Raw genomic sequence first — 144,179 nt, 5'->3', positions numbered from 1 at the left:
TGTTCTTTTTGTCTCCTTGACTTATGTTCCTTGTTTCTCCTGCAGTACCCGTCTTGTCCCGTGTGCCCGAGCTCTGTGTCTCGACCTCCCTCCAGACTTTGAACTGCCTCCTTTGATCCTCGATCCCCGCCTGGACACGGACCTTGTCGCTTCTCTCCTGCCCTCGACCAACTGCTTGCTTACGGACTCCCTTTTCGCCTCGCCCTCTTGGACTGACGAAAGATTCATCCATCAATGCACATACAACACCGTCAGGTATTATTCACATGGTTAAAATCACACATAGTCCTGCAACAAACACATAGAGTAGCATACACCTCCCACTCACTCCCTTCAAAGGTGACAATAAACCTGGTAACCTGAGTTCCGTTGTGGTGTCGTCTCCTTTAACCCTTCATGTACATAACAAAGAATGCCTTATAGTCCGGAAAATATGGTAATTTCCGGTTATTATTTACTCAAAACTATTATTATTCTACTTGTTGATTTACTTTTAATATCTGGTAACTTGCTGTTGTAACATGGTTGGATCAACACTTCTGTTAAAATGTAATAAACACTTACAATTTTCTGCTGTTGTCTGGATACTTTGCATTAGTTCTGAGCGATACCACACATTTTGATATCGTTCCAATACCAAGTAGTTACAGGGTCAGTATTGGTCATGCCATTTATACTTAAAATGTTTAAGATCCCTAAATTATTTAGTTTTTGGTCACAATTATAATCAGACAAAACTGTGAAAAATGTTTAGCTATTCCTCTTTCTCCAAGGATAAGAAACATAGTTTATTTGGATTACTGACTTCTAAAGGGTTTTGCACTGTGGAGGGACTTTAACCGCTAACAAGAATGCTACAATGTGTATAGGACACCTTTGGACGATTGTCGCAGTCAAATTTGCGGGACACATCTCAAATGGGTCATCAACATGCATTATCACGATATAACCCTAGTATTAAAAGCACTATCGTCGGCCAAATGTATATGAATTATATCATATAGAGCAGTGTTTTTCAACCACTGTGAAATACAGTCTGGCGTGTCGTGGGAGATTATGTCATTTCACCTAATTGGGTTAAAAATATTTTTTGCAAACCAGTAATTATAATCCGCAAATGCACCGTTGTTGAGTGTGCTGGTTAGAGCTCGGCAGAGTAACCGTGTAATACTCCTCCATATCAGTAGGTGGCAGCAGGTAGCTAATTGCTTTGTAGATGTCGGGAACATGTCGTGTGAGACGAGGAGGGTTTGTCGTGATCACAATATGCAGACGACAGCGAGAGGCAGGGTAAAAAGATATCTAATGCTTAAACCAAAAATAAACAAAGGGCATTGAAGCTTAGGGATGGCTATGCGAAACTAAACTAAAACTGAACTAGCTGCAAAGTAAACAAAAACAGAATGCTGGACGGCAGCAAAGACTTACTGTGGAGCAAAGACGGCGTCCACAAAGTACATCTGTAAATAACATGACAATCAACACCAAAATGTAGGTACTCGTGTTTCCTCATGGTTTTCTGATAGAAAGACAAAAAACATATTGATTTATGACATTAGGGACCTCTTAGTGTAGTATTAGTAGTGCACAACAACTTATTTTGAACATAACTACAGGTTTACAGGCAAACTAGTCAGCTGCAGTCAGCACAAAGAGTTGGTGAGGCTTGCATCCATTATATGTAAGCTAGCACATTTATACCACAACTATGCAGTGAACGTTATTACGTTAAACAAATAGAACTTATGGGAGTTCAAGGAGGTCTGACTTGTCTCTGGTTCTTCGGTTTGGCCAGTAAGAATGGTGTCCTTGTGATTTGGCATCCCGGCTTGTTGCCCAAAACTGGGTCGAGCTTGTTGCCCTTTTTGTTGTCCCGCTAGTCCTTTTTCAATTTCTTGATTTGGTTTGGTCAAAGGACTGAAAAGAGTTTGCATCTCACTCCAAAATAGGGCGCATTCTCGTCGCCGTTTTAAATTTTTGTTATACTTCGGCAGAGGTCCAAATAGACAATAAGCAATTTGTCTCCTCGGGAGTCCAGCGACTGGGATGAGAATCAGCACCTCCAAGTCCGAGTCCTTGGTTCTCGCCCGGAAAAGGGTGGAGTGCCATCTCCGGGTTGGGGAGGAGACCCTGCCCCAAGTGGAGGAGTTCAAGTACCTAGGAGTCTTGTTCACGAGTGAGGGAAAAGTGGATCGTGAGATCGACAGGCGGATCGGTGCGGCATCTTCAGTAATGCAGACGCTGTATCGATCCGTTGTGGTGAAGAAGGAGCTGAGCCGGAAGGCAAAGCTCTCAATTTACCGGTCGATCTACGTTCCCATCCTTACCTATGGTCATGAGCTTTGGGTTATGACCAAAAGGACAAGATCACGGGTACAAGCGGCCGAAATGAGTTTCCTCCGCCGGGTGGCGGGGCTCTCCCTTAGAGATAGGGTGAGAAGCTCTGCCATCCGGGGGGAGCTCAAAGTAAAGCCACTGCTCCTCCACATCGAGAGGAGCCAGATGAGGTGGTTCGGGCATCTGGTCAGGATGCCACCTGAACGCCTCCCTCGGTTGGCCTGGGAACGCCTCGGGATCCCCCGGGAGGAGCTGGACGAAGTGGCTGGGGAGAGGAAAGTCTGGGCTTCCCTGCTTAGGCTGCTGCCCCCGCGACCCGACTTCGGATAAGCGGAAGAAGATGGATGGATGGATGGATGGGAGTCCAAAATCTACTAGTGTGTTCCATTGGTATTTCGGGTATTTCTCTTGATGTAAGCCCGCCCAGCTCATTATACAGCTGCTCCAGCTCGGTTGTGGAGCCAGAGTAGACCAGAATAAACTATAAAAACATCCAGCCTTGACAATTGAAAACGAAAGCTCTGAGGTCTTACTCAGAACCGGCTCTGGAACCGCTGCATTGGGAAAAGGGCATATGAGGCCATGACCTGAAGGGAACTCCTTCACCCTCCAAACCCAACAGACAAAGAGCAGTGATTTGATCTAGGTCAACAGTGCACAAAACAATGCCATGGGCCGCTTTCTTCGAAGAAAATAATTTGTCTATTTGTATGTTGCTATTGCTCCATGATGATCTGTTGGGGTCTTTTTGAATGGAATCTTGCATGAGAACCTCCAACTTCCTTTCGAAAAAACATTCCACCCTAAAGTCTCCAAGATTCTAAACCAAAATTGTTAGTTCTCTATTATTCGTTATTTATAATGTGTTTGTGTTTAGTATTAGTCTCTTTAGTTTAGTGTTCTGTTTCTCAATGCTCTTTTCCTCCCTTTCTGTTTTCTTGTTGCTCGGTGGCTGATTAGCTGCACCTGCTTTCCGTTTACTGATTAACATCCTCACCTGTTTCGTCCCCTAATCACTCCCCTTTATATTCTGGGGTCTCCCTGTCTTAGCGGCCGGTCCATTGTTTGCTACGCAGGACGGTTTGTTTGTTGGTTTTGTTTGGTTTATGCTAATCTCCATACTACATTGAGCAAATACCCAAGTTGAGGGTTGTTCGCCTTATGTGTTGAAGTTCAAGTAAAGACTTATCTTACCTCTGCATCCTTTGGAATCTCAAACACTTCACAACATGCCGGCATACGACAAGTCGTCCTGAAGTGAACATTTGATGTTTGTCTATTTCTTTTGTAAGTGTTACTAAATTAAAAATTAAAAAAAGGACCTACAGCAAAAATGCTTGTCAAAGACCATTTCGGGCTGTCTTCAAATAGTCAAAAATTTGACGATTCAATTAGGAAGAGTCTGATTTGTCTATGAACCTCACAGTCAAATTGTCTGATATTGTATATCTATAGCACTTATGTGACAATACTGACACCTAGTGACCAGTCAGTATACACTTCTACATATCGTCTGTTAAATTCTCTTTGAAAAATTTAGCAGAATTTAAGATATCAGATTTGGTTATGAAATTCTGTAGTGGAAGACCATCTCTATGACAGTGCTCTAGTGATTTTTTTTTAGGAATCTCCTGCAAAAATGTCATTGTCTTCCTAGTGGTTTTCAATGAACTGGCGGGCCAGTTGGGTGTCATAACCCGGCTGGATTTAGCCCACAGCACACCAGTTTAATAGTCCTGTTCTTAACTGTCATGCAGGCTTGCTAACCCGACAGGAACAAGACATTAAAACAACGTTGAGAACTTGTTGAATTAGGTTGTGAACGTTGAGCAATACAAATATAACGTTGAAACAACATGCTTTTTGACGACGTTTAATCAATGTTGGGTTCTGATGTTGATTTGACCATTGAATTTTGGTCATTTCGCAACCAATATTCGAACAACAAAAATAAAACATTTAAACAACATGCTTTTTGACAACGTTTAATCAATGTTGGGTTCTGATGTTGATTTGACCATTTGGATTGGTCATTTCCCAACCAATATTCTACAACAATGAAACAACATGCTTTTTGACGACGTTTAATCAATGTTGGGATCTGATGTTGATTTGACCATTGAATTTTGGTCATTTCCCAACCAATATTCGAACAACAAAAATAAAACATTTAAACAACATGGTTTTTGACAACGTTTAATCAATGTTGGGTTCTGATGTTGATTTGACCATTGATCTTTGGTCATTTCCCAACCAATATTCTACAACATTGACACAACATGCTTTTTGACGACGTTTAATTAATGTTGGGTTCTGATGTTGATTTGACCAATGAATTTTGGTCATTTCCCAACTAATATTCTACAACACAAATGCAACATGCTTTTTGACGACGTTTAATCAATGTTGGGTTCTGATGTGGTTTGACTATTAAATTTTGGTCATTTCTCAACCAATATTGTAAAGCATTGAAACAACGTGCTTTTTGACGACGTTTAATCAATGTTGGGTTCTGATGTTTATTGGCCCATTGAAATTTGTTAATTTGCCAACCAATATTCTACAACACAAACACATGCTTTTTGACGACATTTAATCAATGTTGGGTTCTGATGTTGATTTGACTATTACATTTTGGTCATTTCCCAACCAATATTCTGCAACATTGAAACAACATGCTTTTTGATGACGTTTAATCAATGTTGGGTTCTGATGTTGATTTGACTAATGAATTTTGGTCATTTCCCAACTAATAATCTACAACACAAATACAACATGCTTTTTGACGACGTTTAATCAATGTTGGGTTCTGATGTTGATTTGACTAATGAATTTTGGTCATTTCCAAACTAATATTGTACAACACAAATACAACATGCTTTTTGACGACGTTTAATCAATGTTGGGTTCTGATGTTGATTTGACTATTACATTTTGGTCATTTCCCAACCAATATTCTACAACATTGAAACAACATGCTTTTTGACGACGTTTAATCAATGTTGGATTCTGATGTTGATTTCACCAATGAATTTTGGTCATTTCCCAACCAATATTCTACAACACAAATACAACATGCTTTTTGACGACGTTTAATCAATGTTGGGTTCTGATGTGGTTTGACTATTAAATTTTGGTCATTTCTCAACCAATATTCTACAACATTGAAACAACATGCTTTTTGACGACGTTTAATCAATGTTGGGTTCTGATGTTTATTGGCCCATTGAAATTTGTTGATTTGCCAACTAATATTCTACAACACAAATACATGCTTTTTGACGACATTTAATCAATGTTGGGTTCTGATGTTGATTTGACTATTACATTTTGATCATTTCCCAACCAATATTCTACAATATTGAAACAACAGGTTTTTTACGAAGTTTAATCAATATTGGGTTCTGATGTTACCGGTAATTTGACTATTAAATTTTGGTAATTTCCCAACCAATATTCTACAACACAAATACAACATGCTTTTTGACGACGTTTAATCAATGTTGGGTTCTGATGTGGTTTGACTATTAAATTTTGGTCATTTCTCAACCAATATTCTACAACATTGAAACAACATTTTTTTTGACGACATTTTATCAATGTTGGCTTCTGATGTTTATTTGCTCATTGAAATTTGTTAATTTGCCAACCAATATTCTACAACACAAATACATGCTTTTTGACGACATTTAATCAATGTTGGGTTCTGATGTTGATTTGACTATTACATTTTGGTCATTTCCCAACCAATATTCTACAACATTGAAACAACATGCTTTTTGACGACCTTTAATCAATGTTGGGTTCTGATGTTGATTTGGCCATTGAATTTTGGTCATTTCCCAAACAATATTCTACAACAAAAATAAAACATTTAAACAACATGCTTTTTGACAATGTTTAATCAATGGTGGGGTCTGATGTTGATTTGACCATTGAATTTTGGTCATTTCCCAACTAATATTCTACAACACAAATACAACATGCTTTTTGACGACGTTTAATCAATGTTGGGTTCTGATGTGGTTTGACTATTACATTTTGGTCATTTCTCAACCAATATTCTACAACATTGAAACAACATGCTTTTTGACGACCTTTAATCAATGTTGGGTTATGATGTTGATTTGACCTTTGAATTTTGGTAATTTCCCAACCAATATTCTACAACACAAATACAACATGCTTTTTGACGACGTTTAATCAATGTTGGGTTCTGATGTTGATTTGACTATTACATTTTGGTCATTTCCCAACCAGTATTCTACACCATAGAAACAACATGCTTTTTGACGACATTTAATCAATGTTGGGTTCTGATGTTGATTTGGCCATTGAATTTTGGTCATTTCCCAACCAATATTCTACAACAAAAATAAAACATTTAAACAACATGCTTTTTGACAACGTTTAATCAATGTTGGGTTCTGATGTTGAGTTGACCATTGAATTTTGGTCTTTTCCCAACTAATATTCTACAACACAAATACAACATGCTTTTTGACGACGTTTAATCAATGTTGGGTTCTGATGTTGTTTGACTATTAAATTTTGGTCATTTCCCAAACAATATTCTACAACATTGAAAGAACATGCTTTTTGACGACATTTAATTAATATTGGGTTCTGATGTTGATTTGGCCATTGAATTTTGGTCATTTCCCAACCAATATTCTACAACATTGAAACAACATGCTTTTTGACGACGTTTAATCAATGTTGGGTTCTGATGTTGATTTGACCATTGAATATTGGTAATTTCCCAACCAATATTCTACAACACAAATACAACATGTGTTTTGACGACGTTTAATCAATGTTGGGTTCTGATGTTGATTTAACCATTGAACTTTGGTCATTTCCCAACCAATATTCTACAACACAAATACAACATGCTCATTGACAACGTTTATTCAATGTCAGGTTGTGACGTTGATTCGACCAGTGATGTTTGGTCGTTTCCCAACCAACAACGTGGATCCAACGTTGGTCATAAACGTTGTCTCAATTTACAAATACAACTATTTTGCAACGTTGTTTAGAAGTCAGTTTTAAAGGACATGTATGTATCAATGTCTTGTGCCTGTTGGGAATTTAGACGAACACGAATGGTAAATAGATTTTACTCGTGTAGCGTTTTGTTAAGAGTTGAAAAGCCTTGTACGACAATTGTCCTGCTGCGGTCGATTCAATGCCATGAGACAATGACCAGGATGAATGATTATATTCCCCAGGGATGTTTTCTAGTACCAAAGTGTTAGCTGAAATCAGTGAAGTGGTGAAAATTGACTCCATAGTATGAATAGCTTGTACATTATCGACTCATGAACACTGTTATTAGAACTGCGAGAAATCATCTTGACAAAAAGGTCCAGAGGAAGAGAAGATGACGGTGCAATCAATAAACAGCGATGACAAACAAGAGAATCCATCGTCCTTTTTAAAGCAACATGGGGCTAAAGTGTATACAATACATCTACTCCAGGGTACAATGTAATGTATTCAGTGTGTCTATTCTCTATTGAGAATGTCACGGTGGCATAATGGAGGAGGATGATCGTGCCGGCTGTGAGGACAAAGCTCCATCTTTGGATTGCTTCAATGCCTTCCACGCAACAAGAATGTTGTGTTTGCCACAGGCGAGTCTGATAAACATATATAGCGTCATGGAAGAAGGAAGGAAAGGTCAGACAGCCGGTCCGGATAACGTCTCATTTCCATTTTCTCCAAGTGCAGCTTTCTGACTGGCACATTCCACCAGTGAATATTTGTTGAGTTTGCGGATGAAAAAAAATGTGTCTGCGCCGTTCAAGGACGCATTGTTTTTCTGCAGATGGACGCCATCTTTGCAGGACCAGATCACAACTGCTGGCCTTTAAGGCTGCACTCTTTAGCCTCAGCGCTCCTTTCCCCTTCTCTCTCACTGTCTTTGGCAACAAAAGTCTTCAACAAAGGTAAACATAATAATAATGCAGCTTTCTGGAAACGTAACTACACTTTACAAGATACAATAAAACAATGTATAGAACAGTTACAGTGAATATGCCAGGGTTACCCATGCATTCAACAAAACACTGACTATGATATTTGTTTTAATATTAAATGTTTGAAGTTTAAGCAACAGGCTTCCACAGCTAGACAATAAAATGCATATACTATTTTATGTCAATTTTGTATTATTAAAATGTAATTTGTTAAACAAAAATGTAAACGCGATACAAATGTTTGTAATCACACTCCTCAGTCTTCCCGGTAAGGTCTATTCAGGTGTACTGGAGAGGAGGCTACACCGGATAGTCGAACCTTGGAATCAGCAGTGGTTTTATGTCCTGGTCGTAGAACTGTGGACCAGCTCTATACTCTCGGCAGGGTGCATGGGAGTTTGCCCAACCAGTCTACATGTGCTTTGTGGACTTGGAGAAAGCATTCAACCGTGTGCCCCGGGAAGTCCTGTGGAGAGTGCTCAGAGAGTATGGGGTATCGGACTGTCTGATTGTGGCAGTCCGCTCCCTGTATGATCAGTGTCAGAGCTTGGTCCGCATTATCGGCAGTAAGTCGGACCCGTTTCCAGTGAGGGTTGGACTCTGCCAAGGCTGTCCTTTGTCACCGATTCTGTTCATAACTTTTATGGACAGAATTTCTAGGCGCAGTCAGGGCATTGAAGGGATCCGGCGTGGTGGCTGCAGGCTTAGGTCTCTGCTTCTTGCAAATGATGTGGTCCTGTAGGCTTCATCCGGACAGGATCTTCAGCTCTCACTGGATCAGTTCGCAGCCGAGTGTGAAGCGACTAGGATGGGAAGCAGCACCTCCAAGTCCGAGTCCATGGTTCTTGCCCGGAAAAGGGTGGAGTGCCATCTCTGGGTTGAGGAGGAGATCATGCCCCAAGTGGAGGAGTTTAAGTACCTCGGAGTCTTGTTCATGAGTGAGGGAAGAGTGGATCGTGAGATCGACAGGCGGATCGGTGCGGCGTCTTCAGTAATGTGGACGCTGTATCGATCCATTGTGGTGAAGAAGGAGCTGAGCCGGAAGGCAAAGCTCTCAATTTACCGGTTGATCTATGTTCCCATCCTCACCTATGGTCATGAGTTTTGGATTGGGACCGAAAGGACAAGATCACGGGTACAAGCGGCCGAAATGAGTTTCCTATGTCGGGTGGCGGGGTTCTCCCTTAGAAATAGGGTGAGAAGCTCTGTCAAAGTAAAGCCGCTGCTCCTCCACATCGAGAGGAGCCAGATGAGGTGGTTCGAGTATCTGGTCAGGATGCCACCCGAAAGCCTCCTAGGAATCAGAATCAGAATCAGAATCAGAATCAGCTTTATTGTCATTACGCAAGGTAATGAGATTGAGGCCATTCCATACAGTGCGATGTGTGCATGCTAGAAAAACAATGTGCAAATATATAAAAATATAAAAAATGTAGAAGTGCAATGAATATGGTGTGAAATGAATATATACATGAAAAAAAAACAAAAAAAAAACAGGGTGGTTGGTGGAATGGGTTATTGCACCGAAGAGAAGGCAGTTATGAGGGACAATGGGGCAGTCCATTCAGGATGGTGATGGCCCTGGGGAAGAAGCTGTTCTTTAGCCTGTTTGTTTTGGTTTTAATGCACCTGTAGCGCTTCCCAAAGGGCAGCAGGTGGAACAGGTCAGAGCCAGGGTGGGTGCTGTCCTTGATGATGGCACTGGCTCTGTTGAGGCAGCGGGAGGTGTAGATGTCCGTCAGAGAGAGGGGAGAGGGCGGCCGATGATCTTCTGAGCCGTCTTGACCACTCTTTGCAGCCTCTCCCTGTCTGCTGCAGTGCAGCTGCCGTACCATACCGTAATACAGTAGGTCAGCAGGCTCTCGATGGACGAGCGGTAGAAGGTCAGCAGCAGGTCAGGCTTCAGGTTGTACTTCCCGAGGACTCTAAGGAAGTGTAGCCGCTGCTGAGCCTTCTTGATGATTGATGTGGTGTTGACTGTCCAGGAGAAGTCATTAGAGATGTGGACTCCAAGGTACCTGAAGGTGTGGACCCTCTCTACACGCTCGCCGTTGATGTAGAGGGGGGCAGGGTCGGTGCTGCCCCTCCTGAAGTCGACGATGATCTCTCTGGTCTTGCTGGTGTTGAGAGCGAGGTTGTTCTCCGAAGACCAGGCCGTCAGCTTCAGGACCTCCTCTCTGTAGGCAGCCTCGTCACCCCTGGAGATGAGCCCGACCACTGTGGTATCGTCGGCGAACTTGACGGTAAGGTTGTCACTGTGGGCCGGACTGCAGTCATGGGTGTAAAGGCAGTAGAGGAGGGGGCTCAGCACACAGCCCTGTGGGGAGCCGATGCTCAGCGTGCGGGAGGATGAGAGGTGCGGGCCAAGTCTCACATTCTGGGGTCGGTCCGTTAGGAAGTCCCTTATCCAGGCGTTTGTGAGAGGGGGGAGGCCAAGAGTGTCCAGTTTATTGCAGAGTCTGTCCGGGATTATTGTATTGAAGGCAGAGCTATAGTCCACAGAGAGCATCCGGACGTAGCTCTGCTGCTTCTCCAGGTGGTTCAGAGCAGAGTGGAGAGCAACAGCGATGGCGTCCTCTGTGGACCTGTTCGCCCGGTATGCGAACTGGTGGGGGTCGAAGTCTGAAGGGATATGGTCCTTGATGTGCTGGAGAACAAGTCGCTCGAAGCACTTCATGATTACCGGAGTGAGGGCCACTGGTCGGTAATCATTCAGGCTGGTGATGGGAGACTTCTTCGGCACCGGGATTATTGTAGATGACTTCAGGCAGGATGGGATGACTGCCTGAGCCAGGGAGAGGTTGAAGATCCTGGTGAGGGGGGGAGCGAGCTGGTGGGCGCACGTCCTGAGCACCTTTCCAGGTACTCCGTCTGGTCCGGTAGCCTTCCTGGGGTTCACAGCCAGGAGCACTCGTCTGACACTGTGCTCCTGTACAGTGAGTGGAGTGGCGCCGGAGCCCGGTGGGGGCGGGGGCAGGGCTGGAGCAGATGAGTGTCGCTGGGGGGTTTCGAAACGGGCAAAGAAACAGTTAAGCTCCTCTGCCAGTGTCGCACTCTGATCCGCAGTTGTCATATTGCAGCCTCTGAAGTTCGTGATGTCATGAATGCCCCGCCACACCTCCCGTGAGTTTTTGCTGGACAGATGGGACTCTATGCACCTCCTGTGGTCCGCCTTTGCTTTTTTAATCCCTCTCTTCAGGTCGGCTCTAGCAACACTGTACAGTGCCCTGTCCCCTGACCTGAAGGCTGCGTCGCGGGCCCTGAGGAGTGTGCGGACCTGGCTGGTCATACAGGGTTTCTTGTTGGGGTAAACCCGGATGGTTTTTTTCCACAGTCACATTCCCGATGCAGAACTTTATGTAGTCCAGCACCGTTCCTGTGGCTGTCTCCAGCTCCTGTTGTTGGAAGAGGTCCCAGTCTGTGTGTTGGAAGCAGTCCTGAAGTTTGGGGAGTGCATCATCAGGCCAGGTCATAACAGTCTTTGTGATAGGCCTGGCCTGGCGTCTGATGGGGGTGTAGGTAGGAGAGAGCAGGAGGGAAAGATGGTCTGACTGTCCAAGCTGGGGGAGGGGTGTAGCTCTGTACGCGTGCTTTATGTTGGTATACACGTGGTCCAGGGTGTTCTTGCCCCTTGTAGAACACTTCACGTGCTGGTAGAACTTAGGGAGTACAGTCTTCAGATTGGCCTTATTAAAATCCCCTGCTATGATTTGAACACCGTCGGGGTGGGCCCGCTGCTGTTCGTTGACGGTGTTCAGCAGAAGAGAGAGCGCTGTGTTTACTTTGGCGTCCGGTGGAATATACACAGCCGTGATGATAACAACAGACAGCTCTCTCGGGAGAAAAAAAGGCCGACATCTAACAGACATGTACTCCACGTCCGGGCAACAGTGCTGTTTAGTGATTGTCCCGTTGTTGCACCAGTTCTCATGCACGTAGATACAGAGCCCCCCTCCTCTGCTCTTACCGGAGTCCTTAGTTCTGTCCCGGCGGAGCAGAGTGCGTCCGGCTAGCTGCATGCTAGCATCGGGTATTTCCGGGTGAAGCCAGGTTTCGGTGATAATCATAGCACAACAGTCCCGAACATAGCGGTTTCCAGCAAGTTGTAACTCCAGGTCGTCCATCTTCTGTACAAGGGATCTGGCATTAGAGAGGAACAGGCTCGGTAGAGGTGGCTTGTGGGGTTGTTTCCTAAGCCTGAGCAAGACGCCGGACCTGCGGCCACGCTTCTGCTTCCTCTCCCTCCTCCGTCTGCGCCGTCTCCCAGACCCGACAACAAACCACGGAGAGCCCTGTGCTCTCGCTATGTCATCTGGGATGTTGTGCTCGTGGTGAAAGTCGCTCGAAACAGATATCTGGTGCAAGTTACCGATATCCAAGAGTGACTGGCGGGTGTACCGGGTGTTTGCAGTACAGGTGGTGCACAAAAGGAAAAAAAACATGAAGAAAAGAAGGAAGAAAGAGCACTGAAATGGAGAGCCGTAAGCCGCTGCGTCTGTGCGCGCCGCCATCTTGGATTTTTTTTTTTTTTTTTTTTTTTTTTTTTTTTGGGAGGTGTTTAGGGCACGTCCGATCGGTAGGAGGCCACGGGGAAGACCCAGGACACGTTGGGAAGCCTTTTTCTCCCGGCTGGCCCTGGGAACGCTTGGGAAGTTTCTACAATTCCTGTCATAGCCAATCATGTAAATTATACGATGACGTTATTTGGTCATGCACTCTCAGCCACAAATTGATCGATTGTCGTTCTGTGGTAAACACTAGTAATATTAAATGTTTATTGACCCATTTCATTCAGATGTATTTTGCATTGTTTTTCGGCATGTAAATCTCTAATAATTGTGTCTAAAATGTTATGTGTTCATATTTTTTGGCATCTGGAACCAATTCATCGGGATTTATTTCATTATTTCTGATGAGAAAAATTGTCTCGGTTCCTGTAAGATTTGGTCATTGGCTGACATTTTGGAAAAAAACAAAAATGTGATCCACTGTACTAAAATCTGCTTGTGTGGCAGAGGAAGTCATGCACAAATACAAAATAAATTATCCGGTTTAGTTTCAAAATAAAATACTCTGTGTTCGAAACAAATCGTTTTTTTACACTGTCAAATGTCCCAGTGGGCGGGGGCCATACTTGCCAACCTTGAGACCTCCAATTTCGGGAGGTGTGTGTGTGTGTGTGGGGTGTGTGTGTGTGTGGGGGGGGCGTGGTTAAGAGGGGAGGAGTACATTTACAGCTAGAATTCACTGAAAGTCAAGTATTTCTTATATATATATATGTATATATATATATATATATATATATATATATATATATATATATATATATATATAAGAAATACTTGACTTTCAGTGAATTCTAGCTATATATATGTATATATATAAATAAGAGAAATACTTGAATTTCAGTGTTCATTTATTTACACATATACACACACATAACACTCATCTACTCATTGTTGAGTTAAGGGTTGAATTGTCCATCCTTGTTCTATTCTCTGTCACTATTTTTCTAACCATGCTGAACACCCTCTCTGATGATGCATTCTGCTTCGTCGCCTTGTTGTGTGCACAGTTGTGCACTGCACTCTCTAAAAGCCGTAGATGTTATTGTCACATATGCATGTACAGTAGATGGCAGTATTGTCCTGTTTAAGAGTGTCACAACATTGCTGTTTACGGCAGACAAACTGCTTTACGGTAGACGAAAACGTGACTGCTGTTGTTGTGTGTTGTTACCGCGCTGGGAGGACGTTAATGAAACTGCCTAACAATAAACCCACATAAGAAACCAAGAACTCGCCCTCGATCATTCTACAGTTATAACGTGATTGGGCAGGCACACTGTTTATATTGTGGGAAAGCGGACGTGAAAACAGGCTGTCGACACGTCACTCAGGTCCGCATGGAGCTGGAGGGGGCATGGCCTCCAGCTCCGCCTGAATTTCGGGAGATTTTCGGGAGAAAATTTGTCCCGGGATGTTTTCGGGAGAGGCGTTGAATTTCGGGAGTCTCCCGGAAAATCCAGGAGGGTTGGCAAGTATGGCGGGGGTGGACCTGAAGTCAACTTTTTGTGTTTTTCTGACGTATATTCACGTCGTTGATACAAATGGATGAGGACATGCTGATTGTGGGTGTCCAAAATCAAAGAATCATATTACAGGCATATCTTGGACAGCTATTTTGGGACCTGTTTTAAATGGCAGCTAATACAAGGGCCGGTGGAAGCAGGGGAGTGGTTAGCAGAAGTTTAATGAGATGTGTGTGTGTGTGTGTGTGTGTGTGTGTGTGTGTGTGTGTGTGTGTGTGTGTGTGTGTGTGTGTGTGTGTGTGTGTGTACAAATATTACAAGAGCAGTGGTGTAAAGGTTTATGATCTCACTTACCAGTTTAACAGCAACCGTTTTGATATAATTTCTATCATAAATATCGCACTCCTAAAAATCATCACAACGCGCTCATACTCTCATCTGACCACTGATTGGTCAGCTGGCAAGAAGGCAGCCCATGAAAGCCAATCAATAACCTTGTGGGCGGTCTAAAGGGAAAGGCTTCAGCGGTTGAATTGCCTCCTTTTAATTAATAGCTTTATATTATTTTTGGATATTAAAAAGTGCAGGGGACAAAAACTGCCTGTTGAAAAAGTGTAGGGATGCCCCTTCCCTACCAGTACATGGATTGATATATATTTTTTTATAAATGTTTTTATTAAATTTGACAGGTATTACAATATACAATAGAACAGTAGTCACATGTTCCCATTTTTTCCCCACCCACTTCCAAGAACAGCAACCCAACACATACCCCATACACACATAACCCCCCCCCCCCCCCCAACCCCAGGTCCTACATACTGTAAGTTAAAGGTACAGTCACAAATGGAAAATAATTAGTACATCACTTTCTTCTCAACATAGGCAGATAGTAAATATACACCCAGAATAAATATAAATAAAAAACAAAAAAACAAAAAGGAAGCTGGTTTATGAAAAGTGAACTTTTCATGTGTCCTGTAGCGTCTTTAATTTAGCTATGTAGTCAACCACACAGCCCCAAACAGAATACAACTTCCCAGGTGCCCCCTTAAGATTGAACTTTATTTTCTCCAGATCTAAATACATCATAAGGTCTTTAAACCATAAGGAGGCTTTGGGGCAGACTGGTGACTTCCACTCCAGCAAAATTCTCCTACGTGCTATTAAAGATGCAAAGGCGATACTATCCTTAAATTTTCTCCTTATTTGGGGATCTGATACCGTCCCAAAAATAGCTATTTCTGCACATGGTGTCAGATTTAAATCCAATGCCTTAGCAAGGTGTTTGAAAATAGTTGTCCAATAATCCAGCAAATGGGGACAAGACCAAAACATGTGCGTCATGTTTGCAGGTGACATGTAACATCTGTTACAAGTATCCGAGATATTGGGGTATATTTTGGAGAGTTTGGAATTAGTGAAATAAATACGATGGACAACCTTAAATTGTATTAAATTAAGCCTTGAACAGGATGTACTGTTATTAATTCGGGTTAAGGCAGAATCTGTCATGACTAGGACTATGGCTTGGTTTGTTCTCCCGAGGTGCAAGTGAATTGGACCAGATGTGGCGTGAAGGTAAATACATGATTTATTTAAACACAATAACTACAAAAAAAAAAGATCAAACAAAAGGCGCGCACAGGGGCGGAGGTACAAAACTAGACTATAAACACAGAACTTGCACATTGGCAGAAACTATGAACAATTAAACAAAACTTGCAAACTATGGCATGAATAAAGAAAACTTACTTGGATGACAAAACGGCATGAAAAAGCGCAGCAAGGGTCATAAGGGTGTGTGGAGAGTATAAATGCGGGATGTCGTCAGAACAACAAACTGAAAACAATTAACTTAAATACTATAGACATGATTAACGAAAACAGGTGCGTGACTCAAAACATGAAACAGGTGCGTGACGTGACAGATGATAACTAATGGTTGCTATGGTGACAAAACAAAAGTGCACAAAAAGTCCAAAAACAAAACCGAACATTACCAAAACAAAAACATGATCACACAGACATGACAGAATCCCAATCTCCATCATCTATAGATCTGCCAAGCTCTTCTTCCCAATTCCCTCTGATTTTATCAAGAGACGTTTTACCAAACTGGGATATTAGATGTAGATTTTGGAGATTAGGCCTTTCTGATTTGTGGGAATATCTAAAATTGAGTCAATCAGCGAATTAGGTGGAGTATTAGGGAAAGAGAGACTATTTGATTTAACAAAATTACGAACCTGAAAGTATCGAAATAGGTGAGATTTTGGTAGGTCAAAATTTTTCACACAGTTCACTGAAACTAGCGAAGACATCACCAATATATAAGTCCTTTAGCCTGCTAAGGCTTGACTGCTTCCATAGAGAAAACGCTACATCTGTGTTGGGAGGGAGGAAGAGGTGGTTATTATGAATGGGGCTGTGGTTGGATAAGCCCTGCAGGCCGAAAGTATTTCTAAATTGAGACCAGATTCTAAGGGTAGAAATGACAATTGGACTACAAGTAAATTGGGATGGTCGATAAGGTAGTTTTGATGTAAACAGATCCAAGAAAGAGGTTGTCATGTCTGTGTGATCATGTTTTTGTTTTAGTCATGTTCGGTTTTGTTTTTGGACTTTTTGTGCACTTTTGTTTTGTCACCATAGCAACCATTAGTTTTCACCTGTCACGTCACGCACCTGTTTCACGTTTTGAGTCACGCACCTGTTTTCGTTAATCATGTCTATAATATTTAAGTTCATTGTTTTCAGTTTGTCGATCTGACGACATCCCGCTTTTATGCTTCTGCACACTCTCCACACCCTTATGACCCTTGCTGCTCTTTTTTCATGCCGGTTCCATGCCAAGTAAGTTTTTGTTTATTAAGCCACAGTTAGTGTTTTTTGTTGTTCATAGTTTCTGCCTTTGTGCAAGTATTTGTTTTCATAGCCAAGTCGTTTCTCCGCCACTGTGCGCGCTTTTTGTTTGTACTTTTTTGTAGTTATAGTGTTTAAATAAATCATGTATTCACCTTCACGCCACATCTGGTCCAATTCACTTGCACCTCGGGAGAACAAACCACGCCACAGTCCTAGTCATGACAGAGGTAGAACAGGAACTAGCTTCAGACTTCCACCAGATTAATTCAGGTTATTGGATCCAGAGAGTCACTTTGTGTATGTTAGCTGCCCAATAGTAGTATTTTAGATTAGGGAGTGATAAACCTACTACGGACCTATGCCTTTGCAGGAACTCTCTCCTAATCCTGGGAGTCTTGCCTTTCCATATAAAGGATGAAATTAGTTTGTTTATTATGCAAAAAAAGGAATTGGGTAAAAAGATAGGCAAACATTGAAACAGATACAAAAATTGAGGAAGCACATTCATTTTACAGTTTACCCTGCCAGCTATAGTTATGTGTAAATCATTCCACCTTTCCAAATCGAATTTAAGTTTGTCGATTAGAGGTGGAAATTTGTCCTTGTAGAGAGCTGGTAGCTTACGACAAATATGTACACCTAAGCAGAGGTGGGTAGTAACGCGCTACATTTACTCCGTTACATCTACTTGAGTAACTTTTGGGATAAATTGTACTTCTAAGAGTAGTTTTAAAACTGGAGAACAGGTGTCAAAAGTAGACCATACTTGCCAAACTTGAGACCTCTGATTTCGGGAGGTGGGGGGCGTGGCCGGGGGTGGGGCGGGGCGTGGTTAAGAGGGGAGGAATATATTGACAGCTAGAATTCACCAAGTCAAGTATTTCATACATATATACAGAGGTAGGTAGTAACGCGCTACATTTACTCCGTTACATCTACTTGAGTAACTTTTGGGATAAATTGTACTTCTAAGAGTAGTTTTAATGCAACTTACTTTTACTTTTACTTGAGTATATTTATAGAGAAGAAACGCTACTTTTACTCCGCTACTTTTATCTACATTCAGCTCGCTACTCGCTACTAATTTTTATCGATCTGTTAATGCACGCTTTGTTTGTTTTGGTCTGTCAGACAGACCTTCATAGTGCCTGCGTTTCAACAAATACAGTCACTGGTGACGTTCACTCCGTTCCACCAATCAGATGCAGTCACTGGTGACGTTGGACCAATCAAACAGAGCCAGGCGGTCACATGACCTGACTTAAACAAGTTGAAAAACTTATTGGGGTGTTACCATTTAGTGGTCAATTGTACGGAATATGTACTGTACTGTGCAATCTACTAATAAAAGTTTCAATCAATCAATCAAAAGTGTGAAGGAAAAAAGACCCTTTTTTATTTCAATCGTACATCCCGTCAAAAGCCTAAAGACTGACTGCACAGTTCCTGTCTTCACAATAAAAGTGCCGCTCCATCGCGCCTGCGCTTTCAAAACAAGAGTCTCCGAAAGCCAGCGCAAACAAGCTAGCAAGCTACGGAATTTGCCGCCAATGTATTTCTTGTAAAGTGTATAAAAACGAATATGGAAGCTGGACAAATAAAATGCCAAAAACCAACCACTTTCATGTGGTATTAGACAGAAAGGAGGAACTTTTTTTCTCCTCCATTTGAAAACGTGGACGCTATCAGCACTACTGTCTGATTACAATCAATGCAAGTCATCAGAATCAGGTAATACACCAACTTATATTCTTGTCTTCATGAAAGAAAGGAATCTATATGTGTTAAACATGCATGTATATTCATTAAAACACCTTTAACATGTAAACAAAAACGGCAAAATAAATAAATATAAATTATATACTGTATATATATATATATATATATATATATATATATATATATATATATATATATATATATATATATATATATATGTGTGTGTATATATATATATATATATATGTGTGTATGTATATATATATATATATATATATATATATATATATATATATATATATATATATGTGTGTGTATATATATATATATATATGTGTGTATGTATATATATATATATATATATATATATATATATATATATATATGTGTGTGTGTGTGTGTATATATATATATATATATGTATATATATATATATATATATATATATATATATATATATATATATATATATATATATATATATATATATATATATATAGATGATATGTGTGTGTATGTTACTCATCAGTTACTCAGTACTTGAGTAGTTTTTTCACAACATACTTTTTACTTTTACTCAAGTAAATATTTGGGTGACTACTCCTTACTTTTACTTGAGTAATAAATCTCTAAAGTAACAGTACTCTTACTTGAGTACAATTTCTGGCTACTCTACCCACCTCTGCACCTGAGTACTTGAAGCTGTTCCTGGACATCTTAAATGGGAAATATCCATCAGGGATCTCAAGGGCCAAATTATTCACAGGGAAGCATTCACTCTTAGCGAAATTTAATTTATAGCCAGAGAATGATCCAAAATTGTTTAGCAATTCAATAATCTTTGGAATGGTAGAGATTGGATCAGATATAAACAATAGTAAATCATCCGCGTATAGAGAATGTGTGTGTTCTAGACCGCATCTATGGATTCCTTTACTGATACCAGCCGATTTAAGGGCAATGGACAAGGGTTCGATTGCAGTAACGAATAACAATGGGCTTAGAGGGCACCCCTGGCGTGTACCTCTGCCAAGTGTGAAAAATTGGGATATGGATTTATATTTTAAACAAGAATTATTGTAAGAACACCGTCGGGTCCCCACATCTGTGGGTTCTCATTACGCCCATTGGGTTGAGTTTTGTCTTACCGTGATGGGGGATCTGAGCCGAGGATGTCGTTGTGGTTTGTGCAGCCCTTTGAGACACTAGTGATTCAGGGCTATATAAGTAAACCTTAATTGATTGATTGATTGATTGATTGATTGATTGATTGAAGGACCTTCGGGAAGAACAAGGAAGTGTGGCTCTGGTGGAACGACAAGGCGTGGGAGCGGGAAGGGTCCTAGCGTCCCACAGATGTTCTGAGATTAAGGGAGCGAAACATCTGTAAAGAGCAGGTCCCAGCTGACGACCATACAGGCGCTCCAATGGAACTGGCTGGAAATGTGACAGGCAAAACCTGTGCTCACAACTGCCTTGATATCAATCAATCAATCAATCAATCAATCAATCAATCAAAGTTTATTTATATAGTCCTTAATCACAAGTGTCTCAAAGGGCTGCACAAGCCACAAGGACATCCTCGGCTCAGATTATGGCTACCTTAACACTGCAAGGTCGGACGTTCAATTCAGATTTATTTTGTCAAATCCGATCTTTTTAGCGGCCGTTCACATTACCAAAAAATGTTTTTAATTTTAATGTGAATGCAAACTGACCCGCATGCGGACGTGACCTCATGGCGTCACATGCACTGCAGTGTTTATGGAAGCAAACATGGCTTCATCTCTCGCCGGCGCATTTGTGGCAATTTTCAAAGATTATGTGCAAACAAAGTTAATATTTTCTGAATGAAACTATTGCACATGGAAGTTTCAGAAGAAAGAGGACAAGTATTTTGGCTCTCGCAGGATATTTTGCTTCGTTGTCTGCTCGAAGAGCATGTCTGTAGGCGAGCAGTCGGAGACTAGCGTGGTAGAACTTTTACCTGAGTTCCTAAAACATTATTTTCACCTCTTTTCTGCTCCGTTGCCAACTATATATTTAGCAACTATCTATTTTGGCGAATAATTAAGATGCTTACCACCTTTTATTAGCGTTAAAGGCAACCTGTGTCATGTCTGTGTAATCATGTTTTGTTTTAGTCATGTTTTGTTTAGTTATTGGACTCTTTAGTTTCTGGCTTTTCACTCCCTTGTCTTGTTTCCATGATTACCCATTAGTTTCACCTGTTCCACGTTTGGACTCATTGTGCACTCTTGTTTGTCACCATAGCAACCCATTTGTTTTCACCTGTTTCACGTTTTGAGTCACGCACCTGTTTTCGTTAATCATGTCTGTAGTAATTAAGTTCATTGTTTTCAGTTTGTCTTTTTGGTGACATCCCCACATTTATGCTCTGCACATTTCTGACTCTTTTTTCATGTCCATCGTTCACGCTGCTCCTTTTTGTCCATGCCAAGTAAGTTTTGTTTATTATTGCCACAGTTAGTGTTTTTTGTTGTTCATAGTTTTTGCCTTTGTGCAAGTATTTGTTTTCATAGCCAAGTTGTTTCTCCGCCACTGTGCGCGCTTTTCGTTTGTACTTTTTTTTTGTCCTTTATTAGTGTAAAAAATAAATTATGTACTCTCATTGCCGTCTCGCCCGAGCCAACTTTCCGTTGCCTACTAGAAAAACTAAACCCCAGGACCTAGTCATGACAACCTGAGCACGACAGCGTTCATATTGAGGACGCATCGCATATATATTCGATTTGTATCCAAATACGCCTCGCCTCAACAAATGTCTGTCCAGTTGTTGTCCACCTTTGTGGATACGCTGGTCCTCCATGAGTTTCCCTGATTAAAACGACGTTCACCTGCTAATGAGGTGGCGAGACATCAACTCTGTGAGCAACCACAACTCTAGTCGACTATTTAGCTTGTTAGCTCTTCTGTCATGAGCGAACACTGGTGATTAAAAAAGTGTTGTTGCAGCTGGAACTAAGTATGTATTAACAGTAGGGTTGTACGGTGTACCGGTATTAGTATAGTACCGCGATACTAATAATTAATATACCGCCTCTGAAAGGTACCAGTATGCTTCACTACTCACCGTAGCTCAAAATGTAAACAAACGCCATTGGTGGATCTACACCTGACATCCACTGTAATGATACCAAGTACAGTAGCGTATCTAGTCAATACTGCTATGTTTACGTAGATATTTGTTGGCATCACAGCATCTTCTTTTGTTTAAAAAAAATGTATATTACGTTTATGAACTCAGGAAATATGTCCGTGGACAAATGAGGACTTTGAATAGGACCAATGTATGATCCTGTAACTACTTGGTATCGGATTGATACCCAAATTTCTGGTATCATCCAAAACGAATGTAAAGTATCAAACAACAGAAGAATAAGTGATTATTCCATTTTAACAGAAGTGTAGATAGAACATGTTAAAAGAGAAAGTAAGCAGATATTAACAGTAAATGAACAAGTAGATTAATAATTCATTTTCTACCACTTGTCCTTAATAATACAATTGACAAAATAATCAAAATAATAGAATGGAAAATGACACAATATGTTACTGCATACGTCAACAGACTAATTAGGAGATTTTGTTTACTTACTACTAAAAGACAAGTTGTCTGGTATGTTCACTTTTTTATTTAAGGACTAAATTGCAATAAGAAAAATATGTTTAATGTACCCTAAGATTTTTTGTTAAAATAAAGCCAATAATGCAATTTTTTGGGGGTCCCCTTTATTTAGAAAAGTACCGAAAATAATTTTAGTACCGGTACCAAAATATTTGTATCGCGACAACCCTTGTTAACAGTCATTTTTATTGCAAATGTTGATATAACCAATCGTATCCTTTACAGCCGCCACAGCATGAGATACATTTTATTTCCAAAGATGCTCGCCACGTTTTGCTCGAGGGTTTGTCAGGGCGAGGAGTGCCTTGACGCAGTAGTAAATCCAAGCTTAATAGACTGAAGCCTGTGATACGCAACAAACCTAGAGGCCAGAAACATATGTTCCTCCTACAGAAAACTGCATACATGTTGGCAGGTCTGCATTATGATTACAGAAGTTGTTGAATTTTAATATAGATTTCTATATGCATATATAGGCTTCAGTGGTACCAAAATCAAACAATAAAAGTTAAAACCAATGGAAACACTGCTTTGCCTCTCCTAAACCAAATATTATGCAAAATAAAAATAGAAAAGATGGCAATTCTAATGAGGTCTTGCTCAGAAACAGTCCTGCTTGACATTTCTGCTCTTAAAAATAAATTCACACATGAGAAAGCGCCAGCCTTATTGGCAAACTATGAACTCAACCGCCTGGCCTCAGTCAGTGGTCTCCACAGGCGGTTTGGTACAAAAAGTCATTGACATGCACTTGCATGTCTGCCAAGGAGCTATTTCATTTGCAGAAGTAATCCGTGAATGCCGTTGGAAGCCGGTGAGTGAGTGAGTGACACCTTTGATCGCCGCCACTGCTGAACGCCACAAATGAGCTGATGTACGTTTGTGAAACCCAGCCTTTAGCAGCTGGAATACTCAACCTTTGATGTGGAAGAAAGGAAGCATACTAGAAGTTTTTAATCACAATTTTAGATATTAATAATGTGAGGCGATTTGCAATAGCCCAAAATGTCCTTACAGCTACGGGTACCAGGTAAAATAGAAATTGGTACTGTGTCGCCGGTACCAAGTAGTACAGACCTTGGCATTGCCGATACCAAATGTAACAGAGTTTAGCATCGCTGATACCAAGTGAAACAGAGCATGGTAAATATCAGGGGTCGGCAAACAAAATTGTTGAAAGAGCCATACTGGACCAAAAATACAAAAAGCGAATCTGTCTGGAGCCGCAAAAAATTAAAAGCCGTATTTAAAGGGGAACATTATCACCAGACCTATGTAAGCGTCAATATATACCTTGATGTTGCAGAAAAAAAGACCATATTTTTTTTTAACCGATTTCCGAACTCTAAATGGGTGAATTTTGGCGAATTAAACGCCTTTCTAATATTCGCTCTCGGAGCGATGACGTCACGTGACGTCAAATCGGGAAGCAATCCGCCATTTTCTCAAACACCGAGTCAAATCAGCTCTGTTATTTTCCGTTTTTTTCGACTGTTTCCCGTACCTTGGAGACATCATGCCTCGTCGGTGTGTTGTCGGAGGGTGTAACAACACGAACAGGGACGGATTCAAGTTGCACCAGTGGCCCAAAGATGCGAAAGTGGCAAGAAATTGGACGTTTGTTCCGCACACTTTACCGATGAAAGCTACGGTACGACAGAGATGGCAAGAATGTGTGGATATCCTGCGACACTCAAAGCAGATGCATTTCCAAAGATAAAGTCAAAGAAATCTGCCGCCAGACCCCCATTGAATCTGCCGGAGTGTGTGAGCAATTCAGGGACAAAGGGCCTCGGTAGCACGGCAAGCAATGGCAGCAGTTTGTTCCCGCAGACGAGCGAGCTAAACCCGCTATCGACCCTAGCTTCCCTGGCCTGCTGACATCAACTCCAAAACTGGACAGATCAGCTTTCGGGAAAGAGCTCGGACGAGGGTATGTCTACAGAATATATTAATTGATGAAAATTGGGCTGTCTGCACTCTCAAAGTGCATGTTGTTGCCAAATGTATTTCATATGCTGTAAACCTAGTTCATAGTTGTTAGTTTCCTTTAATGCCAAACAAACACATACCAATCGTTGGTTAGAAAGCGATCGCCGAATTCGTCCTCGCTTTCTCCCATGTCGCTGGCTGTCGTGTCGTTTTCGTCGGTTTCGCTTGCGTACGGTTCAAACCGATATGGCTCAATAGCTTCAGTTTCTTCTTCAATTTCGTTTTCGCTACCTGCCTCCACACTACAACCATCCGTTTCAATACATTCGTAATCTGTTGAATCGCTTAAGCCGCTGAAATCTGAGTCTGAATCCGAGCTAATGTCGCTATAGCTTGCTGTTCTTTCCGCCATGTTTGTTTGTATTGGCATCACTGTGTGACGTCACAGGAAAATGGACGGGTGTATATAACGAAGGTTAAAATCAGGCACTTTGAAGCTTTTTTTAGGGATATTGTGTGATGGGTAAAATTTTGAAAAAAACTTCGAAAAATATAATAAGCCACTGGGAACTGATTTTTAATGGTTTTAACCCTTCTGAAATTGTGATAATGTTCCCCTTTAAGTCTTACAGGTCCATCACTCGACTGGCAAAAACAATAGTCCAGGATATCACTCACCCACTACACCAATACATCATCCCACTACCATCAGGGCGCAGGTACAGAACCATCAAATTCCAGAGGGCCCGCCTCAGTAAAAGCCTTATCCCTGCAGCTATAGCCGCCCTTAACAGCAGGCCCGGCCGACCTGTCTGACAAGCCTGTAAATGTGTGTTGGTCATGTATGATGTCTTTTTCTAATTTTTGTTTTTGTGATGTGTAATGTCTATTGTTCAAATGTACGGCAGGGAAAATGAATTTCCCCAAGGGGACCAATAAATCTAAATCTAAATCTAGTGAAGGCAACACATGACGTAAGTCTCTATATTAGGTATAATAACCTACTATCAAAATGACTATGTGTCGCAGGCTGAAGCAAATCTTCGTTGACAGAAATGTTGAAATGTAATACTTATTTTACACATTTTTACAACATTAGAAACCATTAGTAAATCAGAGGCTACTCAGAATGTGAGATAAGTCCTGGAAATGACTGGCTTTTAATTGCCAAGTGTATAGATGTGTGTGTCCAAGTTAAAATAAATGGCAGGCTGTTTTCTTTTAATACATTTATTACTATCTTTGGCGAGCTAGGTAAGGTTTGCTGTGGTCTGGAACAACATGGTACACAAACAACTATCTGAAATGCAGTCAATATTACATACGGATAATGTGTCATGAGACATGTAAAACTAAATTAAATACAAAGAGGATACAAGTAAAGGATATCAAATGAGCTCAAATATACCTACAAATGAGGCGTAATGACGCAATATGTACATACAGCTAGCCTAAATAGTGTGTTAGCATCGATTAGCTTGCAGTCATGCACTGACCAAATATGCCTGATCAGCACTCCAACGAGTCAATAATATCAACAAAGCGCACCTGTGTGCATTCACGCACAGCATAAAACATTTGGTGGACAAAATGAGACAAAGAAGGAGTGGAAGATTTGACATGTAAACAAACTCTTGCGTCACAGTCTACACTATGACTGTGTTAGTAGGACAAAACAATAGTTCACCAAATACTCTCATCAGTGAAGCATACACACAAACATATTAAACAGTGGGCTTTCTAACAATTGGGAAGGTGTGTGTCGTGTTTGTCCTCAAACAAAAAACATACTAAAAAATTTTTAAAATTTCCCCATCTCCAGGGAGCCACTAGGGCGCCACTAAAGAGTTGACCCCCGGTATATATGGTCGATACAAATGAAAACACTGAGTAGACATGTTATTGCTGATACCAATACAGATACTTTGTCAATGTTTGTAAAAAAAAGGATTGTTGCCGAGTTGAGGTAATTTTATAAAATAAAATATAAACATGTTTTATGTATCTGGCCTATATTAATCACAGCATGTGCCCTCAACTGTTATTATAGCCATTTAATATGTTTGCTAACTACACTCAGAGATTTGATCCAATTTGATCTAAATAAAATTGAATATTTACAATGAGAGGCGTAAGGAAAAGTAGTTCCTGCTATGATATTTTATTAGGATGTCTCAAATGTCTTGTATCAACTTACAAGATGGAATTGGATAAGCCATGTTGGCTCATTAATTCCTTCAGAGACACTCAAATAGGTCAAAATATCAATATTGCAATATCAGCACTTGTATCTATTGGTATTAAAGTGTCAGTGTTTTGGTATCACTGATGGCAAACGTGTAAGGATAAGAAATCACGTCTATACATAAACAATATCAGTAAAACCGCAAAAGACCTCACGTTATTATATTATATTATATTATATTATGTGCAGATGACACAACTGCATTATGCTCAGGGGAAAACCTAAAGGAAGTAATGAAAACAATTACGTGAGAAATGAACTAAAAAGATGGTTTGATAAAAAACAGATTATACTTGAATAAAAAATGTTTTATATAGTACAGAAAAAAATTTTTTTTGGAGTTATACTACATGACAAAACCACACATCAAGTACATACAACGTCAAGTGGCTATTTCAAACTGTTCCCACAAGGTTGGAAGCATGGAATTGTCCAAAATGTTTTGGTATCCTGGAGCATTCAAAGTTCCTTTCACGGGAACAACGGGGCCAAACCCAACTCCTGAAAAACAACCCCACACCATAATTCCTCCTCCACCAAATTTCACACTCGGCACAATGCAGTCCGAAATGTAGCGTTCTGCTGGCAACCTCCAAACCCAGACTGGTCCATCAGATTGCCAGATGGAAAAGCGTGATTCATCACTCCAGAGAAGGCGTCGCCATTGCTCTAGAGTCCAGTGGCGACCTGCTTTACACCACTGCATCCGATGCTTTGCATTGGACTTGGTGATGTATGGCTTAGATGCAGCTGCTCGGCCAAGAAAACCCATTCTATGAAGCTCTCTGCGTACTGTACGTGGGCTAATTGGAAGGTCACATGAAGCTCTGTAGCAACTGACTGTGCAGAAAGTCTTTGCACTATGCGCTTCAGCATCCGCTGACGTGGCCTACCACTTGGTGGCTGAGTTGCTGTTGTTCCCAAACTCTTCCATTTTCTTATAATAAAGCCAACAGTTGACTTTGGAATATTTAGGAGCGAGGAAATTTCCCGACTGGATTTGTTGCACAGTTGGCATCTTATGACAGTCCCACGCTGCAAATCACTGAGAGCGGCCCATTCTTTCACAAATGTTTGTAGAAACAGTCTCCATGCCTAAGTGCTTGATTTTATACACCTGTGGCCGGGCCAAGTGATTAGGACACCTGATTCTGATCATTTGGATGGGTGGCCAAATACTTTTGGCAATATAGTGTATTTTTGAGCCTGAATACAAGGCGGATAAGCTACACGTTTCAGAAGCTGAGTGATACGCAGATCTAGCAAGTAGCACAGTTTCTAAGACATACAAACTACCAACATAATAAAACAATCACTTACTACACAACGTCTGCTCTCACTGGGATGCTGACTGATGGGATGTTTCAATCTTTAAGCACCAGACATGTTTCCCCAATTAGATGATGAATTAATCATAAAAAAATATCAATCAAACAATGATATATACCGAGGGTGGGCAACCCGCGGCTTTAGAGCCTCTGCGGCTCTTTAGCGCCGTCTTAGTGGCTCCCTGGAGCTTTTTCAAAAATGTACGAAAATGGAGAAAGATGGGGAAAAATATATTTTTAGTTTTAATATATTTTCTGTAAGACGACAAACATGACACAAACCTTACTAATTGTTAGAAATCTCACTGTTTGTATTAAACATGCTTCACTGATGAGAGTTTTTGGCGAGTGCCGTTTTGTCCTGCTAATTTCGGCCGACCTTGAACTCACCGTACTTTGTTTACATGTACAACTTTCTCCGACGCTACCAGAGAAAGACGTGTTTTATGCCACTCCTTCTTTGTCTCATTTTGTCCACCAAACCTTTTATACTGTATGTGAATTATAACATATAATTTTAACTAGAGATGCCAATAAATGCGTTAAAATGTAATATCGGAAATTATCGGTATCGTTTTTTTTATTATCGGTATCGTTTTTTTTGTTTTGTTTGTTTTTTAATTAAATCAACATAAAAAACACAAGATACACTTACAATTAGTGCACCAACCCAAAAAACCTTCCTCCCCCATTTACACTCATTCACACTCATTCACACAAAAGGGTTGTTTCTTTCTGTTATTAATATTCTGGTTCCTACATTATATATTAATATATATCAATACAGTCTGCAAGGGATACAGTCCGTAAGCACACATGATTGTGCGTGCTGCTGGTCCACTAATAGTACTAACCTTTAACAGTTAATTTTAGTAATTTTCATTAATTACTAGTTTCTATGTAACTGTTTTTATATTGTTTTACTTTCTTTTTTATTCAAGAAAATGTTTTTAATTTATTTATCTTATTTTATTTTATTTTTATTTATTTTTTAAAGTACCTTATCTTCACCATACCTGGTTGTCCAAATTAGGCATAATAGTGTGTTAATTCCACTGTATATATCGGTTGATGTCGGTATCTGTTGATATCGGTATCGGTAATTAAAGAGTTGGACAATATCGGAATATCGGATATCGGCAAAAAGCCATTATCGGACATCCCTAATTATAACACTTATATAAGACGTTTAAAGTAATTTTGATAGTAGGCTAATATAGTTAACTTACACGCTTACATCATGTGTTGCCTTCATTATAACACTTATATAAGGCTTTTATTTTTTTTGCAGCTCCAGACGGATTTCTCATTTGTATTTTCGCTCCAATATAGCTCTTTCAACATGTTGGTCTGCCGACCCCTGATATATACCTATGTGCATTCATGGATAAGACAAAAAAAAAAGTCTTTCTTTGTACAGTACTTTACCGAGCGAGCATGTATGTTTCATCAGGAAAATTGCTATTGACAGGACATTCCCTTCACTTGTAAAATTGGAGCTGCCATTAACCAGATCGCTCTCAGGCCTGTCACGGAAAAGCAGGAGGAATTGAGGCGGTGTGATGTGCTTGGTGTATAACACGCACGCACAGACACACAAAAGCCAGCACAATCATGGCAGAGCGGCAACCAACATTGAAAGCTTCCGTGGGTTTTCTGCATGCTGCCATTTCATGATAGGGGTGCACTCTCGGTGTCTGGTGATTGCTGCTTTCAGAAGACCACGCCTCGCTCGATGATGGATTGCAGATGGGGAGAAAAAAAACTATCTCCTGTACTTAATACTTGATATGCATTGTCATTGTGTCAGCCCATGTTACATACAGTGCGTGTGTGGAAGTGTGTGTACATGTGTGGTTAAAACTAGAGATGTCCAATAATGGCTTTTTTGCCGATATCCGATATTCCGATATTATCCAACTCTTAATTACCGATTCCGATATCAACCGATACCGATATATACAGTCGTGGAATTAACACATTATTATGCCTAATTCTGTTGTGATGCCCCGCTGGATGCATTAAACAATGTAACAAGGTTTTCCGAAATAAATCCACTCAAGTTATGGAAAAAAAGTGCCAACATGGCACTGCCATATTTATTATTGAAGTCACAAAGTGCATTATTTTTTTTAACATGCCTCAAAACAGCAGCTTGGAATTTGGGACATGCTCTCCCTGAGAGAGCATGAGGAGGTTGAGGTGGGAGGGGTTGGGGTGTGGGGTTGAGGTGGGGGGTAGGGGGTAGCAGGGGGTGTATATTGTAGCGTCTCAGAAGAGTTAGTGCTGCAAGGGGTTCTGGGTATTTGTTCTGTTGTGTTTATGTTGTGTTACAGTGCGGATGTTCTCCCGAAATGTGTTTGTCATTCTTGTTTGGTGTGGGTTCACAGTGTGGCGCATATTTGTAACAGTGTTAAAGTTGTTTATACGGCCACGCTCAGTGTGACCTGTATGGCTGTTGACCAAGTATGTCTTGCATTCACTTGTGTGTGTGAAAAGCCGTAGATATTATGTGACTGGGCCAGCACGCAAAGGCAGTGCCTTTAAGGTTCATTGGCGCTCTGTACTTCTCCCTACGTCCGTGTACACAGCGGCGTTTTAAAAAGTCATACATTTTACTTTTTGAAACCGATACCGATAATTATAAAACCGATACTGATCATTTCCGATATTACATTTTAAAGCATTTATGGGCCGATAATATCGGCAGTCCGATATTATCGGACATCTCTAGTTAAAACTAATACGGTCGATAAGGGTTTTACGGTATACCGGTATTAGTATAGTACCGCGATACTAATTAATCATTTTTGGTACTATACCGCCTCTGAAAAGTACTGGTAAACAAACACCATTGGTGGATCTACACCTGACATCCACTGTAATGATACAAAGTACAGGAGCGTATCTAGTCCACACTACTATGATTACGTTGATATTTTTTTGGCATCACAATTTTTTCTTTCCTTTTTTTAAAATGTATATTATGTTTATAAACTCAGGAAATATGTCCCTGGACACATGAGGACTTTGAATATGACCAATGTATGATCCTGTAAATACTTGGTATCGGATTTATACCCAAATTTCTGGTTTTATCCAAAACTAATGTAAAGCATCAAACAACAGAAGAATACATTATTATTACATTTTAACAGAAGTGTAGATAGAACATGTTAAAAGAGAAAGTAAGCAGATATTAACAGTAAATGAACAAGTAGATTATTAATTCATTTTCTACCACTTGTCCTTAATAATTTTGATAAAATAATAGAATAATAAATGGCACAATTTGTCAGCAGCTAAATTAGGAGCCTTTGTTTGCTTATTTACTAATAAAAGACAAGTTGTCTTGTATGTTCACTATTTTATTTAAGGACAAACTTGCAATAATAAACATATGTTTAATGTACCCTAAGATTTGTTATTAAAATAAAGCCAATAATGCAATTTTTTGTGGCCCCCTTTATTTAGAAAAGTGCCAAAAAGTATCGAAATAATTTTGGTACCGGTACCGGTATCGGGACAACACTACGGTCGATGCAAGTGGTGAATTAATAACAAGCAAAAGTTGTTTCATACTTTAGATCAACTTTGTTGAACCAAATGTAAGACAAGCCTTAATAATGTCATGTCTGTGTGATCATGTTTTGTTTTAGTCATGTTCGGTTTTGTTTTTGGACTTTTTGTGCACTTTTTGTTTTGTCACCATAGCAACCATTAGTTTTCACCTGTCACGTCACGCACCTGTTTCACGTTTTGAGTCACGCACCTGTTTTCGTTAATCATGTCTGTAGTATTTAAGTTCATTGTTTTCAGTTTGTCTGTCTGGTGACATCCCACATTTTTGCTCTGCACATTCCTGACACTTTTTTCATGTCCATCGTTCACGCTGCTCCTTTTGTCCATGCCAAGTAAGTTTTGTTAATTAATACCACAGTTAGTGTTTTTGTTTAATTGTTCATAGTTTCTGCCTTTGTGCAAGTATTTGTTTTCATAGCCAAGTTGTTTCTCTGCCACTGTGCGCGCTTTTCGTTTGTACTTTTTTTTGATGTATTAAATAAATCATGTACTCACATTCCCGTCTCGCCCGAGCCAACTTTCCGTTGCATTCCGGAAAAGCAAACACCCAGGACCAAGTCATGACAAATAAAAGACACAATTGTGTCCGCCCTGAGATCGGTAGGTTGTGAGTTCAAGCCCCGGCCGGCCGAGTCATACCAAAGACTATATAAAAAAAGGGGACCCATTACCTCCTTGCTTGACACTCAGCATCAAGGGTTGGAATTGGGGGTTAAATCACCAAAAATGCTCCCCTCACCTCCCAGGGGGTGATCAATGGTGATGGGTCAAATGCAGAGAATAATTTCGCCACACCTCGTGTGTGTGTGTGTGACAATCATTGGTACTTTAACTTTAACTTTAATTAATATTATTCGAAATAATAACTGTAGCTGATCAACAGTTTTTGAATCCTAGTGATAAGAAAAAAAGCTCTGGTCATTTGGCCCCACCTGCTGTTTTGCATGTCAGACATTTGTGTTTTATATTTGGGTCAAAACGGTTGCAGTAAACAAATGTTTGCGAATAATAAACGTGCTAACAAGTCGGTGATGTGCGTACCAAACGGTATTTGTAGTGCGCAACAAACAATACACCCTACAATTTGTAAATGTCCCTGGCATTGGATCCGCATTAGTAATAAAGCACTAAAGTAAGAAGTGATGTAGGGTCGCTATGGCAACAACAGAAACATCTTCCTGTTGCTTTGAGGACAAGGTTTGCTCAGAAGTTATGTGACATGCTCATCCGCAGACACACTTTACTTTGATAACTTGTCAGCACCCGACTATCTCATGAACATTTTATACATTCAACGGATTCGGAATCCACAATTATCAGTCGCTCTTCTTGAAGGAATACGAGCCCTGCTGACATCAAAGGAATATTTTACATAAGATAGTCACAGAAGCAGAGGTCGAAGGTCAACTCCTGGTCCTTGCCACAATAGTCTGCTTTCAGTTTGTCGAGCGTTTCTTTAAGGTTATTGCTTAAATCAACAACTACAGCAGAAGCATGCAGTAGTTTAGGGCTATTCGACTACGTAATGAAGAGGGGCGCTGTTTCAAGAGCCCAAGGTCAAAATGTGGATGTTTTGGTTTTTTTACAAATCAAATTTCCTTCGAGACTGCGTTGACTTATTTACAAAGTAAAAAAATCAGCTTTCACACTGCACTGTCAATAAATTCATTATCCTGCCCGAGCTACTCGTTTCCAGCGTGTGCAGATAGTTAACAGCATGAGTTCTGTTGATGATTGATGTTCCGTCTTCTGAATTACCGTATTTTTCGGAGTATAAGTCACTCCGGAGTATAAGTCGCACCGGCCGAAAATGCATAATAAAGAAGGAAAAAAACATATATAAGTCGCACTGGAGTATAAGTCGCATTTTTGGGGGAAATTTATTTGATAAAACCCAACACCAAGAATAGACATTTGAAAGGCAATTTAAAATAAATAAAGAAGAGTGAACAACAGGCTGAATAAGTGTACGTTATATGAGGCATAAATAACCAACTGGTATGTTAACGTAACATATTATGGTAAGAGTCATTCAAATAACTATAACATATAGAACATGCTATACGTTTACCAAACAATCTGTCACTCCTAATCGCTAAATCCCATGAAATCTTATACGTCTAGTCTCTTACGTGAATGAGCTAAATAATGTTATTTGATATTTTACGGTAATGTGTTAATAATTTCACACATAAGTCGCTCCTGAGTATAAGTTGCACCCCCGGCCAAACTATGGAAAAAAAAACTGCGACTTATAGTCCGAAAAATACGGTATATATGTATTTTTGTATATGTGTATATATGTCTGCATATGTATATATATATATATATATATATATATATATATATATATATATATATATATATATATATATATATATATATATATATGTATGTTTATATACACATATATGTATGTATATATATACACATTTATAGGTATGTATATACTGTATATACATACCGTAATTTCCGGACTATAAGCCGCTACTTTTTTCCCTCGTTCTGGTCCCTGCGGCTTTTACAACGGTGCGGCTTTTCTACGGCTTACGGTAACCAGGGACGCGCACTACCGAGGATGCGCGAGACCGAGGCAGACATCTGGCGCCAGGTAACGAGAGCAAAACAAAGAGTAGGAGAGCGTCAGCGACAGTTTGCGTGAAGGAAGTGTTCATGCAAACACCCTCAATATGGAAAACAAACGGAGAAGTGCATATGATGATGATGAAGAGGACGGCGTAACGGCCGACGAAGCCGAAGCCGTTGATTCCACTGACGAAGAGGAAGGTTTTGAGAGCGAGAACAAAGGAGAGAGAGTGGCTGACGACGCCATTTTGGACCTGTTCTTCTCTCCGACACCGACGAAGAGGATTTCGGTGGTTTTAGTACGCAGGAGGAAGACGATGACACAATGATTAAAGACTGACTTTTCATATACCGGTAGTAGGCTGGTTATTTTGATAACGTAAACGGCCGCGGGACTGCACTTTTACTGCCGTGTTACAGGCGAGCACTTTGTATTACTTTGCACCGTTGTATTATTTGTACTCTGCACAAATGCTGTTCGCCATGTCAAAGATGTGAAAGTTTGATTGAATGATTGAAAGATTTATTGTTAATAAATGAGACGCTTTGCGTTCCGAAACAGTCATCTCTGTCCCGACAATCCCCTCCGTGGTAGCAGGAATCCCTATATACTACGGTAATTACACATCAAAACGCCTGCGGCTTATAGTCGGGTGCGGCTTATATGTGGAGCAGTCTAAATTTAGCTGGTGCGGCTTATAGTCCGGTGCATCTTATAGTCCGGAAATTACGGTATATATTATACTATGTATACATATATATTACCTGCTCAGTGGCCTAGTGGTTAGAGTGTCCGCCCTGAGATCGGTAGGTCGTGAGTTCAAACCCCGGCAAGGGTTGGAATTGGGGGTTAAATCACCAAAAATGATTCCCGGGCGTGGCCACCGCTGCTACTCGCTGCGACTCACTGCTCCGCTCACCTCCCAGGGGGTGATCAAGGGTGATGGATCAAGTGCAGAGAATAATTTCGCCCTAGTGTGTGTGTCACAATCATGGCTACTTTTACTGTATATGTATGTATATATGTATGTTTATAAGTATATATTTTATATAGTTCAAATCCCTTTTAAAGGAAAACATTTTCACTGTAGGTAGCACCCTTGTATCAGAGCTTGCTATTAGTTGTTTAATCTTTTATGGTTATTTGAGCATCTTGTTTTATTGCTCCTTTTTCCCCCCCTTTGAATCTCCTTTTTATTGAGTGCGATACTTCTTCATTCATTTTATTTATCGTTTTGCACTCTTATTGGTGTCCTAATTTGTGCATTAACACTTGGGAAGCACTTTAGATTGTTGGTAACGCTGTTGCTTTACAAGTGCTCTATAAATAACTTTGGATTGGTTGTATCATTGAGAAAAAAAGCAAAGTGGTGTGCATAAAAAAAATGTGTCCAAAAAACAATATTATAATAGAGAAATAATAACAATATAAAATAATTTCAATAAATGTGTCATTTTATTTTTCATTGCTGATATAATTTGTAAATAATATATGACCCTCTTTTAATGGGGTGGTCCAAACACTGGAAATATCTGAAAAAAAAAAAAAGTCTCCACTTGACTTTTGCACCGTTTGTTATGTTTAAACATTGTTCAAATGTTCTTACATCACCTGTGTCTGCACGCTCTCTCCCCGGCTTCTTTTTACCGAGATCAAAGTTCCCACTCTGGCATCCACAGTCATCTCACTGAACGAGCAGCAACCACAGCTCACTCGCAGCGTGGAGAGCACTTCTCTCTTCAGGCCTTTCTCCGCCTATTATCTGAGGAAAGGGGAAAGAAAAAGACCCACATAAATGAATTGATAAATTGATGAAAATACCAAAGACAAACAGTAAAGAAAATAGATCAAATGTATGTCAGCGGTGCTTGAAGCGCGTTGTTAATTCATGTAAACTTTACATGACCTTCCAATATTACAAAAGAAAATGTATAAAATATATACTAAAAAGAAAACCAGTTGAATAATAAGGCAGCATGGTGGTGCATGTGGTTAGAACATCTGCCTCACAAGCAGGCGGTTCTGGGTTTAAATCTCTCTGATTCCTTTAATAGGTCCCCATATCATGCAAACATTTTTAATGATGTTCTAACAGTAGTATGTGTCTCTAGGATGTGTTAAGGAGCAACAAATGTAGAAAAAAAAACCAACTAAAAATCTGTTTTGTAGCGCCTCTGACCGGCCTCTAACGAGGTATGCACGCATCACAGAAGATCACAGCTTTTTAAATAGAATGGCGCTTGGAGACACGCTGTGGAGCAACACAGCTCATTAGCATTCAAGCCACAGACACACAAAACAGCAATTAATGATGATTTGGAACAATTCTGTAAAAAAAAAAAAAAAAAAAAGATATACAAACCCCGTTTCCATATGAGTTGGGAAATTGTGTTAGATGTAAATATAAACGGAATACAATTATTTGCAAATCCTTCTCAACCCATATTCAGTTGAATATGCTACAAAGACAACATATTTGATGTTCAAACTGATAAACATTTTTTTTTTTTTTGCAAATAATCATTAACTTTAGAATTTGATGCCAGCAACACGTGACAAAGAAGTTGGGAATGGTGGCAATAAATACTGATAAAGTTGAGGAATGCTCATCAAACACTTATTTGGAACATCCCACAGGTGAACAGGCAAATTGGGAACAGGTGGGTGCCATGATTGGGTATAAAAGTGCTCAGTCATTCACAAACAAGGATGAGGCGAGGGTCACCACTTTGTCAACAAATTGTTGAACAGTTTAATAAAAACCTTTCTCAACCAGCTATAGCAAGGAATTTAGGGATTTCACCATCTACGGTCCGTAATATCATCAAAGGGTTCAGAGAATCTGGAGAAATCACTGCACATAAGCAGCTAAGCCCGTGACCTTTGATCCCTCAGGCTGTACTGCATCAACAAGCGACATCAGTGTGTAAAGGATATCACCACATGGGCTCAGGAACACTTCAGAAACCCACTGTCAGTAACTACAGTTGGTCACTACATCTGTAAGTGCAAGTTAAAGCTCTACTATGCAAGGCGAAAACCGTTTATCAACAACACCCAGAAACGCCGTCGGCTTCGCTGGGCCTGAGCTCATCTAAGATGGACTGATGCAAAGTGGAAAAGTGTTCTGTGGTCTGACGAGTCCACATTTCAAATTGTTTTTGGAAACTGTGGACGTTGTGTCCTCCGGACCAAAGAGGAAAAGAACCATCCGGATTGTTCTAGGCGCAAAGTTGAAAAGCCAGCATCTGTGATGGTATGGGGGTGTATTAGTGCCCAAGATATGGGTAACTTACACATCTGTGAAGGCGCCATTAATGCTGAAAGGTACATACAGGTTTCGGAGCAACATATGTTGCCATCCAAGCAACGTTACCATGGACGCCCCTGCTTATTTCAGCAAGACAATGCCAAGCCACGTGTTACATCAACGTGGCTTCATAGTAAAAGAGTGTGGGTACTAGACTGGCCTGCCTGTAGTCCAGACCTGTCTCCCATTGAAAATGTGTGGCGCATTATGAAGCCTAAAATACCACAACGGAGACCCCGGACTGTTGAACAACTTAAGCTGTACATCAAGCAAGAATGGGAAAGAATTCCACCTGAGAAGCTTCAAAAATGTGTCTCCTCAGTTCCCAAACGTTTACTGAGTGTTGTTAAAAGGAAAGGCCATGTAACACAGTGGTGAACATGCCCTTTTCCAACTACTTTGGCACGTGTTGCAGCCATGAAATTCTAAGTTTATCATTATTTGCAAAAAAAAATAAAGTTTATGAGTTTGAACATTAAATATCTTGTCTTTGTAGTGCATTCAATTGAATATGGGTTGAAAATGATTTGCAAATGTAACCCATATGGATATATAGTGTCACTAATATATTCTCCTATTATTAATTTCTAATATATGGTGTGCAAAGTCACTTTGGTCACTTAAAAAATGTTAAAATTGATTTGTCAAAGTCATGTGGTCACTACAGGTTTAAATTAATGATGCATGCACGCAGCACGTTATTTACATGTTGGCCAGTAGAGGTCGCATGCACTTTTGTCATTCCCGGCATTCCTTCACTGAACGTCACAGTGAAGGCACGAGTCATATCGTTGTGTTGCAAAGACAAGGTTTATACGTTAAAATACTTGTAACTTTTCAAACCGAGTATTGGAAAAGCAGCATAAGATAGCCTGGTCCCAGTGGGAGTTGGATTGCTGTGTTTTGTGCTGCTGAGAACTCCAGTAAGTGTTACTTTGTAAATGAGGCCTACAGAATATAACTGTTAGCTGTTAGCCTAGCATCCTGTTAGTGCTAAAGAGAGGAGTCTGATAACAAGACACAGAATTAAGATGTACAAAACCAATTGGAGTAATATGATGTATTTAAAGAATGCCTTGTGACATGTTAACATGTTGCAGTTGGGTAACTTTATTGTATTTTCGTTTTGTTTAAAAAATATGTATATTTAATGTTACTGTGTTCAGCCTTATGCAGTGAGCAGAGAAGCTGCATTCATTCCAATGCTGCTAAAAGCACCCTTGTCATGCTGCTTAAAGGAGAACTGTTGATACATTTCATTTATTAAATTGATACAGTTAAAACGATAATCATTATAATACATGATGACCAAAATGTGATTTCAGTTAAATAATCACTTATTTTATTTTGTGATGGTTTAAAAGTGATAATTCACAGTTCATAATTTAAAGATAAAAAGGTAAAAATCCTTAAATGGATGTAACTCATTTAATTTCATTCATTGAAGTCTTAAGAGGTGAAGCTACTATAGTTTTCATGATTTGATGCTGTTGTTAAAGTCTTACAGACTTATATGGAGTACAGTGTGAACCGACCAGTATTCGTATGTCCATGACTAAATGGTTAAAATGAGTAACTGTGTTTATTGATTTAAAATTGAAGTTAATATGGTACCATATGGAAGATAACTAAGAGTAATAAGAGTATTCTAACTGATTACATTCTGTACTGCTATGTGCAGATTGGTTTTTTTGTATGATCCTGAAGTCTGGTTCCAAGCTGGACTTGAGTTATGATGGCGAGCCAGTCCCAGTGAGTGAGAGTCTGCGGAGAGGGAGCGTTTGGATGTGGTGTGGCCAGCTGCATCGGTCTCCACACTCTGCAGTGATCTATAACTGAACTGATCCACCATCAGAGTCGCAAGTATCGAACCGAATCAGTATGGAATAACGGATTACAATAGAACTCAGGATTCCCAACCAAGGAATATAGACAGTGTTCAATTCAATACTACCCGGGTAGATTGTATTTTTTGAAAGGACAATTTAAAAAGGACATTTCTTCTATTTTGCTACTTTTGAATTTTGCAACAGAGCTCTATTTTATTTCATTTTTGGGGGTATTTTCAATTTAAAAAGCACACTGTTCATGTGTTATTGTTTATTATTGTGCAATAAATTTGCCAGCAGTTGTTCTGTGGTCCACTAAGTACGTAACGTCTCATTGCGAGTCTGTCAATTATACAGCCAAGAACCTAGCAATCTTAATTGTTGTACTAACCTGCTATCCTACAGTAGGGGTGCTACACAAATCATTGTATTCCGTTTATATTTACATCTAACACAATTTCCCAACTCATATGGAAACGGGGTTTGTAATATAAAAAAAGAATAAACATACGAAAATACTTTGAAAATAAAAAAATATATCCATCCATCTTCTTCCGCTCATCCGAAGTCGGATCGCAGGGGCCATCAGCCCAGAGAAGCCCAGACTTCCCTCTCACATGCAACCCGCGATTTTGTCCTTTCGGTCCTAACCCAAAGCTCGTGACCATATGTGAGGATAGAGACGCAGAGATTGCACAGTACAGTACATATTCCGTACATTTGACCACTAAGTGGTAACACCCGAATAAGTTGTTCAACTTGTATAAGTCGGGGTCCACGTTAATCAATTTATGGTAAAGTTACATTGTTTAATGCATCCAGATGGGCATCACAACAAAATTAGGCACAATAATGTGTTTATTCCACGACTGTATATATCGGTATCGGTTGATAACGGTATCGGTAATTAAGAGTTGGACAATATCGGAATATCAGATATCGGCAAAAAAGCCATTATCGGACATCTCTAGTTGTCATTAATGCCGTTTATCGCTACATTGCTAGTTAGTGAGTTAGTGAGTCTGCAACAGGACGTGATGTAACGCACAACCCAGGTAACATGGCACCGTTGGATTCTACGGGAGCCAAAAAAAGTTCCGGATTTAATGCAAATCCCTATACACCAGTGATTTTCAACCACTGTGCCGCGGCACACTAGTGTGCCGGGAGATATTGTCTGGTGTGCTGTGGGAAATTATGCAACTTCACCTAATTGGTCCAAAACATATTTTTTTGCAAATCAATAATCATAATAATGTGCCGTTGTCTAGTGCCTGTGCTTTGTAGAGCTTGGCAGGGTAATCTTGTAATACTCCATATCAGTAGGTGGCAGCAGGTAGTTCATTGCTTTGTAGAAGTCGGAACGTGTCGAGGATGGTTTGTCGTGATCCCAATATGCAGAGCACAGCGGTAGACAGCGTGCAGGTAAAAAGGTATGTAAGGCTTAAACCAAAAATAGGAAAAGGCACTGAAGCATAGGGATGGCTATGTAAAACAAAAGTAAAACTGAACTGGCTACAAAGTCAACAAAAACAGAATGCTGGACGACAGCAAAAACTTACAGCGTGTGGAGCAAAGACGGCGTCCACAAAGTACATCCGTACATGACATCAACAATGTCCCCACAAAGAAGGATAGCGTACGCACAACTTAAATAGTCTTGATTGCCAAAACAAAGCAGGTGCGGGCAATAGCACTCAAAGGAAGGCGTGAAGCAAACAGGAAGAGTCACCAAAATAACAGCGCAAGACAGGAACTAAAGCACTACACACAGGAAACCACAACAAACTCAAAATAAGGCACGACAACCTGGTGGAGTTTCATGTTTTAACCTTTTCTGCTGGTGGTGTGCCTCCTATTTTTTTTAATGAAAAAAATGTGCCTTGGCTCCAAAAAGGTTGAAAAACACTGCTAAACACCACCGATCACTAACTGGCGGACTGGATCAGGCCCGAATGTTCTTAAAGTTCTTAAAGTCCTTGTAGGGTGAACGCACAATAGTGCTTTTTGGAGACAAACACAGCTCATTAGTATTAAAGCTACATACACACCAAACATCATTTTCTGTGTAGGGCTTATTAAAAGCACTTTTAAATGGTCTAAATCCCAGCCTCAAGGTTAGATTTTCACCAACAAACGTCCAATAGAACCCTAGAGACTTATTTCAAATTGGTAGAAAAAAAACCCCAACTTCTACCATCCTCTCTCTGAAGAAGCCAAGCATCACAAGTCAGCATTATTGCACAAACCGCTGAACCCCAGCCTGTAATTCCAATTGATTTTACAGTAAGTGTAATCCCCTTCTTTCCAGGTGACATTCCAGAGTCCAGTCCCCAAGAGAGTGAGAGCGACAGAGGTTGTAATCCAACACATCCTCTGATCCAATACTCCACGATCTCAAGAGGGTCTCGTTATCGCTGCCTCATTAGCATCCTGTCTCTGCCTATCAGGGCCCAAGAGGTCTGCTGGACTTCCGCAGGGAGGGGCCATAGGTCAGACAATCCCATTGGTTCTCTCCTCTTATCACTCTCATGTTGGAGCCACCTCAGCCATTTGTCATGGTTGGCTTTTAAGTCACTTTTCAACAAGTATTCTAAAAACCTGCAAAGTTGAACTCATTTTGCTTCAACTCCTTCCAAAGGAACCAATGTTCCTCAAATATGTATTTTATCAATTGTTTTATGTATTCATGAAATGCAAAAGGTCATATTGCCACAGTGTGTACAGCAGCACATTTGGCACCTAAATCTTGGATTTTGTCATTTCTAATTTTGTGAATCTGTGTACTATGTTTTGAATGTGTTTTTCTTAATTTTAACACCAATTCGCCAGTGGACTGGTGTAAAAATCAACCTTTGGCTATACCAGGGGTCGGCAACCTTTACCAGTCAAAGAGCCATTGTGACCAGTTTCACAAATTAAAGAAAGAGCCACAAAATTATTTTGAAATTTAAAATGAAATAACACTGCATACAAAGTTTTTTTTCTTGCTTTGTGCTATGTATAAACCAAGAGTCTCAGACACGCGGCCCACACCTTAATATGAAAATTGAATGTTAGTGCGGCCCGCGGGTTTTATATGAATGGCGCGTGAAAGCGTCATACTTGTCAACCCTCCCGATTTTTGCGGCAGACTATGATTGTCAAGGCAACTATTCTCTCGAACTTGCCGTGATGGTACAGCATTTAGCGCCCACTAAAATCAGCGTGCCGGCCCAGCCACACGTTGTATGGGGCTTCTGCTTGCACACGTAAGTGACAGCAAGGCATACTTGGTCAACAACCACACAGGTTACACTGACGGTGGCTGTATAAAAAACTTTAACACTCTTACTAATAATGCGCCACACTGTGAACCTTACATCAAAACAAAAATGACAAACACATTTCGGGAGAACATCCGCACCGTAACACAACATAAACACAACAGAACAAATACCCAGAATCCCATGCAGCCCTAAATCTTCACCTCAACCGCACAGAGGGGGGTTTATGTGTGAGGGAGCAGGGTTGGGGTGGGGGCGGGGTTTGGTGGTAGCAGGGGTGTATAATGTAGCCCGGAAGAGTTAGGGCTGCATGGGATTCTGGGTATTTGTTCTGTTGTGTTTATGTTGTGTTAAGGTGCAGATGTTCTCCCGGAATGTTTGTCATTCTTGTTTGGTTTTGGTTCAAAGTGTGGCACATTATTAGTAAGAGTGTTAAAGTTGTTTTAAATGGCCACCGTCAGTGTAACCTGTGTGGCTGTTGACCAAGTATGCCTTGCTGTCACTTACGTGTGCAAGCAGAAGATGCATATAACAAGAGGCTGGGTTGGCACGCTGTTTATACAGATTGTAGAGGGCGCTAAATGCTGTACCATCATGGCACGCCCTTATTATTAATGTAAGGGTGAAAATCGGAGAATATTAATCCCGGGAGTTTTCTGCAAGAGGCACTGAAATCCGGAAGTCTCCCGGGAAAATCGGCCGGGGGGGGGTCGGCAAGTGAGCCGCATCAGACTGATCAAAGAGCCGCATGCGGCTCCGGAGCCGCGGGTTGCCAACCCCTGGGGTATACATATGTCTGTGTGTCCCTAATCAGAAAAAACCCTCGATAGGCTGTCTAACTTTTGCGACACTTCTGCCGTGTACGATTTCGGCGCTCCAATTTTAGCCTCGTCATTTGCCGTAACGCCCAAAAAATTGACCAACATTTGCGGCAAGAACATGCCGTGACCGCCCGTGACTTTTTACTTCTTAATGGACGAGGGATGTAACAGTAAACGGTTTAATGATAATTTGCAATAATTCCCGACGGTTATTAATACCGTTAAATTTTTTTAATGACCGGAAAAACTTCATTTATTAATGCATTTTCGGCAACACGAAGTCAGGCGCATGCGCACTAGCGTCGTTTGGCTTGATAATCATGACGGACCAACGACATCGACTTTGCTGCGGAGATTTCTCATCGGATTAAACGGAGCCAAGCGCTTGGTTTAACGTCTTTTTCACCTCGCTTCCCGCCCCGCGTTTACGAGCGCACTGCTGTGTTTAGATGGAGACAGGTGTGGACAATATTGGAGACGGACGCACTTGTCCCCACACTAAAAGTATACAGCAAAAGAGAAAACTATTTGTTGTTTTGCAGCAGGCGATGTGTCGTGAACGTTGTCACAACTTATTTATAAAGTCTTTACTTTGTTTACTGGGATGTTCACTCCTCCTTTATTTAACTGCAAACTGTATCAGTGTTCAAATAACATCAATACTTGCTATAATGTTTTGTCATCTCATCGAATTGAACGCAGGCGGTGAAGATTGTGTATTCGATGTGTGAGGTATCACTCCGGGGTTTTTTTTTTGTTGGCCAAACTGTTGTACTAAAACACTAGGGAGGCGTTGGAGAAGAACAAAGCTTGTTTATTAGACTTCATCTTCATTAGCCAAACTGCTTTGTGTTTTATTTTGATATCAAAAAGTAAACACCAAGTTTTTTTTTACATTAATTGTGTTTTTTTCATGACACTTCAAAAATCATTCATGTGGCATTATTTTGTTAATGTGTTATTGTGTATAGTTAGGCGAAGTTGGGAGAGTGGCCGTGCCAGTAATCTGAGGGTTACTGGTTCAATCCCCACCTTCTACCATCCTAGTCACGTCCGTTGTATCCTTGAGAAAGACCCTTCACCCTTGCTCCTGATGGGACTGGTTAGCGCCGTGCATGGCAGCTCCCGCCATCAGTGTGTGAATGTGTGTGTGTGTGAATGGGTGAATGTGGAAAATAGTGTCAAAGCGCTTTGAGTTCCTTAAAAAGGTAGCAAAGCGCTATACAAGTACGACCCATTTACCATACGACATATTTCTGCTCAAATTCATAATGGATCTGTCCCGATACATCATCTACATCAGTGTTTTTCAACCTTTTTTGAGCCAAGGCACTTTTTTTCCGTTGAAAAAATCCGGAGGTACACCACCAGCAGAAATCATTAAAAAACGAAACTCAGTTAACAGTAAAAAGTTGTTGTCACAATTGTTAGATATGAATTCAAACCATAACCAAGCATGCATCACTATAACTCTTGTCTCATGACCTGTCACATCACACCGTGACTTATTTTGAGTTTTTTGGTGTTTTCTTGTGTGTAGTGTTTTAGTTCTTGTCTTGCGCTCCTATTTTGGTGTTTTTTTCTCTTTTTTTGGTGTTTTCCTGTAGCAGTTTCATGTCTTCCTTTGAGTGATATTTCCCACATCTACTTTGTTTTAGCAATCAAGAATATTTCAGTTGTTTTTATCATTCTTTGTGGGGACATTGTTGATCGCCATGTTATGTTCGGGATGTAGGTTGTGGACGCGGTCTTTGCTCCACAGTAAGTCTTTGCTGTCGTCCAGCATTCTGTTTTTGTTTACTTAGTAGCCAGTTCAGTTTTAGTTTCATTCTGCGTAGCCTTCCCTAAGCTTCAATGCCTTTTCTTAGGGGCACTCACCTTTTGTTTATTTTTGGTTTAAGCATTAGACACCTTTTTACCTGCACACTGCCTCCCGCTGTTTCCAACATCTAAAAAAGCAATTAGCTGCCTGCTTCCACCTATAGATATGAAAGAGTATGACATAGTTACTCCGCCGAGCTGTAGACAGCACCAACACTCAACAACAACACATAATTTGCAGACTATAATTACTGGTTTGCAAAAAATATTTTTAACCCAATTAGGTGGAATTAGATAATCTCCCATGGCACACCAGACTGTATCTCACGGCACACTAGTGTGCCGCGGCACAGGGGTTGAAAAACACTGATCTACATGATGTGCAAAAAAACAAAAATCAAAATCAAAACTCTCTCTATCAAAAAAATTTTAAAATATAGATAAAGGCATCAGGTAATGACAAAAAGCTGACAAGTTGATGTTATTAAAGAATAAAAAAGCCTAATATTTGTCTATAAATATATGGATAATGTTTATCTATTGTCTTTTTATTAGACATTATAAATGACATGGTGGTATTACGTTCATACCCCATCACTGCTTTACTTAACAATCAGTAATCATGATTTCAATATTGAAAACAATAATCTTAATTATTACTTTGGCCATAATAGGCAGCCGTAGATCTCATACATGAACATTATATATATATATATATATATATATATATATATATATATATATATATATATATATATATATATATATGTATGTATCTCCTGCCTCGAAAGAAAATAATGTTTGCCTTAGTGCCCTTCTAATTTGCCTTGGTGCCCTAAAATATGAGCCCTCCTTTAAGGCAACTCTTGTCTTGACCTTAAAAAGTTAAAATTCGAGGCCTGCGATTTGAACGAGCGCATCCAGATTTGTGAGCGTGTCCAATCTTAAAACTAATTTCATTTGGCCCCTTTTTAGTCCAGTTGATCTGCCGTCACTCTTTTCTACTCTGCCTTACTGCGTGGAGAGGTTATCAGGTGGCCACAGATCAGTTTTCACGGAGGAGGCGCTCACTGTTCCAAGTCGGTACCCGGTATGGACCACTGCTGTATGCATCAGTTGGTGACGTCTCTGTGCTGCATACGAGAGGATCCAGTGCTGGCCTCACTATGAACTGGTCTCTCACGTTATTAACTGTGTCCAATCGGCATCCATTGCAGAAACAACGTACAGCTGAGGTGTATGAAGGAGAGACGCAGGTTTTGTTTTTTTCTCTCCTTAAAAACAAAGTAATATGATGTATTGTAGCCCACATAAGAAATTACAAAGTATGACGCTATTTTTAACTTTTATTACCAATGTTATGATAACAAACAATGGCACAATTCCAACAGGTTTTACCTCCCGTGTAAACACTTTCGTCTCGTGAGTCCGCGTTTACCGGACACGAAACAACACTTCCTCGTTCTCCGCCAATCACCTTTTAGGCACGGACGGTGTGTTTGCAAACATGGGAAAAACTGACATCAAATCCAAACCACACGAACGCAAAACATTAACATTAACCGATCATTTCCCCAAGATACAGACGGAACTCCGGAGGCAGTGTGCAGGTACGAAAATTATTTGTTCTCCATAAATCAGGCAAAATACGAAAATACAGAAAAGTGTGCCGATTGCACGGGAAGCTAAGGAAATAGCTAACGGGAAAACTTGGCATTGAACCAGGAATCAAAGAGTGTACCAACGTAACTTGTTGCATGGGCAAACAAGACAGCCAGTGTGGTGAAAAGCAGGAATAAAGCTCTCTGATTAGTGCCCGGGAGCAGGTGAGCGTCCCGAACACTAATTAGAGGCAGGTGAAAATAATCAGCACCCATGGCAACCAAGAAAACACAAACCCAGGGGTGCTGAAACAGAACTAAGGGGGTCTTTAACTAAACAAAACATGATCCGAGCAACCCATCATGACAAGCTGGTTGTTACAGTATGAACTGATATACATAGCCTATTATTTGTGCATATATTGACAAAAGAAAATTTGACCACCGAAAAAAGACTTTGATCACCGAAAACCGTGCTACAGAAACCGGATGTATTGTAAGATATTGTGACTGTCTTCATAAAAAAAAATCAAGCCCTCTGATTTTTTAAAGTATGATTTTGAATCATACTATAAACATATTCCAACTATCCATCCATTTTCGGGGTCGTGGTGAGGTTGGAGCCTCTTCCAGCTGCACTCGGGCAAAAGGCATATTATTGTAGACAATTTTAAGTTAGAATTTCAAGTCAAAAATACATCATTGAGGTATAACTTTCCCATTTTACAAGTTCTTCTAAAATTTTTGGGTAATGTGTATCACATTACAAGTCTTGTATTTTGTTGATTCCTGTAGTTTGGTTAGATTTCCTTCCCAGCGCTCTTATTTCTGTAGCCCATTTCTGGCTGTAGTTTCACCTCTGTTTGGGGAGCATTGGTGTCCTCACTTGATCCATGTTGGGAATCAGGTGAGTGCTATCCAACAGCATTGCCTGTTGGATAGCACTGGTTCATTGTTGTATATTTGTTGGCCCTGTTTGTGTATTTCCGCGTCACCTGTGGTCCACTACTTAACCCGTTTTGGTTCCACTTTGTATTTTCATTATTAAAATTAATTTATATCTGCACGCCGCATGTCGTTTCTGCATTCTGGGATCACGCCTTTTTGTGACACCCTGACTAAATAAATAGTGCCAGTAATTTTGAATAATAACACAAGGTACTAAAATGGGGCTTTGTTTTTTTTTGTCCCTTTTGGTTCGGCATTTTTTGGGACTGTGCGACAAGATGTGGCACTTTCGTGACTACTGCGGTGCTTTTATGTGAACTTCTGGATCTGCCTCCCGGGAGTCTTTTGGCCGTGCGGTCCAGCTGCTGGATCTCTGCCACACCAGAGTCCATTTGGAGGGACTGGAGGAGATGCGGATGAAGAGACAGGGCTGGGGAGCTTGCACTGAGCGCCGCCGGGACGGACAAGCTTCAGAGTGTCTTGGCTGAATGAGCAGGTATCGGACACCTCGGTGTCCTTAGACGCATCCACTGGCCGAGAGTTAGCGGGCAACCGAGGGTGGAGTCGACTCTCCGGGTTGCTTTGTTGGGTCTGCTCCTGTCTCTGGTGCATACTTACCAACCCTCCTGATTTTCCCGGGAGACTCCCGAATTTCAGTGCCCCTCCCGAAAATCTCCCGGGGCAACCATTCTCCCGAATTTCTCCCGATTTCCACCCGGACAACAATATTGGGGGCGTTCCTTAAAGACACTGCCTTTAACGTCCTCTCTGACCTGAAACCGTCACCCCTTAACAGCCGCATGCTGTCCAGGCGTCCGCTTTTCCTCCATGTAAACAGCGTACCGGCCCAGTCACATAATAATATAGCGTTGGACGGGTTTTACAACGGTCTTTACTCGAAGATGTCAAGAAATGCTGACACATTGTATGATTTTTATAACTGGTTTAATGATAACGCAAAGCATACTTGGTCAACAGCCATACGTGTCACACTGTCGGTGGCCGTTGTTGCGTTTTGGACCAGTTGTTCCTCCCAGGGAATTCAAGTTTCTGGTCGCTCCCAAGCTCTTTACGACACTTAAAGCTGAGTAGAAGAACCACCAGAGACAGAATAGGTATTTTGTAATATATTTGCAAAGCTTTGTAAATATAATGAGACCAGTCCAGCATAGAACATTCAATCGCGCAGCTAAGATGGTCTGATCTAAAATATGGAAACCTTCTATTCTATAAAGTCTCTCTCCCTCCCACCCTCGCTGTCTTGTCTTTCCAGCCCAAACACATGCCCATTGTCCTCCGCAGCTGGACACAAGAAGAGATAAGGAGAAGGATTATCTCTCCTCCTTACATTCCATATTCAAGGTTAGCACACAGTATTTGCAGACAACCAAAAGACCACAATTGGAAGAAAAACACTAGCTGTTTTGTAATATGATTATGAAAATAAGGAAGTAACACTTAAATACGGATATATGAAAATATCTGCCTCCGACACCGTATAAACAACTTTAACACTGTTACAAATATGCGCCACAATGTGAACCCACACCAAACAAGAATGACAAACACATTTCGGGAGAACATCCGCACCGTAACACAACATAAGCACAACAGAACAAATTACCCAGAAACCCTTGCAGCACTAACTCTTCCGGGAACGCTACAATAACATCTACGGCTTTTGGAGCTCAGTGCACAGCTGCCCACACAACAAGAAGGAGACGAAGCAGAAGAACGAAGAAGAGACATGGCGACGACGAGTAAGAAGAAGAAATACGCTCGCAACTTCCAAAATGATTGGAAAAAAGAATTTCATTTCATCCAGAAAAGCTCGAAGGGGAAGGGGTATGCTGCCTGCACCTCAACCCCCTCATCTTCCGAATTCGGAGGTCTCAAGGTTGGCAAGTATGCTCTCCCCCCTCAGAAGATGATGGTGTGGAACACCGCAGAGGCCACCACAGTGTATATGTTTTATTTTTTTTAATTTTTGTTGTTTGTTTTTCTTGTTGTTGTTTTTACTTTTGTAGCTGTATGTAGAAACTCTTCTCTTTTAATGTCTTCAATGTCCTTTGTGCTCTTTGATGTTTCCCTCTTACACACTTGCTTATGTGTGCTATGGCTATGCGGTTTTTTTTCCCTTAGCCTCAGTCTGGACCCCCTCTCCAGGGGCCCAGGCTTAGCATTTACCTGTTTCTCATCTTTTTTGTAAGGGCCGCCGGAAGTTGGCAGACCCGTCAGCGATCCTGTTCTGTCTCCTTGTAATGTTTGTCTGCTCTTGAATGGGATTGTGCTGAAAATCTTTATCATATTCTGACCAAAACTTCTATTTATATCAACAAGAACAAACAAACTGAGTTGACTGAGTGGCCATACTTTTTTTTTTTTTGTAAAAAAAAGTCATGCCTTTTGAAAAAACTGGCCTACATTTATTTTTTCATCTTCATTTTAAACAAATAAAAAAAATCGGTAAAAGGAAAAATAATCTATAGATTAATCGAAAAATAATCTATAGATTAACCGATTAATCGAAAAAAATAATCTATAGATTAATCGATAGAAAAATAATCGTTAGCTGCAACCTTAGCTACAATATACACCCCCCGCTACCCCTACCCCCCACCTCAACCCCACCCCCCGAACACCGCCCACCTCCACCTCCTCATGCTCTCTCAGGGAGAGCATGTCCCAAATTCCAAGCTGCTGTTTTGAGGCATGTTAAAAAAAAATAATGCACTTTGTGACTTCAATAATAAATATGGCAGTGCCATGTTGGCATTTTTTTCCATAACTTGAGTTGATTTATTTTGGAAAACCTTGTTATATTGTTTAATGCATCCAGCGGGGCATCACAACAAAATTAGGCATAATAATGTGTTAATTCCACAACTGTATATATCGGTATCGGTTGATATCGGTAATTAAGAGTTGGACAATATCGGAATATCGGATATCGGCAAAAAGCCATTATCGGACATCTCTAATATTTTATAATATACAGTATCTTTGGGGCACTCGATGTGTGACCTTACCACAAATATTTCAATCGAAAATAAATAAAATCCTGATTTTGTCTTTGTCAGTAGATTACAAACCTTCTTAATTTCCCCTCGGGGATTAATAAAGTATTTTCTGATTCTGATGTATTTGCACTCTGCCTGTCACATATTTCAAACAATATTTCAGTAGTTACTCATCCAAACTCTTTTCCAGCTGCTGTCATTCTCTGATAACGCGTCAAAGGTCATATCAGCTCGTTTTTTGTGTGTCTTTGACCTGTTTTTTTTTTGTCATTGCTGATAAACGATCATCCAAAAACACAAAAAAAACAGTGAAACAGTCGCGGGAATCATTGTGATAATCCTCACTTTTCCCACCGGAGACAACTGGATGAGAATTTAACAACATGAAAGAGCACATCCCAGTGTTCACACACACACATGCACACACACACACACACATACACAGGGGAGCCTCTGGGGTTCGTTTTACGGGGACTACAAAGTAATGTCTACACTGTGACCGAGCGTCGTGCCATGCGGTGCCCGCATGCGAGGCCACTGATGGCCCTGGCCGAGTGTAGCCATGCCAGTCGCTATACCCCAGCCAGGGCTGCTTCCTGCCTGATAGCCTGGAGGCTGCGCAGGGCCCCAACCGTCCTCTTGCTCGCATTAACGCCACGTGCACCGGTAAACTTCAGCCTCGTGGGCTCACTGCAAAAAGTCCGGTGGCAAAAATTCCACTTCAAATTTTTCCACGGACTGCAAAATCATAGACGATTACAATGAGGCCGGATTTGTGTTGCAGTAAAAGGCAGCAGCAGACACCTTCCTAATCCAACCGGGACCTCGCCGCTTTTTGTGTAATATTTTCAAAAGCCATAATTCTCGTCCACAGACGGCCGCATCTCACCAGTGGGAGGAATAAATATAATGCCTTGTTGTTCGGCAGCCTGCCTTCTGTCACTTCTTACGGCGAGGCATGCTTTAAAATGATCAAAATGCGCAATTGTCTAATGCATTTAATATGCAAACATTATGGATAGCTTAACTATAGCAAAAGGAAATGGGGAGTTGGTAATGCCAGCTTCTATTCAAGATTGTGCAACATCTCAGGGAAATTGGTCACACTACAAAAAGTCAGTGTTCAAAAACTAGAAAAAAAAATACAAAAATTAGGGGTATTTTACTTGAACTAAGGAAAATTATCTGCCAATAGAACAAGAAAATTCGACTTGTCAAGACTTTCCAAAACAAGCAAAATTAGCTAACCTCAATGAACCCAAAAAGTACCCTAAAATCAGTATATTCTCACTAATAACAAGTGCACTTTTCTTGGTAGAAAAAAAGAGAGACCTTTTTGCTCAATATGTTGAAAAATATTCTTAAATTACCGCATTTTTCCGAGTATAAGTCGCACCTGCCGAAAATGCATAATAAAGAAGGAAAAAAACATATATAAGTCGCATTTTGGGGGAAATGTATTTGATAAAAGCCAACACCAAGAATAGACATTTGAAAGGCAATTTAAAATAAATAAAGAATAGTGAACAACAGGCTGAATAAGTGTACATTATATGAGGCATAAATAACCAACTGGTATGTTAACGTAACATATTATGGTAAGAGTCATTCAAATAACTATAACATATAGAACATGCTATACGTTTACCAAACAATCTCTCACTCCTAATCACTAAATCCGATGAAATCTTATACGTCTCGTCCCTTACGTGAATGAGCTAAATAATATTATTTGATATTTTACGGTAATGTGTAAATAATTTCACACATAAGTCGCTCCTGAGTATAAGTCGCACCCCCGGCCAAACTATGAAAAAAACTGTGATTTATAGTCCGAAAAATACGGTAAGTAAATGCTTGTGCCATTGTCTTGACATAATGATATGCGCTCGGCAATACGTTTCTTGAAACCAGCAAACTTATACTAAAACTAATTTATTGTTTTTAATGGAAAGGCAACAAGGCAACCGCTTTTTACTCTCGGGGTCTCCTAGCCGCTCAGGCAAATCATATGGTCTAAAAATGCATTTTTCCATCGATAACATGACATCATCGTGCCAAGTGCGTGCTCTTTCAGTCAATTAGTGCGCATATATACAGCCCGGCCCCCGGCCAAATTTTGTTTTATTGTAATTTTGAAGAATTTATCTGAATGTGCATGAACTATTTCTGTTCAAGATAGTTTGAAATGTCACATGTTAAATGTTTAAATAGTCAGTTTACTGAACTGTGCCAAATGTACTACTATATGAGTATGTGTTTTCTATTGTTTCATTGAAAATAAAACAGCAAAGTCCATTTGGCTGTCATCTGTTTTAATTATGAGACACAATTGTGTCAATGTCATGATTTTTTTTTTTTTACATGCTTGAAATAAGAAATTATTTCTTTAAAAAAGCAGTTTTATACTTGTGAGTGTTGATGACACAGCTTTGCAACAGTTGATATTCTAGTTTCAAGCATGTTTTACTCAATATACAGTAGGTCATCAAATCTCAGCAACAAGCTGTAATATCTTACTGAGATCATTTAGGACCAAAACACTTAAAACAAGTAAAACACTCTAACATAAAATCTGCTTAGTGAGAAGAATTATCTTATCTGACAGAAAATAAGCAAATATCACCCTTATTTGAGATATTTAATCTTACTTAGATTGCAGTTTTTGCAGTGCATTTACAGACTTGAGAGGAGACGTCTAATCCTTCTTTTAAGACAGGATTCTCAAACTGTGGTAGGCAGGCTCCATCTAGTGGTACGACAAAGAATAACTTGGATAAAGTACAGTGTTTTTTTTTTCCAAACACAGTGTAGCTGTTCAAACTGTGTGCAATGTTTCAGTGGACCAAAAATATTAAATACTGTAAATTCCAGGCAACAAGCCGCTACTTTTTTGCTAAACAGAGCGGCTAATTTATGGATTTATGTTCGCTATCAGCAATAATAAAACTAATTTTATAAAAAAAAAAGCTAAACAAAAAAAAAATTGTAGTATGGCACCGTCTTTTGGACAAATTTGCGATTCTTCATACATCACTCCAAGCAACGTTTGTAAGTTTTACAATATAACTAAAACTATTTATACTTACTAAACCGTCCCATGTTTGATGTCTCTAGACGTGTTTTCATGCATATTTGTACGTGCTATCGTGATGAAATGATGCTAGCGTCGTTAGCGTTAGATAATATGCTAACACGTTCACGAGTGTCTTTGTTAGTATTATTAACTTACAACAGCATGCTTTTTGTATTGTTTCCGTTTCACAAATTCCTCAGTAAACTCACCAAAAAGTCACCGTGGAGTTATTGAGTCTGTTTAGCTGATTGGAGAGCCAGCTTCCGGAGCTAGTGGGTCCATGACGATGACTTCTGTTTTGTTTGATCAGCTGTTTTACTGCTGTGTTACAGACACCGTTTGGAAACAATTAAGGTATGTAAATAAACATTGACAGAATTTTTCTGTGTAAATAACTATATTCATAAGGTATATATCTGTGGCTTATAGTCCGGTGCGGCTAGAACAGGGGTCGGCAACCCAAAATGTTGAAAGAGCCATATTGGACCAAAAATACAAAAAAAAAAATCTGTCTGGAGCCGCAAAAAATTAAAAGCCATATTACATACAGATAGTGTGTCATGAGATATAAATTGAATTAAGAGGACTTAAAGGAAACTAAATGACCTCAAATATAGCTACAAATGAGGCATTATGATGCAATATGTACATATAGCTAGCCTAAATAGCATGTTAGCATCGATTAGCTTGCAGTCATGCAGTGACCAAATATGTCTGATTAGCACTCCAACAAGTCAATAACTTCAACAAAACTCACCTTTCATGCACAACCTTAAAAGTTTGGTGGACAAAATGAGACAGATAAAGAAGTGGCATAAAACACGTCCTAGAAAGTCGGAGAAAGTTATACATGTAAACAAACTAAGGTGAGTTCAAGGACCGCCAAAATTAGTAGGACAAAACGGCGCCGCCAAATACTCGAATCAGTGAAGCATGTTTAATATAAACAGTGTGCTTTATAACAATTAGGGAGGTTTGTGTCATGTTTGTCCTCCTACAGAAACCATATTAAAACAAAAAATAGATTTTTTTTCCCCTCATCTTTTTCCATTTTTCATACATTTCTGAAAAAGCTCCAGAGAGCCACTAGGGCGGCGCTAAAGAGCCGCGGGTTGCCGACCCCTGGGCTAGAATAATGAAAAAAAAAATCTTCCAAAATTTAGTGCGTGCGGCTTTTATCCTGGTGCGCTCTACAGTTACATATATATACAATTATATAACGCTTCCGTAGCGAGTCTACTTTTTGTTAGAAGTGGCAATTAACAGAGAAGGATTTTGCATTGATGTGCATGTAGGAGCCAGTCTGCCCCACAACAAGGGGATAGAGGAAAAATAACGAACTTACTGACTACAACTTTGGCCTACGACTGGATAAAAATGGTCGACTCACACAAAGCTCTCCGGGTAAACCTCGACCATATATGGACATATCAACTAAGTCTCAAATTCCAATCGGTTTGTTTGGAGCAAGTTTGGAAGAAGGTAAGATTGTTTTGTAAATATTGAATTTTCGGGACTTATGTGGATTCCAAATACCGTATTTTTCAGAGTATAAGTCGCACCGGAGTATAAGTGGCACCTGCCGGAAATGCATAATAAAGAAGGGAAAAAACATATCAGTCGCACTGGAGCCTGGCCAAACTATGAAAAAAACTGCGATTTATAGTCCGAAAAATACGGTAGACAAAAACAGGGACCAACAGGTAATAAAAGTTGGTTTTGCATAATAGGACGCTTTTAAATCCAAACCTAGGTAACAAACTACACATAAACATTCTGTGATATTGTTTTACTATAGCAGTTTTCTTTAGCAATGTCAAATCGGGTATGTAAGGTATAATTCTCCTCATAATACGGTTTTAAGCTTTGGGTACAATAGAATTTCCCCTTCTGCCAACGCTGGGAAGGAATTTAGGGATCTTGTCCAACCTCCGACAGATTAAAAAGGGTGTCCAATTTGATTTGGCCCATGCCTTGAAGGGGAAGTCTAATAGTTTCAACACTTAAAGGGACACGTCTTGGGGAAAAAAACATGTTTAAAGACGCCATAACTCTACACCAGTGGTTCTTAACCTTGTTGGAGGTACCGAACCCCACCAGTTTCATATGCACATTCACCGAACCCTTCTTTAGTGAAAAATAAAAAAATGTATTTAATTTTTTTTCAAATTCAAGACAAAGTTATATGTTTTTTTTACTAGTGCACAAAATGAACCGTGCATGAACATCACCTTGCCTTGTTCAAAGAACAAAACCAACACAGTGCATGAACTCACAACAAATTACACACCTGCAAATCAGATGGAAAATTAGAGGGAACATTGTTTGGGAGCATACTTGCCAACCCTCCCGGATTTTCCGGGAGACTCCCGAAATTCAGCGCCTCTCCCGAAAACCTCCCGGGACAAATTTTCTCCCGAAAATCTCCCGAAATTCAGGCGGAGCTGGAGGCCACGCCCCCTCCAGCTCCATGCGGACCTGAGTCCGCTTTCCCACAATATAAAGAACGTCTACAGTAAAGCAGTCCGTCTGCCGTAAACAGCAATGTTGTGACACTCTTAAACAGGACAATACTGCCATCTAGTGCATTTGATGAAAGCACTTTTGTGCGTGCCACACATCAATGCATAATCAGAGAGGGTGTTCAGCATGGTTAGAAAGATAATGACAGAGAATAGAACAAGGATGGACAATTCAACCCTTAACTCAACAATGAGTAGATGAGTGTTATGTGTGTGTATATGTGTAAATAAATGAACACTGAAATTCAAGTATTTCTTTTATTTATATATATATATATATATATATATATAGCTAGAATTCACTCAAAGTCAATTATTTCTTTTATATATATATATATATATATATATATATATATATATATATCCATCCATCCATCCATCCATTTACTACCGCTTATTCCCTTCGGGGTCGCGGGTATATATATATATATATATATATATATATATATATATATATATATATATATATATATATATATATATATATATATATATATATATATATATATGAAATAATGACTTGGTGAATTCTAGCTGTAAATATACTCCTCCCCTCTTAACCACGCCCCCGCCCCAACCACGCCCCCCGCACCCACCCCCCACCTCCCGAAATTGGAGGTCTCAAGGTTGGCAAGTATGTTTGGGGGTATCCATAATACTTAGACTTAAACTTCCTTTTTATTGTCATTTAAATTTTAGCTTTACAGTACAGATACAGTTTTTATTTACACGATTGATTGATGATTCAATGAAACTTTTATTAGTAGATTGTAAGGGTGTAACGGTACACAAAAATTTCGGTTTGGTACGTACCACGGTTTAGAGGTCACGGTTCTGTTCATTTTCGGTACAGTAAGAAAATAACAAAATATACATTTTTGGGTTATTTATTTACCAAATTTGCAAAATCTTCCACCAAAAATATTTTTCTTAGTGGAATATTTGATGTGAAGTAATCAGAACCTTGGATAGGTCAATAATTCATAATAACATTGATTTTGATTCAATATTATGTTTTGAGCAATGACAGTTTGAAAGGGAAAAAAAAACAGCTTTGTTTTATTAGTCAACATTGCAACTTTTTCTAAATTACATTTAACCTTTAAGCTTTTTTATTTCATTTTTGTTATGTTTTTGTTTATTTTAATAGTATTTTTAGAATGTGCCGTGGGCCTTTAAAACATTAGCTGTGGGCTGCAAATGGCCTCCGGGGCACACTTTTGACACCCATGCTATAGGTAATAAAAAATTTAATGTGATAAATCTATGGATAAAAAGCAGAGCCTGGCGACGCATGCGCATTTATCATAACTCTCTCGCAATTTTTTTGTTTTCAACCCCTTCTTAACCCTGAACGTACATTGAAAATACACGCAACCCTAACTCAAAATGCCGGACATTTGAGGCATTTAAGAAACTCCGCCCTGACAGCTCCGCAAAAGAGGTCATGTCCGGCTGCTAGCATGCCGTGTGTTGTGCCTCGCTGTGCATTGTTTACACAACGTGCGTTAGGCTACTTAATATGTCCGTGTTCAAACTCGTTCGGTACACCTCCGAACCGAACCGGAACCCCCGTACCGAAACAGTTCAATACAAATACACGTACCGTTACACTCCTAATAGATTGCACAGTTCAGTACATCCATCCATCCATCCATTTTCTACCGCTTGTCCCTTTTGGGATTGCGGGGGGTGCTAAAGCCTATCTCAGCTGCATTCGGGCGCCACCTCATCGCAGGGCCAGGTACAGTACACATTCCGTACAATTGACCACTAAATGGTAACACCCCAATAAGTTTTTAAACTAGTTTAATTAAGTCGGGGTCCACGTTAATCAATTCATGAGTCGGGTGTGTCTTGACCGCTACGGCGGAGGCTCTGCCGAACCCCTGAGGCCGACTCACCGAACCCCTAGGGTTCGATCGAACCCAGGTTAAGAACCACTGCTCTATACCAAGTTCATTGTTGTCTTCTCGTCCTTTTAACAGTCAACAACAGTTTGAAACACACCTACTCACAGGATTTCAATGGCACAGCAACAACCTGCGAACGTTTAAAACCAACAATTTTAAAGCCTGTGGTTTGCATGGTTTCAACTGCGGGGGGAACACAGCGGGAGGTTCATTAGCTGGCTTTGAGGGAATCAAACAGACGATGCAACAGGTACACAACGACAGAGGCAAATATTAGGAGCGTTTATGTTCACACTGCAAAAACTGAAATCTAAGTAAGATTAAATATCTCAAATAAGGGTGATATTTGCTTATTTTCTGTCTGATAATATAATTCTTCTCACTAAGCAGATTTTATGTTCGAGTGTTTTACTTGTTTTAAGGGTTTAGGTCCTAAATGATCTCAGTAAGATATTACAGCTTGTTGCTGAGATTTGATGACCTATATTAAGTAAAACATGCTTGAAACTAGAATATCAACTGTTGCAAAGCTGTGTCATCAACACTCACAAGTATAAAACTACTTTTTTTTAAGTAATAATTTCTTATTTCAAGCATGAAAAAAAAAATCATTAATTCTGACACGATGATGTCATGTTATCGATGGAAAAATGCATTTTTAGACCATATTATTTGCCTGAGCGGCTAAGAGACCCCGAGAGTAACAAGCGGTTGCCTTGTTGCCTTTCCATTAAGAACAATAAACTAGTTTTTAGTATAAGTTTGCTGGTTTCACGAAATGTAATGCCGAGCGTATATCATTATGTCAAGATAATGGCACTAGCATTTACTTAATTTAAGAATATTTTTCAACATATTGAGCAAAAAGGTCTCTATTTTTTTTCTACCAAGAAAAGTGCACTTTTTATTAGTTAGAATATACTTATTTTAAGGTATTTTTGGGTTCATTGAGGTTACTTGTTTTGGAAAGTCTTGACAAGCCAAATTTTCTTGTTCTATTGGCAGATAATTTTGCTTAGTTCAAATAAAATACCCCTAATTTTTGTAATTTGTTTTCTTGTTTTTGAACACTGACTTTTTGCAGTGCAGGAACTGATTGATCCTACGGAGCGCTAACATTCCCAGACACTTGCTGTTTTGCTAACTTAATGCTAACGATGTTTTTAATATAATGAAGACATAAATACATGTAGGGATTAGAATTCAACTTAATGTAACAGAGTAGCGTTTCTTTGTCACTAATATACTTGGTAAGTAAAAAGCATCTTAGCGGGTTATGTACTGACCTGAATGAATATAAGTCGACCCTGAATACAGTCAAGGTCAAAAATTCAACCAGAAGCTTGCCAGAAGCTTGTGGATGGCTACCAAAAGTGCCTTATTGCAGTGAAACTTGCCAAGGGACATGTAACCAAATATTAACATTGCTGTATGTATACTTTTGATCCAGCAGATTTGCTCACATTTTCAGTAGACCCATAATAAATTCATAAAATAACCAAACTTCATGAATGTTTTTTTGTGACCAACAAGTATGTGCTCCAATCACTCTATCATAAAAAACATAAGACTCGTAGAAATGATTGGAAACTCAAGAGAGCCTGTCAGAGTACGTTGGTGGCGAACCCCAAGATGCAGAGATGGCAGGCTTTGTCCAGGAAAACATGATTTAATTTAACACTATAGCAAAAACCAAAAACAAAAGGGTACAAACAAAAGGCGGAGAACAAACTAGGCTATGAACTAAAATAGCACAAAGTAGTGATGGGTCCGGCAACACCGATGCATCGGCGCATGCGTCGAGCTCATAGAGCAAAACCCTGTGTTGGTGCGCGTACCGCTTTTAGAAAGTCACGTGACCGATCATGAGCTGTTTTGGTCACGTGACCGATACGCGAACTGTGTCGCACTCCCGCCTCCTCTGTGCCCTGTGAGCGGGTCTTTTCTACAGCCGGAGAAATAATAACTAAGAGAAATCGTCTAAAATTTAATACGTTGGAAAAACTGTTTTTTTTAAATAAAAATGTGTAAAAAAAAAAAAATAAAAAAAAAAAAATCCCCAGTCCACAAGCATCCGCATTCACAACACGTTCTCTTAGATTTCCATGTTATGATACATGTTCACATTATTTATTGACTGTATCTAAAAAGATAAAAATATATTTTTATTTATATGAAGATATGAAATAATCCTAAATGAAATACAATGACTTGGTTTATATTATTGTATATACTAGGTCATAAAATCAGTGTCAGTTGAGTCGGTCCATAGGTTGCCTGTAGGGATTTTTAATGTCCAGCAGATGTCAGTATTTAGTGACACAGTATCTACACAGTATCAATACCGTTTTGCTATGTGTCGAAACGCTTCATGACGCCTCATCAACCCATCACTAGCACAAAGGTTAACTGTCGACAAGAAACAAAAACACTTACTGTGACACGAAGGAACTATGACATGAGCAGAGTGAACAAAATTAGACAGAGCTACAACGACAAGTATTAAGACAGGTAGTAGTGACATCGACAATGGCAATAATCCAGCCGTGACTGGAGGGTAGGGCAGGTATAAATAGCAGCTGGCTAATTGACACCAGGTGTGGCCAGGTGCCAATCAGCCACAGCTGACGGGACACAGTACTCAGGGAGACAAACAGGAAACAGAACCAAAACAAGAGCGCTGACAGGAAATACTACACACACAGAGGAAAAACTAAAACACAACCAAACTGTCAGGGGCAAGCCTGGCAGAGCCATGACATTATGTTCTTTACAAGTGTATGTTGTCATGATCTGTGGTCTGGATTATGTTTTTGTTATTTTTTGTTAGATTTGGACTCTTTTAGTTCCTGTTTGCGCTCCCTTGTTTGTTTAGTTACCATGGCGACTTATTAGTTTCACCTGCCTCTGGTGTTCGGGACACACACCTGCTCTAATCAAGAAGACCATTATTTTAAGCCTGTCTTTGCCAGTCAGTCGGCCTGGCGCCATTGCTTAGTTCATGCTGCTCGTTCCATGTCTGATTCCACAGTTACGCTAGTTGCGCCATGCCATAGTTTGGTTAGTTGTTTTCATGTCTATAGTTTCATGTTTGGCTGCAAAGAGTGGTCAAGACGGCTCAGAAGATCATCGGCTGCCCTCTCCCCTCTCTGACGGACATCTACACCTCCCGCTGCCTCAACAGAGCCAGTGCCATCATCAAGGACAGCACCCACCCTGGCTCTGACCTGTTCCACCTGCTGCCCTCTGGGAAGCACTACAGGTGCATTAAAACCAAAACTAACAGGCTAAAGAACAGCTTCTTCCCCAGGGCCATAACCATCCTGAACGGACTGCCCCATTGTCCCTCATAACTGCCTTCTCTTCGGTGCAATAACCCATTCCACCAACCACCCTGTTTTTTTCATGTATATATTCATTTCACCCTATATTCATTGCACTTCTATATTTTTTATATTTTTATATATTTACACATTGTTTTTCTAGCATGCACACATTGCACTGTATGGAATGGCCTCAATCTCGTTAACCTGCGTAATGACAATAAAGCTGATTTTGATTCTGATTCTGATTCTGTTTCATGTTGTTTGTTTGTTTGCCTTAGCTTCCGCGTGCGACAGGCACGCTTGCCTTCGGGTTGTTTTCTGTTTTTTTGTACTTCGTTGAGTGTTAGTTGAATAATTAAATATGTTCCTACTTTCACGCCTTGTCTGGAATAGTCCGGTTGCTTCCCGGGGGAACAAACCTCGCAGTAAGCTGCGACCCCCCCTTTTGACCACGACTGTATATGACAATCCCTCTTTTTCAAACAATTGATCACAATAAGATTCCTAAATTGGAAGTTCATTTTCAAATATGTATTGTACCAATGTCAGGTTCAAACACTGATGACATCTATTAATCAGACAAGTAACAAGGACTCATGCAGAGACAGAATTCAATTTAGCTCATGAGGAGAACGCATGGAGCTGCACACTTAGTCACAGTCTCGCCCTACGCTCTAAGGTTCAGCTCCCGCGTCCCTCTTTTTATTCAGAGTTCCATAGTCAACATCACTGAGGCCGCCTCTAAAAGGAGTGGTCACATATATTATGCAAAGCAGGTCCAGGACGCACAATACGTGACGGAATGTACTGGGGGCCTTGTGATTTTACCTTGTCCCCGCTTCGTCTGCGTGTTGTCATCTTATCTTCGTTGAGGTCCTTGAAGTCTCTGCTTCGTCTGCGTGCTGTCATCTTATCTTCGTTGAGGTCGTTGAAGTCCTTGGCTGTTAGCGGGCTAAAACAAAGATAACATCTGTGACTGAGGCCACCCCTCAGACAAGAGGTTTTGTCCTTGCATGGATTAGAAAAGTCTAACTTGAGCACAATAGCTAATAACTAAAGCAATGGACTTTAAGCATACTACAGTTAGTGTGATAATATATACATAATTATTCCAACAACCAATCACACTGCTCTTCATCTGAACCTTTCAGGATTTTTTTTGGTCCTTGATGCTGAATCAAGAACTATTTAGATTTCCAATGATAAACAACAAGATTAAGTGGAAATTGTGAAGTTGGACGTTAAAATACAAGCATTTTTCTGTCTTTTAGAAATTCGTATTCACAAATGTTTTTTGTTTTTTTTTGTTCTCTCTTGATTTTAAATCATATGACGTACAAATGTTCCGAGCAGGCACAAGACGTCAAAACAACGTTGAGAATTTTTTGAATTAGGTCCTGACGTTGAGCAACACAAACATAACGTTGAATCAACATGCTTTTTGACGACGTTTAATCAATGTTGGGTTGTGACGTTGATTTGACCATTGAGATTTGGTCATTTTCCAAACCAATATTCTACAAAACAAATACAACTTTGAAACAACATGCTTTTTGACGACGTTTATTCAATGTCAGGTTGTGACCATTAAAATTTGGTCATTTCCCAACTTGTGTTGTACAGTATACCTGTACTAGTAAAGTACCACAGTACTAATGAACCACAAACAGTACTATACTCTGTTTGAAAAGTACCGGCTCCACATTTATTTATTTTTAACGGGCATGACGACGCGTTATGAACAGGGGAGCATGTTCGGCAGCGCACAATCACGGAGTACTTAAAAGCAAATTCATCAATCAATCAATCAATGTTTATTTATATAGCCCTAAATCACAAGTGTCTCAAAGGGCTGCACAAGCCACAACGACATCCTCGGTACAAAGCCCACATAAGGGCAAGGAAAAACTCACCCCAGTGGGACGTCGATGTGAATGACTAAGAGAAACCTTGGAGAGGACCACATATGTGGGTAACCCCCCCCTCTAAGGGAGGCCGAATGCAATGGATGTCGAGTGGGTCTGACATAATATTGTGAGAGTCCAGTCCATAGTGGATCCAACATAATAGTAAGAGTCCAGTCCATAGTGGGGCCAGCAGGACACCATCCCGAGCGGAGACGGGTCAGCAGCGCAGAGATGTTCCCATCCGATGCACAGGCAAGCGGTCCACCCCGGGTCCCAACCCCGGACAGCCAGCACTTCATCCATGGCCACCGGACCTGTGCCCCCTCCCTCCACAAGGGAGAGGGGAGCAGAGGAGAAAAAGAAAAGAAACGGCAGATCAACTGGTCTAAAAGGGGGGTCTATTTAAAGGCTAGAGTATACAAATTAGTTTTAAGATGGGACTTAAATGCTTCTACTGAGGTAGCATCTCTAACTGTTACCGGGAGGGCATTCCATAGTACTGGAGCCCGAATAGAAAACGCTCTATAGCCCGCAGACTTTTTTTGGGCTCTGGGAATCACTAATAAGCCGGAGTTCTTTGAACGCAGATTTCTTGCCGGGACATATGGTACAATGCAATCGACAAGATAGGACGGAGCTAGACCGTGTAGTATTTTATACGTAAGTAGTAAAACCTTAAAGTCGCATCGTAAGTGCACAGGAAGCCAGTGCAGGTGAGCCAGTATAGGCGTAATATGATCAAAACTTTCTTGTTCTTGTCAAAAGTCTAGCAGCTGCATTTTGTACCAATTGTAGTCTTTTAATGCTAGACATAGGGAGACCCGAAAATAATACGTTACAGTAGTCGAGACGAGACGTAACGAACGCATGAATAATGATCTCAGCGTCGCTAGTGGATAAAATAGAACGAATTTTAGCGATATTACGGAGATGAAAGAAGGCCGTTTTAGTAACACTCTTAATGTGTGACTCAAAGGAGAGAGTTGGGTCGAAGATAATACCCAGATTCTTTACTGAGTCGCTTTGTGTAATTGTTTGGTTGTCAAATGTAAAGGTGGTATTATTAAATAAATGTCGGTGTTTAGCAGGACCGATAATCAGCATTTCCGTTTTCTTAGTGTTTAGTTGCAAGAAGTTAGCGGACATCCATTGTTTAATTTCATTAAGACACGCCTCCAGCTGACTACAATCCGGCGTGTTGGTCAGCTTTAGGGGCATGTAGAGTTGGCTGTCATCAGCATAACAATGAAAGCTAACACCGTATTTGCGTTTGATGTCGCCTAGCGGCAGCATGTAAATACTAAGGAGTGCAGGGCCAAGAACCGAACCCTGAGGAACTCCGCACATTACCTTAACATAGTCCGAGGTCACATTATTATGGGAGACGCACTGCATCCTGTCAGTAAGATAAGAGTTAAACCACAACAAGGCTAAGTCTGACATACCAATACGTGTTTTGATACGCTCTAATAAAATATTATGATCGACGGTATCGAAAGCAGCGCTAAGATCAAGAAGCAGCAACATAGATGACGCATCAGAATCCATCGTTAGCAGTAGATCATTAGTCATTTTTGCGAGGGCTGTCTCCGTAGAGTGATTTGCCCTGAAACCGGATTGAAAAGGTTCACAGAGATTGTTAGACACTAAGTGTTCATTTAGCTGCTGTGCGACAATTTTTTCGAGGATTTTCGAAATAAAGGGAAGGTGGGACACCGGTCGGTAGTTTACCATGAGGTCAGGATCAAGGTTAGGTCTTTTGAGCAGAGGATGAATAACCGCTTTCTTGAATGCTAGGGGAACAGTGCCAGAGGAAAGTGATAAGTTTATAATATTTAGCACTGATGGACCTAATAATACAAAAAGCTCCTTGATAAGTTTCCCAGGAAGTGGGTCAAGTAAACATGTTGTTTGTTTTATCCCACTTACACGCCGTAATAGTTCCTCTAATGTTATTTCATCAAAAAGAGAGAGACTATTTTGTATTGCAGTATCCGTCGTAGATACAGTTGTATCTGTGTTAATAGAACCCAGTTGTAGCTGGGATGCGTTGTCTTTAATCTCCTTTCTAATGAGTTCAATTTTCTTATTAAAGAAATTCATAAAGTCATCTGCCGAGTGGGTGGAGCTATTGGGAGGAGTCCCTTGTTGGGTTAGCGATGCTACTGTACTAAACAAAAATGTAGGGTCGTTTTTCTTGAGGCGGATGAGATTTGAGTAATATTTAGCTTTAGCTAAGGAAAGCATGCGTTTATACGATATTAAACTATCACTCCATGCTTGATGGAAAACCTCAAGCTTGTCTTGTATTTTGTTACTTGCCGTATTTTGGTTAAAGTTCCTTCCCAGCGCTCTTATTTTCGTAGCCCGCTTCCTGTATTGGCATTTCTAGCTGTAGCTTTACCTCTATTAGGAACCCCGGTGTCCTTACTAGTCCCTGATTGCCAATTAGGAGAATGTATTATCCAGCCTTGTCCGTTGGCCAGCCCTGGTTCATCGTTGTATGTTTGTTGGCACTGTTGGTGTATTTCTGCCTGATAGCTGAAAAAAAAGATGTTTCCATTTATTAGCCACACCGGACTATAAGCCACAGATATAAACGTTGTGGAATGGGTTATTCACACAGTAAATGTTTATGTACATACCTTAATTGTTTCCAAATGGTGTCTGTAATACGGCAGTGAAATGGACGATCCTAATCGACCCACAAGCTGCGGAAGCTAGCTCTCCAATCAGCTAAACAGACCCAATAATTCCACGGGGACAGTTTGGTGAATTAAGTGAGGAATTTGTGAAACTGAAACAATACAAAATGAATAAGTAAATAATGCTAACACAAACAACAACTTAGCATATTAGCTAATGCTAAAGCTAGCTCTCCAATCAGCACAATCACAGAGTACTTACAAGCAGACACAGTGTGTGGACAGAAAAGGGAGAACGGACGCATTTTGGCTTAAAAAGTAACGATAAAGGTGAAGTTATAACACTGAAACGCCCTCAGGAAGAGGTGCTTTAAGACATGGCTAGCTAGCTAGTGGCTAAAGTCCAGCCGCGGTCGGCAGTGTTTTAGCTACTTCTAAATCACTAATCTTCGCCTCCATGGCGACAAATAAAGTAAGTTTCTTACAAGTATCATCCCTGCAGGACGAGGAATAGCTAAACATGCTTCACTACACACCGTAGCTCACCGCCGTCACAATGTAAACAAACGCCATTAGTGGATCTACACCTGACATCCATTGTAATGATACCAAGTACAGGAACGTATCAAGTCGATACTACTATGATTACGTCGATATTTTTTGGCATCACAACATCTTCTTTCGTTTTTTTAGAATGTATATTATGTTTATAAACTCAGAAAATATGTCCCTAGACACATGAGGACTTTGAATATGACCAATGTATCATCCTGTAACTGTCATGACTGGGTCCTGGGGTTTAGTTTTTCTAGAAGGCAACGGAAAGTTGGCTCGGGCGAGACGGGAATGTAAGTACATGATTTATTTAATATATCAAAAAAAACGAAAAGCACGCACAGTGGCGGAGAACAAACTATGAAACCAAAAGACTATAGTATTAATAAACAAAAACTCACTTGGCTTGGACAAAAGTAGCAGCATGAAGGATGGACATGAAAACAAGTGTCAGGAATGTACAGAGCATAAATGTGAGATGTCGCCAGAACGACAAACTGAAAACAATGAACTTAAATACTATAGACATGAGTAGTGAAAGCAGGTGCGTGACTCAAAACATGAAACAGGTGCGTGACGTGACAGGTGAAAACTAATGGTTGCTATGGTGACAAAACAAAACAAAATTGCACAAAAAGTCCAAAAACAAAACCGAACCTGACTAAAACAAAACATGATCACACAGACATGACAGTAACGACTTGGTATCGGATTGATACCCAAATTTGTGGTATCATCCAAAACTAATGTAACGTATCCAAACAACAGAAGAATAAGTGATTATTACATTTTAACAGAAGTGTAGATAGAACATGTTAAAAGAGAAAGGAAGCAGATATTAACAGTAAATGAACAAGTATATTAATAATTCATTTTTTACCACTTGTCCTTAATAATGTTGACAAAATAATAGAATGGAAAATGTCACAATATGTTACTGCATATGTCAGCAGACTAAATTAGGAGCATTTGTTTGCTGACTAACTACTAAAAGACAAGTTGTATTGTATTTTTCACTATTTTATTTAAGGACAAACTTGCAATAAGAAACATATGTTTATTGTACCCTAAGATTTTTTGTTAAAATAAAGCCAATAATGCAATTTTTGTGGTCCCCTTTATTTAGAAAAGTACCGAAAAGTATCGAAATAATTTTAGTACCGGTACCAAAATATTGGTATCGTTACAACACTACTGTAATGATACCAAGTACAATAGCGTATCAAGTCGATACTACTATGATTACGTCGATATTTTTTGGCATCACAACATCTTCTTTCGTTTTCTTAAAATGTATATTATGTTTATAAAGTCAGGAAATATGTCCCTGGACACATGAGGACTTTGAATATGACCAATGTATGATCCTGTAACGACTTGGTATCGGATTGATACCCAAATTTGTGGTATCATCCAAAACTAATGTAAAGTATCAAACAACAGAAGAATAAGTAATTATTACATTCTAACAGAAGTGTAGATAGAACATGTTAAAAGAGAAAGTAAGCAGATATTAACAGTAAATGAACAAGTAGATTAATAATTCATTTTCTACCACTTGTCCTTAATAATGTTGACAAAATAATAGAATGATAAATGACACAAATATGTTACTGCATATGTCAGCAGACTAAATTAGGAGCATTTGTTTGCTTACTAACTACTAAAGACAAGTTGTATTGTATTTGTCACTATTTTATTTAAGGACAAACTTGCCATAAGAAACATATGTTTAATGTACCCTAAGATTTTTTTCTTAAAATAGAGCCAATAATGCAATTTTATGTGGTCCCCTTTATTTAGAAAAGTACCGAAAAGTATCGAAATAATTTTAGTACCGGTACCAAAATATTGGTATCATTACAACACTACTGTAATGATAATAAGTACAATAGTGGATCAAGTCGATACTACTATGATTACGTCAATATTTTTTGGCATCACAACATCTTCTTTAGTTTTTGTAAAATGTATATTATGTTTATAAACTCAGGAAATATGTTCCTGGTCACATGAGGACTTTGAATATGACCAATGTATGATCCTGTAACTACTTGGTATCGGATTGATACCCAAATGTGTGGTATCATCCAAAACTAATGTAACGTATCCAAACAACAGAAGAATAAGTGATTATTACATTTTAACAGAAGTGTAGATAGAACATGTTAAAAGAGAAAGGAAGCAGATATTAACAGTAAATGAACAAGTAGATTAATAATTAATTTTCTACCACTTGTCCTTAATAATGTTAACAAAATAATAGAATGGAAAATGACACAATATGTTACTGCATATGTCAGCAGCTAAATTAGGAGCATTTGTTTGTTTACTTACTAATAAAAGACAAGTTGTCTAGTATGTTCACTATTTTATTTAAGGACAAACTTGCAATAAGAAACATATGTTTAATGTACCCTAAGATTTTTTCTTAAAATAAAGCCAATAATGCAATTTTATGTGGTCCCCTTTATTTAGAAAAGTACCGAAAAGTATCGAAATAATTTTAGTACCGGTACCAAAATATTGGTATTGTTACAACACTACTGTAATGATACCAAGTACAATAGCGTATCAAGTCGATACTACTATGATTACGTCGATATTTTTTGGCATCACAACATCTTCTTTAGTTTTTTTAAAATGTATATTATGTTTATAAATTCAGGAAATATGTTCCTGGACACATGAGGACTTTGAATATGACCAATGTATGATCCTGTAACGACTTGGTATCGCATTGATACCCAAATTTGTGGTATCATCCAAAACTAATGTAAAGCATCCAAAGAACAGAAGAATAAGTGATTATTACATTTTAACAGAAGTGTAGATAGAACATGTTAAAAGAGAAAGTAAGCAGATATTAACAGTAAATGAACGAGTAGATTAATAATTAATTTCCTACCACTTGTCCTTAATAATGTTGACAAAATAATAGAATGGAAAATGACACAATATGTTACTGCATATGTCAGCAGCTAAATTAGGAGCATATGTTTGTTTACTTACTAATAAAAGACAAGTTGTCTTGTATGTTCACTATTTTATTTAAGGACAAACTTGCAATAAGAAACATATGTTTAATGTACCCTAAGATTTTTTGTTAAAATAAAGCCCATCCATCCATCCATCTTCTTCCGCTTATCCGAGGTCGGGTCGCGGGGGCAGCAGCCTAAGCAGGGAAGCCCAGACTTCCCTCTCCCCAGCCACTTCGTCCAGCTCCTCCCGGGGGATCCCGAGGCGTTCCCAGGCCAGCCGGGAGACATAGTCTTCCCAACGTGTCCTGGGTCTTCCTCGTGGCCTCCTACCGGTCGGACATGCCCTAAACACCTCCTTAGGGAGGCGTTCGGGTGACATCCTGACCAGATGCCCGAACCACCTCATCTGGCTCCTCTCGATGTGGAGGAGCAGCGGCTTTACTTTGAGCTCCCCCCGGATGACAGAGCTTCTCACCCTATCTCTAAGGGAGAGCCCCGCCACCCGGCGGAGGAAACTCATTTCGGCCGCTTGTACCCGTGATCTTGTCCTTTCGGTCATAACCCAAAGCTCATGACCATAGGTGAGGATGGGAACGTACATCGACCGGTAAATTGAGAGCTTTGCCTTCCGGCTCAGCTCCTTCTTCACCACAACGGTTCGATACAGCGTCCGCATTACTGAAGACGCCGCACCGATCCGCCTGTCGATCTCACGATCCACTCTTCCCTCACTCGTGAACAAGACTCCGAGGTACTTGAACTCCTCCATTTGGGGCAAGATCTCCTCCCCAACCCGGAGATGGCACTCCACCCTTTTCCAGGCGAGAACCATGGACTCGGACTTGGAGGTGCTGATTCTCATCCCAGTCGCTTCACACTCAGCTGCGAACCGATCCAGTGAGAACTGAAGATCCTGGCCAGATGAAGCCATCAGGACCAAATCATCTGCAAAAAGCAGAGACCTAATCCTGCAGCCACCAAACCGGATCCCCTCAACGCCTTGACTGCGCCTAGAAATTCTGTCCATAAAAGTTATGAACAGAATCGGTGACAAAGGGCAGCCTTGGCGGAGTCCAACCCTCACCGGAAACGTGTCCGACTTACTGCCGGCAATGCGAACCAAGCTCTGACACTGATCATACAGGGAGCGGACCGCCACAATCAGACAGTCCGAAACCCCATACTCTCTGAGCACTCCCCACAGGACTTCCCGAGGGACACGGTCGAATGCCTTCTCCAAGTCCACAAAGCACATGTAGACTGGTTGGGCAAACTTCCATGCACCCTCAAGGACCCTGCCGAGAGTATAGAGCTGGTCCACAGTTCCACGACCAGGACGAAAACCACACTGTTCCTCCTGAATCCGAGGTTCGACTATCCGGCGTAGCCTCCTCTCCAGTACACCTGAATAGACCTTACCGGGAAGGCTGAGGAGTGTGATCCCACGATAGTTAGAACACACCCTCCGGTTCCCCTTTTTAAAGAGAGGAACCACCACCCCGGTCTGCCAATCCAGAGGCACTGCCCCCGATGTCCACGCGATGCTGCAGAGTCTTGTCAACCAAGACAGCCCTACAGCATCCAGAGCCTTAAGGAACTCCGGGCGGATCTCATCCACCCCCGGGGCCTTGCCACCGAGGAGCTTTTTAACTACCTCAGCAACCTCAGCCCCAGAAATAGGAGAGCCCACCACAGATTCCCCAGGCACTGCTTCCTCATAGGAAGACGTGTTGGTGGGATTGAGGAAGTCTTCGAAGTATTCCCTCCACCGATCCACAACTTCCGCAGTCGAGGTCAGCAGAACACCATCCGCACCATACACGGTGTTGGTAGTGCACTGCTTCCCCTTCTTGAGGCGGCGGATGGTTGTCCAGAATCGCTTTGAAGCCGTCCGGAAGTCGTTTTCCATGGCTTCCCCGAACTCCTCCCATGTCCGAGTTTTTGCCTCCGCGACCGCTGAAGCCGCACACCGCTTGGCCTGTCGGTACCCGTCCGCTGCCTCAGGAGTCCCATGAGCCAAAAGAACCCGATAGGACTCCTTCTTCAGCTTGACGGCATCCCTCACCGCCGGTGTCCACCAACGGGTTCTAGGATTACCGCCACGACAGGCACCAACTACCTTGCGGCCACAGCTCCAATCAGCCGCCTCGACAATAGAGGTGCGGAACATGGTCCACTCGGACTCAATGTCCAGCACCTCCCTCGTGACATGTTCAAAGTTCTTCCGGAGGTGGGAATTGAAACTCTCTCTGACAGGAGACTCTGCCAGACGTTCCCAGCAAACCCTCACAATGCGTTTGGGCCTGCCAGGTCTGTCCGGCATCCTCCCCCACCATCGCAGCCAACTCACCACCAGGTGGTGATCGGTAGAAAGCTCCGCCCCTCTCTTCACCCGAGTGCCCAAAACATGAGGCCGCAAATCCGATGACACAACTACAAAGTCGATCATAGAACTGCGGCCTAGGGTGTCCTGGTGCCAAGTGCACATATGGACACCCTTATGCTTGAACATGGTGTTCGTTATGGACAATCCGTGACGGGCACAAAAGTCCAATAACAAAACACCACTTGGGTTCAGATCCGGGCGGCCATTCTTTCCAATCACGCCTCTCCAGGTTTCACTGTCGTTGCCAATATGAGCGTTGAAGTCCCCCAGTAGAACGAGGGAATCACCCGGGGGAGCACTCTCAAGTACTCCCTCGAGTGAATCCAAAAAGGGTGGGTACTCTGAGCTGCTGTTTGGCGCGTAAGCGCAAACAACAGTCAGGACCCGTCCCCCCACCCGAAGGCGGAGGGAAGCTACCCTCTCGTCCACCGGGTTGAACTCCAACATGCAGGCTCTGAGCCGGGGGGCAACAAGAATTGCCACCCCAGCCCGTCGCCTCTCACTGCTGGCAACGCCAGAGTGGAAGAGAGTCCAGCCCCTCTCGAGAGAACTGGTTCCAGAGCCCTTGCTGTGCGTCGAGGTGAGTCCGACTATATCCAACCGGAACTTCTCTACCTCGCGCACTAGCTCAGGCTCCTTCCCCCCCAGCGAGGTGACGTTCCGCGTCCCAAGAGCTAGCTTCTGTAGCCGAGGATCGGACCGCCAAGTGCCCTGCCTTCGGCTACCGCCCAGCTCACATTGCACCCGACCTCTATGGCCCCTGCTATGGGTGGTGAGCCCATTGGAGGGGGGACCCACGTTGCCTCTTCGGGCTGTGCCCGGCTGGGCCCCATGGGGACAGGCCCGACCACCAGGCGCTCGCCATCGTGCCCCAACTCCGGGCCTGGCTCCGGAGGGGGGCCCCGGTGACCCGCGTCCGGGCGAGGGAAATCTGAGTCTCGGTTCTTGCATTTCCATAGAAGTCTTCGAGCTGCTCTTTGTCTGATCCCTCACCTAGGACCTGTTTGTCTTGGGAGACCCTACCAGGGGGCATGGAAGCCCCCGGACAACATAGCTCCTAGGATCATTGGGACACGCAAACTCCTCTACCACGTTAAGGTGGCAGCTCATAAAGCCAATAATGCAATTTTTTTGTGGTCCCCTTTAGTTAGAAAAGTACCGAAAAGTATCAAAATCATTTAGTATTGGTATCGGGACAACATTACCTTCTTATATCTGGGGGGGAAAAAAAGAAGGCAAACCCCTGCGCCCTCGTCGTTGACCTTCCATCAGCAGTTCCGGAAATGTTATCAAAAGACGTTAGCCCGGGTTTGTTTACATACCAGGCTGCCGGCATTGAAGGTTCAGCTGGCGGGATGAAACGAGCAAAGTGAACTCTAGACCCGCTTCTGGCTGTCTGAGAATGTGAGATGATAAAGAATATTTTGTCACGTTTGTCAAAAACCTGCTTTATCTACACCCCAGGCCACAAATCCTAATCGTCAGACTACTTTGTGTGCGTGCTTGTCGGTTTTACCCGTCAGTACGAAAGCCTCGCTTGTCTTTTTGAATTTCTGGTAGTGGATCTTGGCACCTTCACAGATCATTTCATGTCGCAAAACAAAGAAAGCGCAACGCTTAAATCATTAATGGCGCAGCCCAGACGGCCTTGTTTCGCCGATTGTTTCGCTGCGTCGTATTGACGCCTTAGCACGGGGATAACGTGTCCTACTTGGAGCGACGTAAGAACAACAACCCACTTGATCATTTTTCATCACTGCGCAAAAAAATAAATAACTTGATCGTGTAGTTCCTGGACGGCTGCATGTCAGCTGGAGTTTAGGGGTCCCAAAGCGGGCGGCAGCCTGACACCAGCAACAGGGACAAATGTCACACTTTAGTCTGATCACTGGCAGATCTGGAGCATTTTTTTTTTTGCAGTTTTAAATCTTTTGCCTTCTGTGCTGCTGCTTCCCCTCTCACTCTTTCTCTCCGGCTGGCTGGCTGCAGCTTTGCCTGTTTGCTCTTGCATTATTTAGGCACCGGAGGCTGGAGATTTATACGCGCTAGACAGCAGATATTAGCCTTAGTCTCCAGAAGACCAGATGGCCAATCAATATTTCTCCAGCCATTAATGGGCCCGTGAAGTCGGGAGATCTGTTATTTAAAAACGAGGCAGCAATACGATTGCATATAAAAGTAGCAGACAGGAGAGTGGAGCTCTCATGGTCATATTTTTGACGCCTTTATTCCCCGCTCCCCCCCCTCTGCTCACTCCTCGTCTTTATCTCCTTTCTCCGACTGCACTGCAAAAACTGAAATCAAAGTTAGATTAAATATCTCAAATAAGGATGATATATGCTTATTTTCTGTCTGATAAGATAATTCTTCTCACTAAACAGATTTTATGTTAGAGCAGAGGTGTCAAACTCAAACACAGAGTGGGCCAAAATTTAAAACTGAACAATGTCATGACTTGGTCCTGGGTGTTTGCTTTTCCGGAATGCAACGGAAAGTTGGCTCGGGCGAGACGGGAATGAAAATACATGATTTATTTAATATATCAAAATAAAGTACAAACGAAAAGCGCGCACAGTGGCGGAGAACAAACTATGAAACCAAAAGACTATAGCAAAAAAAAGTACAAATGAAAAGCGCGCACAGTGGCGGAGAACAAACTATGAAACCAAAAGACTATAGCATTAATAAACAAAACTTACTTGGCATGGACTAAAAGGAGCAGCATGAACGATGGACATGAAATCAAGTGTCAGAAATGTGCAGAGCATAATTGTGGGGTGTCACCAGAAAGACAAACTGAAAACAATGAACTTAAATACTACAGACATGATTAACGAAAACAGGTGTGTGACTCAAAACGTGAAACAGGTGCGTGACGTGACAGGTGAAAACTAATGGGTTGCTATGGTGACAAACAAGAGTGCACAATGAGTCCAAACGTGGAACAGGTGAAACTAATGGGTAATCATGGAAACAAGACAAGGGAGTGAAAAGCCAGAAACTAAAGAGTCCAATAACTAAACAAAACATGACTAAAACAAAACATGATTACACAGACATGACAAACAAAGCCGATGGCCAAGGTTGAACAAATTAACCTTTAAAGGGGAACATTATCACCAGACCTATGTAAGCGTCAATATATACCTTGATGTTGCAGAAAAAAGACCATATATTTTTTTAACCGATTTCCGAACTCTAAATGGGTGAATTTTGGCGAATTAAACGCCTTTCTATTATTCGCTCTTGGAGCATCGGGAAGCAATCCGCCATTTTCTCAAACACCGAGTCAAATCAGCTGTTATTTTCCGTTTTTTCGACTGTTTTCCGTACCTTGGAGACATCATGCCTCGTCGGTGTGTTGTCAGAGGGTGTAACAACACGAACAGGGACGGACTCAAGTTGCACCAGTGGCCCAAAGACGCGAAAGTGGCAAGAAATTGGACGTTTGTTCCGCACACTTTACCGACGAAAGCTATGCTACGACAGAGATGGCAAGAATGTGTGGATATCCTGCGACACTCAAAGCAGATGCATTTCCAACGATAAAGTCAAAGAAATCTGCCGCCAAACCCCCATTGAATCTGCCGGAGTGTGTGAGCAATTCAGGGACAAAGGACCTCGGTAGCACGGCAAGCAATGGCGGCAGTTTGTTCCCGCAGACGAGCGAGCTAAACCCCCTGGATGTCTTGGCTCACACCGTCCCTTATGCCACCGAAGATGATCAAGAGAAGAATATCGACCCTAGCTTCCCTGGCCTGCTGACATCAACTCCAAAACTGGACAGATCAGCTTTCGGGAAAGAGCGCGGACGAGGGTATGTCTACAGAATATATTAATTGATGAAAATTGGGCTGTCTGCACTCTCAAAGTGTATGTTGTTGCCAAATGTATTTCATATGCTGTAAACTTAGTTCATAGTTGTTAGTTTTCTTTAATGCCAAACAAACACATACCAATCGTTGGTTAGAAGGCGATCGCCGAATTCGTCCTCGCTTTCTCCCGTGTCGCTGGCTGTCGTGTCGTTTTCGTCGGTTTCGCTTGCATACGGTTCAAACCGATATGGCTCAATAGCTTCAGTTTCTTCCTCAATTTCGTTTTCGCTACCTGCCTCCACACTACAACCATCCGTTTCAATACATGCGTAATCTGTTGAATCGCTTAAGCCGCTGAAATCCGAGTCTGAATCCGAGCTAATGTCGCTATAGCTTGCTGTTCTATGCGCCATGTTTGTTTGTGTTGGCATCACTGTGTGACGTCACAGGAAAATGGACGGGTGTATATAACGATGGTTAAAATCAGGCACTTTGAAGCTTTTTTTAGGGATATTGCGTGATGGGTAAAATTTTAAAAAAAAATTCGAAAAATAAAATAAGCCACTGGGAACTGATTTTTAATGGTTTTAACCCTTCTGAAATTGTGATAATGTTCCCCTTTAACGTACTCTACGAGCTATCGTCACGTCTGCTTTTCATCCATTCTAACATCGTTCAGACCCCGTCACGAGATATGTGCGGCTTCTGTACGCACACACGAGCGAATGCAACGCATACTTCATCAACAGCCATACAGGTTGCACTGAGGGTACCAGTATAAAAAACTTTAACACTGTTAGAAATACACGCCACACTGTGAATCTACGCCAAACAAGAATGACAAACACATTTCGGGAGAACATCCGCACCGTAACACAACATAAACACAACAGAACAAATACCCAGAATCCTCTGCAGCACTAACTCTTCCGGGACGCTACATAATACACCCCCGCTACCACCAAACCCCCCAAATTACACGGCGGGCCAAATTTGGCCCGCGGGCCAGAGTTTGACACCCATGTGTTAGAGTGTTTTACTTGTTTTAAAGGTTTTGGTCCTAAATGATCTCAGTAAGATATTACAGCTTGTTGCTGAAATTTGATGACCTACAGTATATTGAGTAAAACATGCTTGAAACTAGAATATCAACTGATGCAAAGCTGTGTCATTAACACTCGCAAGTATAAAACTACTTTTTTAAAGTAATAATTTCTTACTTCAAACATGAAAAAAAAAAAATCATGATGCCGAGCGCATATCATTATGTCAAGATAATGACACTAGCATTTATTTAATTTAAGAATATTTTTTAACATATTGAGCAAAAGGTCCCTTTTTTTCTACCAAGAAAAGTGCACTTGTTATTAGTGAGAATATACTTATTTTAAGGTATTTTAGGGTTCATTGAGGTTTGCTAATTTTACTTGTTTTGGAAAGTCTTGACAAGCCGAATTTTCTTGTTCTTGTTCTAGCACAACTTCCGTTTTACCTTTGCTTAGCTTTAACAAATTCTGAGCCAACTAGGGCTTGACGTCTTTTAAGCACTTGAGTAAGGGTGTCAGTGGGGTATTCTAATTTTTGGAGATTGGCAAATATATTTGGCAGTCATCTGCATAAAAATGATAAAACATGCCATGCTTTTTGAATATTGCAACAAGTCGGATGATATCGTGTCCAAACAGGATGGACCCAAGAATTGATCCTTAGGGGACTCCACAGTCGGGGGTTGGGGATGACGTAAACTACCCAAATCTTATACAGAAACTTGGCAGGTAAGACTTAAACCACTTCAGAGCAGTCCGCCTGACACCCACACAGTCTTCGAATCAAGATAAAAAAAATTGTGTTATATATCATCAGAATCAGAATCAGAAATACTTTATTAATCCTAGAGGGAAATTAAGATTTTCAGTACAATCCTATTCAAGAGCAGACACACATTACAGGGAGACAGAACAGGATCGCTGACGGGTCTGGGGTGGGGGGAGCATGGCCAGAGACAGGAGCAGACCCAACAAAGCAACCAACCTCGGCCGCCCACCAACTCTCGGCCAGTGTCCAGTCCGCATGGATGAGCGAGGATGCTTCTAAGGCAGTGGTTTTTAACCTTGTTAGAGGTAGCGAACCCCACCAGTATCATATGAGCATTCACCAAACCCTTCTTTAGTGAAAAATAAAATGTTGGTTTTTTTTCAAATTCAAGACAAAGTTATATGTTTTTGGTAACATTATAGTATGGGGAACATATTCTAAGTAACAAAGACTTCATTGAGAGTTTTTTGGACACTAGGGGAACATATTCTAAGTAACAAATACTTAATTTAGAGTTATTTGGTTAGGGTTAGGGTTAGAGGGTTAGGGTTATAATAAGGCCTTGCCGAATAAGGCATTAATAAGTACTTAATAATGACTAGTTAAGAACCAATATGTTACTAATTTACATGTTAATAAGCAACTAATTAATGGTGAATATGTTCCCCATACTAAAGTATTACCATGTTTTTTTACTGGTGCACAAAATGAACCGTGCATGAACATCACCTTGTTCAAAGAACAAAACCAACACAGTGCATAAACTCATAACAAATTACACACCTGCAAATCAGTGTGACTTCTGCTGTTGCCGTATCCGTTATACACCGATAGGGAGAAGTTTTTGTTTACACGATGAGTCGGGTGTGTTTTGACCTCCGCCGAACCCCTGAGCCCGACTCACCGAACCCCTAGGGTTCGATCGAACCCAGGTTAAGAACCACTGGTTTGAGGAGACCGAGGTGTCCGATACCTGCTCATTCAGCCAAGACACTGTGAAGCTTGTCCGTCCCTGTCTCTTCATGGAAATCAATGTCAATAAAAAAAAAGAAATATGGTTAAACCCCGCCTCACCTCAGAACCCCATCATCATAAACACACAAACAGTTAAAACAGTTGACACTTTTAAATACCTGGGCGTAACCTTGGACAATAAACTCACCTTTGATCAGCACACCACGGACATTCAAAAAAGAAGTCAACAAAGACAGTCAGCCATCCGAAAACTTAAAGGACTATACGTTGCACCTCATCTCCTGTTATTACTTTACCAAAGCATTGTTCAACCCATCCTTCTGTACTGTTCCACATGTTTTTTTCACCATGCTTTCTGTAACCAACCGGACCAAACTCACACGCACTACAAACATAGCAGCTAAAATCATCGGCCTACCCACACCCAACATTTCAGACTTAAACCACAGGTCCATCACCCGACTGGCAAAAACAATAGTCCAGGATATCACTCACCCACTACACCAATACATCATCCCACTACCATCAGGGCGCAGGTACAGAACTATCAAATTCCGGAGGGCCCGCCTCAGGAAAAGCCTTATCTCTGCAGCTATAGCCGCCCTTAACAGCAGGCCCGGCCGACCTGTCTGACAAGCCTGTAAATGTGTGTTAGTCATGTATGATGTCTTTTTGTTATTTTGTTTTGTGATGTGTAATGTCTAGTGTTTAAATGTACGGCAGTGACAATGAATTTCCCCAAGGGAACCAATAAATCTAAATCTAAAAAATCTAAATACGCATCTCCTCCAGTCTCTCCAAACTGACTCTGGTGGGGTAGAGACCCAGCAGCTGGTCTCCATGGCCAATAAGCTCCCGGGAGGCATATCCAGAAGTTCACAAAAAAGCATTATGTCATGATCCGTCACCCGGGTCATGGTATGATTTATGTTTGGTAGTTTTCCTGTTTTAGTCTGTTTCCTGGGTGCACCCTCTTTCCCTGTTTACTGTTGGTTTCCATGGGCACTGATTCTCCTCACCTGTCTTTGTTTAGCAATTAGTGTTCCCACCAGGTGTTTTGGTTAATCACTCCCCTTTATAGTTTCCTGTCACCCAGCATTAGTTGCTGGGTCAATGTTTGCTATAGGCAACAATTACGTTCTCCTGATTTTTCTCCACACTAGCATTCCTCGTTTTTCACCCTTGGTGACATTTTGGTTTTTTTTTAGCTCCACGCTTGATAGCGTCCTCCTGTGACGATCTGTCACTTCATTTCTGTTTGTTTCCTTGTTTTTGTATTTACTTCGCATCAGTGCTCTTATTTTGTTCCATTTCCTGTTTGTCTCTGAGCACTGTTTGATCACTCACCTGCCGTTGATTGGCAGGCGGTGCACACCTGCTGCCTTGTCTCGAGCACTGCTCAGTGCTCGAAGATCCTGTGAGGAACTCGCATGGCTGCAGTTTTTGAGACCCCAAGATGCAGGAACCAGCAGAAAATGAACAGGTAAGATGATCTTTATTATCATCAACAGAAATGAAGCAGTCTTGCACATAAACGTTCCACAACATAAAGCGATCAAAGTCATTTCACCGCCAGGATAGCTTCCGGTGTCGGCCGACCTCGTCTCACAAGATGTAGTTTCTCTTAAGTATCCTTCTTGAAAATGGCCTTGCAAATATATATCTGCCACCTAATCAACGTTTTGCTTTCGTTCTTTGTGAGTACCGGCATTGGCGTTGTTAGGCCTATTTTAGGGGGGCTCAAGCCCCCCTAAAATATTTTTAAGCCCCCCTAAATAATTTGGTGTTTTATATATATATATATATATATATATATTTTTTTTAAATTTTATTATTATTATTTTTTTTTTTTTACAAATACATGCTGACATATTCATTATAAAGAGGCCCGAATATGAGTTTAAATAAATAATCATATAAACTGTCATTATTCACTCAGTTTCCCCTCACTTTATAGCCTAAATCACCAAAAATGATTCCCGGGCGCGGCACCGCTGCTGCCCACTGCTCCCCTCACCTCCCAAGGGGTGATCAAGGGGATGGGTCAAATGCAGAGGACAAATTTCACCACACCTAGTGTGTGTGTGTGACAATCATTGGTACTTTAAGGTAGAGAGCCCCTTTAGTGTGTCGGTATCCAATCCATTCCACTTGTTCATATAGAAAATACCCACATCGCTCAAAATCCAGTCCGCATTTTCTCTGCGACCTTGCTTGCGGTCCTTGGACTTGTTCATATAGAAAACGCCTACATCACTCTTGTAGAATCTATATAAAGTAATATACATTAGCCTAATGTTAAAATATTGAAAAAAACATAATTAAGTAGATTTGTTTTATTGTATTGTCACATTAATAGCTGTTGTATTATTATAGGATGGCTTGTTAAACATTTCATAGGATTTTCAGAGGGAGGAAAAACCAAGACATTTAATATAAAATGTAAAATGAATAAATACATAAAAAGAAAAAGAGAAAAAATGGTTAAAAGCCATCGTCCCGGGGAGCATTTCATTTCGTCCCGTGCATTTTTAAAATAATAACAATGAATAATTTCTAAGTCTTTGTTAGCCGTTTGTGAAGTTTTGTGCTCGTGCGTACGTTCGCTGTCCTGGGGGTTAAGCCCCCCCCTGTCCTTAAAAGCTAGTGACGCCCCTGAGTACCGGTGAGTTTTCTGTGGCTTTCTATGGCGCCGGTGCCACTTCCTGTTTTCGCAACTTGTGATTGGATACTCACTTGGGACTCCCAAGTGAGTATCCAATCACAGGACGCGTAAATGTCAGGGCCAGCTAGAAGGCCTTACTGACAACAACTCGTGATCTGATTGGCTACGGCAATTGTCTATCAACTGTATGTCCCCGTTCACTTACAAGGCATAATTCTGATTGGATACAAACTCTAACCTAAAAATAACAGCACTGGAAGGAGCATAATATGACATGAAGAGAATATGAAAACTTTTTAGGGAAAGTCAATTAAAAAATACTTTTATCTTTAATTATGATCATGATTTCTGGTTATGTTAGGCCAGCAGAGAAGGTCTTGCTGGTCCTGACGGACCACCACTGGTCCGATCTAGTCTTAGACTTAGACTGGTCAGATCTATTCTCAGAAAGGCGAAACGTCTATAAGACAAACCAAACAGTCCAGTTGCGATCGATTGAATGCCCTGAGATTACAATGACCTGGATGAATGAGAGCATTCATAAACAACAGGGCTAGTGTTAACATATCGTAACTAAAACATAAAAAACAATCTGCAACATACTGTTTTTTTCTGGTTGAAAGTGGAATTCTGGTTGACTGAAATGTTTCTAATTTCTACTGACGACAGTGCAAAATATGTTATTTTCCAAAATTTTAAGGTAAACAAGTGTTCTTCCGATACCAAAATTATTTTGATACTTTTTTTAATTAAAGGGGACCACAAAAAAATTGCATTATTGGCTTTATTTTAACAAAAAAATGTTTCTTGATTCAAGTTTGTCCTTAAATAAAATAGTGAACATACGAACCCTGTTTCCATATGAGTTGGGAAATTGTGTTAGATGTAAATATAAACGGAATACAATGATTTGCAAATCCTTTTCAACCCATATTCAATTGAATGCACTACAAAGACAAGATATTTGATGTTCAAACTCATGAACTTAATTTTTTCTTGCAAATAATAATTCACTTAGAATTTCATGGCTGCAACACGTTCCAAAGTAGTTGGGAAAGGGCATGTTCATCACTGTGTTACATGGCCTTTCCTTTTAACAACACTCAGTAAACGTTTGGGAACTGAGGAGACACATTTTTTAAGCTTCTCAGGTGGAATTCTTTCCCATTCTTGCTTGATGTACAGCTTAAGTTGTTCAACAGTCCGGGGGTCTCCGTTGTGGTATTTTAGGCTTCATAATGCGCCACACCTTTTCAATGGGAGACAGGTCTGGACTACAGGCAGGCCAGTCCCCGCACTCTTTTACTATGAAGCCACATTTATGTAACACGTTGCTTGGCAATGTCTTGCTGAAATAAGCAGGGGCGTCCATGATAACGTTGCTTGGATGGCAACATATGTTGCTCCAAAACCTGTATGTACCTTTCAGTATTAATGGCGCCTTCACAGATGTGTAAGTTACCCATGCCTTGGGCACTAATACACCCCCATACCATCACAGATGCTGGATTTTCAACTTTGCGCCTATAACAATCCGGATGGTTATTTTCCTCAATTTGAAATGTGGACTCGTCAAACCACAGAACACTTTTCCACTTTGTATCAGTCCATCTTAGATGAGCTCAGGCCCAGTGAAGCCGATGGCGTTTCTGGGTGTTGTTGATAAACGGTTTTCGCCTTGCATAGGAGAGTTTTAACTTGCACTTACAGATGTAGCGACCAACTGTAGTTACTGACAGTGGGTTTCTGAAGTGTTCCTGAGCCCATGTGGTGATATCCTTTACACACTGATGTCGCTTGTTGATGCAGTACAGCCTGAGGGATCGAAGGTCACGGGCTTAGCTGCTTACGTGCAGTGATTTCTCCAGATTCTTTGAACCCTTTGATGATATTACGGACCGTAGATGGTGAAATCCCTAAATTCCTTGCAATAGCTGGTTGAGAAAGGTTTTTCTTAAACTATTCAACAATTTGCTCACGCATTTGTTGACAAAGTGGTGACCCTCGCCCCATCCTTGTTTGTGAATGACTGAGCATTTCATGGAATCTACTTTTATACCCAATCATGGCACCCACCTGTTTCCAATTAGCCTGTTCACCTGTGGGATGTTCCAAATAAGTGTTTGATGAGCATTCCTCAACTTTATGAGTATTTATTACCACCTTTCCCAACTTCTTTGTCACGTGTTGCTGGCATCAAATTCTAAAGTTAATGATTATTTGCAAAAAAAAAATGTTTTTATCAGTTTGAACATCAAATATGTTGTCTTTGTAGCATATTCAACTGAATATGGGTTGAAAATGATTTGCAAATCATTGTATTCCGTTTATATTTACATCTAACACAATTTCCCAGCTCATATGGAAACGGGGTTTGTACAAGACAACTTTTCTTTTAGTAGTAAGCAGACAAAGGCTCCTAATTCAGTCTGCTGACATATGCAGTAACATATTGTGTCATTGTTATTAAGGACAAGTGGTAGAAAATGAATTATTAATCTACTTGTTCATTTACTGTTAATATCTGCTTACTTTCTCTTTTAACATGTTCTATCTACACTTCTGTTAAAATGTAATAATCACTTATTCTTCTGTTGTTTGATACTTCACATTAGTTTTGGATGATACCACAAATTTGGGTATCAATCCGATACCAAGTCGTTACAGGATCATACATTGGTCATATTCAAAGTCTTCACGTAATCATAGTAGTATCGACTAGATACGCTACTGTACTTGGTATCATTACAGTGGATGTCAGGTGTAGATCCACCAATGGCGTTTGTTTACATTTTGACGCCGGTGAGCTACGTGTTTAGCTATTCCTCGTCCTGCAGGGATGATACTTGTGTCATGTCTGTGTAATCATGTTTTGTTTTAGTCATGTTTTGTTTAGTTATTGGACTCTTTAGTTTCTGGCTTTTCACTCCCTTGTCTTGTTTCCATCATTACCCATTAGTTTCACCTGTTCCACATTTGGACTCATTGTGCACTCTTGTTTGTCACCATAGCAACCCATTAGTTTTCACCTGTCACGCACCTGTTTCACGTTTTGAGTCACGCACCTGTTTTCGTTAATCATGTCTGTAGTATTTAAGTTCATTGTTTTCAGTTTGTCTTTCTGGTGACATCCCCACATTTATGCTCTGCACATTTCTGACTCTTTTTTTCATGTCCATCGTTCACGCTGCTCCTTTTTGTCCATGCCAAGTAAGTTTTGTTTATTATTGCCACAGTTAGTGTTTTTTGTTGTTCATAGTTTTTGCCTTTGTGCAAGTATTTGTTTTCATAGCCGAGTTGTTTCTCCGCCACTGTGCGCGCTTTTCGTTTGTACTTTTGTTTGTCCTTTATTAGTGTAAAAAATAAATTATGTACTCTCATTGCCGTCTCGCCCGAGCCAACTTTCCGTTGCCTTCTAGAAAAACTAAACCCCAGGACCAAGTCATGACAACTTGTAAGAAACATACTTTATTTGTCGCCATGGAGACAAGGATTAGTGATTTAGAAGAAACTAAAACACTGCTGACTGGGTCTGGACTTTAGCCGTGTCTTAAAGCCCCTCTTCCTGAGGGCGTTTCAGTGTTATAACTTCACCTTTATCGTCAGTTTTTCAGCCAAAATGGGTCCGTTCTCCCTTTTCTGTCTATACATTGTGTCTGCTTGTAAGTACTCCGTGATTGTGCGCTGCCGAACATGCTCGCTTGCTCGTAAAATCAGCAGTGACGACGACGGGGGCGTGCGGGGGGTGGCGGACCGGTACTTTTCAGAGGTGGTATAGTACTGAATATGATTCATTAGCATCGCGGTACTATACTAATACCGGTATACCGTACGACCCTAAGGTAAACATTGAAGAGTTGTACTGCTTCGCCTGATTTCATGTGACTGCCAGGCTCTGCTATATTGGTGAAATGTCGTCAAACGTTACTGGTGCTTATGTGCTTATGAAACAAGCCAGTCTGTGTGCTCAAAAAATACTGTTTGAGGGCAACAAGCCGATACAAGTCTATTATATGAGACTGAAGAGCAACAAAGCTGAAGGGGAAGCAGGGCTGGATTGGGAATATTAACAGCCCGACAAGGCAATGGATCTATTAGGCGGTGCAGATTTGGGATGTTTTCATTTACTTTGGTGTTTTTCACCTCTTGATTAGATTTGGATGGCCTGTGGGTAAACAATGTTGCTGGATTTCATTTGCTCTCTTTTAGCACCACAGTGTGAGGGCTTACAAATATATCAGCCACGTACAACAGCATGGAAGCACTCTAATAGGTTCTCCACCTTTGCGGTCCAAATACCTAAAACAACAAGTCCATGTTATCATTTAGTCTGCAGGATCCATGGACTCGCGATGGTGACACCTGATGCTGTTTGATTCAGTGTTCACATCACACTTACAACATTGGACCACAAACAAAATGTCATCGTTGGCTTTGCTTTAATTAAAAATCTTATGACATATTAAACAAATCAAAGAACATTTTGGGCATAAAATAAGATAGTGAACATATAAGACAACTTCCCTTATAGTAATAAGTAAGCAAACAAAGGCTCCTAATTGACTGCGGACATATTCAGTAACATTATTATTTTGTCAAAATTATGAGGGATTATTAATCTACTGGTTCACCAATTTTGTGATAGAGTGATTGGAGCACATACTTGTTGGTCGCAAAAAACATTCATGAAGTTTGGTTCTTTTATGAATTTATTATGGTTCTACTGAAAATGTGAGCAAATGTGCTGGGTCAAAAGTGTACATACAGCAATGTTAATATTTGCTTACATGTCCCTTGGCAAGTTTCACTGCAATAAGGCACTTTTGGTAGCCATTCACAAGCTTCTGGCAAGCTTCTGGTTGAATTTTTGACCACTCCTCTGTCATGTCTGTGTGATCATGTTTTGTTTTAGTCATGTTCGGTTTTGTTTTTGGACTTTTTGTGCACTTTTGTTTGTTTTGTCACCATAGCTACCATTAGTTCTCACCTGTCACGTCACGCACCTGTTTCACGTTCGGACTCACACACACCTGTCACCAATCATGTCACTGTTATTTAAGCCTACCTTTGTTTATCACTCGTTCTGCCTCTATTGTCTTTGTGTCACACCGGCTTATGTCTCGTTCTGACCATGTAAGTTTTCCTAGTCCATGCCATACTTGTGTTTTAGGCACGCTTGCCTTTTTTTGTTGTATTTTTGTGTTTGTGGTAGTGAGTGATTTATGTTAAATAAAACCAAGCCTACTTTCATGCTGTCGTCCGGAGCCGTATTTTTGCGTTGGAAGAACAACCCCGCAGCAAGCTGCGACCCCCCCCGTTGTGACATCCTCTTGACAAAATTGGCCACAGAACCACAGAACTTTCCTCCCGAAGATCTTATCTGTCACACCTGGGTGAAGTCTTGTTGCCAAATAAAATGATATACCTTTCAATATGAATATTTTTTTACTGTTATTTCTAATTAAGTCAGATAATTGCACTCTCAATTTGTTCTCATTATTCTCAAATTTGAAATATGATGGCTTTGTTAAGACATTTAAGAGAAATAATCAAGACATGAAAGAGACATACGTAAGATCTCTTTTATTGCTCATACATCTCATTTATTTCTCTTTAATTCTCCTTCAAAATAAATGAGACATAATTGAGATCAGTGGCGTACATATATGAGCTCTCCTCAGTGTATCCCACTTCTCAAATATTGCTCAAATGGTTGTCTCAACTCAACCTCCTTTGTCTCAGTGATGTCTTGTCTTTTTTTAGCTTATTTATTGCTCCCAAGGGTGCCTTAGGAGGAATAAAAGAGAAACAATTGATCACAGAATTAGACAGATATGAGAAGCTCAAAATGTTCTCAAGATACGAGATCAAGCAATAGATGAGCAAGCACATTTTTGCTATAGGTGGGTTTCGTCTGATTTCATGTTGTCTTGTCATTTCCTGTTTTATTTTGAAATGCTGACTCTCTCTCTTGTTTCAGATCACTTGCCTGTGATGTCTTTCCTGATTGCCTGATTGTGCCCACCTGTGTCACCCTCCCTCATGTGTATAAATGCCTCGTCCTCCTTCCGTCCTATGCCAGAGTGTTTTGTATCTTCTTGTGGGTTACCTCCAGCGTTCCTTTGCCACAGTATTATCCACAGCTATAGCCACGTTTTGTATACCTTTTTTGGATCCACGGGAGTATTTTGGTTTGTAAATTTTGTCAGGTAAGATTAGCTTCCTAATCTACCTAGTAGTTTTTGTTCGTAGCACCTTTTTCCATCAGTAGCCGGAGCGTTTTGAGTTGTTGTTTTTTTTTAGTACATTTAGGTTATGTCTGGTTTGATAGCCTGTTCTTGTTTCTCCCATGTTAGACCCTTTCCTTGTTAAGAATAAATATCTGTTTCTGAAAATCCTGCATCTGTGTTCAGAGTCCTCTTCTGGTCGTGACGTTATCTTTGTCCATGTGATGTCCGATGAAACAAAAATTGAGCTGTTTGGCCACAATACCCAGCAAAATGTTTGGAGGAGAAAAGGTGAGGCCTTTAATCGCAGGAACACCAGGCCTACCGTTAAGCAGGGTGGTGGTAGTATTAGGCTCTGGGCCTGTTTTGCTGCCAATGGAACTGGTGCTTTACAGAGAGTAAATGGGACAATGAAAAAGGAGGATTACATCCAAATTTTTCAGGACAACCTAAAATCATCATGGGTCTTGGGCACAGTTGGGTGTTCCAACAGAACAATGACCCCAAACCCACGTCAAAAGTGGTAAAGGAATGGCTAAATCAGGCTAGAATGAAGGTTTTAGAATGGCCTTCCCAAAGTCCTGACTTAAACGTGTGGACAATGCTGAAGAAACAAGTCCATGTCAGAAAACCAACACATTTAGCTGAATTGCACCAATTTTGTCAAAAGGAGTGGTCAAAAATTCAACCAGAAGTTTGCCAGAAGCTTGTGGATGGCTACCAAAAGCGCCTTATTGCAGTGAAACTTGCCAAGGGTCATGTAACCAAATATTAACATTGCTGTATGTATACTTTTGACCCAGCAGATTTGGTCACATTTTCAGTAGACTCATAATAAATGCATAAAAGAATGTTTTTTTGTGACCAACAAGTATGTGCTCCAATCACTCTATCTAAAAAAAATAATAGTTGTAGAAATTATTGGAAACTCAAGACAGCCATGACATTATGTTCTTTACAAGTGTATGTAAACTTTTGACCACGACTCTCTCTCTCAATATATATATATATATACAAAAGTATATCTATATGCATACATATATATGTAAGCTGTGAAAATCTGCTGTACAGTATGTGTGCTTGGGTCCTATTTTCAGGAACACTAATACAAAACCTCCCAATAATGTCTGATTGAATGCTAAAAAACGTTATGACAGACCACCTTAAAAAACGTAATGGAATTTTTTTTTTTTTTTACTGAATGAGACACACAGAATGTACATGAATACAAAGAATGTGGGATTTACGATATTAATTATGAATGATAAAACACTGAATATTGACAACATATGAACGTCACCCCCCCCCCCCTCTCGATCGACATATTTTACAATCAAGCAAAACGCAACAAAAACGCAACAAACAGCGAAATATGAACGCGAAGGGTAAAAACAAAAACACTTACTATCTGATTTATCTGATATATCACTAAGCTTCAGAACTGTCAAGACCTGGTCCGGGGAGTTTGCTTTTCCGGGATGCAGCGGAAAGTTGGCACGGGCGAGACGGGAACCAAGGTACATGATTTATTTATTAAAAAAAGATCAAACAAAAAGCGCGCACAATGGCGGAGAATAAGCTATGAAACCAAAAGACTATAGTAAAAAAGTACAAATGAAAAGCACGCACAGTGGCGGAAACTATGAACAATTAAACAAAACATTAACTGTGGCTTGAGAAACAAAAACTTACTTGGCATGGAACCGGCATGAAAAAGGAGCAACAAGGATCATAAGGGTGTGCAGAAGCATATATGGGGTGCGAGGTCGTCAGAAAGACAAACTGAAAAACACTGAACTTAAATACTACAGACATGATTAACAAAACAGGTGCGTGACTCAAGACGTGAAACAGGTGCGTGACGTGACAGGTGAAAACTAATGGTTGCCATGGTGACCAGACAAGGGAGTGAAAAGACAGAAACTAAACAAAACATGACTTAAAACAAAACATGATAATACAGACATGACAGAGCCCCTCCCTTAAGGACAGATACCAAATGTCCAAAAAAAAACAAAGATCAATAGTCATGGGAGGGTGGGAGGGGGACATGGCGGTGGGTCGCCAGCCCAAGTGGCCCCGAATCCACCGAGGCAAAGTCAAGTGGCGGCGGCGAGTGGAACGCCGCTGCAGCAGGCGAGGCGGGCGCCCAGGGATTAGCCACATTCGTGGCCGACTGGGAGGTGGGCGCACTTGGCGTGGCGGACGACCAGGTAGCGGCCATATCCATGGCCGACGAGGAGACAGGCGCGTCGTCAACTTGGCAGGCGTGGCAGGCGTGGCAGCTCGGCGTGGCAAGTCAGGCGGCGAAGCTCGGCGTGGCGCGTCCGGCGGCGAAGCTCGGCGTGGGTCTTGGTCTTGGTCTAGGCGTGGGTCTTGGTCTTGGTGTGGGTCTTGGCATGGCGGGTCTTGATCTTGGCATGGCGGGTCTTGGTCTTGGTCTTGGCATGGCGGGTCTTGGTCTTGGACTTGGCGTGGAGGGTCTTGGTCTTGGTCTTGGCGTGGAGGGTCTTGGTCTTGGACTTGGCGTGGAGGGTCTTGGTCTTGGACTTGGCGTGGAGGGTCTTGGTCTTGGACTTGGCGTGGAGGGTCTTGGTCTTGGACTTGGCGTGGAGGGTCTTGGTCTTGGACTTGGCGTGGAGGGTCTTGGTCTTGGCATGGCGGGTCTTGGTCTTGGCATCGCGGGTCTTGGTCTTGGCATGGCGGGTCTTGGCGTCGTTGAGCTGGTACCGGAGCTTGGCGTCGTGGAGCTGGTACCGGAGCTTGGCGTCGTGGAGCTGGTACCGGAGCTTGGCGTCGTGGAGCTGGTACCGGAGCTTGGCGTCGTGGAGCTGGTACCGGAGCTTGGCGTCGTGGAGCTGGTACCGGAGCTTGGCGTCGTGGAGCTGGTACCGGAGCTTGGCGTCGTGGAGCTGGTACCGGAGCTTGGCGTCGTGGAGCTGGTACCAGAGCTTGGCGTGATGCGGCTAGGCGTGGTACGGGTACTGGAGTCTGCCGTGGAACTTGGCGTGGTGGAGCTGGTGCTAGCCTTGGTGCGGCAACAGGTGCAGCGACTGGTGCTAGCTGAGGAGCTAGCCTTGGAGCAGGTGGAGGTGGCCTAGCTGGGAGTTGCGGCTTGGCAGGTCGGAAGACTGGTGAGGGCGGTCGTGCTGGAGGCTGTGGCTTGACGGGTTGGTAGACTGGTGGTGGCGGCCGTGAGGGAGGCTGTGGCTTGGCATGGTGATGCCGAGCCACCCCACCAACACAGCTCCCGACCCCAGCCCCCCCTCAAGGGGCGGATACCAGACGCGCTCCCTGTGGTCTGGAACTCTCTGTAGGGGTGGGCAGAGGAGGGCAGAAACTTCCCCATTAAATTGTCCATATTGTCTTTCTTGTATCTGGGATTGAGTGGGTGAAAAAAAATTGTTGTGTGTCTTGGGTGTGGCTTGAGTCCTGGGGAGCGGGGAATCAAAAGAAAAAGAATTCAGAAAAAAAAAATCCTGGTTTTTGACGTCATCAGGGCGAAGCCGGGCTGGCTGCTGCTTGCTTCCGCCCGGAGGGGGAGGGGCATGTGGGAGCGGCGTGTCCTGCAGGCTCGCGGAAGTTCTTCCTGACGTCCTTCGTCTTTGGCGGCGCTTCCGTGGCTGAGGTGACGCTGTGTCGTCCTGGGACCAAATGAAGTCTCTATACTGCATGGAGGAGTAGCGCCGCGTTTCCTCCTCCATCGCGCACAGGACCGCCCAAGAAGCCTCGTCGAAAATGTCCAACTCAGGTGCGGAAAAGCGGGTCTGCTGACGACCTAATGTCAAGACTTGGTCCGGGGAGTTTGCTTTTCCGGGATGCAGCGGAAAGTTGGCACGGGCGAGACGGGAACCAAGGTACATGATTTATTTATTAAAAAAAGATCAAACAAAAAGCGCGCACAATGACGGAGAATAAGCTATGAAACCAAAAGACTATAGTAAAAAAGTACAAATGAAAAGCACGCACAGTGGCGGAAACTATGAACAATTAAACAAAACATTAACTGTGGCTTGAGAAACAAAAACTTACTTGGCATGGAACCGGCATGAAAAAGGAGCAACAAGGATCATAAGGGTGTGCAGAAGCATATATGGGGTGCGAGGTCGTCAGAAAGACAAACTGAAAAACACTGAACTTAAATACTACAGACATGATTAACAAAACAGGTGCGTGACTCAAGACGTGAAACAGGTGCGTGACGTGACAGGTGAAAACTAATGGTTGCCATGGTGACCAGACAAGGGAGTGAAAAGACAGAAACTAAACAAAACATGACTTAAAACAAAACATGATAATACAGACATGACAAGAACTTTGTTGTAAAAATCTTCTTCCGCCTCTGTCTCTGAAACTAGCATTTCAGGCTGGCTCTGGAAACACTCTGTGGAAACGCTCCTCACCCACACTGCTTGGTGCCTCGTCTGAGCTCCTGTGACTTAGATTACCATAGTAACTAATTAGATTACCATAGTAACTAATTAGATTACCATAGTAACTAGTATATCATGCAAAAGCGCAGATTCCAACCATTGAAATACTTTGCATAGTTCAAGACTTACGGTTATTTGAAACATCATAATGGCAGATACAGTTTCCATCTTAAAGATCTAAAAAAATTATTTGGGAATGTCCGGCGGGCCAGATTGAAAAGCTTAACATGCGGTCGCCGGGCCTTAATTTGCCCAGGTATGCTTTAAACTTTGAGTCACATCCAAGTGGCGGTACTGACACCTGGCGCCAGTGTACAGTACTACATCTATCAGCTGCGGTCCTTAAAAAAACTTTCCTAACAAATCTGATTCGACTATGAAAATCCTGAGTAGACAGCCCTACTCTCATCTTGTTTGTTTATGTCTCTGGAAGACTCACCAAGCGGCCGTCAATTTCGACTTGTCTTTGTTCTGATCAAGAATCACCTCTGATGTACCCACTTGGTTTGGGTTCCCATGGAAACACTTATGTCCTGACTTTCCCTTGAATGTTTTTCCGCTCCTTAACACCTCTTCCTTCCCCCGAACTTTGTTGACCATATGACAGGTCAACAAAGCTTTTCATTTGGCTCGCCGAACATCACCCAAATAGGCTTGATGAAACCATTTAAACTAGGGTATGCAGTACTCCCGCCACCCCAAAGGGGGCAACAGAGATGAATGTATCATGATGAAGCAGCAGTGGGGTGAGTAGAAGAAGACTACCATATTTTCCGGACTATAGGGCGCATTTCAAATCATTTTTTTTCCTCAAAACTCGACAGTGCACCTAATAACCCGATGTGCCTAATGTACGGAATAATTCTGGTTTTGCCTACCGACCTCGAAGCAATTTTATTTGGTACATGGTGTAATGATAAGTGTGACCAGTAGATGGCAGTCAAACATAAGAGATACGTGGTAAGACGTATGATGGCAATATCACTCAAGTAAACAACACCAACATTTTATATGGTCCATCGACTCAAAAATCTATCAAAATGTTTTAGTACGACTTTGGTAAGCTATGGAGCCGCTCTGCTTGATGGATTGTCGGTGCATTAAACAAACAAGTATTATTATGGTGTGTGTATAAGGTAAGACATATTATCTGGCGTTTTGTTTCGCCTTATTATGCAAAAGCAACATTTCTTACCTTCTGGTACCTGCTGATCTGTATTTGGCATCTTCATAAATTCTGAAAAATTGCGCTCATCGTAGTCGATAGGCTTCTTCTTTTTCTCTATCTTCTTGTTATGTGACATTCATCCTCCGCTCTTGCCATTTCTAATATAAAGTAGTGTAAAGTTCTTACTTGTATCTGTCAGTAAACTCGCCCTGAAAGCGCTAAAACATACCGGTGTAGTGAGTGTACATTATTCACCCGAGGAAATTTAGTTATTAGAGTTCCGGTCGGATGGTTTTTCACGGTACACATTTTTGTTGTTTCCGCATGAAGAGCTGCTGCTCCATTATTGATTTAACTAAAGTTTGAATGTCATTAAAACAGTTAGCTCCATCTTTTGACACTTCTTTCACTCCCGTCCTTGCACGCTACACGGCTACAACAAAGATGACGGAGAAAAGGCGCTGCCGAAGGTGAGCCACGTAAATAAGACCGCCCACAAAGCGACTGTCAGAAAGCGGCTTGAAGATGATCTGTGAAACATAATCTATGCAACATTTTGACCAAAGAACCACCATTACATGTTATGTAGACCACAAGGAAGTGTTTTACATTTAGAAAAAAAATCATAATAATATGATTCCAGCACCCCCCGCGACTCCGAAAGGGACAAGTGGTAGAAAATGTATGGATGAATGGATGACTCCTTTGATGCGCCCTATAATCCGGTGCACATTTTTATATGAAAAAAGATCGAAAATAGACCATTCATCGGCATACTTGCCAACACTCCCGGATTTTCCGGGAGACTCCCGAAATTCAGCGCCTCTCCTGAAAACCTCCCGGAAGAAATTTTCTCCCGAAAATCTCCCGGAATTCAGCCGGAGCTGGAGGCCACGCCCCCTCCAGCTCCATGCGGACCTGAGTCCAGTGTGCGCACACAAGGAGACGAAGCAGAAGAACGAGACCGTAGTCGAAGAGCGCAGGGGAGACACTTCTCCAGGGCTGATGTATGCTCGGGGCAACACCCTTCACCTTACCCGGCAGTGGGTCTCCACAGCGGACGACTTTAGGGTGAATGATAAGTCCAGCGATTAGTTGCAAATCTTGCTTTATTGATTGCTTGCACACAGCCAATCTAACACAAAACCAACTAGTCCCTCCCCGCATTTACGCTACCGCTCCCTCTCTTCTCTCGCCCACACACTCACTGACGTCACTCACATCACATGCTGTCACCTATTAAAGGGCCACACACACACATACTCTACTCTCATAACACACAGTACAGTTAGTAGAACAACTGTGTTTTCATTACTGTGTATTTGATAGGTGCCATTGCCCCGGTATTGTATTGCATTGTACTTTCAAGTACAACAATGAGTAGATGAGTGTTATGTGTGTGTATATGTGAAAATAAATTAACACTGAAATTCAAGTATTTCTTTTATTTATATTTAATAAAATAAATAAATATATATATAGCTAGAATTCACTGAAAGTCAAGTATGTCACATATATATACATATATATATATATATATGTATATATATATATATATATATATACATATATATATATATATATATATATATATATATATATATATATATGTATATGTATGAAATACTCGAGTTGGTGAATTCTAGCTGTAAATATACTCCTCCCCTCTTAACCACGCCCCCAACCACGCCCCCCGACCCAACCACACCCCCCCCCCCTAAAATCGGAGGTCTCAAGGTTGGCAAGTATGTTCATCGGCAGTGCGCCTTACAATACAGTGTGCCCTATGGTCCGGAAAATACGGTACTCAGTCAACCCTGAAAAAAAAATCTAAATAAATTGCGAAAATCTGACGATTGGACAACAAAGTATAGATGTTCTGCCCCAGTCATTGCTTCCTGTCGGTCATTTAAAGTGATTGTGGGGGAGGCGTGGCCTGCGGACCTGCAGCGAAGCGGGGTGTGTCAGGATCGGCTTCGAGATTAGTGACAGGTACGTAGATCACGTCTGATCACCTGTCGCTCTGTTAAAGGCAGCGGTCGGGAAACATAGGAGGTTTGTTGATGGTGGAGAAACTTAAACATGGCTGAAAAGCACCCTTTATTGAGAAATAAGTCATTGCTCGCAAAGATGAACACGGCTGTAATGTCCATCATTGGTGGTCCAGAGAACAAGAGAGCAAGACCCCCACAGTGATGAACACAGTTTTCAAGACAAGAATCAACAACAGTACAAATCCATATGTGCAAACTTCATCACTTGGTCAAATATTTGTTAGTAAAGATTGTGCATACAGTTTTTTGGTTCGTTTTGTATTAAAATTGCTGACTTTGTGGTGTCTTTTGTACTCGCGGTCATGTTGTTTTTTGTCTAAGATGGACATTATGTATGTAAAAATACACAATGGAAGATGTACTGTTGTAATGTTTGTTTTATGTTTATATTATCAGTCTTACAATCCTAAATGCAAAATAAAATAAAGAAATACAGCTGAGGAAAGAAAATAATTCAAAAGAAGGAACATCAAATCCCCCCCAAAAACCTCTGGAGCTTCTATTGTTTCATACTGTTAACTAGCTGCACACGCTGGAATTAAGTAGCGAGGGCAGAATAATGAATTTATTGACAGTGCAGTGTGAAAGCCAATGTGTTTACTTTGTAATTAAGTAAACACAGTTTCAAAGGAATATAATATGCTGAGGCACTTTCTGACGAAACATCCACATTTTGATGTCTGGACTCTCGAAACTGCGCCCCTCTTTTCATTATGTAGCTGAAAGGCCCTGCCGTATGAGTTCTGGCTTATCTATTAATACAATAATCAGGCCAACATGTAACTCTGTTACAATTGTATATTGTGTGTCCAATACATTAGTTAGCATGCCCACATAAAAACTAATATATTCCTTTAAGCCAACGTCAACTCCAGCTTTACAGATACCACATTGCTGAAATTGATTCGTTTTTTAACGGTCCATTTTAAGTAATTCCGCTCGCTAACAAACATGTGCTGATGAAAATTTCCCCTTGGCTGAAGTAGTTATTCTTACTGTAACGGTAATTGAAACCAATGAGAAAAACAACAACAACAATGATAAACTATAAACTGGCAGCTTAGTACATTACATGGTGGTGTTCTTCTCTAACCAATTAGCGTTAATGTGTGCTCTCGTGAAAACACGCTTTTTTCGCCCCCCAGATGAAGACGGGCCTTGGGGTCGTGCAAACACAAAAACAAACAAGGCATTTGTTTTGTTTCTCTCCCGGGCTCCATGGCAACCCGATATGTTTCGCTTTTGACTTTGGAAGTTTGAGTGGCAACACTGTGAATACCAGAGCGTGTGAAGATGACGGCAGGCACAAAGAGCAAAATGACGCGTGGTGGCTACTTGACTATGTTAAGTGTGGAGAGCACAGTTGTTGAACTGTGTGCTATTCATGCAAAAATGATGAAACACAAGGCAAATCAAGGATTCCCTGGTGCAGGTGCACCAACTAACAGTTTTAGATGTGGTCTTCATGCTAACAAAGTCTTATTGTATCATTTTCAACAGCCTACTTTACACTACATACACAGCACTTAAATTATTCTATATTAATCTTTATTTCTCACATTGAACAAAGAGAGCAGTCTACCAAGTAAAATGTATTGAGTGTTAAACTCAGTGTGCGTTTCCCACCTAGGCCTTCAGTGATGTCCTACTTCGTCCGACTTTAATAAATACCCCATAATTTATGTCACCACATGACCACGGTTGGAGAAATACTATACAAAAACACACTTGTGCACTACTGGACATTGAATCACCTTAACAGTGTACATAACAGGCTATATTTCGGCGCATTTAAAAATCAATGATACCGCATCAGCATTTAAAACATACCTTAAGTGGTACTGTCAAAATTAAAATAATTGTTAAGAATATATTACATGTGGAAAAATTTAAAAATTTAAAAATATTCAAACTTTTTCTTTGTGAGTTAAAAATGTGAGAACCGATGATTCCCCTGTTGGCCGGGTATGGCTCCGGTGCCCTTTTCTGCTTTACGCAAATCACAACTTGTGATCGGATTGTCACTTGTCACTCCCAAGTGAGAATCCAATCACAAGTTGTGATTTGCGTAAAGCAGAAAGGGGCACCGGAGCCATACCCGGCCAACAGGGGAATCATCGGTTCTCACATTTTTAACTCACAAAGAAAAAGTTTGAATATTTTTTTATTTTTCCACATGTAATATCGCAAATGATAGACAGTTGCGATAGCCAATCAGATCACGAGTTGTTGACAGTAGCCCATCTAGGTAGCCTTGCTCTAAACGTGACTGTGATTGGATTGTCACTTGTCACTCCCAAGTGAGAATCCAATCACAAGTTGTGATTTGCGTAAAGCAGAAAGGGGCACCGGAGCCATACCCGGCCAACAGGGGAATCATCGGTTCTCACATTTTTAACTCACAAAGAAAAAGTTTGAATATTTTTTAATTTTTTTAATTTTTCCGCATGTAATATCGCAAATAATAGACAGTTGCGATAGCCAATCAGATCACGAGTTGTTGACAGTAGCCCATCTAGGTAGCCTTGCTCTAAACGTGACTGTGGTTGGATTGTCACTTGTCACTCCCAAGTGAGAATCCAATCACAAGTTATGATTTGCGTAAAGCAGAAAGGGGCACCGGAGCCATACCCGGCCAACAGGGGAATCATCGGTTCTCACATTTTTAACTCACAAAGAAAAAGTTTGAATATTTTTTAAGTTTTTTATTTTTCCACATGTAATATCGCAAATGATAGACAGTTGCGATAGCCAATCAGATCACGAGTTGTTGACAGTAGCCCATCTACGTAGCCTTGCTCTAAACGTGACTGTGATTGGATTGTCACTTGTCACTCCCAAGTGAGAATCCAATCACAAGTTGTGATTTGCGTAAAGCAGAAAGGGGCACCGGAGCCATACCCGGCCAACAGGGGAATAATCGGTTCTCACATTTTTAACTCACAAAGAAAAAGTTTGAATATTTTTTTATTTTTCCACATGTAATATCGCAAATGATAGACAGTTGTGATAGCCAATCAGATCACGAGTTGTTGACAGTAGCCCATCTAGGTAGCCTTGCTCTAAACGTGACTGTGATTAGATTGTCACTTGTCACTCCCAAGTGAGAATCCAATCACAAGTTGTGATTTGCGTAAAGCAGAAAGGGGCACCGGAGCCATACCCGGCCAACAGGGGAATCATCGGTTCTCACATTTTTAACTCCCAAAGAAAAAGTTTGAATATTTTTTAATTTTTTTAATTTTTCCGCATGTAATATCGCAAATAATAGACAGTTGCGATAGCCAATCAGATCACGAGTTGTTGACAGTAGCCCATCTAGGTAGCCTTGCTCTAAACGTGACTGTGATTGGATTGTCACTTGTCACTCCCAAGTGAGAATCCAATCACAAGTTATGATTTGCGTAAAGCAGAAAGGGGCACCGGAGCCATACCCGGCCAACAGGGGAATCATCGGTTCTCACATTTTTAACTCACAAAGAAAAAGTTTGAATATTTTTTAAGTTTTTTATTTTTCCACATGTAATATCGCAAATGATAGACAGTTGCGATAGCCAATCAGATCACGAGTTGTTGACAGTAGCCCATCTAGGTAGCCTTGCTCTAAACGTGACTGTGATTGGATTGTCACTTGTCACTCCCAAGTGAGAATCCAATCACAAGTTGTGATTTGCGTAAAGCAGAAAGGGGCACCGGAGCCATACCCGGCCAACAGGGGAATCATCGGTTCTCACATTTTTAACTCACAAAGAAAAAGTTTAAATATTTTCTAATTTTTTTATTTTTCCACATGTAATATCGCAAATGATAGACAGTTGCGATAGCCAATCAGATCACGAGTTGTTGACAGTAGCCCATCTAGGTAGGCTTGCTCTAAACGTGACTGTGATTGAATTGTCACTTGTCACTCCCAAGTGAGAATCCAATCACAAGTTGTGATTTGCGTAAAGCAGAAAGGGGAATCATCGGTTCTCACATTTTTAACTCACAAAGAAAAAGTTTGAATATTTTCTAATTTTTATTTTTCCACATGTAATATCGCAAATGATAGACAGTTGCGATAGCTAATCAGATCACGAGTTGTTGACAGTAGCCCATCTAGGTAGCCTTGCTCTAAACGTGACTGTGATTGGATTGTCACTTGTCACTCCCAAGTGAGAATCCAATCACAAGTTGTGATTTGCGTAAAGCAGAAAGGGGCACCGGAGCCATACCCGGCCAACAGGGGAATCATCGGTTCTCACATTTTTAACTCACAAAGAGAAAGTTTGAATATTTTTTAATTTTTGTATTTTTCCACATGTAATATCGCAAATGATAGACAGTTGCGATAGCCAATCAGATCACGAGTTGTTGACGGTAGCCCATCTAGGTAGCCTTGCTCTAAACGTGACTGTGATTGTCTTGTCACTTGTCACTCCCAAGTGAGAATCCAATCACAAGTTGTGATTTGCGTAAAGCAGAAAGGGGCACCGGAGCCATACCCGGCCAACAGGGGAATCATCGGTTCTCACATTTTTAACTCGCAAAGAAAAAGTTTAAATATTTTCTAATTTTTTTATTTTTCCACATGTAATATCGCAAATGATAGACAGTTGCGATAGCCAATCAGATCACGAGTTGTTGACAGTAGCCCATCTAGGTAGGCTTGCTCTAAACGTGACTGTGATTGAATTGTCACTTGTCACTCCCAAGTGAGAATCCAATCACAAGTTGTGATTTGCGTAAAGCAGAAAGGGGCACCGGAGCCATACCCGGCCAACAGGGGAATCATCGGTTCTCACATTTTTAACTCACAAAGAAAAAGTTTGAATATTTTTTTATTTTTCCACATGTAATATCGCAAATGATAGACAGTTGCGATAGCCAATCAGATCACGAGTTGTTGACAGTAGCCCATCTAGGAAGCCTTGCTCTAAACGTGACTGTGATTGGATTGTCACTTGTCACTCCCAAGTGAGAATCCAATCACAAGTTGTGATTTGCGTAAAGCAGAAAGAGGCACCGGAGCCATACCGGCCAACAGGGGAATCATCGGTTCTCACATTTTTAACTCACAAAGAAAAAGTTTGAATATTTTCTAATTTTTTTATTTTTCCGCATGTAATATCGCAAATGATAGACAGTTGCGATAGCCAATCAGATCACGAGTTGTTGACAGTAGCCCATCTAGGTAGCCTTGCTCTAAACGTGACTGTGATTGGATTGTCACTTGTCACTCCCAAGTGAGAATCCAATCACAAGTTGTGATTTGCGTAAAGCAGAAAGGGGCACCGGAGCCATACCCGGCCAACAGGGGAATCATCGGTTCTCACATTTTTAACTCACAAAGAAAAAGTTTAAATATTTTCTAATTTTTTTATTTTTCCACATGTAATATCGCAAATGATAGACAGTTGCGATAGCCAATCAGATCACGAGTTGTTGACAGTAGCCCATCTAGGTAGGCTTGCTCTAAACGTGACTGTGATTGAATTGTCACTTGTCACTCCCAAGTGAGAATCCAATCACAAGTTGTGATTTGCGTAAAGCAGAAAGGGGAATCATCGGTTCTCACATTTTTAACTCACAAAGAAAAAGTTTGAATATTTTCTAATTTTTATTTTTCCACATGTAATATCGCAAATGATAGACAGTTGCGATAGCTAATCAGATCACGAGTTGTTGACAGTAGCCCATCTAGGTAGCCTTGCTCTAAACGTGACTGTGATTGGATTGTCACTTGTCACTCCCAAGTGAGAATCCAATCACAAGTTGTGATTTGCGTAAAGCAGAAAGGGGCACCGGAGCCATACCCGGCCAACAGGGGAATCATCGGTTCTCACATTTTTAACTCACAAAGAGAAAGTTTGAATATTTTTTAATTTTTGTATTTTTCCACATGTAATATCGCAAATGATAGACAGTTGCGATAGCCAATCAGATCACGAGTTGTTGACGGTAGCCCATCTAGGTAGCCTTGCTCTAAACGTGACTGTGATTGTCTTGTCACTTGTCACTCCCAAGTGAGAATCCAATCACAAGTTGTGATTTGCGTAAAGCAGAAAGGGGCACCGGAGCCATACCCGGCCAACAGGGGAATCATCGGTTCTCACATTTTTAACTCACAAAGAAAAAGTTTAAATATTTTCTAATTTTTTTATTTTTCCACATGTAATATCGCAAATGATAGACAGTTGCGATAGCCAATCAGATCACGAGTTGTTGACAGTAGCCCATCTAGGTAGGCTTGCTCTAAACGTGACTGTGATTGAATTGTCACTTGTCACTCCCAAGTGAGAATCCAATCACAAGTTGTGATTTGCGTAAAGCAGAAAGGGGCACCGGAGCCATACCCGGCCAACAGGGGAATCATCGGTTCTCACATTTTTAACTCACAAAGAAAAAGTTTGAATATTTTTTTATTTTTCCACATGTAATATCGCAAATGATAGACAGTTGCGATAGCCAATCAGATCACGAGTTGTTGACAGTAGCCCATCTAGGAAGCCTTGCTCTAAACGTGACTGTGATTGGATTGTCACTTGTCACTCCCAAGTGAGAATCCAATCACAAGTTGTGATTTGCGTAAAGCAGAAAGAGGCACCGGAGCCATACCGGCCAACAGGGGAATCATCGGTTCTCACATTTTTAACTCACAAAGAAAAAGTTTGAATATTTTCTAATTTTTTTATTTTTCCGCATGTAATATCGCAAATGATAGACAGTTGCGATAGCCAATCAGATCACGAGTTGTTGACGGTAGCCCATCTAGGTAGCCTTGCTCTAAACGTGACTGTGATTGTCTTGTCACTCCCAAGTGAGAATCCAATCACAAGTTGTGATTTGCGTAAAGCAGAAAGGGGCACCGGAGCCATACCCGGCCAACAGGGGAATCATCGGTTCTCACATTTTTAACTCACAAAGAAAAAGTTTGAATATTTTCTAATTTTTTTTATTTTTCCACATGTAATATCGCAAATGACAGACGGTTGTGATAGCCAATCAGACCACGAGTTGTTGACAGTAGCCCATCTAGGTAGCCTTGCTCTAAACGTGACTGTGATTGGATTGTCACTTGTCACTCCCAAGTGAGAATCCAATCACAAGTTGTGATTTGCGTAAAGCAGAAAGGGGCGCCGGAGCCATACCCGGCCAACAGGGGAATCATCGGTTCTCACATTTTTAACTCACAAAGAAAAAGTTTGAATATTTTCTAATTTTTTTATTTTTCCGCATGTAATATCGCAAATGATAGACAGTTGCGATAGCCAATCAGATCACGAGTTGTTGACGGTAGCCCATCTAGGTAGCCTTGCTCTAAACGTGACTGTGATTGTCTTGTCACTCCCAAGTGAGAATCCAATCACAAGTTGTGATTTGCGTAAAGCAGAAAGGGGCACCGGAGCCATACCCGGCCAACAGGGGAATCATCGGTTCTCACATTTTTAACTCACAAAGAAAAAGTTTGAATATTTTCTAATTTTTTTTATTTTTCCACATGTAATATCGCAAATGACAGACGGTTGTGATAGCCAATCAGACCACGAGTTGTTGACAGTAGCCCATCTAGGTAGCCTTGCTCTAAACGTGACTGTGATTGGATTGTCACTTGTCACTCCCAAGTGAGAATCCAATCACAAGTTGTGATTTGCGTAAAGCAGAAAGGGGCGCCGGAGCCATACCCGGCCAACAGGGGAATCATCGGTTCTCACATTTTTAACTCACAAAGAAAAAGTTTTAATTTTTTTAAATTTTTTTATTTTTCCACATGTAATATCGCAAATGATAGACAGTTGCGATAGCCAATCAGATCACGAGTTGTTGACAGTAGCCCATCTAGGTAGCCTTGCTCTAAACGTGACTGTGATTGGATTGTCACTTGTCACTCCCAAGTGAGAATCCAATCACAAGTTGTGATTTGCGTAAAGCAGAAAGGGGCACCGGAGCCATACCCGGCCAACAGGGGAATCATCGGTTCTCACATTTTTAACTCACAAAGAAAAAGTTTAAATATTTTCTATTTTTTTTATTTTTCCACATGTAATATCGCAAATGATAGACAGTTGCGATAGCCAATCAGATCACGAGTTGTTGACAGTAGCCCATCTAGGTAGCCTTGCTCTAAACGTGACTGTGATTGGATTGTCACTTGTCACTCCCAAGTGAGAATCCAATCACAAGTTGTGATTTGCGTAAAGCAGAAAGGGGCACCGGAGCCATACCCGGCCAACAGGGGAATCATCGGTTCTCACATTTTTAACTCACAAAGAAAAAGTTTGAATATTTTCTAATTTTTTTATTTTTCCACATGTAATATCGCAAATGAAAGACAGTTGCGATAGCCAATCAGATCACGAGTTGTTGACGGTAGCCCATCTAGGTAGCCTTGCTCTAAACGTGACTGTGATTGTCTTGTCACTTGTCACTCCCAAGTGAGAATCCAATCACAAGTTGTGATTTGCGTAAAGCAGAAAGAGCACCGGAGCCATACCCGGCCAACAGGGGAATCATCGGTTCTCACATTTTTAACTCACAAAGAAAAAGTTTAAATATTTTCTAATTTTTTTATTTTTCCACATGTAATATCGCAAATGATAGACAGTTGCGATAGCCAATCAGATCACGAGTTGTTGACAGTAGCCCATCTAGGTAGGCTTGCTCTAAACGTGACTGTGATTGAATTGTCACTTGTCACTCCCAAGTGAGAATCCAATCACAAGTTGTGATTTGCGTAAAGCAGAAAGGGGCACCGGAGCCATACCCGGCCAACAGGGGAATCATCGGTTCTCACATTTTTAACTCACAAAGAAAAAGTTTGAATATTTTTTTATTTTTCCACATGTAATATCGCAAATGATAGACAGTTGCGATAGCCAATCAGATCACGAGTTGTTGACAGTAGCCCATCTAGGAAGCCTTGCTCTAAACGTGACTGTGATTGGATTGTCACTTGTCACTCCCAAGTGAGAATCCAATCACAAGTTGTGATTTGCGTAAAGCAGAAAGAGGCACCGGAGCCATACCGGCCAACAGGGGAATCATCGGTTCTCACATTTTTAACTCACAAAGAAAAAGTTTGAATATTTTCTAATTTTTTTATTTTTCCGCATGTAATATCGCAAATGATAGACAGTTGCGATAGCCAATCAGATCACGAGTTGTTGACGGTAGCCCATCTAGGTAGCCTTGCTCTAAACGTGACTGTGATTGTCTTGTCACTCCCAAGTGAGAATCCAATCACAAGTTGTGATTTGCGTAAAGCAGAAAGGGGCACCGGAGCCATACCCGGCCAACAGGGGAATCATCGGTTCTCACATTTTTAACTCACAAAGAAAAAGTTTGAATATTTTCTAATTTTTTTTATTTTTCCACATGTAATATCGCAAATGACAGACGGTTGTGATAGCCAATCAGACCACGAGTTGTTGACAGTAGCCCATCTAGGTAGCCTTGCTCTAAACGTGACTGTGATTGGATTGTCACTTGTCACTCCCAAGTGAGAATCCAATCACAAGTTGTGATTTGCGTAAAGCAGAAAGGGGCGCCGGAGCCATACCCGGCCAACAGGGGAATCATCGGTTCTCACATTTTTAACTCACAAAGAAAAAGTTTTAATTTTTTTAAATTTTTTTATTTTTCCACATGTAATATCGCAAATGATAGACAGTTGCGATAGCCAATCAGATCACGAGTTGTTGACAGTAGCCCATCTAGGTAGCCTTGCTCTAAACGTGACTGTGATTGGATTGTCACTTGTCACTCCCAAGTGAGAATCCAATCACAAGTTGTGATTTGCGTAAAGCAGAAAGGGGCACCGGAGCCATACCCGGCCAACAGGGGAATCATCGGTTCTCACATTTTTAACTCACAAAGAAAAAGTTTAAATATTTTCTATTTTTTTTATTTTTCCACATGTAATATCGCAAATGATAGACAGTTGCGATAGCCAATCAGATCACGAGTTGTTGACAGTAGCCCATCTAGGTAGCCTTGCTCTAAACGTGACTGTGATTGGATTGTCACTTGTCACTCCCAAGTGAGAATCCAATCACAAGTTGTGATTTGCGTAAAGCAGAAAGGGGCACCGGAGCCATACCCGGCCAACAGGGGAATCATCGGTTCTCACATTTTTAACTCACAAAGAAAAAGTTTGAATATTTTCTAATTTTTTTATTTTTCCACATGTAATATCGCAAATGAAAGACAGTTGCGATAGCCAATCAGATCACGAGTTGTTGACGGTAGCCCATCTAGGTAGCCTTGCTCTAAACGTGACTGTGATTGAATTGTCACTTGTCACTCCCAAGTGAGAATCCAATTACAAGTTGTGATTTGCGTAAAGCAGAAAGGGGAATCATCGGTTCTCACATTTTTAACTCACAAAGAAAAAGTTTGAATATTTTCTAATTTTTTTAATTTTCCACATGTAATATCGCAAATAATAGACAGTTGCGATAGCTAATCAGATCACGAGTTGTTGACAGTAGCCCATCTAGGTAGCCTTGCTCTAAACGTGACTGTGATTGGATTGTCACTTGTCACTCCCAAGTGAGAATCCAATCACAAGTTGTGATTTGCGTAAAGCAGAAAGGGGCACCGGAGCCATACCCGGCCAACAGGGGAATCATCGGTTCTCACATTTTTAACTCACAAAGAAAAAGTTTGAATATTTTCTAATTTTTTTATTTTTCCACATGTAATATCGCAAATGATAGACAGTTGCGATAGCCAATCAGATCACGAGTTGTTGACAGTAGCCCATCTAGGTAGCCTTGCTCTAAACGTGACTGTGATTGGATTGTCACTTGTCACTCCCAAGTGAGAATCCAATCACAAGTTGTGATTTGCGTAAAGCAGAAAGGGGCACCGGAGCCATACCCGGCCAACAGGGGAATCATCGGTTCTCACATTTTTAACTCACAAAGAAAAAGTTTAAATATTTTCTCATTTTTTTTTATTTTTCCACATGTAATATCGCAAATGATAGACGGTTGTGATAGCAAATCAGACCACGAGTTGTTGACAGTAGCCCATCTAGGTAGCCTTGCTCTAAATTTGACTGTGATTGGATTGTCACTTGTCACTCCCAAGTGAGAATCCAATCACAAGTTGTGATTTGCGTAAAGCAGAAAGGGGCACCGGAGCCATACCCGGCCAACAGGGGAATCATCGGTTCTCACATTTTTAACTCACAAAGAAAAAGTTTAAATATTTTCTAATTTTTTTATTTTTCCACATGTAATATCGCAAATGATAGACAGTTGCGATAGCCAATCAGATCACGAGTTGTTGACAGTAGCTCATCTAGGTAGGCTTGCTCTAAACATGACTGTGATTGAATTGTCACTTGTCACTCCCAAGTGAGAATCCAATTACAAGTTGTGATTTGCGTAAAGCAGAAAGGGGAATCATCGGTTCTCACATTTTTAACTCACAAAGAAAAAGTTTGAATATTTTCTAATTTTTTTAATTTTCCACATGTAATATCGCAAATAATAGACAGTTGCGATAGCCAATCAGATCACGAGTTGTTGACAGTAGCCCATCTAGGTAGCCTTGCTCTAAACGTGACTGTGATTGAATTGTCACTTGTCACTCCCAAGTGAGAATCCAATTACAAGTTGTGATTTGCGTAAAGCAGAAAGGGGAATCATCGGTTCTCACATTTTTAACTCACAAAGAAAAAGTTTGAATATTTTCTAATTTTTTTAATTTTCCACATGTAATATCGCAAATAATAGACAGTTGCGATAGCTAATCAGATCACGAGTTGTTGACAGTAGCCCATCTAGGTAGCCTTGCTCTAAACGTGACTGTGATTGGATTGTCACTTGTCACTCCCAAGTGAGAATCCAATCACAAGTTGTGATTTGCGTAAAGCAGAAAGGGGCACCGGAGCCATACCCGGCCAACAGGGGAATCATCGGTTCTCACATTTTTAACTCACAAAGAAAAAGTTTGAATATTTTCTAATTTTTTTATTTTTCCACATGTAATATCGCAAATGATAGACAGTTGCGATAGCCAATCAGATCACGAGTTGTTGACAGTAGCCCATCTAGGTAGCCTTGCTCTAAACGTGACTGTGATTGGATTGTCACTTGTCACTCCCAAGTGAGAATCCAATCACAAGTTGTGATTTGCGTAAAGCAGAAAGGGGCACCGGAGCCATACCCGGCCAACAGGGGAATCATCGGTTCTCACATTTTTAACTCACAAAGAAAAAGTTTAAATATTTTCTCATTTTTTTTTATTTTTCCACATGTAATATCGCAAATGATAGACGGTTGTGATAGCAAATCAGACCACGAGTTGTTGACAGTAGCCCATCTAGGTAGCCTTGCTCTAAATTTGACTGTGATTGGATTGTCACTTGTCACTCCCAAGTGAGAATCCAATCACAAGTTGTGATTTGCGTAAAGCAGAAAGGGGCACCGGAGCCATACCCGGCCAACAGGGGAATCATCGGTTCTCACATTTTTAACTCACAAAGAAAAAGTTTAAATATTTTCTAATTTTTTTATTTTTCCACATGTAATATCGCAAATGATAGACAGTTGCGATAGCCAATCAGATCACGAGTTGTTGACAGTAGCTCATCTAGGTAGGCTTGCTCTAAACATGACTGTGATTGAATTGTCACTTGTCACTCCCAAGTGAGAATCCAATTACAAGTTGTGATTTGCGTAAAGCAGAAAGGGGAATCATCGGTTCTCACATTTTTAACTCACAAAGAAAAAGTTTGAATATTTTCTAATTTTTTTAATTTTCCACATGTAATATCGCAAATAATAGACAGTTGCGATAGCCAATCAGATCACGAGTTGTTGACAGTAGCCCATCTAGGTAGCCTTGCTCTAAACGTGACTGTGATTGGATTGTCACTTGTCACTCCCAAGTGAGAATCCAATCACAAGTTGTGATTTGCGTAAAGCAGAAAGGGGCACCGGAGCCATACCCGGCCAACAGGGGAATCATCGGTTCTCACATTTTTAACTCACAAAGAAAAAGTTTGAATATTTTCTCATTTTTTTTAATTTTTCCACATGTAATATCGCAAATGATAGACGGTTGTGATAGCAAATCAGACCACGAGTTGTTGACAGTAGCCCATCTAGGTAGCCTTGCTCTAAATGTGACTGTGATTGGATTGTCACTTGTCACTCCCAAGTGAGAATCCAATCACAAGTTGTGATTTGCGTAAAGCAGAAAGGGGCACCGGAGCCATACCCGGCCAACAGGGGAATCATCGGTTCTCACATTTTTAACTCACAAAGAAAAAGTTTGAATATTTTCTAATTTTTTTTATTTTTCCACATGTAATATCGCAAATGATAGACGGTCGTGATAGCCAATCAGACCACGAGTTGTTGACAGTAGCCCATCTAGGTAGCCTTGCTCTAAACGTGACTGTGATTGGATTGTCACTTGTCACTCCCAAGTGAGAATCCAATCACAAGTTGTGATTTGCGTAAAGCAGAAAGGGGAATCATCGGTTCTCACATTTTTAACTCACAAAGAAAAAGTTTGAATATTTTCAAAAAAATTTTTTTTTCCACATGTAATATCGCAAATGATAGACAGTTGCGATAGCTAATCAGATCACGAGCTGTTGACAGTAGCCCATCTAGGTAGCCTTGCTCTAAACGTGACTGTGATTGGATTGTCACTTGTCACTCCCAAGTGAGAATCCAATCACAAGTTGTGATTTGCGTAAAGCAGAAAGGGGAATCATCGGTTCTCACATTTTTAACTCACAAAGAAAAAGTTTGAATATTTTCTCATTTTTTTTTTTTTCCACATGTAATATCGCAAATGATAGACAGTTGCGATAGCTAATCAGATCACGAGCTGTTGACAGTAGCCCATCTAGGTAGCCTTGCTCTAAACGTGACTGTGATTGGATTGTCACTTGTCACTCCCAAGTGAGAATCCAATCACAAGTTGTGATTTGCGTAAAGCAGAAAGGGGCACCGGAGCCAACAGGGGAATCATCGGTTCTCACATTTTTAACTCACAAAGAAAAAGTTTGAATATTTTCTATTTTTTTTATTTTTCCACATGTAATATCGCAAATGATAGACAGTTGCGATAGCCAATCAGATCACGAGTTGTTGACAGTAGCCCATCTAGGTAGCCTTGCTCTAAACGTGACTGTGATTGAATTGTCACTTGTCACTCCCAATTGAGAATCCAATCACAAGATGTGATTTGCGTAAAGCAGAAAGGGGAATCATCGGTTCTCACATTTTTAACTCACAAAGAAAAAGTTTGAATATTTTCTAATTTTTTTATTTTTCCACATGTAATATCGCAAATGATAGACAGTTGCGATAGCCAATCAGATCACGAGTTGTTGACAGTAGCCCATCTAGGTAGCCTTGCTCTAAACGTGACTGTGATTGGATTGTCACTTGTCACTCCCAAGTGAGAATCCAATCACAAGTTGTGATTAGCGTAAAGCAGAAAGGGGCACCGGAGCTATACCCGTCCAACAGGGGAATCATCGGTTCTCACATTTTTAACTCACAAAGAAAAAGTTTGAATATTTTCTAATTTTTTTATTTTTCCACATGTAATATCGCAAATGATAGACGGTTGCGATAGCCAATCAGATCACGAGTTGTTGACAGTAGCCCATCTAGGTAGCCTTGCTCTAAACGTGACTGTGATTGGATTGTCACTTGTCACTCCCAAGTGAGAATCCAATCACAGTCACGTTTAGAGCAAGGCTACCTAGATGGGCTACTGTCAACAACTCGTGATCTGATTGGCTATCGCAACTGTCTATCAACTGTCTATCCAGCAGAATTCATACAGCGCTGGCAACAAGCTCGCTGAGTTCTGATTGGATAAAAGCTCTAACATAAAAAGAAGCAACACTGGTGCCTAATAAGACATGAAGAGAATATGATGAATACTTTTTGGAAAGTAGATTGAAATTATCTTTTATTAGTTCTTAACCTGGGTTCGATCGACCCCTAAGGGTTCGGTGAGTCGGCCTAATGGGTTCGGCGGAGGTCAAAACACACCCGACTCATCGTGTAAATACAAACTTCTCCCTATCGGCGTATTACGGATACGGCAACAGCTGACTGGTTCGCAGGTGTGTAATTTGTTGTGAGTTTATGCACTATGTTGGTTTTGAACAAGGTGATGTTCATGCACGGTTCATTTTATGCACCAGTAAAAAAACATGGTAACACTTTAGTATGGGGAACATATTCACCATTAATTAGTTGCTTATTAACATGCAAATTAGTACCATATTGGCTTTTAACTAGTCATTATTAAGTACTTATTAACCCTCTAACCCTAACCAAATAACTCTAATTTAAGTCTTTGTTACTTAGAATATGTTCCCCATACTAAAGTGTTACCAAAAACATATAACTTTGTCTTGAATTTAAAAAAAATATATATATATATATTTTTCACTAAAGAAGGGTTCGGTGAATGCACATATGAAACTGGTGGGGTTCGGTACCTCCAACAAGGTTAAGAACCACTGGTCTATGATCATGAATTATGTTAGGTCAGCAGAGAAGGTCTTGCTGGCCCTAACGGCACACCACTGGTTAAACATACTTGGCCAATAAAGCTGATACTGATAAAATATGTGCTTAACAAAATATGTTTTAACTAATCCAACTAAACTTGTTCCACATAAAGCGCTTGGAGTATTTTTTTATTTTTTTTTACACAACTGGAAAATTATCAGGTCTGTTAGGTGTTTATTTATGCCAATGCTTTTTTGTAATAAAATGAGATTTTTCCCTGATTTTAAGCTTCTTTTTTTTTCATTAAAATTTTAAAATATATATATATATAAATTCTAATAAAATATGTATTATAGTAACATCCTTCTATTCTATGCCAAACGTTTCTTTCCAGCCAATCAATGTTTGTTTATTCAAAATATAAACATATTAATATTAAAATAAAATAATGTATAATTATATTACAAATAAAACCTCTCTCAGGTTTGTCCGCGTGCGTCTGTGTTTTCATTTAAATGATAACTGCACTTTTTTTTGGAATTTTGCCTATCATTCACAATCACTCAGAAATTGGCTGTGAAAGTGTACCATCTTGTCGGAATACGTCCCCGTTCTTCAACTATCCAGGGGAGAGGCATGATTTATTATCAACAATAAAGTTTGATGAGCAAGGAAACGGGGAAGCGAGGGGATTTGAGAGTTGGTATGATATGGTCATATTCCGGCAAAGGCAGGCTTAAATAGTCCCTCCGATTAGAGCTCGGAAAACAGGTGAGCGTCCCGAGCACCAATCAGAGACAGGTGGAAACAATAAGCCCCCATGGTAACTGAAAACAAACAAGGGTGCACAAAAACAGGAACTAAGGGAGTCCAAAACTAACAGAATATAACAAAAACATGATAGGATACATCAAAGTAACATTGCAGTTGGCTATTGGAGGTGTTGCATTTATTTATTCAAGCGGAATATATACTCAACGGCGATTAATTAGGGCACGGCGTCAATTAGCGCAGAGGCTACAACGACAGGATATATGGTTGACCATGCAATTTTAAGTTTATTTAAGCCCAAAAAAAAGGCAACAAGATTCAAATGAAGCATGAACGATTAGATTTATTCAGTCCTGCGGTGTTTAATTCACGGTTACCCAAAAGCCCAATATAAAAAAAGATAAATAAAACACACCAACTGTAGTAAGTGTTGCCAACCTACGCATCAGCCGCTGCCTTAACCTGTTCCCCTGGCTGTAATTGACAAGTGCACGATTCTCCATAATTTACATTTTAACCGTCCCTGGAAGACACAGGCCCATTTAGAGGCCTGCAGGAAGCGCCGCCTGCGGTTTATACGTGTTTTTTTACGAATCCTCCAGAAGGGTTTTTATTTGCTCTGCATGGCTGCATGTGCCAGATAGCCCCCGTTAGGGCAGTTTGGCATGTAAAAAAAAAAAAAAAAAAAGCAGAATGGTAATTAATGAAAGCAAACAACATCATACCAAGGGATGCAGGCATTAAACTAAACTTTATCTGACAGGAAGAAGAATGTTTGTCGGGGAGCAGGGAGGAACATTCGGGTTCCGAAATAATGACATTTTGTAATGCAGCTGTAAAATATGAGACAATTGATGCAATAAAGTCTTTTGCCATCTCCCTGGGGGGGGAAGAGCAGCCAAAAGAAGAAGTCCCTCATTCCTTCAAGCTGTTAGCTTTTGATTAAATCATGTCTTTCGGATCTGATTCTCTCTTATTTCCTTTTCTAAAGACTGAGGACAAAGTCAATCAACTGCACTCATGGGGGTTGGAGAGACGATTAAGTACATGTCTCAACAACGCCGCCGGAGATTTTACTCCACAGATGGAAGGAGCGAAGTCACGCAATTGTTTTGGCTCCTGAAACAAGCTGAAAGGGTGCAACTCAAGGGATCCAAGGGACCATTAAGATTATCAACAATATGCTAGAAAATGGATGCATGTATCGGTCGTACAAACACTGTATGTCATGGGCATAGGCCCCGAAGCACCCACGTGGGATTGATGGCAAAATCTTTCTCACCACCAAGCAAAAACCGTGCATGCTCAGGCCCCTTCTACACTAAGTCGGCCGAGGTCATCCAGGGTAAATCCCACCTAACCGTATCCTCGTCCACAGACACAAAATGGTCATTTAAGACCCCCTGCCCCCTCCGTCAGCCGGCGGAAAATGCGCACGTCATATTCACCTCCAGTGTTGTTCTTAAATTCAACTTATCTGAACAATATCCATTGTTGTGGTATTTCAATTAACAGGAATCCAGTGCGCTGTGGGGCCCTATTGTAGTGAATCACACCTGAGACATCATAAATTAATTAAATCTTTATTGGACACGTAAAAGTACACAATGTGACAAAGAACAATTGACAACAATCAATCTAGGGATCTAGATATCTGGTCAGGACTCTCCTCACTCTTTTGCCTTCACCTTCATTGTCCATTCCTTTTTGGTGACTTTATATAGTCTGGACCTAGACGTTGAGTCCGCGACATACATGGCGGACAATAACTGATACAGTCAGTCCAAAAGCATTCGCCGTTTTCCCTAGTCTTCCCTCGTCGGCCAGGTAATACAAAGCACGCGCTACCTTTTTTTATCACATCCACGGGAGACCGTATTCTCATTGACTCTCCTTCGACAAACGGACAAAGTTTTTCAGTAAGTAGAATCACAGCTGACCTGGACATTGGAAAGTTATCTTGCCGTCTGAGAAGTGTTGTATCCCAAATAGCTGCAATCGCTTTCTCTTAAAGGGGAACATTATCACCAGGCCTATGTAAGCGTCAATATATACCTTGATGTTGCAGAAAAAAGACCATATATTTTTTTAACCGATTTCCGAACTCTAAATGGGTGAATTTTGGCGAATTAAACGCCTTTCTATTATTCGCTCTCGGAGCAATCCGCCATTTTCTCAAACACCGAGGCAAATCAGCTCTGTTATTTTCCGTTTTTTCGACTGTTTTCCGTACCTTGGAGACATCATGCCTCATCGGTGTGTTGTCGGAGGGTGTGACAACACGAACAGGGACGGATTCAAGTTGCACCAGTGGCCCAAAGATGCGAAAGTGGCAAGAAATTGGACGTTTGTTCCGCACACTTTACAGACAAAAGCTATGCTACGACAGAGATGGCAAGAATGTGTGGATATCCTGCGACACTCAAAGCAGATGCATTTCCAACGATAAAGTCAAAGAAATCTACCGCCAGACCCCCAGGAAAAGAGAGCGGAGGAGGGTATGTCTACAGAATATATTAATTGATGAAAACTGGGCTGTCTGCACTCTCAAAGTGCATGTTGTTGCCAAATGTATTTCATATGCTGTAAACCTAGTTCATAGTTGTTAGTTTCCTTTAATGCCAAACAAACACATACCAATCGTTGGTTAGAAGGCGATCGCCGAATTTGTCCTCGCTTTCTCCCGTGTCGCTGGCTGTGGTGTCGTTTTCGTCGGTTTCGCTTGCATACGGTTCAAACCGATATGGCTCAATAGCTTCAGTTTCTTCTTCAATTTCGTTTTCGCTACCTGCCTCCACACTACAACCATCCGTTTCAATACATGCGTAATCTGTTGAATCGCTTAAGCCGCTGAATTCCGAGCCTGAATCCGAGCTAATGTCGCTATAAACTTGCTGTTCTTTCCGCCATGTTTGTTTGTGTCGGCATCACTGTGTGACGTCACAGGAAAATGGACGGGTGTATATAACGATGGTTAAAATCAGGCACTTTGAAGCTTTTTTTAGGGATATTGCGAGATGAGTAAAATTTTGAAAAAAAACTTCAAAAAATTAAATACATTTTTAATGGTTTTAACCCTTCTGAAATTGTGATAATGTTCCCCTTTAAGGTATTCATGTGTGATTTCCACAAGCGTCTGTACATGTAGAGGAATGAGAAATACGGGCATGTCTGGATGACTCGCCTCCATATTTCCAGTGGTTAGCTCCGAGTTACGAAACCGCTTTATTATGAAGCTGGCTGTGGCGCTTTCTTTCTGATGTCACTTCCTGTGTGGGACACGGCCTTTCTGACTTCACTTCCTCTCCGAACTCAGTGTGTAAGCGATCAATGAGTCCACACAAAGCTATGAGCCGTAGATTCAAGAAATACAAAAAATTGTCCGAGGAAGGGGACCTTAAACGATGGTTTAGTGTGGTTGAAACGGGGCTTAGGCTAAATAATTATTTGTTTAAGGAGTTATCCGGCTTAGTGTAGACCATTGGCGTTGTTAGGCCTATTTTAGGGGGGCTCAAGCCCCCCTAAAATATTCTTAAGCCCCCCTAAATAATTTGGTGTTTTTTTTGTTGTTTTTTTACAAATAAATGCCGACATATTCATTATAAAGTGGCCCAAATATGAGTTTAAATAAATAATCATATAACCTGTTATTATTCACTCAGTTTCCCCTCACTTCGTAGCGTAAGGTAGAGAGCCCCTTTAGTGCGTCGGTATCCAATCCATTCCACTTGTTCATATAGAAAATGCCCACATCACTCAAATTCCAGCCCGCATTTTCTCTGCGACCTTGCTTGCGGTCCTGCAGGTGTACGAAGCACATTATCTTCCTTTACAATGAGTGAAGCTGCACAAAACCTTGCGTGTGCAATTGTAAATCATTTATTTTTTAAGTTTTGTGTTTCTTGTAGAATCTATATAAAGTAATATACATTAGCCTATTGTTAAAATAATGAAAAAAACATAATTAAATATATTTGTTTTATTGTATTGTTACATTAATAGCTGTTTTATTATTATAGGATGGCTTGTTAAACATTTAATAGGATTTTCAGAGGGAGGAAAAACCAAGACATTTAATATAAAATGTAAAATGAATAAATACATAAAAAGAAAAAGAAAATATATGGTTAAAAGCCATCGTCCCGGGGAGCATTTCATTTCGTCCCCTGCATTTAATAAAAATAATAATAATAACAATGAATAATTTCTAAGTCTTTGTTAGCCGTTTGTGAAGTTTTGTGCTCGTGCGTAACATTCGCTCGCATTCTGTGCATCTCCTGGGGGCAAAGCCCCCCCTGTCCTTAAAAGCTAGTGACGCCCCTGGTGTAGACATAGCCTCAGAAAAGTAGCATCAAATTTACCGCCCGTCCGAGCATCCACTGGCAGAAATGTAGATCGGCGCCTCTGGCCAGGGGTGTCAAACACATTTTAGCTGAGGGGCCACATGGAGGAAAATCTAATCCCAGGTGTGCTGGACTGGTAAAATCATGGCAGGATAACGTATAAATAAAGACAATTTCAGATTGTTTTCCTTGTTTTACATTGACCAAAAATAGAGCAAGGACATTCTGAAAATGTATAAATCACAAATAATCCTCTTGACAAAACACTTCTTTTTTTTTTAATTCTGAGGGGGAAATTGATGCAGTTTCGAAGAACACAAGAAACTCAACAAACCATACAAACGGAGGTAGAAACTTTTCAAAAGGGTTGAGTTACTCTCTGTGTTCACTTTTCTCGTTTTTTAACAGAAACTTTGAGGCAATGAGGTTGCCAAATAACTAGTGTTCGAAGCAGGAGGCATAAAACGGTAGGTTTTGCGTTTCTTTTTGCTCGAGGGGGAAGAGCCGCAGCCACGCTTTACTATCTACCTCTTGCTTGGCCCCCGTACAAATTTTTTGCTTGCCTAACAGAATTGCTATTGCGACATCCAGTGGGCATATTTAGAACAGCAGTTCCTTTCATTAAAGGGGAACATTATCACAATTTCAGAATTGTTAAAACCATTAAAAATCAGTTCCCAGTGGCTTATTATATTTTTCAAAGTTTTTTTCAAAATTTTACCCATCACACAATATCCCTAAAAAAAGCTTCAAAGTGCCTAATTTTAACTACCTGTCCATTTTCCTGTGACGTCACATAGTGAAGCCAACACAAACAAACATGGCGGAAAGAACAGCAAGCTATAGCGACATTAGCTCGGATTCAGACTCAGATTTCAGCGGCTTAAGCAATTCAACAGATTACGCATTTATTGAAACGGATGGTTGTAGTTTGGAGGCAGGTAGCGAAAACGAAATTGAAGAAGAAACTGAAGCTATTGAGCCATATCGGTTTGAACCGTATGCAAGCGAAACCGACGGAAACGACACGACAGCCAGCGACACGAGAGAAAGCGAGGACGAATTCGGCGATCGCCTTCTAAACAACGATTGGTATGTGTTTGTTTGGCATTAAAGGAAACTAACAACTATGAACTAGGTTTACAGCATATGAAATACATTTGGCAACAACATGCACTTTGAGAGTGCAGACAGCCCAGTTTTCATCAAATATTATATTCTGTAGACATACCCTCATGTTAGCAGGCCAGGGAAGCTAGGGTCGATATTATTCTCTTGATCATCTTCGGGACGGTGTGAGCCAAGACATCCAGGGTGTTTAGCTCGCTTGTCTGCGGGAACAAACTGCCGCCATTGCTTGCCGTGCTACCGAGGACCTTTGTCCCTGAATTGCTCACACACTCCGGCAGATTCAATGGGGGTCTGGCGGCAGATTTCTTTGACTTTATCTTGGAAATGCATCTGCTTTGAGTGTCGCAGGATATCCACACATTCTTGCCATCTCTGTCGTAGCATAGCTTTCGTCGGTAAAGTGTGCGGAACAAACGTCCAATTTCTTGCCACTTTCGCATCTTTGGACCACTGGTGCAACTTGAATCCGTCCCTGTTCGTGTTGTTACACTCTCCGACAACACACCGACGAGGCATGATGTCTCCAAGGTACGGAAAACAGTCGAAAAAACGAAAAATAACAGAGCTGATTTGACTCGGTGTTTGAGAAAATGGCGGATTGCTTCCCGATGTGACGCCACGTTGTGACGTCATCGCTCCGAGAGCAAATATTAGAAAGGCGTTCAATTCGCCAAAATTCACCCATTTAGAGTTCGGAAATCGGTTAAAAAAATATATGGTCTTTTTTCTGCAACATCAAGGTATATATTGACGCTTACATAGGTCTGGTGATAATGTTCCCCTTTAAAAAACGTATGCTCATTTTTATACTTAGCAAACTCATCTAGCGAGATAGATAAACCGTACGTTTAACACCCCTGCTCTATGCGGTTGTTCAGGGCCACAACCACTGGGGTTTTTGTGAAGATTTTGAATTTTTTTTTTCTTTCACTCAAATCAGGCGTGTCAAATGCATTGTAGCTCAGCGGCCGCATGGAGGAAAATCTATTCCCACGTGGGCCAGACTGGTAAAATCATGTCATAATAACTTGAAAATAAAGACAACTTCAGATTGTTTTCTTTGTTTTACTTTGGCCAACGAAAGGAGAAGCACATTCTGAAAATGTACTTCTTACAAAAAATAATTTTGGCAAAAACACTGCAAGTTAGTTGAAAATTCTGAGGGGGAAAAAATGGTGCAGTTTCAAAAACACCATGAAGAGCACAATGAACTTCGACTTTGTCTCAATGTATTTACAAAGCCATTAAACTTTAAGAACTTCCTGTTTAGCGTTTCCATTGTTGTCAGTTCTGTGAGGATCCATTGCCCGGATCGTGTTTTGTTTATTTTAAGACTCCCTTAGTTCGGTTTGAGCACCCCTGGGTTTGTGTTTCTTGGTTGCCATGGGTGCTGATCATTTTCACCTGCCTCTGATTGGTGTTCAGGACGCTCACCTGCTCCCGGGCACAAATCAGAGAGCTATTTATTCCTGCCTTTTGCCACACTCGGTCTGACTGTTTTGTTTGCTCCATGCAACAAGTTATATATGTATACTCTTTGATTCCTGGTTCAATGCTACGTTTTCCCGTGAGCTATTTCCTTAGCTTCCCGTGCAATCAACACGCTTTTCTGTATTTTTGTATTTTGCCTGATTTATTTTTGATTCCTGTTCCTCAGCTAAGCTTCGCCATTTGTTTGCTTTGCGCAACAAGTTCCGATTGGTGATTCTTACGTCTTGTTTCGATGCTAAGCTTTCCCGTTAGCTTTTCCATAGCTTTTTCTATTTTTGTTTGTTTTCCTGTCTGAAGTATGGAAAATAAATCATTGTCCTACCTACACAATGCCTCCGGAGTTCCGTCTGCATCTTGGGGCAACGATCTGTGCATTAACATGCGACCCGGGCATAACAAGTTCACCATTTAAGACGTGTTTTGAAAAGTAACCGAGTGTTTCCTCAAACTGCCTCATTGGTGACATCCGCCAACTACACAATCATTTATCATCATTCGAATATTACACTTATGATATAAACAAAACAATCATCAAAATGACACCATAGCCGAAATCAAGTAAACATAACTACAAACTTGACCAATGTGAACATGGTGGATTTAAGCATGAAATAAAATGGTACGAACAAATGTAGAAACGCATATTTTTACAATGGAGTTCAGGGTGCGCATCGCGCCATCAACCAATTGGGAGCGCTCCACGGATCTCAAACTAAAAAAATGATGACGGCTTGAGTCTATCCATTGAGTGGATAATTTACAATGAAAGAAGGTCATGTGTGTTGATACTGCATCAGTCTGCCGCCATCTGCTGCCAGACAAAACAGGAGCAGCAGATTTGCTTGCACCTTTGTTGATTGGAGTTGCGGCAGCCAATCCAGAGGGCACGTAATGTCCACTGACACGTCATCTTTAAACACTGCCATGTGTGAAGTGGGTTACACTTAGGGATGATGTTTGATAAGAAATTATCGAGTTCGAGCCCAATATTGAATCCTCTTATCGACCCGATTCCTTATCGATTCTCTTATCGAATCCAGATAGGTTGTTGTATATGTTAAAAAACACAATATTTGGTTTAACAAAAGCTCACTTTTATTTTATAAGAAAAAAATAAAATGAAATAAAATAAATAAATATTGACTGTTACCCCCCTAAAAAAATAAAATAAATAAATACTGACTGTTGTTACCCAAAGTATATTAAGTGGGATTTTTTTCAGAAAAACAAATATATACAGTAACACAAAAACAACCTGTCTCTGTGATCACTATAGGTGAATAGCCATGCCTTGAGGCGTTTTTTCCGGTCCATTATTTTTGCTGCTTGTGTGACATCACAGGAAATTACGTAGCTCAGTCCAATGACTGAGCTACATCATTTCCTGTGATGTCCCACAGGGCATTTCTTGTGGGACGGGATTCGAATAAAGAACCAACTCTTTTTCTTTACTATAGTGGCCTCGATAACAGGAACCGGTTCTCAAAAAGGGATTTGAGTCCATGGAATCGATTATTTTCTTATCTAACGGTTCTTTTCTTATCGAACAACCGGGAGAACCGGTTTCGAACATCATCCCTAGTTACACTTGAATTGCCATTGCGACCTCCAGTCTATTCAATTGAATATAGGTTGAAAAGGATTTGCAAATCATTGCATTCTGTTTTTATTTACCATTTACACAACGTGCCAACTTCACTGGTTTTGGTTTTGTTTCTCTACCAGCACCATCGAAGACCAACCTAGCTCACCATTTAAGTACCTGGCTTTGCATATGTGTGTGTGTGTGTGTGTGTGTGTGTGTGTGTGTGTGTGTGTGTGTGTGTGTGTGTGTGTGTGTGGTCAACATATATTTACTGCTCGTATTAATGTTAAATGTAAAGGCAATCACTAGCCTGAGGAGCAAAAAAAAGTTGAGCGTGTGTAAATCAGCGACCATCATCCAAGGACGCCACACCCTATCACCAGCAAATTAAAAGTTGTTGCCTCAGTTTTGGACTGATCTCCATATATTTTCCCGTCGCACTTGGTGACAGATGCGGGCGGGATGCCAACATCATCTTCCCTTCTACAAAAGGGGAAGGATACTGAATGGCGAGTGTATCACATCAAACTATGATTATGTACTTTGATATCAAACCTGGTCCACCTTGATGGATGAGGCAATTGGGGACACGCTGTCAGTAAACACCCTCCCATCCTCATCTTTCAAGAGGTAGACAATTTTTACCGTCCAATATTTTCCCCCACGTTACTTTGCAAGGGCTACCGATGTCCTCCGAGGCGCAGTGCACACACAAAAAAAAAACACCTTATGAATGTGAAAAAGAAAAAAAAGTGGGAAAAAAAGAACAGTGTCTATGTCTGGCCAGCGGAGAGTTAGCAGAGCGCTATAAAAGGCTGTGTCAATACTCCTTGACTCTTTGTTTTATGGCCACAACAGCTCAGCATCCATCTGTGGTTTACAGGTTATTGACTTACCAGGATGTGCATTATTTCATTTGTGCCTTTACAACTCATGCAGCCTATACTGAAAGCACATAGAATTAGCAAAGATGCAAAAATAGTATTTGGTCCTCATTACAACAATGTCCTATTGCGGGAAAAAATAATATGTCTCATTTATTTTACCATAAACTATCTGATATGCTAAGATTTCAAGTTGAACTACCAGCATTCAAATTTTAATGTACCGTATTTTTCGGAGTATAAGTCGCAGTTTTTTTCGACTTATACTCAGGAGCAGTGACGTGCAGTCACTAGAGGCAGGTGAGGCGGGGCCTCAGCTGCCATCATGGAAAGAAAAAAAAAGTAAAAAAAAAAAAAAAAAAAGTAAATTGTTATATGTATCCAGTGATTATACTATAAAGTTATTTTCCATTTAACTTCACCAGTTTTAGATTATTTTTATTCAAAATCGCTGAATTTTCACATTTGCCGTCCAAATACTGAGAAGAGACGGTGCGGTGAACAGCAGCCAGTTGAGGCACGTCACTCAGTGCCTCAACATGGATTCCGGACTCGGCTAACTGCTGGCATGCTGTGCAGTGAGACTGTATTGCTATATGAATTATATTATACATTTCCATAGTTTAGTTAGCTGAGGTATATAATGTACAGTGTATTTTGTCAACAACTGTATGCGTGTAACGTATTTCTTGTGCTGAGCGATCATAAAACGGCTGAAAAAGACGCACTGGCAGAGGCTCCAGTAGCCCCGCCTCCTGCACCCCCGCCGTAGAATTGTTATATCAACTAAAGCCCACACTTAAACTTTCCACGTGCAAGATTGAATCTATTTAAAAAAATTATTTCATAAGAAGCCAAAAAGTGCAAAAACAATAATGTTTGTGTTGGAGGAGTTGTGAATGACTGCAGGGCCACAACATTAGGTACACATGCAGACTGCAAGTGTATCTAATTCACAACTCCTCCAACACGAACATTATTGTTTTTGCACTTTTTGGCTTCTTATTAAATAACTTTTGTAACCTATTTTCATGGGCTTTCCTCTTTGTGATGTTAAGTTCCTGTTATGCGCTGTTATACAGTATATGCCTTGAGCTCTTATTTTGAAGGCGCTAAGAGCGGAAGTGATGTCACGTTGCGGAGGTTTTTGAAAGAAGGTAAATAAAGTGGTCCTCGTGTAAACTGGAGCCTCCGTGTTTGTTATTTTGTAGTTTCATACAGTATAGGCGACATTTATAAACCCTCGGTTACACTTTTTTAAATAGATTCAATCTTGCACGTGGAAAGTTTAAGTGAGGGCTTTAGTTGCAGCGCATGGACTTAATTTCTAAGTAAAGGTAAGACCAAAATAAAGTTTTTTTTATTAAATGTGCTTTTTTGTGTGCTACAGTTTGTATGTGTAAAGTTAAAGTTAAGTTAAAGTACCAATGATTGTCACACACACACTAGGTGTAATGAAATGTGTCATCTGCATTTGACCCATCCCCTTGTTCACCCCCTGGGAGGTGAGGGGAGCAGTGGGCAGCAGCGGCGCCGCGCCCGGGAATTATTTTTGGTGATTTAACCCCCAATTCTAACCCTTGATGCTGAGTGCCAAGCAGGGAAGAATGCTGGTATGAGCTTTTAAACATAACCCGTTAACTGCTGCCAATCAAATGGTGAATAAGATACTCTATAGGGTTCATATGTTTGTAAATCTGACTGTGATGAAGTCAGTGCCTCACCAGTCATGAACCTCACCGCACGTCACTGAGTTATTTGAATGACTCTTTCCATAATATGTTACGTTGACATACCAGGCACGTTCTCAGTTGGTTATTTATGCCTCATATAACGTACACTTATTCAGCCTGTTCACTATTCTTTATTTATTTTAAATTGCCTTTCAAATGTCTATTCTTGGTGTTGGGTTTTATCAAATACATTTTCCCAAAAAATGTGACTTATACTCCAGTGCGACTTATATATGTTTTTTCCCTTCTTTATTGTGCATTTTTGGTCGGTGCGACTTATACTCCGGAGCGACTTATACTCCGAAAAATACGATACTTATATTTGTAATACAGGAACCTTGCTGCGTTTCCCATTTCAAAGTAAACACACATACAGTCGTGGTCAAAAGTCTACGTAAAGAACACAATGTTATTGAGTTTCCAATAATTTCTACAACTTTTAGTTTTTTGTGATGGAGTGATTGGTGTCATGTCTGTGTAATCATGTTTTATTTTAGTCATGTTTTGTTTAGTTATTGGACTCTTTAGTTTCTGGCTTTTCACTCCCTTGTCTTGTTTCCACGATTACCCATTAGTTTCACCTGTTCCACGTTTGGACTCATTGTGCACTCTTGTTTGTCACCATAGCAACCCATTAGTTTTCACCTGTCACGTCACGCACCTGTTTCACGTTTTGAGTTAATCATGTCTGTAGTATTTAAGTTCATTGTTTTCAGTTTGTCTTTCTGGTGACATCCCACATTTATGCTCTGCACATTTCTGACACTTTTTTCATGTCCATCGTTCACACTGCTCCTTTTGTCCATGCCAAGTAAGTTTTGTTTATTAATGCCACAGTTAGTGTTTTTTTTTTTGTTCATAGTTTCTGCCTTTGTGCAAGTATTTGTTTTCATAGCCAAGTTGTTTCTCCGCCACTGTGCGCGCTTTTCGTTTGTACTTTATTTTGATATATTAAATAAATCATGTATTTACATTCCCGTCTCGCCCGAGCCAACTTTCCGTTGCATTCCGGAAAAGCAAACACCCAGGACCAAGTCATGACAATTGGAGCACATACTTGTTGGTCACAAAAAAAACATTCATAAAGTTTGGTTCTTTTATGAATTTATTATGGTTCTACTGAAAATGTGACCAAATCTGCTGGGTCAAAAGTATACAAACAGCAATGTTAATATTTGCTTACATGTCCCTTGGCAAGTTTCATCGCAATAAGGCGCTTTTGGTAGCCATCCACAAGATTCTGGTTGAATTGTTGACCACTCCTCTTGACAAAATTGGTGCAGTTCAGCTAAATGTGTTGGTTTTCTGACATGGACTTGTTTCTTCAGCATTGTCCACACGTTTAAGTCAGGACTTTGGGAAGGTCATTCTATAACCTTGATTCTAGCCTGATTTATCCATTCAAATACCACTTTTGACATCCTGTTGGAACACCCAACTGCGCCCAAGACCCAACCTCCAAGCTGATGATTTTAGGTTGTCCTGAAGAATTTGGAGGTAATCCTCCTTTTCATTGTCCCATTTACGCTCTGTAAAGCACCAGTTCCATTGGCAGCAAAACAGGCCCAGAGCATAATACTACCACCACCATGCTTAACGGTTGGAATGGTGTTCCTGGGATTAAATGCCTCACCTTTTCTCCTCCAAACATATTGCTGGGTATGTAAGGCCTTTAATCCCAGGAACACCACGCCTGCCGTCAAGCATGGTGGTGGTAGTATTATGCTCTGGGCCTGTTTTGCGGTCAATGGAACTGGTGCTTTACAGAGAGTAAATGGGACAATGAAAAAGGAGGATTACCTCCAAATTCTTCAGGACAACCTAAAATCATCAGCCCGGAGGTTGGGTCTTGGGCGCAGTTGGGTGTTCCAACAGGACAATGACCCCAAACACACGTCAAAAGTGGTAAAGGAATGGCTAAATCAGGCTAGAATTAAGGTTTTAGAATGGCCTTCCCAAAGTCCTGAATTAAACGTGTGGACAATGCTGAAGAAACAAGTCCATGTCAGAAAACCAACAAATTTAACTGAACTGCACCAATTTTATCAAGAGGAGTGGTCAAAAATTTAAGCAGAAGCTTGTGGATGGCTACCAAAAGCGCCTTATTGCAGTGAAACTTGCCAAGGGACATGTAAGCAAATATTAACATTGCTGTATGTATACTTTTGACCCAGCACATTTGGTCACATGTTCAGTAGACCCATAATAAATTCATAAAAGAACCAAACTTCATGAATGTTGTGGAGGGAGAGTGTGATCAGCGCGCTTGCAGGAGCAAAGGTCACCGCCTCTGTCAATGGTGTTGAGGGCGGAGCACCATCGGCTAGGGGCGGGGCATGTGCGGGACGGCGAGACACAGCTGGCAGGTGATTCAATTTCACAGGTGGTATGTGGTGATCTAATCATCTGTTGTCTTTAACAGTGAGCGGCCAGCGGAGGAGGGAGGTGGGAGAGTCTGTCTTGGCATGGCATATATATTAAAAACTCCGTTAAAACGGCACGCCTGGCTCCTGTGACGTGGTATCCGTGGAACGGGTAGGGAACGACTTCCACAATGTTTTTTGTGACAAACAAGTATGTGCTCCAATCACTCTATCACAAAAAAATAAGAGTTGCAGAAATTGTTGGAAACTGAAGACAGCCATGACATTATGTTCTTTACAAGTGTATGTCAACTTTTGACCACGGCTGTACATAGTGGGTTAAAAGAGTTGTTTTAGTTATGTATTTATTTATTTTCAGGAAGTATTTTTAAAAGATTGGTTCATTTTAAGTGGGGGTAATTAGAAGTATATGACACAATTACAGCTGCTTTTGAGACGATGACATGTTTTATCCGATAGTGCTCGAAAGGCCACGTGATTTTTGGGTAGACGTACTTGTTGGATAAAGGCTTTGTTTTGCAATGTGAAAGCGAGCAACAGACTAGATTAAAATGGATCGTGCAAAATTGGAAAAAAAAAAGAGAAAAAAAAGCGACCGTACAGAGATAAACTGTACTTTATTCCAAAAGCTCGCTAGCTGGAAATAAAAATTAATGAAAAATGGTGGAATTAACTCATATGAGCTATGAGCTTTTAGGTGGCCAGCAGCAGCGGGTGGTTGCTGCACCGGGGACCGAGGAAGGTGTCACGTACGTGGCTGCTACCGCAATAAGCAGTAGTCCAGTTCTATTGATAAATTGAGTAATCCAACAGGAGTCAAAGTCTTTTCTATTCTTTATGACAGGGGTGTCCAAACATTTTGACTTGGGGGCCGTATTGGGTTGTAAACAAATTGGCTGGCGGCTGAAAGCCGACCATATATATATATATATATATATATATATATATATATATATATATATATATATATATATATATATATATATATATATATATATTTATTTATATATATATATAGATAGATAGATAGATAGATAGATAGATAGATAGATAGATAGATAGATAGATAGATAGATAGAGAGATATATATATATATATATATATATATATATATATATATATATATATATACTGTATATATACTGTATATATGTATATATAAATATACTGTATATATGGAAATATATGTATGTATATATACAGTATATGTATACATATAGTGTGTGTGTGTGTGTGTGTATATATTTATATATATATATATATATATATATATATATATATATATATATATATATATATATATATAGATGTACGTATATACAACTGCGATGTAACAAAGAAATGTGCTTGAATTTGTGCAAACAGATTATTTCCTCTGAAATTGTACGTGCATACGCCGTGAATTTGAACTTACCGTATTTTCCGGACGATAGAGCACACCGGGATACAAGCCGCACCCACTAAATTTTAGGAGGAAAAAATATTTTTAAATATATTAACTGCACCGGAATATAAGCCGCAGATATATACGTTGCGATATGAGTTATTTACGCAATAAGATAATGTAATTGTTTATTTACATACCTTAATTGTTGTCAAACGATGCCTGTAACACGGCAGTAAAACAGCCGATCAAACAAAACAGAAGTCATCGTCATGGACCCACTAGCTGCGGAAGCAAGCCCTCCAATCAGCTAAACAGATTCAATAACTCCACGGTAACGTTCTGGTGAGTTTACTAAGGAATTTTTGAAACAGAAATCATCCCAAAAAAATTTGTTGTACGTTGATAATACTAACAACGTAAACTAGCGTCATTACATCACGATAGCACATACTCATATGCATGAAAACACTCCTACAGACATCACACATGGGACGGTTTATAAGTTTAAAAACAGTTTTAGTCATACTGTCAAACTTACAAATGTTGCCTGGAGTTACTAATGAAGAATCCATGCGAGTAGAAACGCTGTGGGCGGCTGAACGGCACCGATTGTTGAAAGCACTAAACGGGAGGACACAGAAACACCTGCAGTGAGCAAATCACGGTGTTTTTGCTTGGGTTTTTTTATTATGTCCGTCAGCAAAGAAAAATCCATAAATCCGTTGCGCCGTCTTTTAAGCCGCAGGAATCAAAGTGTAGGAAAAAACGGCTTATCGTCTATTTTTAGTCGGGAATCCCACTAAACAACATTTAAACCAACTTTCCTAACCAGTCCTGTTATCCGTGCCACCTACCATCTGTACACATCCTGTCAGTACATCCCATTAACGTCTGACAGTTTGTCATTTTTACGTAGCCAGCAACCTGCCGACAGATTCCCCCTACAGCTGCGCGCATCATCAGAATGTCACGCCGTGTCACGCGTGGCAGATGGCGGCGAACGATAGCTGAACAGAACGGAGGTTTTATGGAATTTACTTCCTTCGAGGGTCACGTTCGCGAGACAGACGGGATTTACGGGGGGGGGCGAGGAGCAGACCGCCAACTTTGTGTTTCGTGCAGACAGAGGACGAAAGCAACTCGACAAAATAACAAGGCAATTACTTTCTCCCTCTTATTTATGCGGAGGACAACAAGAGGGATTCTAAATGTTTTTTTTGTTTTTTTTTTACACATGCATGTTTTTTGGTAGCTCTCCTGAGGTACGCACGCGGGGGATGTCGACGACTTTAAGAAGTTCCTGCAAAAATTCAGCAAAAACCGGAAAGCGTTTGATGTCGAGTCCAAAGAGAGTTTGGGCGGTTTATAATGCCGAGGCTTGTAATGTCAAGTGTGCGGAAGGAATTTCATGGGATTAAAGCATGTTATTTGGCGCCAGACCCTCACGTGAGCGCTTCATTAAAAGCGCCGCCATCCTCCCAAATGTGCAATGGTTTATTCATTGGGAACACGCTGAACAAAGAAGTGTTTACACATGCACAATTCAACATTTCTGGAAAGGGGTAGGGAGACGCAGAGTGTGTCCAATCCGACAACTCCTCGATGTCTCAGCATTTAGTGATTGTTTGTTTACTCCCTGTCTTTGAAAGTTGCTGAAAGAATAAAGAAAATGGAACGGTGAAGTTTGAAAAAAGGTGAAATAGTTGAAAACATGTTTTATATTTTAGTTTCTTCAACATAGCCACCCTTTTTTTGTACACTCATGGCATTCTTTCAATGAACTTCAAGAGGTAGTCACCCTGAAATGGTTTACCAACAGTTTTGAAGGAGTTCCTCGAGGTGTTTAGCACTTGTTGCCTAATCAGAGCAAAGGGTGGCTATTTTGAAGAAACTAGAATATTTAACTTATTTAACTTACAGTACAGGCCAAAAGTTTGGACACATGTTCTCATTCAATTTGCTTTCTTTATTTTCATGACTATTTACATATTAGATTGTCACTGAAGGCATCAAAACTATGAATGAACACATGTGGAGTTATGTACTTAACAAAATAAGGTGAAATAACTAAAAACATGTTTTATATTCTAGTTTCTTCAAAATAGCCATCCATTTTTCTGATTACTGCTTGCACACTCTTGGCATTCTCTCGATGAGCTTCAAGAGGTAGTCACCTGAAATGGTTTTCCAACAGTCTTGAAGGAGTTCCGAGAGGTGTTTAGCACTTGTTGGCCCCGTTGCCTAATCAGAGCAAAGGGTGGCTATTTTGAAGAAACTAGAATATTTAGCGTATTTAACTTACAGTACAGGCCAAAAGTTTGGACACACCTGCTCCTCATTCAATGTGTTTTATTTATTTTCATGACTATTTACATTGTAGATTGTCACTGAAGGCCTCAAAACTATGAATGAACACATGTAAAGTTTTGTACTTAACTCAAAAAGGTGAAATAACTGAAAACATGTTTTAGATTCTAGTTTCTTCAAAATAGCCACCCTTTTTTCTGTTTACTGCTTTGCACACTCTTGGCATTCTCTCAATGAGTTTCAAGAGGTAGTCACCCTGTTAATGGTTTTCCAACAGTCTTGAAGGAGTTCCGAGAGGTGTTTAGCACTTGTTGGCCCCGTTGCCTAATCAGAGCAAAGGGTGGCTATTTTGAAGAAACTAGAATATTTAACTTATTTAACTTACAGCACAGGCCAAAAGTTTGGACACACCTGCTCCTCATTCAATGTGTTTTATTTATTTTCATGACTATTTACATTGTAGATTGTCACTGAAGGCCTCAAAACTATGAATGAACACATGTAAAGTTATGTACTTAACAAAAAAAGGTGAAATAACTAAAAACATGTTTTATATTCTAGTTTCTTCAAAATAGCCATCCATTTTTCTGATTACTGCTTTGCACACTTTTGGCATTCTCTCAATGAGCTTCAAGAGGTAGTCACCCTGAAATGGTTTTCCAACAGTTTTGAAGGAGTTCCTCGAGGTGTTTAGCACTTGTTGCCTAATCAGAGCAAAGGATGGCTATTTTGAAGAAACTAGAATATTTAACTTATTTAACTTACAGCACAGGCCAAAAGTTTGGACACACTTTCTCATTCAATGTGTTTTCTTTATTTTCATGACTATTTACATTGTAGATTGTCACTGAAGGCATCAAAACTATGAATGAACACATGTGGAGTTGTGTACTTAACAAAATAAGGTGAAATAACTAAAAACATGTTTTATATTCTAGTTTCTTCAAAATAGCCACCCATTTTTCTGATTACTGCTTTGCACACTCTTGGCATTCTCTCGATGAGCTTCAAGAGGTAGTCACCCTGAAATGGTTTTCCAACAGTCTTGAAGGAGTTCCTAGAGGTGTTTAGCACTTGTTGGCCCCGTTGCCGAATCAGAGTGTAAATGTAAATTTACACTCTGTATGTATGTAAAACATTTTTCTTCTTCTAAAATTAAGTGGGTGTGGCTATTATCCCGGTGCGCTCTTTAGTCCGTAAAATACAGTATATCACTGAAGTATTTAAGTTACTGGTCCGTTAAACTTGAATGTCACAACATTTCATGAAAATAAAAGCCATTGTTGTTGTTTTTTGGTTTTAAAAATGTGCTTGTTTTTTTAAGTACAGGTTTGGGCACCATTTTTAAAGTACAGATTTGGCATTACTAGTATGCGTTAAAATGTAAACGATACCCATCCCTAGTGAATACAGAAGGGAGGCAAAAGCCACGTGAAAGCTACGTTCGTACTTTGCTACGAGTTCTATTTGGAATTCAATAGTGTTTCTCACCTTCTTAATGCAATTACTAGCACTTGCAACTTTCTTTGGCCCCATGGCGGCTTGTATTGTATTGTATTGTAAAACACAGTAACTGAGATAATCTGAGAGAAAAAGATTATGTCTGGATTTATATCATTTTCCCATTCCAGATTTTTATGTTACTTTAATAAGTACTTTAAGAAGTGGATATTTTCTTTAGAAAAACATGTAGGATACTTATGTTTGGTGTACAATTTCCTTTTTGAAGACTAATAGCCTACAGGAAGAGTGGGAGAAAAATATTTGTTTTTGTTTATTATTATTATCTTTTTTTTTTTTTATTCGTTGTTGTTTTTTTAAATAAATATAAATGTTTCTTTTCCTAAGTTTTGGACTAGTTCAACTAATTTCTACATCAATATGTACAGTCATGGTCAAAAGTTGACATACACTTGTAAAGAACATAATGTCATGGCTATCTTGAATTTCCAATAATTGTAAACAAAAATTGAGCTGTTTGGCCACAATACCCCGCAATCTGTTTGGAGGCGAAAACATGAGGTCTTTAATCCCAGGAACACCATTCCTACCGTCAAGCATGGTGGTGGTGGTATTATGCTCTGGGCCTGTTTTGCTGCCAATGGAACTGGTGCTTTACAGAGAGTAAATGGGACAATGAAAAAGAAGGATTACCTAGAAATTCTTCAGGACAACCTAAATTCATCAGCCAGGAGGTTGGGTCTTGGGTGTTCCAACAGGACAATGACCCCAAACACACGTCAAAAGCGGTAAATAATGGCTAAATCAGGCTAGAATTAAGGTTTTAGAATGGCCTTCCCAAAGTCCTGACTTAAACACGTGGACAATGCTGAAGAAACAAGTCCATGTCAGTAAACCAACAAATGTAGCTGAACTGTACCGATTTTGTCAAGAAGAGTGGTCAAAAATTCAACCAGAAGCTTGCCAGAAGAAGGATGGCTGCCTTATTGCAGTGAAACTTGCCAAGGGACATGTAAGCAAATATTAACATTGCTGTATGTATACTTTTGACCCAGCACATTTGCTCACATTTTCAGTAGACCCATAATAAATTCATAAAAGAACCAAACTTCATGAATGTTTTTTGTGACCAACAAGTATGAGCTCCAATCACTCTATCACAAAAAAATAAGAGTTGCAGAAATGATTGGAAACTCAAGACAGCCATGGCATTATGTTCTTTACAAGTGTATGTCAACTTTTGACATGGAAAGAAAAAAAATGTAAAAAGAAAAAACAATTATTAAATTGTTATATGTATCCAGTGATTATACTATAAAGTTATTTTCCATTTAACTTCACCAGTTTTAGATTATTTTTATTCAAAATCGCTGAATTTTCACATTTGCCGTTCAAATACTGAGAAGAGACGGTGCGGTGAACAGCAGCCAGTTGAGGCACGTCACTCAGTGCCGCAACATGGATTGCGCAATGACTCGGCTAACTGCTGGTCTGCTGTGCAGTGAGACTGTATTGCTATATGAACTATATTATACATTTCCATAGTTTAGTTAGCTGAGGTATATAATGTACAGTGTATTTTGTCAACAACTGTATGTGTGTAACGTATTTCTTGTGCTGAGCGATCATAAAACTGCTGCGAAGACGCACTGTGTGAGGCTCGCAGTAATCCCGCCTCCTGGTGGCAGATAAGCACCCTCGCCGTAGAATGCACCCCCTGACGAAAGTGTTATATCAACTAAAGCCCACACTTAAACTTTTCACGTGCAAGATTGAATCTATTTAAAACAGTTATTTAATAAGAAGCCAAAAAGTGCAAAAACAATAATGTTCGTGTTGGAGGAGTTGTGAATGACTGCAGGGCCACAACATTAGGTACACCTGCAGACTGCAGCACGGATGTCATATTTCATTCATTCACAACTCCTCCAACACGAACATTATTGTTTTTGCACTTTTTGGCTTCTTATTGAGCTGCTGCATTTTTTGGTTGGGTTGTTCATTTCTTTTGAGTAACTTCTAAATTTCTAAAAGGGGAGGAATGTAATAGAGTGTACTATGTTTGTCTGTTGCCATCTCCTGGTTAATGTTGGCTATAGCGTACTGTGGTTACTTTTTGGTTGGCCAACGATTTACGTGGTGTTCCGCACCTGACGTCAAGTGTGTTGAGTCTGTTCTGAAGTCTACAGTAAAGAGATGTACTTCATCACCTCGCCTGGTTATTGCCTCCAACCCAATATATTACATAACGGTAAGACCATAAGAACGTTTTTTTTTATTAAATATGCTTTTTTGTGTGCTTCAGTTTGTATGTGTAAAGTTAAAGTTAAGTTAAAGTACCAATGATTGTCACACACACACTAGGTGTGGTGAAATGTGTCCTCTGCATTTGACCCATCCCCTTGCTCACACCCTGGGAGGTGAGGGGAGCAGTGGGCAGCAGCGGCGCCGCGCCCGGGAATAATTGTTGGTGATTTAACCCCCAATTCCAACCCTTGATGCTGAGTGCCAAGCAGGGAAGAATGCTGGTATGAGCTTTTAAACATAACCCGTTAACTGCTGCCAATCAAATGGTGAATAAGATACTCTTTAGGGTTCATATGTTTGTAAATCTGACTGTGATGAAGTCAGTGCCTCACCAGCCGTTAACCTCACCGCACGTCACTGCCTTATTAAATAACAAAGGATGAATTCAGGATTCACTGGATCGGTTCGCAGCTGAGTGTGAAGCGACTGGGATGAGAATCAGCACCTCCAAGTCCGAGTCCATGGTTCTCGCCCGGAAAAGGGTGGAGTGCCATCTCTGGGTTGGGGAGGAGATCTTGCCTCAAGTGGAGGAGTTCAAGTACCTCGGAGTCTTGTTCACGAGTGACGGAAGAGTGGATCGTGAGATCGACAGGCGGATCGGTGCGGCGTCTTCAGTAATGCGGACGCTGTATCGATCCGTTGTGGTGAAGAAGGAGCTGAGCCGGAAGGCAAAGCTCTCAATTTACCGGTCGATCTAAGTTCCCATCCTCACCTATGGTAATGAGCTTTGGGTTATGACCGAAAGGACAAGATCACGGGTACAAGCGGCCGAAATGAGTTTCCTCCGCCGGGTGGCGGGGCTCTCCCTTAGAGATAGGGTGAGAAGCTCTGTCATCCGGGGGGAGCTCAAAGTAAAGCCGCTGCTCCTCCACATCGAGAGGAGCCAGATGAGGTGGTTCGGGCATCTGGTCAGGATGCCACCCGAGCGCCTCCCTAGGGAGGTGTTTAGGGCACGTCCGACCGGTAGGAGGCCACGAGGAAGACCCAGGACACATTGGGAAGACTATGTCTCCCGGCTGGCCTGGGAACGCCTCGGGATCCCCCGGGAGGAGCTGGACGAAGTGGCTGGGGAGAGGGAAGTCTGGGCTTCCCTGCTTAGGCTGCTGCCCCTGCGACCCGACCTCGGATAAGCGGAAGAAGATGGATGGATGGATGGATGGATGGAATTCAGGATAAATGATACTTTTACACTGTGGTCCTTAGCATTCTTACTAGTCCTTCTATTGATTAAAATGACATAGATGTTTGTGTTTTTTTAAGTAAGCACAGTACATTGAGTTCCGTAAAAATGCCTTTTTGAAATAGTGCAGTCTCACTTGAAGCTGTGTTACGGTCACAGGGATAAGATAGCGAGCCTCTGGTGGGGATGACAGATGACAAAACCTCAGTCGTTGCTGGCTTCTTCTTTTTTAGGGTGTTTAAAAATGTGCAGATTATGGCTCTCTCCTCTGTAAATGTAAATCAGCTGTCGGGGAGATCAAACAGTTTTAGTTCATTTAGCCCTTCGGTCCACTTTGCTTCCAATCAGAATAGAAATTGCCACAGTTCTCCCCGGGTAAAAACCCTCGGAGGACAAGAAGTACGTAGACTTGTGCAGAGGCCAGCAGCTCTGATGGCTTCGTGCTAAACTTTTCTCCCTCTCATCCTCCAGATAAACCGTGTCCTCAGCTTCGGAGTAATATATTGAGAATTTACGCGGCCAAAGATATCAAACCTGTTGTGACTGAATATCTTATTTTCATATTCAACACTTTCCCCTTGCCAGGGAGTTTTTGAAGAGAGAGGACTTTAATACCACTACGGCAGTGAGCTTGAATGGAAAGGCAAGCCTATCTCCGCTTAGAAATTGACAAATTGGGTGACCTTTACGCAAAATGCAAAGCGTATCCGGAGCAGAAGTTGCAATTTCCAAATTAGAAAGTGCACCTGTGATTGCTGAGGAAAGGCCTTCGCGTAGCTGAAATGCCACTTAAACATATACAGGGATAAATATATCAACAATAAATAAATTATTTAAATAAATGAATATAATAACAACTAGGGTTGTACGGTATACCGGTATTAGTATAGTACAGGGGTCGGCAACCCAAAATGTTGAAAGAGCCTTATTGGACCAAAAATACAAAAACAAATCTGTCTGGAGCCGCAAAAAATTAAAAGCCATATTACATACAGATAATGTGTCATGAGATATAAATTGAATTAATATGACTTAAAGGAAACTAAATGAGCTCAAATATAGCTACAAATGAGGCATAATGATGCAATATGTACATATAGCTAGCCTAAATAGCATGTTAACATCGATTAGCTTGCAGTCATGCAGTGACCAAATATGTATGATTAGCACTCCACACAAGTCAATAACATCAACAAAACTCACCTTTGTGGATTCATGCACATGTAGCGATGTAGTACTCCTTTGCGTTGTGTTTTCCCCAAAAGACGACACCCAGTTTTTCTTCCAGTTCAAACATGGTTTATTCTGGTGAAAACAATCATAGTGAATCTCCAATCAGCCTTCTCTATACACTCTAAACCTGCACAGAAATAAAACAAAACAAAACTTAACATACATGTGTCTCCTTTATGCCTACAGCAACACAGCTAGCCTGCTAATAAGTTAGCTGAAAGCTATCAAGCTAATACACGGGCAACCAACCGTCACATGGAAGAGAGCAGACTGACGACACATACGGGCTACTGCCAGGAAGTCTGCTGGGACATGTGACGTTCAGTGACCATAAAAAAATATAGGAAATTACAGTACTAAACTTAGAATAATAAAATTTGCAAAATAAAGAATCACATTACATAATGTGTAAATGTAATAAATTAGATAAGATGATATTAAAATAAAATGACATTAAATTAAGAGGAGTAGTAAGACAGTAAGCAATTGAGATCATAAATTACCTCTGTTACACACAACGTTAAAAGTTTGGTGTACAACATAATAATAATAATAATAATAATAATAATAATAACTGGGATTTATATAGCGCTTTTCTAAGTACCCAAAGTCGCTTTACATGTAGAACCCATCATTCATTCACACCTGGTGGTGGTAAGCTACTTTCATAGCCACAGCTGCCCTGGGGTAGACTGACGGAAGCGTGGCTGCAATTTGCGCCAACGGCCCCTCCGACCACCACCTATCATTCAATTCACCGGTGTGAGTGGCACCGGGGGCAAAGGGTGAAGTGTCCCGCCCAAGGACACAACGGCAGCGATTTTTGGATGGTAAGAGGCGGGGAGCGAACCTGCAACCCTCAGGTTTCTGGCACGGTTGCTCTACCCACTACGCCATGCCGCCCCATGAGACAGAACATGAGACAGAAAAAGAAGTGGCATAAAACACGTCCTAGAAAGTCGCAGAAAGATATACATGTAAACAAACTAAGGTGAGTTCAAGGACTGCCAAAATTAGTAGGACAAAACGGCGCTCGCCAAATACTCGAATCAGTGAAGCATGTTTAATATAAACAGTGTGCTTTATAACAATTAGGGAGGTTTGTGTCATGTTTGTCCTCCTACAGAAACCATATTAAAACAAAAAATATATTTTTTTCCCCTCAACTTTTTCCATTTTTCATACATTTTTGAAAAAGCTCCAGAGAGCCACTAGGGCGGCGCTAAAGACTAGAGCCGCGGGTTGCCGACCCCTGGTATAGTACTACGATACTAATTAATCATATTCGATACTATACCGCCTCTGAAAAGTGCAGGTCCGCGGGCGGATCTACACATAACATCCACTGTAATGATACCAAGTACAGGAGTGTATCTAGTTGATACTACTATGATTACGTCAACATTTTTTGGCATCACAACATCTTCTTTCGTTTTGTTTTTTAAATGTATATTATGGTTATAAACTCAGGAAATATGTCCCTGGACAGATGAGGACTTTGAATGTGTGTCATAACGGGGTTTTCACAGCTTACTGCAAGGATGCAAACAGACTATTCCAAACAGGACTTGAAGGTAGGAACATATCTAATAATCAATTAATCCTACACATCAGAAAAGACAGGAACTAAAACAAAAGGAACGCATTGCCGTTCGCACGAGAGGCTAAGGAACAAAAAAAAACGTAACGCAGGAAACGTAGACGCTAACACTTAGCATGAACTATGGACATAGAACAAACAAGACATACTGTGGCATGAAACAACTAACATAACTATGGCATAGTGTCATGTCTGTGTAATCATGTTTTGTTTTAGTCATGTTTTGTTTAGTTTAGTTATGGACTCTTTAGTTTCTGGCTTTTCACTCCCTTGTCTTGTTTCCATGGTTACCCATTAGTTTCACCTGTTTCACGTTTGGACTCATTGTGCACTCTTGTTTGTCACCATAGCAACCCATTAGTTTTCACCTGTCACGTCACGCACCTGTTTCACGTTTTGAGTCACGCACCTGTTTTCGTTAATCATGTCTGTAGTATTTAAGTTAATTGTTTTCAGTTTGTCTTTCTGACGACATCCCGCATTTATGCTTCTGCACACTCTCCACACACCTTGAAGACCCTTGCTGCACTTTTTTCATGCCGGTTCCATGCCAAGTAAGTTTTTGTTTATTAAGCCACAGTTAGTGTTTTTTGTTGTTCATAGTTTCTGCCTTTGTGCAAGAATTTGTTTTCATAGCCAAGTCGTTTCTCCGCCACTGTGCGCGCTTTTCGTTTGTACTTTTTTTTTGTAGTTATAGTGTTTAAATAAATCATGTATATACATTCCCGTCTCGCCCGAGCCAACTTTCCGTTGCATTCCGGAAAAGCAAACACCCAGGACCAAGTCATGACACATAGCCCAACATGAAACTGTGGCATGAAACCAATAATGACGCCAGGATGACTGACTGGCAAAGGTGTCTCTTGATTGGAAACAGGTGCGTGTCCCAAACCCCAGAGGCAGGTGAAACTAATAAGTCGCCATGGTAACTAAAACAAACAAGGGTGCACAAAAACAGGAACTAATGGAGTCTAAAACTAACAGAACATAACAAAAACATGATCATGACAATATGACTAATGTATGATCCTGTAACAACTTGGTATCGGATTGATACCCAAATGTGTGGTATCATCCAAAACTAATGTAAAGTACCCAAACAACAGAAGAATAAATTATTACATTTTAACAGAAGTGTAGATAGAACATGTTAAAAGAGAACGTAAGCAGATATTAACAGTAAATGAACAAGTAGATTAATCATTCATTTTCTACCACTTGTCCTTAATAAAGTTGACAAAATAATAGAATGATAAATGACACAATATGTTACTGCATATGTCAGCAGACTAATTAGGAGCCTTTGTTTACTTACTTACTAATAAAAGACAAGTTGTCTAGTATGTTCACTATTTTATTTAAGGACAAACTTGCAATAATTACTTTAATGTAACCTTAGATGTTTTGTTAAAATAAAAAACAATAATGCAATTTTTTGTGGTCCCCTTTATTTAGAAAAGTACTGAAAAGTATCGAAATAATTTTGGTACCGGTACCGGAGATCGAAATGTGGACGTTTCGTCAGCAAGTTTCTCCGGGGGGTCATATTTCTTTGAGACTGCATTTACTTAATCGCGAAGTAAACACATCGGCTTTCACACTGCACTCTCAATAAATTCAGCGTGTGCAGATAGTTAAAAGCATGAAGAAAAAGAAGCTCCAGTTTTTGCTGAGGATTGATGTTCCTTCTTTGAATTATTTTCCTTCCTCGGTTTTATTTATTTAGACTTCTTCCTTCATTTAGTTGTGTAAGACTGGTAATGTAAACATAAAATAAACATAACAAAAGTGTAATGTCCATTGTGTATTTTATATAAATATTGGTATTTTAAATACATGAAATAGAAGGTTTAGTGTTAATATATTCACACAATAAACTACAAATGTTTACACATATAGAAATTACACAACATTTACACACCAAATATTGGTATCGGAGGGCAGCACGGTGCGGGAGGGGTTAGTGCATCTGCCTCACAATACGAAGGTCCTGGGTTCGATGCTGCGCATGTTCTCTCTGTGACTGTGTGGGTTCCCTCCGGGTACTCCGGCTTCCTCCCACCTCCAAAGACATGCACCTGGGGATAGGTTGATTGGCAACACTAAATTGGCCCTAGTGTGTGAATGTGGGTGTGAATGTTGTCTGTCTATCTGTGTTGTCCCTGCGATGAGGTGGCGACTTGTCCAGGGTGTACCCCGCCTTCCACCCGAATGCAGCTGAGATAGGTTCCAGCACCCCCCGCGACCCCAAATGGGACAAGCGGTAGAAAATGGATGGATATTGGTATCGGGACAACTTATTTATTGTTATTTGTACCAACATTTCAGCTTTTTCTCATTACATTACGTTGGTTTTGCTCTTTTTCGTCATACGTTCGTACTGTTGTGGTTTTTTTTTTGATAACATACTGCGGGTCAACAAAAATTCGAACTGTGGGCCGCAAATGGCCCTCGGGCCGCACTTTGTAAGGGAAAAACTCAGAAGAATCACCTTAGAGATTGTTGAAAAGTAACAATACAGAAAAATTAGCTAAAACTGAAAGAGAATTCAGACGTTGTGGTTCAAGATAACTTTATGGGGGGGGGATCACAGTCCTGGACAAAAATGATGGTACCCTTAAAACGAGGGTGTCCCAGGTCAAGTCAAATCGTTCTGGGTACACCAATTTGACTTGACTTGGGACTGTATGATTAGTTACATAGCTAAATTAAAGACACTATAGGATAAATATGACACTCACTGTTGACAATGAACCTTTCTACTTACTTAAATTCTTTTTTTTTCTTTTCTTTTTTTTTTATGACACTTTTCTGTATATTTTTGATTTTCTTGTTTTACTTTTTTCTTTTCTTTTAGTCAGTTCATTTGATTGAAGGATTATTTTATTGTTTTTATTTTTATTTTTATTTATTCTTTTTTTTTGTTTGTTTGTTTTTTGGGAGGGAGGGGGAAAAGTGTAGATTTCTTAGTACCTGTATTGTGATTTCCCTAGCAAATGAATAAAATAAATATTTTACAAGAGGGGGGGGGATAATAATAAATAAATAAATAAATAAAAACGGGGGTGTCCAGAGTGCAGCCTGCAGCTAATTTTCTTATGGCCTGTGGCATATTTTAGGAATGCTATTAAATTTTTGAAAAATAACAAAAATGTGGAATAAACACTACACATTTTTTTTTTATTTTTTTTTTATTGAAATTGTTATTATTATTGTTATTAAAAGATTAAATGTTGACGCTAATAACACAAAGCTGACATTCAGGCTGTTTCTTTTTTTTTTTTTTTTTGAAAAATATATATTGTGTTGGTTTTGAAGGTAAAAAATATCAAAATGGCCTCGCATTTTTGATTCTTCAGTGTTCGGCCCTCAGTGGAAAAAGTTTTGACACCCCTGCCTTAACCTGATATTTATTGCATAACCTTTTGAAGCGATTATTGTAATCAAACATGTTCCGTAATGCTGAACGAGACTCCTGCACCTGTTGAGAGCTTTGGGAAAGTGACTTCCAAATGATAGGTTACAGTCACTCAGAAGTCAGAAGTGAGGGGGGGCAGATGGTAAAGGAGCAGGATGATTATTATCCAATTACAAGCATCTATTACAGGGCTATTCAACTACATAATGAAGAGGGCCACAGTTTCAAGAGCCCGAGGGCTCTGGGGCCCGAGTGGACGTTTCGTCAACAAGTTTCTCCGCGGGTCCTATTTCTTTGAGACTGCGTTTACTAAATCGCGAAGTAAACACATCGGCTTTCACACTGCACTGTCAATAAATTCAACGTGTGCAGATAGTTAAAAGCATGAAGAGAAAGAAGCTCCAGTTTTTGCTGAGGATTGACGTTCCTTCTTTTGGATTATTTTCCTTCCTCGGTTTTATTTATTTACACTTCTTCCTTCATTTAGTTGTATAAGACTGGTAATATAAACATAACTAAAGTGTAATGTCCATTGTGTATTTTATATAAATATTGGTTTAGTGTTAATATATTCACACAATAAACTACAAATTGTCATTTCTGTATTATTCATTTCACTAACTGCTTCTTTGCTATCACTTGTACCATCATATTTGTACATATCCTATTTGCTGATGTTGCTCTATTGTTGTTGTTGTTGTCATCTCTCTCTCTCTTATCCATCTCTTGTCCCCTCCGTCTTCCTTTTTTTTTTCTCTTTCCATCCCCTCCTCCATTCGGCTGCACCGAATAATATAAATCAATTTAATAAAGTCAAATATGAATAAGGCAACACGAGAAGTATCCCACACTTCTCTTTTGTAAAGTAAATTTGCAATGGGCATCGACATCAACAATATGATGTGCCTGAAAAGCTGGACAGGACAAACAAAAAAAAAAAGTAATCATTGCACTCAACTGTAATCGAAACACAGAGATGCATTTTCCCACGTGGTGCTGCAGGATTTTTAAGGGAAATTATAGATAACTTGTTGTATATAAAATTGCTGTAAGTCTACTAAGGTTGGCAAACCATTTAGCACATCCTCAAATATATATATATATTTTTTTCCAACTTTTTTTATCAATCAATCAATCAATCTTTATTTATATAGCCCTAAATCACAAGTGTCTCAAAGGGCTGCACAAGCCACAACGACATCCTCGGCACAAAGCCCACACACGGGCAAGGAAAAACTCACCCCAGTGGGACGTCGATGTGAATGACTATGAGAAACCTTGGAGAGGACCGCATATGTGGGTAACCCCCCCCCCTCTAGGGGAGACCGAAAGCAATGGATGTCGAGTGGGTCTGACATAATATTGTGAGAGTCCAGTCCATAGTGGATCCAACATAATAGTAAGAGTCCAGTCCATAGTGGGGCCAGCAGGACACCATCCCGAGTGGAGACGGGTCAGCAGCGCAGAGATGTTCCCAGCCGATGCACAGGCGAGCGGTCCACCCCGGGTCCCGACTCTGGACAGCCAGCACTTCATCCATGGCCACCGGACCTGTGCCCCCCCCCCCTCAAGGAAAAGGGGAGCAGAGGAGAAAAGAAAAGAAACGGCAGATCAACTGGTCTAACAGGGGGGCTATTTAAAGGCTAGAGTATACAAATGAGTTTTAAGATGGGACTTAAATGCATCTACTGAGGTAGCATCTCTAATTGTTACCGGGAGGGCATTCCATAGTACTGGAGCCCGAATAGAAAACGCTCTATAGCCCGCAGACTTTTTTTGGGCTCTGGGAATCACTAATAAGCCGGAGTTCTTTGAACGCAGATTTCTTGCCGGGACATATGGTACAATGCAATCGACAAGATAGGACGGAGCTAGACCGTGTAGTATTTTATACGTAAGTAGTAAAACCTTAAAGTCACATCTTAAGTGCACAGGAAGCCAGTGCAGGTGAGCCAGTATAGGCGTAATATGATCAAACTTTCTTGTTCTTGTCAAAAGTCTAGCAGCCGCATTTTGTACCAACTGTAATTTTTAATGCTAGACATAGGGAGACCCGAAAATAATACGTTACAGTAGTCGAGACGAGACGTAACGAACGCATGAATAATGATCTCAGCGTCGCTAGTGGATATAATAGAACGAATTTTAGCGATATTACGGAGATGAAAGAAGGCCGTTTTAGTAACACTCTTAATGTGTGATTCAAACGAGAGAGTTGGGTCGAAGATAATACCCAGATTCTTTACTGATTCGCCTTGTGTAATTGTTTGGTTGTCAAATGTTAAGGTGGTATTATTAAATAAATGTCGGTGTTTAGCAGGACCGATAATCAGCATTTCCGTTTTCTTGGCGTTGAGTTGCAAGAAGTTAGCGGACATCCATTGTTTAATTTCATTAAGACACGCCTCCAGCTGACTACAATCCGGCGTGTTGGTCAGCTTTAGGGGCATGTAGAGTTGGGTGTCATCAGCATAACAATGAAAGCTAACACCGTATTTGCGTATGATGTCGCCTAGCGGCAACATGTAAATACTAAAGAGTGCAGGGCCAAGAACCGAACCCTGAGGAACTCCGCACGTTACCTTAACATAGTCCGAGGTCACATTGTTATGGGAGACGCATTGCATCCTGTCAGTAAGATAAGAGTTAAACCACGACAAAGCTAAGTCTGACATACCAATACGTGTTTTGATACGCTCTAATAAAATATTATGATCGACGGTATCGAAAGCAGCGCTAAGATCAAGAAGCAGCAACATAGATGACGCATCAGAATCCATCGTTAGCAGTAGATCATTAGTCATTTTTGCGAGGGCTGTCTCCGTAGAGTGATTTGCCCTGAAACCGGATTGAAAAGGTTCACAGAGATTGTTAGACACTAAGTGTTCATTTAGCTGCTGTGCGACAATTTTTTCGAGGATTTTCGAAATAAAGGGAAGGTGGGACACCGGTCGGTAGTTTACCATGAGGTCAGGATCAAGGTTAGGTCTTTTGAGCAGAGGATGAATAACCGCTTTCTTGAATGCTAGGGGAACAGTGCCAGAGGAAAGTGATAAGTTTATAATATTTAGCACTGATGGACCTAATAATACAAAAAGCTCCTTGATAAGTTTCCCAGGAAGTGGGTCAAGTAAACATGTTGTTTGTTTTATCCCACTTACACGCTGTAATAGTTCCTCTAATGTTATTTCATCAAAAAGAGAGAGACTATTTTGTATTGCAGTATCCGTCATAGATACAGTTGTATCTGTGTTCATAGAACCCAGTTGTAGCTGGGATGCGTTGTCTTTAATCTCCTTTCTAATGAGTTCAATTTTCTTATTAAAGAAATTCATAAAGTCATCTGCCGAGTGGGTGGAGCTATTGGGAGGAGTCCCTTGTTGGGTTAGCGATGCTACTGTACTAAACAAAAATTTAGGGTCGTTTTTGTTGAGGCGGATGAGATTTGAGTAATATTTAGCTTTAGCTAAGGTAAGCATGCGTTTATACGATATTAAACTATCACTCCATGCTTGATGGAAAACCTCAAGCTTGGTCGCGCGCCATTTGCGTTCCAACTTTCTACATGATAATTTATGAGCTCTGGTTTCCTCTGTAAACCATGGGGTGTGCCTTTTAGGGGCCCTTTTTTGTTTTAGCGGTGCTATACTATCAATGGTTTTGCGCAGGGCATTGTCAAAGTTGTTAGTGAGGTTATCAATAGAGCCGACATAATTTGGGAATGGTGCCATTACCGAAGGCAGTAGGTCAGCAAGAGTCATCGTTGTGGCGGTATTAATGTTGCGGCTGCTATAGCAGTTATTATTATTATTAGTTTGTTGACAATGAGTCAGAACTTCGAATTTTATAAGGTAATGATCGGACATTACTTTAGTATACGGGAGTACCATAACTTTGGAGGTGGTGACACCCCTGACCAGCACTAGATCTATCGTATTGCCGTTGCGATGCGTAGGTTCATTTATTATTTGTGTAAGACCACAGCTATCAATTATAGTCTGGAGCGCCACGCACTGAGGGTCCGATGGGGTATTCATATGGATATTAAAGTCCCCCATTATGATTATATTGTCTGCGTGCGTCACTAGATCAGCAACGAACTCTGAAAATTCATTAATAAAGTCCGAGTAGGGCCCTGGGG

The 144,179-nt window shown here is 40.7% G+C and overlaps 1 long non-coding RNA gene across 2 annotated transcripts; it reads right to left on the bottom strand.

Moving 5' to 3' along the window:
• Positions 1–35,711: 35,711 nt before the first annotated feature.
• LOC133576344 (uncharacterized) lies at positions 35,712–135,380 on the bottom strand. Of its 2 annotated transcripts, XR_009811621.2 has the most exons (7): positions 135,184–135,380; positions 134,991–135,092; positions 66,268–66,419; positions 66,027–66,163; positions 62,544–62,667; positions 35,874–36,024; positions 35,712–35,794 (listed from the first exon to the last, which is right to left on the bottom strand). It is a non-coding gene; the product is annotated as an uncharacterized lncRNA (long non-coding RNA). The 2 variants fall into 2 exon arrangements; XR_009811620.2 differs by lacking the exons at positions 66,027–66,163; positions 66,268–66,419.
• Positions 135,381–144,179: the final 8,799 nt, after the last annotated feature.

This window comes from Nerophis lumbriciformis, linkage group LG03, assembly GCF_033978685.3.
Source record: "Nerophis lumbriciformis linkage group LG03, RoL_Nlum_v2.1, whole genome shotgun sequence".
NCBI lineage: Eukaryota > Metazoa > Chordata > Actinopteri > Syngnathiformes > Syngnathidae > Nerophis > Nerophis lumbriciformis.
This window is presented reverse-complemented; position numbering and strand designations above follow the sequence as displayed.